This window comes from Felis catus, chromosome A1 (assembly GCF_018350175.1).
Source record: "Felis catus isolate Fca126 chromosome A1, F.catus_Fca126_mat1.0, whole genome shotgun sequence".
Lineage (NCBI taxonomy): Eukaryota > Metazoa > Chordata > Mammalia > Carnivora > Felidae > Felis > Felis catus.
This window is the reverse complement of record NC_058368.1, coordinates 234,169,751-234,294,473: the sequence shown is the minus strand read 5'-3', so window position 1 is coordinate 234,294,473 and position 124,723 is coordinate 234,169,751. Positions and strand designations below refer to the sequence as shown.

The following is a 124,723-nucleotide window of genomic DNA, read 5'->3' as shown; positions in this document are numbered from 1 at the left end:
CCACCCCACCTGGGCCCCATCTCACTTCCCCCAGCTCACCTGACCGCACTTCCCCTGGGCCCCACCTCAGGTCACCACATAGGCCACCCGCTCGGCGGCTGGCCTGAGTCCTGCCCCCAAGATGTTAGGTCAGTTTCCTGGGGCCACTGTAACAAAATATCACAGACCGGGCGGCCTGGACGACAGACCTTCATTGTCTCACGGTTCTGGAGGCCTGAAGTCCACGGTCAAGGGGTCAGTGGGCTATTTCCTTCTAAGACGCCGGGGGAGAATGCATTCCAGGCTACTCCCCTAGTCTCTGAGGGTTTCCTGGCCATCTCTGGCACCCCTTGGCTTGTGGACACATCACCCTGTCTGCCCGCACCTGCACATGGCCTTCTCCCTGTGTGTGCGAGTCTGTGTCCACATTTCTCCTTTTTATAAGGACACCTGTCAGATGAGGGGCCTCCCCTGCTCCAGGGTGACGTCCTATCAGCTAGTTACATCCAAACAGCTCTACTTCCAAATAAGGTCATGGTCCAAGGTACTGGTTAGAGCTTCAGTGGGAGATTTTGGGGGGATTTGGGGGGGCAGGTTCAGGCCCGTAGCAGCTGCCCGTGTCCTCATCCCCCAAGCCTGTGACGTTGCCGGGTGCAGCAAGGGAGATTTTGCAGATGTTGTCAATTAAGGAGCTTAAAATGGGGAGACTGCCTGGGATGACGTGGGTGAGCCCTGACTATAATCACAAGTATCCTACGGGGTGGGGGAGGTAGGGGGAGGTCTGACGACAGAGAAAGAGAAGCCAACGCAGTGATAGAAGCGGAGATCGGAGTGACGTGGCCACAGGCCAAGGAATGACAGCAGCCACGTGCAGCTGGAAGGGTCGAGGGGCAGGTGTGACCTCCGACCCCTCAGAAGGAGCCGGCCCTGCCTCAGCGCTAACCCGCGAACTGAGTTTGGACTTCCGGCCTGCGAAACCGTGTGGGGAAAGATCGGTGTCATTTTGAGCCACCACGTCTGTGACCATCTTTTACTGCAGCTGCGGGCTGACACGTCACCCCTCGGGCTTCCCGAGGCGGGAGGAAGGGCCCTGGGCCCGGCACTTGTGCCCTTAAGTCCTTTTGCTCGCGCTCTTGGTTCACAGGGAGACGCAGGGGCCTCCCCGAGGAGTGAGAGAAAGTGCTGACGTGCACTTCCTTAAATTAGGTGAAGGTGGCACCCTGTTGTGCAGGGCAGTGAGGCCAGAGCCCTGGGGACAAAAATCACTCACAGCTCCGAGCACCTAACTGGCCTGGCCTGCCATCACAAGGAGGTCAACCCCGCACGCGTCCTCCTTTGGGAGGGCCGGGCTTCAGGCGGCTCTGAGGTGACGGAAGGGACACGGCCCAGCTCCTGCCTCACTTCCAGGCCTCCGGGGGGTCGTCCTCACACACTCAGATGTCCCACGTGGCGACATCTGCGACCTCTCTCAGCACGCGCACGGGGACAGACACCAGAGGGGCTCGGAGGGGAGTGAGCCTCTGGCCGCCACTCACACCGTCTCAGGAGGCGGTCCTGGTGCCCCCCGCGGCCTGGACGCGGGAATCACCCACGTGTCCAGAATAGCTGTTCAAGCCGAGGTCTTGGAAATGCTTTTGCGTGGTGACAGGGCGCATGCTACTGGTCAGCATTCCTAACACGCGCTCCCCAAGAAACAGACCGTGGCGCACGTCCCCTCCAAGGGGGGACTCCGCTGTGGGGGGGGGTGCCATCTTGCTTTTCCTTCTGTTACTCTTGGTTGGTGCCCACGTGCGTGGGCAGGGGGCTCGGCATGGCAGGGTCAGGGTCAGGGTCCGGGGTTGCTTGCACCGGGGACAGCTGCCGGAGGCTGAGCCCCACGTGACTTTGGCCCGCCTCACTTTGGTCAGTGCGCAGCCTGACGCTGGGGGCTACAGGCTCATGGGTACTTTCTGCTCCGCTGCCGTGGGCCCCGGATACTTGATGTTCGTGTGGGGTTTGGTGGGGTTTGTGGTGGGGGGTTCACAAGCCCTGTCCTGGGAGGGCCCCAGCTATCTGGGGGGCGGCGTCTCCCTTTGCAGCGTTGGAGGTGAGCCGTGCCTGGTTCCCCGGCTGTTCCTGTGCCTCTGGTGCAGCTATGACATTAAGGCCTCCAGGGACAGCTGCCGGGGCTCTCAGAGCTTTTCCTCAGCCAGCCCGGGGAGGGATGGGCACAGTCCCTGGTGTTCCCAAGGGTGGTGACTGGAGGGAGCCCCAACTTGCTGAGAGGGCCAAGCATGGCGGTTTGCTGTGGCCGTGAGAGCTGGTGATGTGACTGGCCTGTGCCTACACTGGTCCGGGCAGGGCTGCGGGGATGCTGGCATCCACCCCACCCCCAGGCCCGTGGTCTCTCCGCGACAGCTGGGAGCTCTTGTCTTTGTCCACCTGGAAGCACTACTGAATCTCCAAGACCCATCCAATGTCACCTGCATGAAGCCCACCTGCCCCCAGCCTGACTCTTGCAGGCAGATTGATGACTTAGAAGAACTGCACAGGGGGTGCCTGGGGGGCTCAGTCGGTTGGGCGTCCGACTTCGGCTCAGGTCACGATCTCACGGTTCGTGGGTTCGAGCCCCGCGTCACGCTCTGTGCTGACAGTTTGGAGCCCGGAGCCTGCTTCACGTTCTGTGTCTCCCTCTCTCTCTGCCCTTCCCCTGCTCGCACTCTGTCTCTGTATCTCTCAAAAATAAATAAACGTTAGAAAATTTTTTTAAAAATTAAAACAAACAAAAAAAAGAATTGCATGCTTGTTTCCCAGACCAACACCCTCCCCGCCCCAGGACAACATCCTGCTTCAGAGACTGCATCTGGGAAAGGCTCGAATGATGTAATTTGATGGAATGGGTGTTAATGGTCAGTGACGTGTATGGACGTGTGCACTCACCTCTACGGGCGTGCATGCGTGTGTGTGCACACTTATACGTACATGTGTGTGCACACCTATGTGGGTGAGTGTGCGGGGGGCAGGAAAACACACAGTCAAACTCAACGCAGAGCCTGTCAAATAATCACCCGGCGGCTTGTGATCGGGCCCCGTTGGTTCTATCTTCTTCTAATTGCATTTTCTCCCTGAAACAATTTCAGCTAAATTTCTGTTTGACAGGATTTCAAGTGGAACCCACCTGACCTAGAAAATGACAGGAACGCTGATGATCTTTCCAACTTAACCTTTTCATCCTGACTTGACCTTTCCCTTCTTGACGTGAAGGAAGAGAGTAGGCCCCTGGCTGGTATTGATTGAAGGCGATTACACAGGCCCGGCTCTGGAGGACGAGCTCCTTGGTGGCTGAAAGGAGGCGGCCGTGTGCGGGCTCTCGGGCCCCTGCGAAGAGGCTGTCCAGCCAGAAGCACATACATACATACATACACACAACACGCTAGCGGTCCACACGGGGCTCACTGTGCCCCAGGCACCGCTCTGAGCATTTGGCTCCTCCTGATGTGTTTAAATGCCCGTCACGCCCCAGGACATAGCGATGGTAACATCAGCAGGTTGGTGGGGAGGGGGAGGAGGTAGGAGACGTGCGTGACCCCCCCCTTCGCCGAGACCCTCACCTGCAGCTCAGCGGCCTCTGCCCCCAGGCCTCCTGGCTTGCCTCTTCTGTCCCTTTAGCACAGCAGGTGCACAGGGCCGGGAGGGGTACTGTGGGCCCAGCCGGGGCTCCGTAAGCGCTGAAGCCCCAGGGCCTGAAAAGCCCAGACGCACGTGGCTGTCCTGCATAGAAACTCACCAGAGGCTGTCCTAGCGTCCCCAGGCCGCCCTAACAAAGTGCCACAAACCGGGAGGCCATGGTCTTTCAGAAGTTTCCGGGGGAGCGCCCTGCCTGGACTCTTCCAGCCCGTCACAGCGGCTGGCAGTCCCTGGCGGGCCCTGACTTGTGGCCACCTCGCTGCGATCACTGCCTTCGTCTCCCCATGGCCGCCTTCCCTCTGCGTCCGTGTCTGTGTCCATTTCCCTCCTCTTCTCAAGACACCGGTTTGGGGTTAGGGCCCACCCTAATCCAGTTAAGACCTCATTTTAATTTACCCAATGACATCCGCAAAGACCCTATTTGCAGTCAACGTCCTACTCTGAGGTTCCTGGTGGATGTGCATTTTTGGAGGACGCGGTTCAGCCCCACACCCCAACCCACTGCTTTCTCTCCCCAGTCCTCGTCAGCTTGGCCACTGTGACAGATGCCACGGGCTGGGCGGCTTCCGTGGCAGACATTTTCTGCTCGCGGTTCTGGAGGCTGGAGGTCCACGGTCGGGGTGCCAGCAGGTTTGGTTCCTGGCTGGTGCCTGGCTGCCTTCTCACTGTCCTCATGGGGCTTTTCCTTGGTGCATGCCTGCGAAGGGAGAGATCGGTCTCCCTCTTCTACAGAAAGGACACTAATCCTCCACCCTCCTCCAAACCTAACCACCTGCCACAGCCCCACCCCTAATGCCATCCCACTGGAGGTTAGGGCTTTGACACAGGAGCTTTGGGGGACACCAACGTACAGCCATAATGCTCCCTCCCTCCTTCAGATGAGGTAAGCAGTGGCTTGTTGGCAGACGTGGTCATGGTCCCAGCTTCTGTAGACGTTGCCTCCTCATGCCGGCAAAGAAGGGACCGCACGGCAGCGAGGGCTGACCATGGGGAAGACACAGGGCGCTGGGGGGCAGCGAGGGGGAAGGGGGTCACGTCTTCAGCAGCGCATCCCACTGGGCACCAGTGATGCTAAGGCTGTGATGTGTCATCGGCCTCGTGGGGAGCAGGACAATGGGCCTGCGTCTTCAGGGTAGGGCTCAAGCTCAGGGACCATTCCCCTGCCCCTGCGGGGGTCCAGTGCTCCTACTCTCTGAGAGGGAGTTCGCGGTGGATGTCAGATGCAGCCTGGTGACTGGCCTGGCGTTTGAGGGCAGACACTGAGGGCAAGGGTGAAGGGGCTCCTTTCCCATCTCCTCGGCAGCAGGTGGAGCCCTCACTCGGGCTCCTGCTCGGGAAGGGCTTGAGTTCTGGAGCCCGCCAGCCCGCTGGGGGTCCACCGTGTCTCCTAGGTGAGGTCTCAGCCTGGGACCTTTCTCGTCTGTAAAATGGAGATAAAATAATATCTGCCTTGTGGGTTGTGGTGAGGATGACGAGGCAATTCCTGTGCAGAGTAAGTGTTCACTGTGGCTCTTTCTGCTGTTCCTACTTACCCACTGGGTCCCCTCACTCTTCTCCTGCTGATGTCTTTTTTTCAAATTATTTTTTTAATGTTTATTTTTGAGAGAGAGAGAGAGAAAGAGAGAGAGAGAGAGAGAGAGAGAGAGAGAGAGAGAGAGAGAGAGACGGACTATGAGCGGGAGAGGGGCAGAGAGAGAGAGGGAGACACAGAATCCGAAGGACGCTCCAGACTGTCAGCACAGAGCCGGACATGGGGCTCGAACCCACGAACTGCGAGATCGTGACCTGAGCCGAAGTCAGACACTCAACCCGCTGAGCCCCCCAGGCGCCCTTTCACCTGCTAACGTCTTATTCCTATTCATGGAATCATGCATGCAGTGACGTCACCTTCTGTGTCTGCCCTATTTCACTGAGCAGGAGGGAGAAGTAATTCATTCCTTTTCCTGGTGGAGCGACACTGGACTGTGTGGATGTACGTTTCATTTATCTCTTCATTGGCTGATGGATATTTGGGTCACGCCCACTTTTTTTAGCCATTTCGAACAACGCTGCCATGAACATTCACGTGCAAGTTTCTGTCTGGACGTCGGCTTCCACTTCTCCTGTGTATACACCTGGGAGTGAAATGCTGCGTCATATGATGACTCGGTGTGTAACTCACCGAGGAACGGCCAAGCTGCTTGACGTTCCCACCAGCGATGTGGGAGGGGCTGGCTCTCCCCCATCCTCACCGGTACTTGTGATTACTCGAATTTTCAATTCTAGCCACCCTAGGGGGTATGAAGCCGTATCTTATTGTGGTTTTGGTTTGTGCTTCCCTTATATGCAAATCCGTAGACATAAAGCAGAGCAGTGGCTGCAGGTGGGGAGAGGGGGAGAATGTTTGGGAATTGGATGGTTGGGGTGTTTGCACAACAACACGGCCAGTATCAAAACCACTGAACTGTGCACTTTAAGATGGTGAATTTTATCTTGATGACAAAACGTCTTATTCCTCCTTTGAGACACAGCTCTCACGCCATCACCCCCAAGAACCTTGGAGGGTCTTCCTCCTCCTTACTTACATCATTCGTGCTGCGACCCTCCTCTCATCGTGTTGTGGTGTGGACAACGGGTCCTTCTCACGTGTAAATTTACTGCCAATGACTTAACTCTTCACTGCCGTCCACAGCACATAGCAGTTGGGAAGTTTCTTGAAGCACGATCCTTGGGTCACGAGTGTGGGAGCAGCTGGCTGGTTTGTGAGGTGGGTCCCCCTGCACCCAGTGGGTCCCCCTGCACCCAGTGGGTCCTTGCCACAACTCCTCCAAAAAGTATCGAGTACCTACCTAGAGGTAATGGAATTCGGGCTTCTTTGTAAGAAGAGTGCTGACGGAAACCAGTCACTTGCGACCATGTTGGATGCAAGATAGAGAGTGAGGGGGGCACCCGGGGGGGATCAGGTTAAGCATCTGACTGTTGATCTAGCTCAGGTCAGGATGCTATGGTCCGTGAGATCGAGCCCCATGTCGGGCTCTGTGCTGACACCTCGGAGCCTGGAGCCTGCTTGGGATTCTCGGTCTCCCTCTCTCTGTGCCCCTCCCCTGCTCGCTCTCTCGCTCTCTCTCAAAAATAAATAAACATTTGAAAGAGAGAGAGAGAGAACAATGCTTGTCGGCTATAGCATATAAGTTTCGGAAAATGAAGCTGACGTGTCCAGTCGACAGGCGGCTTCGGGCCAGGAATGTAGGCCTGCTTGGGACTCCTGTACAGCGTGTGTAAACGCAGCATCACTTGTGAAAGCCTCCCAGGAGTGTCCCTTTGTTTGTTTGAGAGGTAAAGCTTTTCACAAACTAAAAGGTTGGCAAATGTTGAGTGGAGCACAGACACAGGAAATACCCATCTGACGGAATGGGGGTCCAGGAAGAAGCCGGAGCAAACGCCTGCGTGAAGCGCTGGGGGCAGGGGACTGGTGGCCGGGGGCTGGGCTGCAGCTTTCAAGGGCCCTGCCTTCAGTGCAGAGGGCGGGAGGTCTTTCCCCGCAGATGCCGCCCCCCCCGGGTGGATCCGGGAGGGGAACAGAGCCACCTCCGCCGGGGCTGACTTGCCCCTCCCAAAGCCAGGAAGCAAGGGCGCCACCCAGTGGCCGGGGCGGTTCCGTGGCCGATCCTCCTGCGCTGAAAACTGGAAAACCCTGGAACCAACCTAAAGGCGCCTCCAGGGGGCAGTGGTGAGATAAGCCGAGGTGCAGCCAGCCCCGGAAATACTTCCCGGCCCTTAGAGACGAGGAAAAGTACCCAGGGTGCGTTTAGTGCGTGCGTGTGTGTGTGTGTGTGTGTGTGTGTGTGACCCCCAAAGCACAGAACAGAACGGGGCGGGCGCAGCCCACCATGGATGCCTCCCCCACCCCAGACAGTGGGCGTGGCTGGATGCTTTATTTTTTTAAGTCATGTGAACGTATTCTTGTATTATTCCTGCAACAAAACCACATAGTGTTAAGGACAGCCATGCGCTTACGTGCTTTCCCTCCGTGCCATAAGGTTTTATTTATCTCGCTACCAACAGTATGTTTGTGTATGAAGAGTGAGCAGCCCCACCGCCCGTTGCCCTCAGGGAGTCACCGAAGCCCCTTCTTCCCTTTCTAGAGCGCAGGCTGGGTCTGACTGCCCAGAGAGGTCTCCGCCTTCCCCCCAGAACGCACAGCAAAGGAGGGAGAGGGGTAGAGGAAGGGGACCGGGTGGGCGGGCAGCTCCGCACCTTCTGGAGTCCTCCCGCATGGGGGGACCTGCTCCCAGCTGCCGGGCAGGTGGCGCCCTCCATCTGCCCCTTGTCCCGAAGCTTCCACACCAGCCCCGCCAGCCCCATGGGCAGGAGCAGGGTGGCCGGGAGCGAAAACCACGAGGATGGATGGCGCCGCGACGCTGCTCTCATTTACCGGGGTCCAGGGTCTGCCCCCAGCCCCTGGCCCCAGCGGGCGGGGAGCAGACCCAGGCCGGGCACGCTCGCCTCGGGCCTGGTGACACGCTGGTGGCACCGGGGACCGACTTCCAGCGTGCTTCTCTTGGACCACATCTCCCCCGGTACCTGCGACCAGGCCCCTGGGGGTGAAGGCACTTCAGGCTTGTGCACCTGCGCCAAGATGGGCGGGGCCAAGTGGGGGCGGGGCGTGCACCTGTAACAGGAACCCATCCTGTCCCAGGGAGGGAGCGCACTGAAGTCCTCTTTAACCGACTTTTCAAGCCTTTGCTGAGCACGTAAAGTGTTCTGTGCTGAGCACGTGAAGCATGAAGTGTTTTGTGATCAGAAGGGCTGGGCGAAACCAAAGTCATGTCAAGTGTGAAGTCACCGTGATCGACCTTTGGAGAGTGCAGATGGGAAAGAACGCAGGCCGCAGACAAAGCTGCCCTGCTTTGTATCCTGTGTGACCTCAGCCAGGTTACTAAACCACTCTGTGCCACCTGCACTCCTTGTCTGTAAAGTGAGCACAGTATTTAGCCTCTGCGGATTTGGGTGAGGAGTTTCAGTCCATCCTTACAAAGCTCTGGGGTGCTTCCTGGCTCACAGGACAAGCCTGCTACCCCAGCAGAGGGAGATCTGGGGACAAGCCTGGAATGTGTCTCTTCTTGACGAAGGAGCTGACGGTGGCTGTTTCCCTGTCACTCAACGTGTAGACAGGGCGCCGTGGCAAACCCCTTCCGTGCGTGATGCCGGTGGCCTAGGTTCGCCAGACGATGAGCCGGAAGAAGGGACCCAGGGTGCTGCTGCCTGGTGCGTGTGCCCCGGAGACACTGTCCTCTGTGGCCGTGTCCAGTCCCCTGTCGTGGGTGCTGGCGATTCTCCTGAACGTGACTCCTGTCGCTCTGTTCCTGGAGTGTAACACGCGAGCCTGGCTCTCTGCCCTCCTGGGGATTTTGACTGCCACCTGGCCCCTTATCGCCCAGTCCGGCTAGACTGTGTGGGACGACACACAGGTGACAGTCCGCAGACATCGCGGGAACCTTGGAGCATCGGTAGGGGTGGGGCTGAAGCTCCTACTTCTTATCTTCCGGGGGGCGGGGGCCTGGCTTACGTGAGCCTGGCCACATCATTCCAGCCCGATGTCTGCCTTTTCGAATGTAAAGATCATTCTTTTGAGAATAAACGTAAAATGGATGTGCTTTCAGGTAGCTCGTGATGGAAAGGTCTGAGAAGTATTACACCACACCAAAAAAAAGAAAGCGCAAAGAGACAGCATCCCCGAAAGCATACAAGATAATAGAAGACAAAACCCACCGGTTACGACAGTGCATGTGAATTAATGAGCTAACATGGGAAGGGAAGGCGATATGACGAAGAAGCCACAACAGATTTGTAAAGGAACAGTCAGCACAGAAAAGCGGAAATCTCTCTAGAAATCAGATGAAACCCCGCCTTTCCTGAGACCCCATTCTCACCACCAATATGGCAAAGATACATAATCCCAACATCTCTGCACACACTTTCCTAACGGACCCTCACGTCTCCTACCCGTCAAAGTGCGAATCGGTGCCGTCTTCTTGGAAGGCATTTTTAAAATACATTTTGGGGCAAAGTTTTGTTTAACCTTCAGCACTAAAGTGCTTCTTGGAAGTAACCTTCAGAAACTTCCCGCCAGTTTTGTAGCCAAATTTCAAATATTTAGTTACAAATTTTATTCATATTAATGAGTAACTGGCTGTAATGTAACTTACCCTGAACAGATTGGTGTCAGAGTCCAGTGGGGAGACAAAAGCCACGTGCTTATTGGAATAGGGAAACTCTCAGGCAACGAATTCTAACAAGCAGAAAGTGATGAGCCACTACAAAGGACAAAAATTCGAAGGGCTGTAGGAGCATCAGAGACTGAGAGCAGGTACTGCCTCTGGGCCACGGGCTGTCTCGCTCCCACGGCACTGTTGCCCCCACAGATTTTGATGGCTTCCTGTCTTACATTGAGGTCTTTCGTCCATTTTGAGTTTCTTTTTGTGGATGGTGTAAGAACGTGGTCCAGGTTCATTCTTCTGCATGTCGCTGTCCAGTTTTCCCAGCACCACTTGCTGAAGAGACTGTCTTTATTCCATTGGAGATTCTTTCCTGCCTTGTCAAAGATGAGCTGGCCATACATTTGTGGGTCCACTTCTGAGTTCTCTATTCTGTTCCATTGATCTGAGTGTCTGTTTTTATGCCAGTACCATATTGTCTTGATGATTACAGCTTTGTAGTATAGCTTGAAGTCTGGGGTTGTGATGCTTCCTACTTTGGTTTTCTTTTTCAAGATCGCTGTGGCTATTCGGGGTCTTTTCTGGTTCCATACAAATTTTAGGATTATTTGTTCTAGCTCTGTGAACAATGCTGGTGTTACTTTGTTAGGGATTGCATTGAATATGTAGATTGCTTTGGGTAGTATCAACATTTTAACAATATTTGTTCTTCCTATCCAGGAGCATGGAATCTTTTCCCATTTTTTTGTGTCTTCAATTTCTTTCATAAGCTTTCTATAGTTTTCCGTGTATAGATTTTTCACCTCTTTGGTTAGATTTATTCCTAGGTATTTTATAGTTTTTGGTGCAATTTTAAATGGGATCGATTTCTTGATTTCTCTTTCTGTTGTTTCATTGTTGGTGTATAGGAATGCAACCAATTTCTGTGCATTGATTTTATATCCTGCAACTTTGCTGAATTCATGAATCAATTCTGGCAGTTTTTTGGTGGAATCTTTTGGGTTTTCCATATAGAGTATCATGTCATCTGCAAAGAGTGAAAGTTTGACCTCCTCCTGGCCTGTTTGGATGTCTTTTATTTCTTTGTGTTGTCTGATTGCAGAGGCTAAGACTTCCAATACTATGTTGAATAACAGTGGCAGGAGTAGACATCCCTGTTACTATCAATGAGTTTTTCCCTATTGAGGATGATATTAGCATTGGGTCTTTTGTATACGGCTTTCATGATCTCAAGGTATGCTCCTTCTATCCCTACTTTCTTGAGGGTTTTTATCCAAAAAGGGTGCTGTATTTTGTCAAATGCTTTCTCTGCATCTATTGAGAGGATCATATGGTTCTTGTCCTTTCTTTTATTGATATGATGAATCACATTGGTTGTTTTGCGGATATTGAACCAGCCCTGCATCCCAGGTATAAATCCCACTTGGTCGTGGTGAATAATTTTTTTTAAATGTATTGTTGGATCCGATTGGCTAATATCTTGTTGAGGATTTTTGCATCCATGTTCATCAGGGAAATTGGTCTATAGTTCTCCTTTTTAGTGGGGTCTCTGTCTGGTTTTGGAATCAAGGTAATGCTGGATTCATAGAAAGAGTTTGGAAGTTTTCCTTCCATTTCTATGTTTTGGAACAGTTTCAAGAGAATAGGTGTTTAACTCTTCCTTAAATGTTTGGTAGAATTCCCCTGGAAAGCCATCTGGCCCGGGCCTCTTGTTTTTTGGGAGATGTTTGATTACTAATTCTATTTCTTTACTGGTTATAGGTCTGTTCAAGTTTTCTATTTCTTCCTATTTCAGTTTTGGCAGTCAATTTGTTTCTAGGAATTTGTCCATTTCTTCCAGATTGCCCATTTTATTGGCATATACTTGCTCATAATATTCTCTTATTATTGTTTTTATTTCTGTTGTGTTGGTTGTGATCTCTCCTCTTTCATTCTTGATTTTATTATTTGGGTCCTTTCCTTTTTCTTTTTGATCAAACTGTCTAGTGGTTTATCAGTTTTGTTAATTCTTTCAGAGAACCAGCTTCTGGTTTCATTGACCCGTTCTACTGTTTGTTTGTTGTTGTTGTTTTTTTTTCATTTCAATAGCATTAATTTCTGCTCTAATCTCTATTATTTCATGTCTTCTGCTGGTTTTGTTCTTTTTCCACTCCTTAAGGTGTAAGGTTAGGTTGTGTATCTGAGATCTTTCTTCCTTCTTTAGGAAGGCCTGGATTGCTATATACTTTCCTCTTATGACTGCCTTTGCTGCGTCCCAGAGGTTTTGGGTTGTGGTGCTATCATTTTCATTGACTTCCATATACTTTTTAATTTCCTCTTTAACTGCTTGGTTAGTCCATTCATTCTTTAGTAGGATGTTCTTCAGTTTCCAAGTATTTCTTACCTTTCCAAATTTTTTCGTGTGGTTGATTTTGAGTTTCATAGCGTGGTGGTCTGAAAATATGCACGGTATGATCTTGATCTTTTTGTACTTATTTAGGGCTGATTTGTGTCCCAGTATATGGTCTATTCTGGAGAACGTTCCATGTATGCTGGAGAAGAACGTATATTCTGCTGCTTTAGGATGAAATGTCCTGAATATATCTGTTAAGTCCATCTGGTCCAGTGTGTCATTCAAAGCCATTGTTTCCTTGTTGATTTTTTGATTAGATGATCTGTCCATTGCTGTGAGTGGGGTGTTGAAGTGTCCTACTATTATGGTATTACTATCGATGAGTTTCTTTATGTTTGTGATGAACTGATTTATATATTTGGGTGCTGCCACATTTGGCGCATAAATGTTTACAATTGTTAGGTCTTCTTGTCTATAGGCCCCTTAATTATGATATAATGCCCTTCTGCATCTCTTAATACAGTCTTTCTTTTAAAGTCTAAATTGTCTGATATAAGTATGGCTACTCCGGCTTCCTTTTGTTGACCATTAGCATGATAGATGGTTCTCCATCCCCTTATTTTCAATCTGAAGGTGTCTTTAGGTCTAAAGTGGGTCTCTTGTAAACAGCATATAGATGGATCTTGTTTTCTTATCCATTCTGTTACCCTATGTCTTTTGGTTGGAACATTGAGTCCATTGACGTTTAGAGTGAGTACTGAAAGATATGAATTTATTGCCATTTTGATGCTTGTAGAGTTGGAGTTTCTGGTGGTGTTCTCTGGTCCTTTCTAGTCTTTCTTGCTTTTGGTATTTATTTATTTATTTATTTATTTATTTATTTATTTATTATTTATATTTTCATCTTTTTTCCCCTCAGAGAGTCCCCCTTAAAATTTCTTGCAGGGCTGGTTTAGTGGTCACAAACTCCTTTAATTTTTGTTTGTCTGGGAAACTTTTTATCTCTCCTTCTATTTTGAATGACAGCCTTTCTGGATAGAGAATTCTTGGCTGCATATTTTTCTGATTCAGCACATTGAATATGTCCTGCCACTCCTTTTTGGCCTACCAAGTTTCTGTGGATAGGTCTGCTGCAAACCTGAACTGTCTTACCTTGTAGGTTAAGGACTTTTTTTCCCTCGCTGCTTTCATGATTCTCTCCTTGCCTATTTTGTGAATTTGACTATGATATGCCTTGTTGATGGTTGGTTTTTGTTGAATCTAATGGGGGTCCTCTGTGTTCCTGGATTTTGATGTCTGTGTCTTTCCCCAGGTTAGGAAAGTTTTCTGCTATGATTTGCTCACATAACCCTTCTACCCCTATTTCTCTCTCTTCCTCTTCTGGGACCCCTATGATTCTGGTTGTTCCTTCTTAAGGAGTCACTGATTTCTCTAATTCTTAAATCGTGCTCTTTTGCCTTAATTTCCCTCTTTTTTTCTGCTTCATTATTCTTCATAAGTTTGTCCTCTGTATTGCTGATTCTTTGTTCTGCCTCATCCATCCTTGCCACTGTGGCCTCCATTGGAGATTGAAGCTCAGTTATAGCATTTTTTATTTTATCCTGACTAGCTTTTATGTCTTTTATCTCCCCAGAAAGGGACTCCAGTTAGTATTCTTATTATCATGATTCTAAATTCTGGTTCAGACATCTTGCTTGTATCTGTGTTGGTTAAGTCCCTGGCTGTCATTTCTTCCTGCTCTTTATTTTGGGATGAATTCCTTTGTTTTGTCATTTTCAAAGGAGAAAAGGAATTAATAAGGTAAAAAAAATTAAAATTAGAAACCATTAAAATTAAATAATTAAAAACAAACACACACACTCAAAATCAAATAAATGATGCTAGATCCTAGGTGTGTTTAAGTCTGGGTACTGAAAGGGGCTTGATAGATTAGAGAAAAAAGGGGGAAAAAAAGAAAAAGGAAATCATTTGAAAATTTGAAAAAATGAATACACTGAAGTCGACTAAAATGAAATGATGGAAGTAAAATAGAATTTGAAAAAATTTACACAAAAGTAAAAAATATAGTAGAAAAAAAATTTTAAATATTTTAATAAAAATTGAAAATAAAAATGAATTTTTTTCTGTATTCAAGAAAAAGAAAAGAAACAAAAAAGAGTATAAAGAAAAAAGAAATAAAAGAAAGAAAATTGAATAGCTGGATTGGCGAACAGACTGAAATACAACTGAAATTACTTCGTTTTTCCCTAGAAATCAAACTACGAAGTGCTTTATAGTCCGTAAACTAAGCGGGCGGTGAGACTTCTGCTCTTGAAGAGCGAGGTTGGCCTATTTGGGCGGGGCTCAGTGTAACGGCTCCGCTCTCCACCAGATGGCGCTGTTAGACTCCTGGGGTGGAGTGTTGCGGCGCTCGTAGGTGCGTATGCGCCTGCGCGGGAATGGTAAAAATGGCGTCACCCAGCCACCCGGTCTGTTCTCCCGGGTCAGCAATCGCGCACCCGTCCTCCGTCTTCAGCTCTCGTCCGCTCCCCTCTTTTTCACCATCTGTGACCAGGCCCCCGGCAGCACCTCTCTCCCGAGTTTTGTCTCAGACGCTGCTGTTTTCCCTGGCCCCTTACTCCTGAAGGACCGCGGCCTTGACCCGCTCCGCCCCTCTGCGGGAGGGTCTCCCTGAGCAATGGCCGAATGTCCGCTGCACCCAGGAACACCCGCGGGACCCTGCTGCTGCCGGTGCCCCGAGACTGTGGCCGGGTGCCAGCCACCCCCCGAAAAAGTTCGCGAGACAGCGTAGCAGCAGCTTTTCAGGGATGATGGAAAATCGCCACACACACCTGGCACCAGGCTTCACCCTCAACGACCTTGTTCCAGTACCAGCGAACACGGCCACCTTCCCGGGTCTGCCGGGACGGGGGGGGGGCTTCAACAGTTTCCACCAACTGTCCTTCCGGCAGTGGAACCGCTTCTCCCCGTGTGGCCCGAGAACCTCCCGGACCCCACTCGGCTCCCGGGGACTCGCCCTTCCCACCAGAGCACCGCCAGGTAGGGAGCTGCGGAGCTGCAGCCTTTGCGCTCCCCTTGTTCACAGTCTTGATGGAATTTAAACCCTCGCCTTTCTCCCTTCTCCTTTCTCCCGTTTTAGTTCAGTCCCTGCGGCTGTTTCCACTTTTCCACTTTCTCTCCAGCTGCTTTTGGGGGGAGTGCTTTTCCCGTATTCTCCCCCGCCCCCCCCCCCCAGTCTCTGTCCTCTCTCCGCTCACAGAAGCACCTCCCTTCCTGCACCTTCTCGCTCCCCGAGTTCAGCTCTCCGCGCCGCGTACCTGCTGAATTCTGTGGTTCAGTTTGTGCGGATTGTTGTGTTAATCCTCAGATCCGTTTTCTAGGTGTGCAGGATGGTTTAGTGTTGGTCTGGCCGTATTTCACGGATGCGAGTCACGCAAAAAACTTCCATGCCATTCGGCCATCTTGGCTCCTCCCATGATTATTTATTTTTTGAGAAAGAGGGAGAGAGAGAGAGAGACAGGGACAGAATGTGAGCAGGGGAGGGGCAGAGAGAGAGGGAGACACAGAATCCAGAGCAGTTTCCAGGCTCCGAGCTGTCAGCCCAAGGCCTGACGCGGGGCTCAAACTCAAGAACTGAGAGATCACGACCTGAGCCGAAGCCAGACGCTCAACCAGCTGAGCCACCCAGGCGCCCCTGCCTGTTTTTATAAATATGCTGGTACTGGAACGCAACCCTATTGCTTACATATTGTCTTGGGCTGTTTTCACGACACAGTGATGGAGCTGAGCGGTTGTGACAGCTACTGTGTGGTGTTGCACCCCCAAAGGCTGAGACACAGGCTTTCAGAGGAAAACAAGTGCTAAGTGGGAAAGAAAGCCTGTTTTAATTTGCCCAGAAACACCTCCTGGTCTTTTCCACCTCAGCCCCTGCATTAGCTGAGGGCCCACTTTCCTGGCACCCGCAGAACTCTTGCTCCCCCTTGCTTCCCCACTCCTGGGTCTGCCAGGGGACTAGCCCAAGCGCCGTGTCAGAACCAAGGCATCCAGTTGAGCGTGACTTAGGGTCACTGCAAGCTAGCACTGAAACTGATAGGCTCTGCAAATAACAATTCAAGCCCCTGTTCATAATTGAGGCTTCAAACGTCATGTACGGTCTCAGGGCAGCATGGCCACAGAGAGGTGGCAGGGAGCAGGGATGGGGACTGCGTGTGGCACTGACTCGGTGCCCCCAATCCGTGGCAGTCTAGTCTGGACAAGTGGATTTCGATGCCCCGGACTGGGGTAGCAATGGCATGGCGGCACAGTGCAGCGCAGGCTGCCCGGGGAAAGTGAGGCACGAGGAAGAGGCTGTGCGGGCAGAGGCTGGGAGGTCTGATGTGGCCCAGAGTGCCAACCTCGGCGCTCCTGATTCCACCCTCTGGGCTAGTTCAGGGCCCCACCCGTCTCTCTCCACTGTGCCTGGCTCACGGATCAGCAGGTACCCTGTGCGTGCTTCCTGCACGCCTAGGTTCCAGGTTGACATGACCATCCCGAGAGCTACCTGACAGTCAAATCCATGACACCCTGAAATCAGCCCCCAGAAAGGGGAGCAAAATCAGCTGGACTGGGGAGGCTTTCTCCTGGCAGACTCTTTTACAGGGGAGGAGAAGGTATTTCAGAGACTCTTCTGCCAGCAGACTCCCCTCACGTCTCCTTGGCCAGCATCGGTCACCTGCTTCCGGCTTGTCAGGGACGATCCCGCCTTCTCTGCCATGAAGGGACCTCTGCCTGGTGGCTGAAGCAAACTGGGGGTCAGTTGCTGGGGAGGCAGGTGGGAATGGTTTGGGGCAGGCAAGGAACGGTGTGAGGGGACATGGAATCCCGCCCTGTGTGTGAAGCACAGGTCTCATCCTCACTAACTGTCGATGGAACAGATTCCCTGTCTGACCACAAACTTAGCTGTGGGGTTGTTCGCACCTGGGGCATGCTTCCCTGTTGTCTGGTAGCCATAGAGACCCCAGTTTGGGTGGGGGGAGGCGGGGAGGACAGGCAAACAACAATAAATAAGCAAGCGAGAACTTCGGCTGAAGTGTCAGGAGGAGGGAGCCTGCGGGGGGCTGAGCTCGTGGGCAGGCCGGGAAAGCAGGTGGATTGCAGGCTTGCCCGATGCCAGGGAGACCTGCCACACTCAGCCCTGCGAGTGGAGGCGCCGAACACACCCGGCGTGTTGGACCCTGCTTGCGGTTTTGTGACTTTGACGAAGTGAGCACGCCTCCGTGGAGTGGGAATAATGGGTCCCGGCATTTACTGGACACGGAGGAAGCAGGGGTCGGAGGACTGAAGCGTTGCTGGAGACAGAAGCAAGGGGGCGGGCTGAGGGCAGCAGTCAGAGGAAGGATGCTTGCAAATGAGATGGACTGAGCAGGGAGGATAGAGAGGAGGTAGTGGCTTTCCCGGCAAGGCCCCGGCTGTGGGGGCTGGGACGGGGCCGGGGGAAAGCCTCACCCGGACCCTGACCACACAGTGCCTGTTGAGAGTGCCCGGCCTCCTTCCCTCTCTCCTGGAGGAGCTTCCATTGGTGAGCGCCCCTCGTGTCTCTGCTCCCTCCTGGCTCGGACTCATCCCCGGGAGGAGGGGAGGCCTTGGGCATGCCTCAGCCCCTGGCCTTGGCTTTCTGTCTCCTTGGGATCTGCAGAGAAGGTCTCTCCTCCACTGCTCCTCCGTGGGGTGGGGGGTGGGGGGTACGTCCTGCAAGGGCGGGCCTGCATATCTGGGCTAAGTTCTGCTCAGGAGAGGCTCAGAGAGTTCCCGACCTCCTCTCCTGACGCACCTGCTTCCTCCAGCCTTCCCAGTGCTCAGGTTGGTGTTTTCATCGTCAGCCTGACTCCTGGCCCTCTCTCCCAGTTCAGTAGTCTCTTTCCAAATTGAGGGGGTAAACGTAGGTGCTGTTATGTCCAGTGACCCCCAACACCTTAGTGCTTCGTGTGCAGTGGGTGCTCATTGAAAGCCGGTTGGAGAAGGAAGGAATGAATGAGTTAAATAAGACACTGTTAACTGAATCTTCAGTCTCTTAAAGTTCTAATGAAAGATGATGTAGAAAGCAGTGGAACATTCATGAAAATGCACCATCTTCGTAACCCAAAAGATCTGACTCCAAACCCACATGCTGCCACTAATCTCTGGGTAGTTTCTCAGTGGGGTCTAGACTTTGGTAACATTATCATCATCATTATTATTAGCCAATGGCTTTGCAAGAGTCTCAGTTCCAAACCTGATGGCTGTGTCCTCAGGTCTGCGAGAGAACGTGGCTCCCGGTCAGGGGTGGGGGGGCCCACACCCTATGAGGGTGCAAGCGTGTTGCTGGCGGCAGGTAGGGAACACCCCGAGACGGTGTCTGAGGACAGCGCCGGCCCCTCCCTTCCCGGGAAGGGGCCCAGACGTCGCCTAGCTGGGTTTCGGCGGAGGTGGTATATTTGGGTGGGAGCCGCCAGCTCGGGAATCTTGGGCATGGTGTGTGGAGCCCTGCCTCGAGCAAGAGAGACTTACGGATCTTCACCAAATTTGTGCTAAATTTCTTGGTGTCAGGTCCATTTAGACTTTGAACTTTAAGAAAGCAGCTCCGTGGGTTATGTAAGGCACCGTGCTGGCTATGACTCGCAAGGAAGTGCCAGGAACCCTCGTGCCCAGAGCAGAGCCACTTCGCTCCTGCTGCAGGGCAGCTGGTGTCGGGGGTGCAGGCGGGCTGCACTGTGGGTGGTGACTTCGCTGGGAGCCTGACGTGTGGATCCCCACACACTGGGCTCTGCCTCTTCCCCACCCCCCACAAGCCCGACCGAATTACTCCTCCAGGGCCCGTTGCTTCAGGGCTCTGCGGGGGGCCGGGTAGATGGATGGAGCATGAACTTCAGGTGTCGGTGCTCTGAGAATCTGGCGTGGCCGTTCTCCACCCCTGGCCGTTCCGACACGCGCCTGGGAGCTTGTAAAACTATTGCTATCGGGGCCTCGTTCCCAGAGATCAGGATTTAATTGGGTTGGGTTTGAGCCGGGATGTCCACGTTTTAAAGTTCTCTGCATTTTTGGTGTCTACCCAGGGATGGGCTCTGCGACTGAAGGGTTGCTTCCCCAGATAACATTTATGGATTCACAGAAGTTTCAGTGCGTTGGCTTCTGAAACCGTAGGAAGGGTTTGACTTATACGATCTCTTCGATCTGCTGGTCCCAGGGTTTTGTGATCCTGTGTTCAAATGCTGTGGGATCCCTACTGGTGCTTGAGGCCACAGAAGCTTCCCAAAATAGCATTGTAATTTTGGCTGTGTTATACCTGCAGCTGGGAAGGGAGCAGGGTGCCTACAGGGAATTTCAAAATTCGTGATGAGCTCATTTATTTTTTATTTTATTTTATTTTATCTTTTTAAACTTTTTTTTAAACATTTATTTATTTTTGAGACAGAGAGAGACAGAGCATGAACAGGGGAGGGGCAGAGAGAGAGGGAGACACAGAATCTGAAACAGGCTCCAGGCTCTGAGCTGTCAGCACAGAGCCCGTCGCGGGGCTCGAACTCACGGACTGTGAGATCGTGACCTGAGCTGAAGTCAGACGCTCAACCGACTGAATCACCCAGGCGCCCCCATTTTATTTTTATTTTTTAAATTTTATTATTATTATTTTTTATTTCCCCCACCATTGCATGTGCAGCCATGTGAATTTTCAGAGGCTGAACCCATCCATGCAACTAACCACCAGCCAGAGCAAGACACAGAGTTTGCCCGCCCCCTGGAATGCCTCCTCGTACTCCTTTTCAGGCACTACCCTCTGTCCCCCAAGAGTAACGCCTGTCTTGACCTCTGGCATCATTGATTGGCTTTGCCTGGTGTTGGACTTGGGGTCGGTGGCATCACACAGGATCTTCTCTTTTCCATTTGTCTTCTTCCACTCCACTGTGTCTTTGAAATTCATCCATAATGTTGTGGCTCAGGTTTTATTCATCCCTGTGTGCCGGGGACTGAATGTGTCCCCCCCACCCCTGCTCCAAATTCATATGTTGAAGCCTAAACCCCCAATATGATAGTATCAGGAGGTAGGGCTTTGAGGGGCGATTAGGTTATAAGAGTGGAGCCCTCACAAGTGGGAGCAGTGCCCTTATCAGCGGACAAAGGGACCAGAGCTCTCCCTCGGCTCTCCACCACGTGAGGACACAATGAGAAGTCAGCCATCTACAAACCTGGAAGCAGGGCATCACCACCCCATCTGCTGGCACCTTGATCTCAGACCTCCAGCCTCCGGAGCTGTGAGAAACGCGTGCTTGTCGTTGAAGCCATCCGGTCTCTGCTGTCCTGTTACTTGCCTGAATGGATAAAGACACCGTGTTACATTCCATCGTCCGAATACAGCAGAACACATTCTTCTTTCCTCTTGATGTACCCTTGGGCTGTTTCCAGTTTGGGGCTATTTTAAAGCTACCAGGAACATTCTTACATTCATCTCTGATTTTTAGCAAGTGGTATTAACTTGGATCTGTGTCATCAAAACTTTGAAATGCTGTTGAGGCCATTTAGGAGGAAGGGGACACAGGACACGTGCCTGCAAGAAATCTATTTGGTTTGGATGCAATGTGCAGAATGACACGATCCTGGCATTCAGATTTAACGGGGCTGTTGGATTTTAAAGATGTGCTTGGCCGCTGTTGTGCTACCTAGGAAATGGACAAACGCAATGTCTGTGCTGGGCAAGTTGTAAACGAGGCACTGCTGTGGCTTGTCCCCAACCCTCCTGGCTCAGGGGCGAGTGGGAGGAGCCGTAAGTGATATGTAAAGATGGAATGGAGGCAGGAGATACTCACGTGTGTGGAGCTCACCTGAAGTGTGGGTGTGCATCCTGAGGTACACCTGGGCCACCCCACAGAGTTCCTGCTCAAGCTGAACCTTGCCTTTTGGAAAAATAACACGAACGTTCATAGATGATTTCTGAAAACTACGTAAGTAGAGCAAATGACTGTGTTTTCCAAAGTTCCTCCAGGTTTGTGGCTGCACTGGGAAAAAATAAATATTATATTCCATTGACTTTATGGAGGTGAAGAGATGTTCTACCTCATCTGGAAAATACCACATTCATGTTGATGTCTTACTGGTTCTGGGGTACCTGTGTGGCTCCGTCATTGGGAGCGTCTGACTTCAGCTCAGGTCATGATCTCATGGTTTGTGGGTTTGAGCCCCAGGTCGGGCTCTGTGCTGACAGCTCAGAGCCTGGAGCCTGACTCAGATTCTGTGTCTCCCTCTCTCTGCCCCTCCCCTGCTCACGCTCTGTCTCTCAAAAATAAAAAAAATATTAAAGAAAGAAAACCAAGCGAATCTCTGATCCTTTAAGAAAATCTTATTGGTTCTTCAGTTCAGCCACTCACTTGAACGATGTAACACTTTTTTTTTTTTCACCTACTAAACTAGTTAATCATGTAGCTGAGCATTTTTGCAAAGCAAGACTTCATAAGGGTTGTTTCACTTAAATTTAAAGGTCATGTAGGGTGTAGGGATGAACTTCAGTTCTGAACACAGGAAGAGACGTGCAGCACAGTTTGGAAAAAGTAAGTTCCTAATGGGATTCATGATATTCAGGGTATCTTGCTAACTTCTTCCTTTTTAAAAATACATTTTTAGATTAGTGAGTTATTTGAAGATAAAAACCCTTGCAACAATCACCCACATTAAGAAATAGGATTTTGTCAGCCTCCCAGAAGAATCTCGTCTATCTTGGCCCTATTGCTAGTTTGAGTTATTAAAAATCATAATCAGCTTAAATTGTATCAAATGTTGCTGTTTACATCCCTTGAATTAAAAATACGATTTTTTCTCCTTAGTTTACTTTATGATAACATTATGAATTGGACTGATTGCTTTTTGAAAAAAAATTTTTAATGTTTTTATTTATTTTTGAAAGAGACAGAGTGCAAGCAAGGGACGGGCAGAGAGAGAGGGAGACACAGAATCTGAGTCAGGCTCCAGGCTCTGAGCTGTCAGCACAGAGCCCGATTTGGGGCTCGAACTCACAAACCGGGAGATCATGGCCTGAGCCAAAATCAAGACTGAGCCACAAAGGTGCCCCTATTTTTCTTCCTCATAAGTGAAATTTAATCCTTTCTCCCCACCCCCAACTCCCCGCCCCTCTGCCCAGTTCCTGCAATGGAAACTTAAATAATTGATTTTTCAGCCTTTATTCTTCCTTTAATACTTGCATATCATAAATGATATTATCATTTATTATATATTATATAATATTTATATTTATATTTATTAAATTTATATTTATTATTATATTTATATAATTATAATTATATAATATATAATTATATTATATAATTATATAATATAATTATAATATATAAATCATATAAATTTTATAATATATTATAAATATATTATTATAATATTTATTCTATAAATATATTATTTTATTTATTTATTTATTTAATTTATTTTATTTATTTTTATTTATTTTATATATTATATAAATATATAAATATATTTATATATTTATATAAATTATATAAAATATATAAATTATATAAATTATATAAACACATAATATACATTTATGTATATAAATTTATGTATATTATACATTTATGTATAATACATTTATGTATATAAATACATATAAATACATAATATAATTATATAATATATAATATATTATATAATATATAATTAATAATATAATTATTATATTATTATATAATATATATTATATAATTATATATATAATTATATAATTAATAATATATTTATATATTATTATAAATATAATAAAATTATATTTATTATATATTTATATTTATATAAATATAATATATATATAAATATTAATTATCATTTAATATCATAAATTTCCCATTATTTTCTGTGTCTACCATTTCTTTTGAGACATCAGATTTTTTTCTTAGTTTTGCTTATTTGAAGGCAAAGTATTATTTTTTGGCTGCTTTTAAGGTTTTCTTTTTTTCCTTGATTTTCAGCAGCCTGACATTGAGGAGACGCATCTGTGACATTCTGTTTATTTGTTTAGCTTGAAGTTTACTGCATTTCTCCAACGTGTGGGCTGATGTCTTTTGTCAGTTCAGATGGTTCTCGGTCATATCTCTCTGAATGTTCTTTCTCCTTCGTTCTCTCCCCTGTCTTTCTGGTAATCCCATTATATTAATTTAGCGCTTTTGAGTACATCACACATGTCTCTTAATTTTTAAAATATTTTTTCTTACATTTTAATCCCGATCTTTCAGTTTGGGTGCCTTCCAGGTCATGAATTCTGGAGATTTTCTGTGTCCCAACTGCCGTTAAAACTATTCATTGAATTCTTAATTTTGGATTTTGTGGCTTTAAATTCTGCAATACCTATTATTTTTAAAACTAAATTCCAATTCTCAATTGCAATTTGCCATCATTTCATTCATACTGTCTCTTATTTCCTGTTTTCTTTTTTTTTTTAAGTTTATTTTATTTTGAGACAGAGAGTGAGAATGCACGTGTGTGGGCAGGGGAGGGGCAGAGACAGAAGGAGAGAGAGAATCCCAAGCAGGCTCTGCACAGTCACTGCAGAGCCTGATGTAGGGCTCGAACTCACAAACTGTGAGATCATGACCTGAGCTGAAACCAAGAGCCTGACACTTAACTGACTGAGCCCCCCAGGCGTCCCCTCGTCTGTTTTCTTGGGCATATTGCTCATGGTTATTTATTTATTTATTTAAAAAAATTTTTTTTAACGTTTTATTTATTTTTGAGACAAGGAGAGACAGAGCATGAACGGGGGAGGGTCAGAGAGGGAGACACAGAATCTGAAACAGGCTCCAGGCTCTGAGCTGTCAGCACAGAGCCCGATGTGGGGCTCGAACTCACGGACCGCGAGATCATGACCTGAGCCAAAGTCGGCCGCGTAACCGACTGAGCCACCCAGGTGCCCCTGCTCACGGTTATTTTTAAGCAGTTGTCTACTATCTCCAGTATCTGGGTCATCTGAAAATTTAATTCTGTTGTTTCAAAATTTTTTAAACATTTTTTTAATGTTTCTTCATTTTTGAGAGACAGAGTGTGAGCAGAGGAGAGGTAGAGAAAGAGGGAGACACAGAATCCGAAGCAGGCTCCAGGCTCTGAACTGTTCGCACAGAGCCCGATGTGAGGCTCGAACCCATGAGCTGTGAGATCATGACCTGAGCTGAAGTTGGATGCTCAGCTGACTGAGCCACCGAGGTGCCTCTAATTCTGTTGTTGTTGTTGTTTTTTTAAATTATTTAGCATTTTGTATTCTCTTTTCACATGGCTAGTAGTTATTTTTTGTATGCTGAATATTATATAAAAAAGACTGTAAAGACTCCTATTGTGTTATCTTCCAATAAAGAAAGTTCTCTGTCTTCCTCTGAGAAAGGGATGATTGAGAGAGGAGGCTGATTACCCAAATCCAATCAAGGACTGGGCTTTGGAGCTTCTGGGGAGGGGGTCAGGGGTTTGGACAGCTGGACTGTATCACCCACAGACCCTCAGAACTGAGGAAGCAAAGGCTTCCCATGCTCTTAGTTGAGGCCCTGGGAGCAGAGGTAGGTTGACTCTAGTCAGAATTTGGCAAGTGTCCTGAGGGAGTGAATGACTGGTGTTCCCCAGCCTCTAACTTTGTCCCTCTTGAGCACCAAAATCTTTGCCAATTTTTCTGCTTCCTGGCGGCAGTGTTTGCCAATGGCCAAGCCTCATTCTCAGCCTCCAGCTGAGCCCGAATCTGTCCAGTGCCCGGAGAGTAGCTGTGGGTCCTGGTGTCCCTTCACCACAGGCTTACATCTTGACCCTGTTTTCTTTTCAAGCTCCTTCCCTCAGAGGGTCTTCGCTTCCTAATTGCCTAGAGATGGACGGAATTTGACTCTCGGTTCCAGGAACTTTTAGCCTCACCCTTTAGGCCCTGCCTCCCCTGGCCACCGAGCCAGAGAAGCCCGCCATCGTTGTGTGGAAGAAACTAGGACCCCTCACCTGAAGAATGGTTTGTCGCCGTAGCCCCCTCACCACCAGTGATGGGTGTTTCTGGATTCTCTTTCCCTGCCAGCACCCACTCCCTGGCCCAAGTCTGCTGACCGGGCTTGCATCTAGACCTGGAAGCTGTTTCCAGGGAGAAGTGGGCATTTGTCCTCCATTTTCCTCTCTCTGATTTCAGTTCATTTAGTCCGTGTTAATGCTGCAGCTTTCCAGTGCTTTAAAAATGATTTTTGTGATGTGTCCTTCCCTCCTTTTAGGATTCTGAGAGCCGGGGCAGGGTCTGTGGCCTATGCTTTCCTAAGTTAGGGGCACAAGTTTTGACTTTCCCATTGTTTGGTGACTCTCCACAGTGTATAGTATTCCTTGGACTCCATACTTTTACTTGTAAAACTCTCGTGTTAGACGCATTTTCAATGGTCATGGGCTGGGATTTGCTTTGGGAAGCTGGGTAGTCTTTAAAAGAATGGAACAAGTGAAACTAGCTTTATTGGAATTAGGACACGATTCTCCAGTTTTCAGACCCATATGGCTCAACTTCGGGCCACATTTCTTAAAGATTCTCGCCTTCATTGCAAAGTGATGGTGTGGCTGAAGTATCCCGTGAGGGTCAAGCCCTTTGATTCCTGCTGCTCTCAGATTTGTTCCCTTTTAAAATTTTCCCTTTGAAGGCACAAATGTGGAGGAGGGATTTTACTGGGATCTGGGGTTTGGGGTGTAATTGATCGAGGTTGGGGGAGTAAGTATCAGCCTAGGGAATATACAGAAAGAGCTAGATGCATATCTGCCCACACTTTTTGCTTTGACTCAGTCAGAGTTCATTTTCTTTCTCACATTTCCTTCCTCAGGCTGGCCGGTCCTGGAACCACCAACACGTGCCAGTCTCGCGTGTCAAGTTAATTAGATATTTTTTCAATGATGCTTCAAGAAGACTTGCTCTCACCATCTGAGTTACAGACGTTAAGCCACTGAATGCCTTATTTTGATTATTTCTGTAATCCAGGAGCACATGTAGACTCGTTTTGTCTTGTATTGTTTTCCCCTGTATGATTGATGGTGAAGAGAGCAGACACTCTGAGGAAGAGGTTTTTAGCGTGGTAGAGAAGGAGTGGGGCCTTATCTGATAGTGGAAGTGGCTTCCAGGCTGGGAACGAGGGGAAGTGGCTTCCCGGCTGGGAACGAGGGGAAGTGGCTTCCAGGCTGGGAACGAGGGGTGCACCAATTCTCCCGAGGGAGCAGGAAGGTGTCAAGGATGGGTTCTGGTGGGGTGCGGTGCTGCCTGAAGGCAGAACTGGCAATCTGGGGGTGTTCCCATGTGCTGAGATCACACAGGCCGTCCAATTTAGTGGAAATTATTTCTCTACTTCTGTCTCTCACGCTTGTCTTGGGGCCACTTACCATGCGTCCTGAAGTGTCCTGATTCCCTCCGCTGGAAGTGACTGCTTCCACTTTGTCGCTCCAAAAGCACAGGGCAGGATTTACGTATCGCAGTAGTTGTTATTGCGCTCTGAGTCAAAATCTTACCAATCTTCTTGGTGGTGTAGCTTGAGGTTGTCTTGAGAATGTGCCCTGGACTCAGATTTCCTGGGTGCACATCCCTGCATCCGCTCACGGGCCGTATGCCCAGCAAGTTGACTCTTTCCATCTGTGAGATGGGCCAGAACGTGGTAACAATTTCCATGAGTTTTGTGAGTTTTATGAAAGTCATTTAATTTAATTAACAGGTACACAGCACTTAGAACTCACCGAGTGCTCAATCGTGCTGCCTGCCACCTCGTTTCCTAGTTAACTGAATTAATACACACCAAGCATTTAGGATACACTACTCCTTGCAAGTGTTAGTTTTCTTAGTTGGCAAGTCTTTGGTGATAGATGTTGTGCCTCACCTGTCGTGAAAGGCACACTGCATTGGCTGCTCCCACCCTGGGGTTTTAGTGAGGTCACTAAGCATTTTTAGTGGAAAGGCCTCCTGGTCCCCAGGGAAAAATATCACAGGAGCCTGTGATGGTTAGTCTTCCAGATGCACATAGATCTCATCTTGAACTGTGAGGGTCAAGGTCTGAAAGTCTGAAAAGGGTATATGTGCTCACGTATAGGCTTGCCTGGTTAGACTCTGCCGGGAGATGTGCAAGAACTGTGACACCTAAGAAGGGGAGCCCAGAGGAAGGAAGGGAGAGGAGGGAGTTCACAGTCACGGTGGGAATTGGAAACTCAGTGCACCGCTGTGACACCCGTGCTCAAAGTGACCTCTGAAGCTGTTAGTGGAGGCATCACGGACTCCTGTCTCACCTCTTGGAGGACAGGAAGCTGGGTTGATCCTCAAAATTTATTTGCTGAATAAATGAGTTCCATGAGGATAAAACATGAGGTCTGTGTGAGGAGAAAACCACAAATTGTCATCTTAAGCCCGCAGGAGTCCGCCTTTCCCTGAATCCACCTACGTCTGGGAACAAGGCTCATATGATGCTTGCCCTCAGTTGAGGGTTTCCTGAGGCAGAAACTCAGACCCTTACAGCTCGGCCCCGAGGCCCTGACGGCCGCAGGACAGCTGTCCACAGGCCAAGGAGTTGAGTTATACAGTAGGGCGAACCCAGGCGTAGAGAACAGTGTGATTAGAGAAAAACATTCCTTATCTTGCAGTCCCAGATTGTGATATATTCATGGTTCGGGACATTTTAAACAAAGAAAGAATAATAAAAAAATATCTTTAGAAAAACAACTAAACTGGCAAACGCGTATGAAATATTTATAAGATGCGGGGTCTTTTTATATGCAAGAATTTATTAAGTAATATTTTATCCCAAGAAGGGCTATTTTTGGAACCAATGAAATTGTTCTGGAAAAATGCCTAGATCAGCGAGGAGTAAAAACAACGCAAGAAAGCCAAGACTTTAATTATTGTGATTTAATTATATTTTGGGGGGAGGGAAACTTAATGCAAAGCCTATCTGCACTTTTAATCTTTCTACATTTGAAAAAATGGTACTTTAATTTCTTCTGTAATGAGACTAGAACTCTCGAACTCTCTCATAGTCACTGGTCTCATCTTTCCTACAGACACGGCATCATATCGATAGTGTGTATTTCAGGGCTGGCTAACAGAACTTTCTGTGATGCTGGAAATGTTCTCTGTCGATGCTGCCTGATGGGGTAGCGTGCACTCAAATAGGGCTGCTGATCACAGGAATTGTGGTAGTATGATGGAGGAACGGACTTTAACATTTCATTTCGTTTTACTTAACTCAAATTTAAATTTAAATAGCTGCATATGGCCAGTGGCTTTTGTATTAAACAGCGAGGATCTGCATTATTGATTCTGTATAATTTGGGGCATATTTTACCTTTTTTATTGCTAATGATTACTTATTTATTTATTAAAGTTTATTTATTTTTTAAGAGAGAGAGATAGAGAGTGAGCAGGGGAGGGGCAGAGAGGGAGGGAGAGAGAGAGAATGCCAAGCAGGCTCCATACTGTCAGCCCAGAGCCCCATGTGGGGCTTGCTCCCACGACCCCGAGATCATGACCTGAGCAGAAATCAAGAGTCAGTGGCTCAACCACCTGAGCCACCCAGGCGCCCCTGTTGCTAATGATTTAATAAAGATAACAGCAAACTTTACCGCGGTATTTTATCAAGTTTATTTCTTACATCATCGTGTATCACTAGCAGCATCTCCTGGATTTGTCTCTTCTCTTATTTAAGTGCTTCACCTAAAAGTTTCATCAACTTGGGTCTCTGGTAGCCACATTTCCAAGATTTTATAAACCTCATGATATTCTTCTCTTATTCTTATTTTAGAAAGAGAGAAAGAAAGAGAGTAGGGGAGGGGCAGAGGGAGAGAGAATCTCAAGCGGGCTCCACGCTCAACACAGAGCCTGACTCAGGACTCGACCCCACGGCCCTAGGATCAGGGTCAAAATCAAGTGAGTCAAAATCAAGTCAAAATCAAGAGTGGGACGTTCAACTGACTGAGCCACCCAGGTGCCCCTAGGCCTCCTGATAGTCTTACCTGATTTAACAATCTAGGAGACTCAATATTTTGAAAACACTCCATGGTTTTTTCTTGCATCCATTGTTGCTATTGAAAAATCTGATGTTACAATTCTTTTTTTTTTAATATTTAAAAAATTTTATTAGAGAGAGAGAGCGTGCACAAGTGGGGGAGGGGCAGAGGGAGACAGAGAGAGAGAATCTCAAACAGGCTCCACACTCAACACAGAACCTGACATGGGCTCAATCCCACAACCCTGAGGTCATGACCTGAGCCAAAATCAAAGAGTCAGACGCTCAACCAACTGAGCCATCCGGGCGCCCCAGTTGTATATGATATATTCTTTATTTCAGGAGGCTTTGAAGTTTGTCTTTTTATCTGATATTTTGAAATTTCATTAACATATATTTAATTTATTTTCTTCTTTGGTACTCCATGAAAATTTTCAATATGAACCATTGCTTTATTTTTGTTTTCTAATTCTGGAGAATTTTTTTTTTTGAACATTGCTTCAAACATTTACTCATCTCATTTTAATTATCAGCGCCCCCCCCTCCCCCGCCACCCTCCCCCCCAAGCCTCCTTGTGTTTAGATTTCTGTGCATTTTTCCTTTTCTCCATATCACTTTCAATTTTTCTGCATTTTCTAATTCTGTCATTTCCCCTTCCTGGGATTGGTATTCTTGCAATACTCTATCATCTAGTTGCTGTTCTATTATTCCTCTGCTGCATCCATCCTGCTATTCTGCCTAGTCATTCCATTCTCTGTTTCAGCTATTACACTTTTCATACAAGATGTTTCTTCTGTTCTCTGATTTTTTTCTTTTTGTTTCGTATTGCTAACGTATTGCCTATTTATTTTCAAATGTCCATTGGTCTAGTTGTAAATGCTTCGTCTGATGTTTCTACTTCTGGCAGAGCCTGTCATCCAATAAGCTTTTCTTGGGAAGATGGCGTGCCTGTCAACAGTGTTGCCTCTTTTCTGCTTCATCCTGAAATTGCCTTTCCCCTGTGTTGCCCACCCCCCATCACCCGAGAGTATGAGAAAGGTCCAACTTCACTGCCCTGGCCCAGGCGGGAGGTGATTGGAATTCACCAGCCCCGGGGCAGATGGACAGCTACTGCCGGAAGTCGGTCTGTCTCCACTCACGTTGCCAACTCCTTGTAAGCACAGAGCACCTGGTCCCGAAGTTCCTCCTGTGGCCTCCGGACCGTGGCCTAGAGCTACCCCAGTTTTGGGGGTGGGTGCTGCTTCAACACAATGACTGACACATGCAAGCTGAACTCCCCTAAGTCCTTCCTCAACTCCCAGGCTGCCCCTGCCCCAGCCCCAATCCACTCTCCCCGGAGTTCAAAACAGCACTGTCCAACCTCCATCGCTTGGTGTTTTATTTTCAGGGCTCTCCAACTTAATCTTAGCCAAGTGAGCCTGGGGTCCTGCTAGTTCACATTTGGTTGAAAATTTCTAAGTTTTCTTCTACACAAAGAAAAAATGTAAAAAGTCCTTTAATTAGAGCCTCATTTGTTTGCATATAATTAAGTGCTACAAAGAGCATATTCCCAGAAAGGTGAACATCGCTGGCTTCAACCAGAATCCAGCTTGATTCAAAGTTTGCCATAGTTTGGACAGAGTTTGAGATGTTTTACCATGTATCTTTGAATGTTTATGATCAGTAAAAACAAAATGGCATTTTGGCTTGTGACCATTCTCAAGGTGGTTTAGGGGGACCATTATGAAGTATGTCTTCCTTTTGGATAAAGTTGGTGGAGAAATGTCTCTTCCTGGGATGCTGACAGTTAAGCTTATGGAATTAATTTTGGAAGTAGATAGCTTGGGTATGGTTTAACTCCTGGTTGCTATTAAGTAAATAATGCTTGCATCTAGGAGATAATTGGCCAAACCTGAACTTTGCAGGGCAAGAAACAAGATTGTATTTCTATTTGTAAATTTACGCCTTGAGGACATGATGAAGAGCACAGATGAGCCGACTTCAGTGAGATCACCATTAACAGAAATTTATTACTTACTGAAGGTCATAATTTTTAAATTCCAGAGGATTTAAAAACATGGGCGCCTGGGTGGCTCAGTTGATTAAGCGTCTGACTTCAGCTCAGGTTATGATCTCACGGTCCGTGGGTTCGAGCCCCGCGTCGGGCTCTGTGCTGACAGCTCGGAGCCTGGATCCTGTTTCGAATTCTGTGTCTCCCTCTCTCTCTGACCCTCCCCTGTTCATGCTCTGTCTCTCTCTGTCTCAAAAATAAATAAACGTTAAAAATAAAAATAAAAAAAAACATGGAGAAAAATACACAGGCATGGTCATCCATGATTTAACAGATGTTAACATTTGGGTACTTTTCCTTCATGTTGTTTTTGGTTTTTTTTGTTTTTAATTTTTTGAGGTATGATTGGCATACGCTATTATGTTAGTTTCAGGTGTGTAACATAGTAACTCGACACTTGTATACATTGTGAAATGGTCACCACAGTGTCAGTTACCATCTGTCACCTTGCAAAGTTAACACAATGTTATTGACTCTATTCCCCAGGCTGTACATTATACTTTCATGTCTTATTTATTTTGTATTACATCTTACACTTCTCTGTATTTAATGTGTTTCTAAAAAAATGGACACAGAAAATTGTGAAAGTGATCATGATCGTGCATTTGGTGAAATTCTTCAGTGCTGCTGAGATGGAGAAAATAATGGGAAGGCAGGGAGTCAAAGACCTAGTACAGCAGGATTCTCGCACAGAGTCGTGACCCCAAGGCTTTTTTTTTTTTTCCAGGAAGCAACTTCATTCCTGCCGACACCGCTCAGCTGGGTTCGTACCAGAAGAACTGAGCCCCGAATACCAAGTGGCATAGTTTTTTAAAATATATCTTCTACTTCTTTGTCTCCCGTATATGGTAACACACAAAATGCAATCTGGTTAAGTGGTCTCATGTTACAAGGTCATGAGCATATAGCCAGGTTGCTTTGAGGTTTGTTCCCCCCCCCCCCCGCCCTTTCCTTAGGGAGGGGACCCTACCACACTAGTGTTTTGTCCATTTGTGGATGGAAGTGTGTCTGTCCACTCATATGGAGACTGGACTGGTCTCAGTAATTACCTAAGAACATAACACATGCAACCTGGAAAAATTTTAACAGAGAATCAGATAATCCTTGTGTTCAAGGGGCTCTTAGATCACCTCGTCTGACACCAGAGTATACAGATGAGAAAACTGAGCCTCCGGTGAAATGAAGCTACTAACAGGGTCATATTGTTCTAGTAACACAAACCTGTTCCCTGAAAGCCGTCTTCTGAATAAACTGAGAATTTAAGCTATGGGTCAGGAAAAGATTCTGAGAAATGACGATTGCTTAAGAATGGGTTATAAATGGGAGCTTTGAAATGGTTTGTTTTCTAAATGGCAACCTGGAAATTTCTCTGCTGCAGCCTTGCAAATGCACAAGCCAGAGTCTAAAATCAATCTTGGCTGGTGCCTCTCAATTTTCTCCATGCAACTTTTGTGGACTTAGGGACATTGGTTATTAAAGGTGACAGCACTGCCTCCAGCAAAAAGTGAGTGACATGGGGTCATCACGTGTTGTACACTCTTGGTTGAGAAAGTTAATTTTTTTTTTTTTAACTGGGGGACTTTCAGAGGATTCTTTACTTTGCCGATGCACAGTGCTTCTCAAACTCATTTAATCAGGGTACCCTTGCTTGGAGCGTGGTACCAGGCAGTGCCCCACAGAATCTAGGCTGAGAAACAGTGGCCTAAAGGTAAGAGGATGTCAGTGAAAGGCTTTAAATAAAAATGATCAAATTGTGTGTAAAGTGCTTTATAGGCAAGGGAGCACTGAATCTTTGCAACAACCTTGCAAGGCAGAAACCAGATTACAGGAGAGGAACCGCACAGAGGTCCCATGGGACTTGTGAATGGTGCTTGCTACTAAGTGGCAGTTGAGCTCAGCTCCAGAGACCAACCTGCTAAGCCCTGGCCTCTGTGGGCTGTCATCGGCTCCCAGAACTGCCTCTCAACTTCTGGAATCAGAGCTCCTTTCCCTCCTGTCCTCACCCCTTTGTTACAAAGCTGTGGACCTTTGGCCTCTTTTTAATTACTGCGGCAAATTATGCAGCCTCCACCACAGGGCCTTGGAACATGCTCTTCTCCTCCTCCCTTTGTTCCCTGTTAACACTAACTCAGCCTTTAGATTTCAGCTCAATGTCACTTTCTTGGAATGCCTTTCACGGTCCATCTGACTAAACTAGGTTCTTCTGTTGCCTACCACCGTGTAGCTTATCCCAGGTCTCATAAATATGTATATGAGATGTAAATTGGGTCACTGATTGATGTCCTTCCCCTCCCTGTCAGCAGGAAGCCTGCCTGGTTTGCCATGCATGAGCTCCAATGGTGCTAAAGGCAGGGGCTCAGTTAATGTAGCAAAGACAAGTGCCTTCCTGCTGGTTAGTCCCTCAGCTCTCTGGTAGGACAGAGAGCTGGACAACTTCCTTGTTGGCTGATGCGCTTGCTCTGTAACTTGCGATAGTTAAAACATTTTTTGTGTTTATTATGGTTTGTGGCCTTAAAGTCTGTTTCTCCAGAATGGAGAACACGCATACACAACTTTCTATTTCTGTTTTTATTTTTTATTATGTTTTTAATGTTTATTTACTTTTGAGAGAGAAAGAGAGAGAGAACGAGCAGGGGAGGAGCAGAGAGAGAGAGAGGGAGACACAGAGTCCGAAGCAGGCTCCAGGCTCTGAGCTGTCAGCACAGAGCCTGATGTGGGGCTCAAACCCACCAACAATGAGATCATGACCTGAGCCAAAGTCCAAGGTGCCCTCTCTGTTTTTTTTTTTTAATTTTTTTTTCAACGTTTATTTATTTTTTTTTGGGACAGAGAGAGACAGAGCATGAACGGGGGAGGGGCAGAGAGAGAGGGAGACACAGAATCGGAAACAGGCTCCAGGCTCCGAGCCATCAGCCCAGAGCCTGACGCGGGGCTCGAACTCACGGACCGCGAGATCGTGACCTGGCTGAAGTCGGACGCTTAACCGACTGCGCCACCCAGGCGCCCCTACCCTCTCTGTTTTTAAATAACAAAAGCTATGTCCCCAAGTACTAATTAAAGCAGTAGCTCTTTTTGACCTTTGTTGGTGGTGGTATTTTTAGATATGAATTTTGATTGTCTGGCTCCTATATGATAAGAAGAAAAACGCTATCACTCTTCTATTGACGCAGTGGACAAAATTTACTTCTATTAACAACTTTCAAAAGTGGCAATCTGAATAGAATGAAATGGTTGTCACTTATTGTCAGCTTTATTTGGAATTACGGCATCCTAATCTAAGGATCACGTTGTCCTACTTCCCTCTCTGAGAAGATAGGAGGGACCATTGCTGACCTGCCCGCACAGCCTGTGAGTGGAGATAAGAAAAGCTGGTTGCAAAGCACTTTGCAGATGTCAGATGTTACATAAATACCGAATTGTTGAGTGCGACCATCCCTTCAACCCCCCAGTCCCCATTTTGAACCTTTTCTGGCAACGATCATTTTAAGACGGGAGTTTTTCTTCATATGGTTTAGAGAAAGCTCAAAATCAAAATCTAGCTTACAAATGTCTTTTATATTTGAAAGCATCTTTACAGGGTAATAATATGGCTAGTTTTTCTGCTCCCACAGCTAAGCCAGAACAGCAAAGTTATGAAGTGTCCTCATTCTCTGGAAGTTTTGAGGTTTTTTTTCTGTCATTTCTGCAGAGATAGTGTCTCTCATTGCTAGCCTTTGAGTCACCCTGAGAATCTAATGGAAAAGCGCATTGATGATGCCTGCCCGTCTGAGGTCTGGACCCACCCTCATTCATGTGCAGAGATCCGAGATTCCTAACTGGGGGTCCCCACGACAGCGGGAGCCATCACTGACCTGGGGGAGTGGGGACGGGTATTTTGTGAACCCCACGCCCTGTGTGAGCAGCCGTCTCACTTTGAAACTTGCTCATCTTTCCTGTCTTGGAGCTTGGAAGCCTTGCGGCACCAATAAGCAGGTGTGTAGTGTGTGAATCTCTGATCCTGGGCATCAGCAACAGTTACATTTAATCCCCACCTGTTTACCACCGCCCTTGGCTGCCGGCCAAGCCCTGGCCATGTGCCCCTGGCTCAGAGACAAAACATGATCTTCCTTAGCCATTGTCAGATGGTTGCTCCCGAGGACGTGGAACTCAGTACCGCCTTTGGAGAAATGAGAGTCCCTGGCTAGTGGATCCTTTGTAACTGGGTGAGGCTCTCCAACAACAGAGCTTCTGTCTGGTAGCAAGATCAACTCAAAAACCTTACAACTGCAAGAACCTCAGAACTGTGAGAACCTTTGGTTAGGTCTCAGGACGTTGAGCTCAACATTGGGCCCGCTCAGGGCATAGTCTGCAAAGAGCGATGTGGCTGAATTGTGCAACCCTAGCTGGCCTGGCTGTCTTAGTTAAGTCTCAGGTTTCTGGGGGCACCTGGTGGCTCAATGGGCTAAGATCTGACTTCAGCTCAGGTCATGATCTCGCAGTTTGTGACTCTCAGCCCTGTGTTGGGCTCTACGCTGACAGCTCAGAGCCTGGAGCCTGCTTCCGATTCTGCGTCTCTCCCTCTCTCTGCCCCTCCCCTGCTCACACTCTGCCTCTCTCTCTCTCTCTCTCTCTCTCTCAAAAGTAAAGGTTTTAAAATAATAAAAAAAAAATTAGAGTCTGTGTCCCTGTGTCCCTGGGCATAGGTGTGCTGGCACCATTCACAGCCACTGTGAACATCTCCTTCCAACTCCGTATTCAGTGGCATCACATCAGTAGCTTCGAATCGGCCGTGGTGGCGGTGTTGTGTCGCGACCATCAGCAAATGCTACAAATTAGGTCCTTTTTCTCCTTGGCAGTGTCTGTGATTAAACATGTGCCAGTACTCCTCTACGTCCATCTTCCAGTATTTGGAAGAGCCTGATTTCACTACGGTGGCTGTAACTTACATGTGACGGCTTGAAATCTCTGGGAGGAAGCGCTCAGTGATCATTAGTGTTATTAGAAGCACGTGCAGTAGGAGGCACTGTTCTGTGCAGGAAGCCTGGTCTGACGCTCAGAGGAGGCTGCTGTCACAGGCTGTTCTTTGTTCCCAGCTCCAATGCTATCAGGCCCATCCTGGTGACAGTTGGAGCAAATACTCTTTATCTTGCGTTTCGCAGCCCCTTTTCGGTGCCCAGACAACAATGTCCAAGCAAACGTGTTTTAGTCCCTGATGAAAAGAGCGTTTTGCTAATAAGACTCACCGATCACCTTAGATGCCGCCTTGCCCGTCACGGGAGCTGTGACACGTAATCTTCCCGTCTAGGTCTGTGGCTGAGCGGCTGGCTCGTGACCCAGCTGGCCCATAGATGCAACAGAACGGACGCCTCCTCTAGACACACGTTAGGATGCAGGCACGTCTTGCAAATGGATTTACTGATAGGGACAGACCATTCAGCTTTCCTGGACACCAGTTTAGTAATAACAATAATTTCCTTAAGAAGGAACCATCTAATGAGTCTTCAAAGCCTTTTATAACACACCCTTGACTGCACGAGCATTGTCTGCAGGTTTATTTTTTCAGCTTATTGAATCATAATTTACATAACACAATTCATCCACCATAAATGCACAGTTCAGTGGTGTTTTAGTAACACGCCCTTGTGCAGCCATCACCACACTCCAGTTTTGGGACACTTCCATCTCCCCCAAAAGTTCGGTGTATCCCACCCGCACTCCTGGCTGCGGCCAGCTGGGGCCCCTCGGTTTCCGTGTTTTTGTTTTCTCTAGCCACGTTCGCATAACCAGAATCATGCCATCTGAGCTCTGTGTGTCTGACTCCTTTCACTCAGCATAGTGCCGCGAGCTCCCTCCTTGTGTGAGGTGTCAGAGGTTTGTTTCCGTAGCTCTGAGCGGAACCCCAGTGTACGGATGCACCTCACTTGTTCATTTACTTCCTGGTGGACGTTAGGTGGTTTCCAGTTTCCGGCTGTTACGGATGCTGCCGCTGTGTGCATATGTCCGTGTCTTCTTTGAGTAGATAGGTACCTAGGGGTAGAGTGGCTGGGTTGTGTCGTGTGTATAACTTTCAAGGAAGCTACTGAACTGTTTTCCTTACATCCCACCTGGCAAGTGATGAGGGCTCCGTGTTTTCCACATCCTTGCTACACTTCTAGTTTTAATCGTTTTGATTACAGTCTTTCTAATGGGAATATGTAGTATCTAATGGGAATATGTAGTATCTCATAATGGGAATATGAAGTCAATATGTTGACTTCCCTAGTGGCTAACGGTGTCCATGGTCTTTGGTGAAATGTCTTTTCCAGTCTTTTGCCCATTTAAAAAAAATTGGACCTCTTGTCTTATTACTGGGTTGTGATCGTTCTTTATATAGTCTGAGAAAAGTCCTTTATCAGATACGTGATTTGCAAATACTTTCTCTCCGTTTGTGGCTTGTGTTTTTACTGTCTTACTTATATGTCCTGAAAAGTAAAAGTTTTAATTAATTTATTTATTTGAGAGAAAGAGAGAGAGAGAGAGAGAGAGAATCCCAGGCAGGCTTTGCACTGTCAACACAGAGCCCAATGGGGGGCTCAAACCCACGAAACCGTGAGATCACGACGTGAGCCAAAACCAAGAGTCGGACGCTTAACCGACTGAGCCACCCAGGCGCCCCGGGCATACAGTCTTATCATCAGCTGTCATGTCAGCTGTAGATTTTTGTATGTGATAAAACCTTGGATGGCCAGTGACTTGTTCTGTGAATGTTGCACAAGATGAGCAAACATTGCTAACAAATTTTAAGTTGACACACGAGCGATGTCTTCCAGTAGGAGTAGTACATGACGCCGAATGTCCCATGATCACACTGAGCCAATGGTTCTTGAAATTCACTTTGATATTCGAGTGCTGTGGAGTACACGCGTGTTTCCAGAACGCATTGTGCTCGCAAACCAAGGTTCCCCTGAATTTCCTTTGTCAGACTGGGGAACCTCTCTTATATTCCTCGTCTTTGGAGAGTTTATATCACGGATGATGGAGTTGGTCAAACGATTTCCCAAAATCTACTGAGATGATCGAGTGGGTTTTGTTCTGTATCCTCCTTATGTGGTTTGTTACAGTCATGATTTTCAGACGCGGCACTTCTCACCCTCTTGGAATAAACCCCACTTGGTCATGGTATGGAGCCCTTCTCATCTAGTGCCATCTATTTTCTTAAGGAGTTTTGCATCTGTGCTCATTTTCTTTCTGTTCAAGATACTTTCATTTCCCCGTGAGTGCTTCTTTGGTCTGTCGGAGACTTGGCGTGCTTTAATTTCCAACAATCTGGGGGCTTCCCACATCATTTTCTGCGTTGATTTCTAATTTCTAATTTCATTATATAGTTTCAATCTTTCAAAATTCCTGTTCATGACCTAGAATATGGTCTATCCTGGAAATTAATTCATGTGTGTTCATACATGTGTTCTGGCATTGGATATACCAGAACATTCTAAATATGTCAGTTACGTCAAGCTGGTTGATAGTGCTATTCAATTCTTCTATAATTCACTGAATTTTTGTGTAGATTTTTTTTTTTAATCATTTGTGGAGAGAAGTATTACGGTCTCCAATTTTATTTTGAATTGCTTATTTCTTTTAATCTGACAGTTTTTGCTTTGTGTATTTTTGGGCTTTGTTATTAAGTGCAAAGACACTTCTAGTCATTAGGTATTCCTGATGGAGTCATCCTTGTATCTTCATGAAATGTCCTTTTTTGGCTCTTTTAACATATCTTGTCTTGAAGTCCATTTTGTCTGATGTTCCCAAAATTCTCCAGCTCCCTTTGGTTACTGTTTTCATAATAATTATTTTGTTTTCATCTTTTTGCTTTTAATGTACTTGCATCTTTAAATCTAACGTGTATCTCTTGTGGGCAGGAGACGGTTGGATCTCGCTTATCACGCTGACAACCTCTGCCTTTTGGTTGGAGAGTTTAATCCATCGAAATGGTTGCAGTTATGGCCAACATTTTTTTCCTGTGTGTCTCACGGTGTTTCTGCCCCTCTGAGCCTTCTTCGCTGCCTTCCTTCATGTTAGACAAACGTGTGTAGCATGCCCTTTCCGTTTCTCTGTTGTATCTGTAGACGTTTCTGTTGCTGTTGAGTTGCAGATGCTCTAGTCGTTTCTGATAGGATCGCGAGCCTTTTCTGGGTGCTCCTTGCGTTACACCCAGTTGCTCCTCAGAGTCCCCTCTCCCAGCGCCGTCCCCCTTCACAGAAGGTTCTCTCCCCTCCCCTCTCTCTTTTGGAGCCACGAAGCTTGCAAACATTCACCACCACATGGCCAGAGTGAGGTGGTGTCAGCTCGAGGGTAGCCTGAGCGCCAGGCACGGTCCCGACGGGGACTGGCTGATCCTGACCCCACACGGTTCTGGCACTGGCCCGACACTGTCGTTCCTTGGCTCCAGCAGGAGTAGAGGCCAGTCCTGTTTGTTACAAATCGGGGCCATTCTCACAGCTCCCTGACTGGGGTGAACCCTTGGGTGTGGCCACTCTTCCAGCAGAAGCAGGTCCTGAGCCCTGGACTCTGACAACCGGGCTCCCACAACACTTCGATGCCTCTTGGGGCAGTTTTCCAGCTCTCTGATGTGCTGTCCCCATGGTATGGAGAGAAACTGGTTTCACGGCGTGCCATTCATTTGTATTTGCCGCCACATCTGCTTCTGCCCATCTTAGCTGCTCGCTGCCCTCTCCCCTGCCCAGCCTGGCTGGATGCATCTGTGGGGCCCACACTCTGGAGCTGCAGACAAGAAGCAGGAATCAGTTCTTTATTTCCAAATACACTCCCTTCCTCGTGGGCTGTGTGTGTGTGTGTGTGTGTGTGTGTGTGCACGCATGGGTGTGCACTGACAGAGTAATGGGCAGCTGGGCAGAAGCCGTCCTGGAAACAATGAACTCCCTGCTTCTTACTTTCTTCCCTCCCACTCCCTCCTTCCTCTCTCCCCTACCGTTTGTGCAGTCACCTTCCTGCACCTCATCTGGTTTATCGCGGTCCAGCTGGGATGGCTTCATCCCTGTCCGCACTGTCCAGCCGAGGCCACCAGGAGTGCACCTGTAGCTGACAGCGTGGATTTACTGCCCGTGAAGCAGAGGAGAACACTCGATGGGTGTCTCAGTTGCAGGGTGTTAGAACTGGACAGAAGATTTGGACTTTGGGTATGTGATTTGGGACAGGATCTAAAAAAGCAGGTGTTTGCTCCAGCCCGGAGGCCATCAGAGAGCAGGGAAAATTCCATGACGGGTGTCTCGCTACATCGTACGAATAGGGAGGGTAGACTGCGGCGGGGGGTAAAGCTGGAGTTGGTGAAGAAGTGGCAGCCATTCACTGTGACTGAGAGAGGGGTGTTAGTGCCCGGTGGGCGGCACGGGGACCTTGTTTTTGTCTGAGCTTAGACAAAAATTATGAAGGGACATGCCCTGTCTCACTTCATCTTGGTCTCAGAGGACCCCTGTCTGAGGTTGGGTCTCTGTCGCATCAGGTCTGATGGGAACGACGTGCCTGGTGGTGAATGCCAGCCTGCGTTCCAGACATCAGGAGATGCTTTTCTTTTCTCCTTTCTTACCCGGCTCCCTCCTCGCTGCACCCCGTGGTTAGTTAGAGATGTTTGTCCTTGACACTCATTTGTGTGTGTGTGTGCGCGTGTGCACCCGTGTGCACGTACGCGTGTCTGTGGGGATGACAAGCAGGGAGGAGCTAGGACTCGTTTCGTGTCTCAGGTAAACTACAGAAGATCATGCTTCACATCTCCCCATCACATTTGAACTTGGTCATGCCGGTCGGCTCTGCACACAAGCGATTTCCTTCTGAGCCGTCCATCCTCACAAATGCTTTCCTCCTTCGCTCATCACCCACCTTCCTTCTTCTGCCCTATTTTTCTGGCTCCCCTGTGGAATATCCCGGCCGTGTGGATTATTTTGTGGTTTCACTGCATCTCTTTTTAGCGTCCCTGGTCAGCTCCCAAAGTTACTTGAGAAATCATCCGTGGTGGACAGTTATGTAAGCTCATAGCTCACCAGTTCTTCTGGAAGCCATTTAAAGCGCCCAGAAACGCACTAGGATTTAACCATCGCAGTACAGCCGAGATCCGAACTCCTGTGCCCGGGCGGTCCTGCAGGATATACAAGGAAGCATCACTGGGAGGTGCTGTTTCTCCACTGAGCCTACAAGTGGCTGAGCGTCAGGCTCTCAGCCTCTTTTAATTCCTCTCCTCTGCGTTCATAACTGTGTAACGTTGCGTATGGTCCATGAAGAATTACCACCAATTCTTGCCTGCTGGCTTATTACGGCCTGTTACTTCTCTACTCAGTCACACCTTGTCTGCCCCAAATGTCTGAGCTGATCTGTTTGTCGTGGTACCTAGCTTAACGTTATTCCTCCAGGACTTTATTTTGAAGGAAGCTGCCTCCTCCCTTCTCTTTTGTATTTACTGAACTAACACAGCAGTACTCTACTGATGAAGGCTGCATTTTCTCCTGGATAGTGTACAAGTGGGGTGGAAATTCTGGGTTAGAGCTTCCCCCTCAAAAATAGTAACCTTAAAATATTTTTGCAATATGTCATGTAGTGGTGCTCAGTGACTATCGACAGGATACCCACATTTCCCAGCCTCCCTTAGGTAGGGCCATGTGGTAAGTTCTGGACAGTGGTCCCAAATCATAAGCATCACCTCTGGACTTTTAAAGCACTTAAGAGCAGGTGCATGATCTACGGTTCTCTGCCACTGATGCAGTGAGCTGGAAACCAAGGGACCCAGGTGCCGGCTGTAAGAATCAGTTCACCTGGATCTCTGAGTCACCGAAGTCAGAGTCCCCAGAAAGTGGCTGAAATCACAGAGGGCTTTGTGAGAGAGACAAATGAACCTTTATACACAAAGCCACGGAGATTTCCAGATCCGTTTGCAACAGCCACATGACCTACCTTCTTCTGACTGATCTGCGAATCAGTCACGTGCTAGAGAGTGACTACAACCGCAGGAACTGATAAGTGAACTAATGCACAAACACAGGAGGTAACCAACAATTTAATGGCCTCTTAAAAAGCTCCAACTTCCTGGTGCTTAGGAAATGGAATTTGGGAAATTTCTGGGAATGGGCTTTGCAGGGAGAATCAAAGGCTAGCAGTTAGTCATGCTGTTTGATTTAATTTCAAATGCCTCCATTTTTGTTACCTTGATACAGATCCCAAGCATAATTAGAGTCTTCCTTTGGGGAGCGTGGGTGGCTCAGTCGGTTCAGCGTCCGACTTCGGCTCAGGTCATGATCTCGCCGTTCGTGAGTTTGAGCCCCGCATTGGGCTCTGTGCTGACAGCTCAGAGCCTGGAGCCTGCTTCGGATTCTCTGTCTCCCTCTCTCTCTGCCCCTCTCCCACTCACACTTTGTCTCTCTGTCTCAAAAATAAATAAACATTAAAAAATTTAAGGGGCTCCTGGGTGGCTCAGTCGGTTAAGCATCCGACTTCAGCCAGGTCACGATCTCGCGGTCCGGGAGTTCGGGCCCCGCGTCGGGCTCTGGGCTGATGGCCCAGAGCCTGGAGCCTGCTTCCGATTCTGTGTCTCCCTCTCTTTCTGCCCCTCCCCCGTTCATGCTCTGTCTCTCTCTGTCTCAAAAATAAATAAACGTTAAAAAAAAATTAAAAAAAAATTAAAAAAATATTTTGTTCATAAGTACAAATAAAATTTATTCTCCTTAGATAAGAATAGTAAAACCAAAAAAAAAAAAAGGGGAAGCCTTTTTCATGAAAGTGTGAGAAAATTATTTCTTTAGGTGAAAATACCACGGGTGTGAGTAGCAGCAGAAGAGAAAGGAAAGTCTCTGTCTTTTCATGATTGTCCTCATAACTCAGGACTTCCAAGAGCCTGGCGATGTGGGACTTAAAATGTGACAGTTCTCTTACTGGCCTCCAGAGGACGCCACTATCCCAGGACAGCTTGGTTGCCGAGTCTGGTGACCCGGCAGGCAGGCTTCAAAGACTGGCTGTCTGAACAGAGGCAGCATAAAAAACTTGGGTTGTTGTTTTTACACTCTGGAAATTGTTTCTTCCGTGTAGCAGTTGTAAAAATTAAAGGTAGACAATGTAGGTTAAATTCTCCTCTAAATTTAGATATTTCATTCCTAAGAACACCCAAAGTGTTTTGAAAAAGTCCATATCAGACAAAACACACAGCAGAGAGTGGCTGTTATGACTTATGAAATAATTTGTATAGGAATTTATTTTAGTAAATGGTAAACTTCCCACTTTATTTAGCGGATTTGTAATAATTTCTTTATGCCAATATTTTGGAACATGGATTTATTTAGTAAAGTGAGGGATATAAGCGCAAGGCAAATCTGATTTAACTTGGTATTGACTTCCCTGGACTCTGATGACCATCTATTGCTATAACATGGAAGGAACCCTTCTCTGGTGACTTCCCAGAGGCACGTCTTGTTGACGCAAGTCTGGAAAACGTTCTTGCTCATCACGAAGCCATAGTACGTGTTCAACACTTTCTAGTTAATGGTTGCTGAATAATCATGTGCTGTACGATTTTTTGCTATTCAAAAATTTCTTCAAAAAATCTTGAGGTTACACAAACTATACACACGTAAGACGCGCGCGCGCGTGTGTGTGTGTGTGTGTGTGTGTGTGTGTGTGTGTATGTTCCAAAAGAAGCTTGATTCTTCCTGTCAGTGGGACACATTAAAAATGTGGCTTGGGGGAGAGGCACCTGGGGAGCTCAGTCGGTTGAGTGTCCAACTTCGGCTCAGGTCATGGTCTCGTGGTTCGTAGGTTCGAGCCCCGCGTCGGGCTCTGTGCTGACGGCTCAGAGCCTGGAGCCCGCTTCAGATTCTGTGTCTCGCTCTCTCTCTGCCCCTCCCCTGCTTGTTTCTCTCTGTCTCTGTCTCTCTCTCAAAAATAAAGAAACATAAAAAAATTTTAAAAAATTGCGGTTTGGGGGTAAAGCAATCCTTCAGAAAGTTTCTAAGAACCTATGAACTGAGGAGATGAACTGTCTACATCGCATCTTTTAGGTCCGGGAGTATTACTTGGAGCTTTTTGTTTTCATCTTTTTAGGACATCTCGTTAGGATTCTGACTGTTTCCTGCACAGAACTCAGGCGAACACAAAGCAGGATGTATTGGCAAGATTCAAATACTAGCAAGCATCAAGGGGTCTGAGGTGAAACACGGGTCTGGACTTCCCCGATGCCCAGCCAGCCCAACTTCAGCCTGGTCATCAGGAAGGGGAAACTGATCGCGTTCAGCAGAGGTAAGCTTGTTTCAGTACGCAAAACACAGACAGCCCTGCTTGATGTGAAGGTGCCCCACAGCACGCTTTCTGTGGCTCCGTGGCCAGGAGGCTTGGGGTCTGCTACAGGGCCGCACGGCCTGAGCTACATGGGAGGGTGCGTGCCGTTACGACCCTGTGTGTCAGGTGGGATCGGTGTTGCAGGCAGGCATGGCCTGTCCAAAGGTGAGGGTCTGGACAAAAGCCTGCACTTCCTGGAACATGGGCAAGCATGGCCTCTGACAGTGTGGCAGCCTGGGGCCCAGACCCTATGTGATACGAACATAACACGGCCGGCCGGCCAGCAGCACAGCCAAACGGCACCAGGGACACAGCGTGGTGATGGGAAACGCACCGTAACATCTGAAAGACGACAATGATTCAGAGATCAGAGCAGTGAAAGGCTGAAAATCATTGAGGTTGGACACTCCACCCTTATTACCCCAGTCTGGCAGCCAGGAAATAATAAGATGTTAGTGTTTACCCAGGGAGATGAAAACATTCTTTAGGAAATCCAGCCACGTTTTTATTAGTAATTGCCCAATAAGCTTACTCCAATTTTTAGACCTTTTAGACCCTGATTTGGGGGCTCCCATATGTGACACAGCTGTCCTTGGCTTGGGGCATCACTGTCTCTGGGTTTTAGGTGGGCGTAGCTCACTCCTTGGCTGAGTCCTTCCTAGCATCTCTGCAAGTTCGTGCCCGTGTTCTCAGGGCTTTCTGGGTCACCACTGAAGATGCGGCTGTGTGTCAGCTGCTTCTTCCCCTGACCTGCCCTCGCCCCCGCCACTCCTAGACTGGCGTGAAGGCACGCTGTCTTCCCTGGGAAATCCAACCAGACCAAGCCTACCTGGATCTCTGTGGGATTTCTCAAAAGTCCGCGAGGCCTGGGTGAAGGCTCGCCTCCAGGAGTGCAGCCTTCTCGTGCTCTGCTGTCTCTGTCTTGTGCTCTGTTGGGCAACTTCTTTCCTCCCCTCCCCTCTGCCGCATCGTCCAAGGCTCCCGGTCTGCCAGCCTCCTGGCTTGGGTAGACCAACGGCCCATAGAGGAGAGGCTGGAAGAAGAAGCCTGGGTGTTGCCCTGCTGCCTCTCTTCAGGCAGTGTTTCCAGCAGGAGCTGTGCCCTGCTGTGACTCTCACCTTCGTCAGAGAGGCCTGCTGTGTCTCCGGCTTTCCATCCCACGGGCTCACCCACGCACGGCTTCCGACTGGCTGTCTGGCCAGGGATGGCTGTTGCTGTCTGTTGCTGCTGTTTTCTGGGTTCTGTCCTGCATCACGTGTAACCAGTGCCCCTATTAATTCCCTGCCCCATGGTAATTTCCTGTCAACTCCCTCTGTAGTTGTCCCGCAGTGTGCCAGCTGTATCCCGGCCGGACCTGCAGGCACGCGGTGGCCCCCAGGAGCTCTTCCATTTTCTTCATCCTCACTGTGTGCCGTTAGTACTCTTCCGTCTTCCAGAAGTACACAGTCGCACCACAGAAGCCCCTGTCACTTTTCTCCTTCCAGGAAATCTAGTCCTGACAGTCCTGTCCCTGGGGGGGAGCAGGGCTGCCGCATTTCAGAGATGCACTCTCTCTATCTTGTTACAGATGATCTGGCAACATTTTGTTTCACATCATCAAAACATCCCAAGACAGTCCTTGGTGGCTAATTACGTTTAAAAAAATTAATAGATTTTTACGCTTGGGTTTACAATCTGGAGGTTGACTTCAGGTGCAGTATGTGGTCACTTTTAGAGGTCTCTCTAAGGACAGTGAATTTTACCAGTCAAGTTTAAGAGCATACTAGGGATGGACCTTGGTGTTGGTGTTGGTCAAGCACATTTCACCTGCTTTTATTCTGCGTTCTTTTTGCAGGAATGCCAAAGTTTCCATTTACTGGATATCCTGTGTTTATTTTCTGTGTCTACCTTTTTAATCAAATCTTTTATCATTTTATAGCACGTTTTCCTTGCATTCAGGGATTTTATGAAGCTTGACTTAGTAGTGATTCCATTTCCTCCCCAGTTAACTCTACACTTCAAAATCTTTGTGCATATTGTTTCTATTTTATGCGTATAATGTAGCGTTATGTTTGGCCTAGTCTGACTGTGCTGTAACTTCTTTCTGGCACGGACACATCTCTTCCTTCTTGCTCTGGGCCTCACTAGCTCAGGTTCCATCCTGTGTTTCCTGGGGTTCATCTGACCTTCTCCAGCCTCACCAGCTTTCCACGGTACTTCTACGCTCAGACACAACTCCAGGCAACGTCTGTGTTTTTGAAAACTTTAAAACACGCATTTATGCGCCATACTGTATGATTCCAGCCTTGTTGACACTGTGGAAAAGGCAGAACTGTGGAGACAGTCAAAAGATCAGTGGTCACAAGAGGAGAGAGGGAGGGATGAATCAGTGGAGCAGAGGATTTTAGGGCAGTGAAGATACTCTACGTGATGTCCTAGCAATGGATATGTGTCATTGACATTTGTCCAAACCCATAGAGTGCACAAAACCAAGAGTGAACCCTGACATAAACCGAGTAATTTGGGTGATGACGGTGTGTCCATGCAGGTTCATCAGCTGTTACAAATGTTCCACTCTGGTGGGGGGAGGTTGATAGTGGGGGAGGCTGTGCATGTATGGGGGAGGGGGAGTACTTGTCATTCATTTTGCTGCAAACCTGAAACTATTCTAAACGACAAAGTTTTGGGGCGCCTGGGTGGCTCTGTCGCTTAAGTGTCTGACTTTGGCTCAGGTCACGATCTCACGGTTTGTGGACTCAAGCCCCGTGTCGGGCTCTGGGGCTGCCAGCTCGGAGCCTGGAGCCCTCTGATTCTGTGTCTCCCTCTCTTTCCGCCCCTCTCTTGCTCACACTCTGTCTCTCAAAAATAAATAAACATGAAAAAAATTTATTAAAAATATATTTATATATATGTAACAGTCGTCCATGTCATTAAAAAAATAATATAGAGGCTTCAGAATAAAGCACAGACATTGTCTGTTTCTGGTAACATTCGAGAGTGTTCTTCCTAGAAGGAGTCACTACTACTAATCCTATCTGTGTCCTTCTAGATCCTTTCTGTGCCTTCACAGACCTAAGCACGTGCACCACACGTACATGCGCACGCACACACACACACACACACACATAGAATGCAAAGTTATACTGCACTCACCATTATTTTCTTTTTCATTTTTTTTAACGTTTGTTTATTTATTTTTTTTTTCTAAAATTTTTTTTAACGTTTATTTATTTTTGGGACAGAGAGAGACAGAGCATGAATGGGGGAGGGTCAGAGAGAGAGGGAGACACAGAATCGGAAACAGGCTCCAGGCTCTGAGCCATCAGCCCAGAGCCTGACGCGGGGCTCGAACTCCCGGACCGCGAGATCGTGACCTGGCTGAAGTCGGACGCTTAACCGACTGCGCCACCCAGGCGCCCCGAACGTTTATTTATTTTTTGAGAGAGAGACAGAGCATGAGCGGGGTAAGGGCAGAGAGAGAGGGAGACACGGAATCTGAAGGAGGCTCCAGGCTCCCAGCTGTCAGCACAGAGCCTGACGCAGGGCTTGAACCCATGAACCACGAGGTCATGACCTGAAATGAAGTCGGACGCTCAACCAAGTCAGCCCCCCAGGCGCCCCCCGCACTTAGCATTCTGCAGCCCTTGATGACTGTTTCAGCTATCACTGTACCTTCAGAATATTTCCATGTCAGAACACACGGCCTGAGCTTCTTTTTCACTGGTTCATAATTTTACCCCTTTTCCTCTGGGGTCATTTTTTTTTTTTTTATTTTTTATTTATTTATTTTTTTAAAAAATTTTTTTTTCAACGTTTATTTTATTTTTGGGACAGAGAGAGACAGAGCATGAACGGGGGAGGGGCAGAGAGAGAGGGAGACACAGAATCGGAAACAGGCTCCAGGCTCTGAGCCATCAGCCCAGAGCCCGACGCGGGGCTCGAACTCCCGGACCGCGAGATCGTGACCTGGCTGAAGTCGGACGCTTAACCGACTGCGCCACCCAGGCACCCCTGGGGTCATTTTTTATCTTCTTGAGTGGTGAGTGATTTCCAACGTGCATCCCAGATACTAATCTCTAGCCTGTCGCACATATTGCAAACATGGTCTCTTGTTTTTCCAATTTCCGTCTTGTTTGGTTTTTGGATCACGTGTGTGTTTTAAGTTTTCACGTAGTCAACCTGTCAGTGTTTCCTTTATAACTTCTGAGTTTCATGGCCAGCTCAGAAAACCCTTCCCCACCATCAGATTATAAAATTGTTCTGATATTTTCTTCTCATTACTTCGCTTAGAATTTCTGTTTTGGTCATGGTATCTGTATTTAATTTGATTTTTCTTCTAAAAAAAAATCATCCGGCCAATGATTTTAGTACCGTATCAAAGAGAGCATTTTTTTCTGCACTGATTTGAAATGTCACATGAGTGATATTTCCAGATGTTCTGTTCCGTTTTATTGATATATTTTTCATTCTTTCACAAACACATTATTTTAATTTCTATAATAAGGCAGAATGTTTGCTACCTGGCCTGACTAGTTTCCCTAATTATACATTTTAAGTTAGAACTTCATTAGCTTATTATAGTTATTAATTAGTTGTTGTGACACATTCATTTACTCTGATAAGTGAATACGAGAATCAGCATATCAGGTTCTAATAAAACGCAGCTGCAATTTTGATCAAGATTGCATTGAATTTGTAGACCAGTTTGGGGGAGAATTCACATTATTTCTGTGTCTATTCTGGTGTCATAGCTATCTATTCAGTTTTTAAAATATTCTGCAAAAATATTTTACTGCTCTTTTCTTTAAATATTCTGTGACTTTTACAGGTATTTATATAATGCTTGCATATTTCTTGTTAGATGCATCCCTAGGTTATTTCTTTTCTCTTTTTATTGTGACTGGGATCTTTTTCCCCATATACTTTCTAACCGCTTGTGACTAGTACTAGAAAATTGCCTGAGGGTGATGCATGCTAGCAGCTGTAACAAATAGTCCCCGTGTTTTAACACCAGGACATTTTATTTCTTGTTGCTGAGCAGTCTGATGGAAGCTGGGTCAGCCTCGCCTAAGCAGCGATGTGGTTCTTTTCATGCGATGCAAGGTTGGGGGCCCCTGGAGTCCGTTCAGATGTGTGAACTCATCCCCTTGTCAAAATTGCCTTCCCAAAGAAGCTACAGCCAGGACGCTCCCCTGACCTCTCTGTTCATCTTCTCCACAACTGTGAGACACATTGTCACGTGACCCTCCTTCCAAGCGATAAAAGGCAAGGGCTTACCACATACAGTGCCGCAAGATAATATCGATATATTCCTCCACTCTTAAATATCAATTTTCTTGCCATCCACCTGCTAAACAATGTTACATATTTTAGGTTTCATTATGATAAAGTACAGTGTCTCAAGTTACTATGTTTTTCTTAGTGTATTTAAGTGAGCTGATGTAAGAGCCTAAAAGTCTCAGTGTCTTCATCGGTGAAGCTGTGTTCCTTTTTCATGTCACAAGCCTAATGGGCGTGTTGTGTTTTAAAATGTATGTGGGGGGGCGCCTGGGTGGCTCGGTCGGTTAAGCGTCCGACTTCGGCTCAGGTCACGATCTCGCGGTCCGTGAGTTCGAGCCCTACGTCGGGCTCTGTGCTGACAGCTCAGAGCCTGGAGCCTGTTTCAGATTCTGTGTCTCCCTCTCTCTGACCCTCCCCTGTTCATGCTCTGTCTCTCCCTGTCTCAAAAATAAACAAAACGTTAAAAAAAAAATAAAATGTATGTGGGCTTTTTAAATCATTTCTAGGAATTTGGGGCAAGCGTGATGAGAGCTGAGTCTCATCTGTCTGACCCCTTGATACAATACTCTCCTGTGAATTGTTTTTTTATTGTGTTTAAAACGTGATGCCCAGGGGCGCCTGGGTGGCTCTGTCGGTTAAGCGGTTAAGCGTCTGACTCCAGCTCAGGGCATGATATGGAGGTTCGTGGGTTCGAGCCCTGTGTCGGGCTGGGTGCTGACAGCTCAGAGCCTGTCTGTCACTCCTCTGCTCACACTCTCTGTCTCTCTCTCTCTCGAAATAAATAAACAAATGTGAAAAAATAAAATAAATAAAATAAAATAAAATAAAATAAAATAAAATAAAATGGGATGCCCAGAGAGAGCCCCGTGCTCCTGGCCTCGCCAGCTTTCTGGTCCCTGGACATGATCTGCCAGGAGCAGGAAGCAGACCAACGGCTCCCACCTCACTTGCCAACTGTGATCCTGGAATAACTGCACCCGAATGCCTGTGCCCTCAGCATCCTGTGTCCCCGGCTTGAATGGGAATCCCAGGGAGACTTGAAATTATAAGCTTCCTCCTCCTCCTTCTGTTCTGATTCCTCACAAACAACACTGCTCCAGGTGGGAGTCTAGACTGTTCTGTCTGTTTCCCAACGCAGTTTTGTGGTGTGAGTTTTGTCCGGCTCGGACGTCGACCTCAGCCCACTTAGCTCTTCCAGCTTTTCTCGCTGGGGGCTTGGGCATCATGGCCGTGCCTTCCAGATGGAAGCAGTCCCCGACCCTGGGCACCTGTTGTCCCCTCCCCGGGGTGCCCTGTGCTCCTGCACTCCTCGCTGCCATGCCTGTACCCTGCCTCCAGGCTGTCCACCGTGCCTGCGCTGCCCCTGTCCCTTGGCAATGGGGCTCAGCATGGTTGTGTGAGTGCTTCCTTGTCTGTGGTTCCCTCTTTCTCATAGGAGGGCGTCTCTTCTAGACCATCTGGCTCTTCTGGGCTCAGCGGCCTCTTCTGCTCGTCCTCCTTCAGTCCACCCCCCACCCGCCCCACACACTGAGCTGTGGGGCTCTGTCCCCTCTGTCCTTGCTGGGCTGCTGACCATGATGGATGCCGAGGCCCTTGTTACGTGGGAAATGTTCCCAGAGAAGGAGGGGGGATGGGGAACTCATTCTCTTCCATTAACACTTCAGCTTAAATTAGTTCTCTCATGTGAATGACACAAAGTCATAAATTGGCACTCATCAACTCTGGGCACACAACGAGGCCTCCTTTATGCAGTGAGAGGGTTCGCTTAATTGAACTTTGTATCTAATCGAAGGCTACTCCTTCCAGTGGCACGCTCGAGAGGGATTTCAGGGTAGGGTTCTGTAAACAAGCAGAAACCATGGAGGCAGAGAGGAGGGGAGGGGAGGAGTTAGAGCGTCAGTGCCCCAACAGACCAGGTGGCCCAGGGAAAGAGAGGGATTCCAGAGTGAACCGAGGGGGTCTTGCTTGCTTCTGAGTTTCATCTCCAAGGACCATTAGGAGGAGGATGAATCGCTTTTGGATCACACATCGATCTTGCAGGTGTTTGTGAGAGAACTGTCCGCTGTTGGCCCTATATCATGTCAAAGCCTTAAAGCATAATCAAACACAATTGCATTTGATAGAATCTTTCCAGGGCTACCTAAGATTCTTGTCTACAAGAGGAGCTATCACCATATTACCACCAGGGAAGTGATTACTCTGACTTTGGTGGTGGTGACTGAACGCGTGAGGCTAGATTTGGTAATTACTCTTTCCCTTCTGTGTCTTGTAGGAGCGCCTACCTTCGGGTCCCGTGGGAATGGCCAGCCTCTTACAGCCTCAATTGCTAGATAATCCAAAATGCATACTGACTCTAGGAGGATGATGACAAGCACGTCCCCGTTCCCTTGGTCCAGACCCCTGAAAGTTTACGGCGATAACAACAGCACGCCGCGGAGAGCGCTGGGTAAAAACGCGTGCACGTTACATACTTGTGTATAAATGAGCAGAAGATAAACAGCTCGTTTTCATTGCACGTGTTTCCTCTAGGGGATGTTTTGAAAATGGAAAAGCCAAAGATTTGTTTTTAGATGAGCAATGTCTATAAATAAAATTGCAGAGGTAAATAAAAACAATCTGCTAAGCACTGGGCCTGAAAAAAATGTAACAGATCCAAGGAACATTTTTATGGTTCTTAAAGAAAGTTTACATCTGATCATATTTCTTCCTGAGGTTTCATGAGTCTATGCGGAAGATGGAAGAGTTTAAAAACCCGAAACACTGGCCACACGGATGAAGACATAGGAAAGAAGGTCCTTTGCTGCCATCTTTTGTTTCCTCAAAAAAATTTATAGTTTAACATTTCCCCTTCTGGTTTCCACCGGAAATCAGTCTTCCTTAGAAATCAGATGAGTGAGGACCGTAAGTTTGCCGGAATGTCTTTGTTTTTTGAAACTAGTGCCCTGTGGTGTTCTTACTCTCAAACTCTTCTCTGGAGGGTACCCTTCGGTTCTTTAGCCTGTGAAATTTTATCAGTTGGCAAAAATGGATAGAGGGACGTTAAGAACCAAGGTAAAAAACAATGAAATCGGAGGCAGCAGACTTTTCTGTACAGGGCTTGGCATTAGATGGTCTCTATCAGGGCTCAGCCTCAGCCTTGCTGTCGTAGCGTGTGTGTTAATTCACTCTGCGGGGGAACCCTTCACGATGGGCGTGGATATCAAATTATCACGTTGTGTACTTTAAATATCTTGCAATTTTGTCAATTATGCCTCAGTAGAGCTGAGCAAAACGTTTAAAGAAAAGCAGCCATATGGGCACCTGGGTGGCTCTGTCGGTTAAGCATCTATCTGACTCTTGATTTCAGCTTAGGTCATGATCTCACGGTTCGTGGGATCGAGCTCTGCATCGGGCTCTGCACTGACAGTGTGGAGCCTGCTTGGGATTCTCTCTCCCTCTGTCTCTGCCCCTCCCCTGATTGCACGCCCACACGCATGCCTGCACACTCTCTCTCCCTCTATCTCAAATTAAATAAATAAACAAACTTAAAAAAAGAAAGAAAGACAATTAAATAAATAGTGTGGCTGTGTTCCAATAAAGCTTTATTTATGGGTACTGAAATTTCAATTTCATGTAATTTTACTTGTCACAAAATATGAAACAACACGGGACTTAAAAAAATTTTTTTTAATGTTTATTTTTGAGAGAGACAGACACAGAATGCAAGTGGGTTAGGGACAGAGAGAGAGGGAGACACAGGATCGGAAGCAGGCTCCAGGCTCTGAGCTGTCAGCACAGAGCCCAACGCGGGGCTCAAACTCACAAGCTGTGAGATCATGACCTGAGCTGAAGTCGGACGCTCAACCGACTGAGCCACCCAGGCACCCCAACATTTGACTTTTTAAAACCATTTAAAAATGTAAGCTATTCTCAGCTCTCTGGTCATATTAAAACAGACGATGGGCTGGATTGGGCCCACGGGAGTTGTTTGCTGACTTTTGTATTGAATCGTATCCTTGGCTTAATTTACCTTTAAGTTTGTTCTAACAAGTGCCTTTGGATTCTCAAAAATGGGAAGTAAATTCATCTATTTTATTGAATATTTTTATCTCTTATCACTGACTTCTGTGTCAGATGAAGATGAACTTGAGTGTGGCTCCTGGGCTCCTGACTGGGGCTGCCCGTCCCAGGCAGGCAAGGACCACGGACCAGCAGGCCAGAGGGTGGCAACCCTCAAAGGAGCTAAAAGTGAACTAGAACTCCCTGTGTTTCTGGGACTATTTGGCATGTTTTCCCCCATCAGTCCAGATGACTGAACCATAAGGAACGCAGAGAAAGGTCCTGACCTTGTCGCAGTGGAGATGGGGAGGCTCGCGGAGCCAGTTCAGGCCACACGCTCTGAGTGGCGGCACCTGCTTGTGTTCAGGGGACGGGTCCAGGCACTGTGCTGGTCCTGGGCTTTCCAGAGAGGGGACACGTACCTGCAACAGATCATCCTGGGGGAAGGACAGCAAGGTGACAGGGATCAGAGCAGACCCTTGTATGTAGCTGCTTCACCGAAGAGTGAGCCCTGACTGATTCTGAGTAGAACTCTGCATTTTATAAAATTATTGGTCAGCACTGCGAATGGGACCGTAAAATGCTTTGCTTCTCATCTAAGCAGACGACAAACAAAACTTTAAGGAATTTGCTTAAGATTCCCATGATGCTTAAGAAATTCTACTCGCTGCTAAATAACCGGGTCCTGTTTTCTCACAGTTCTGCTTATTTGTTCCTTTGACATAAATGTCGTAGACTAGCGGACTGTTGTTTCTGTTTCTTTCTTCTTCTTCTCCTCTCCCCTCCTTCTCTTCCTCTCCTCCTTGTCTTTTTCTTCCCTTTCTTCTTCTCCTTGTTCTCTTCCTCCTTTGACCAGCATTTCTTCTGCACTATAAAATACAGATGCCAATATGGGGCTTTAGAGTTCCTCTGGTCAAAATCATCATTTTGAGCTAAGGTGCTGGTGGCCGACAGCCATCCCGATGTGACAGTGGGGTCCCTCCATCAGGAGAGAACTGTGGTGAGTCCTCGTCATCCAGAGGGTGGCCCAGTGCAGGAGGACAGGAGGAACACGCCTGGCTGCTCTTGAGTTCTTCTTGGACTTCTTGTTTTATGTTACACGGACGAAAGAATGGCTCTGTTACCTGCTTCTTGCGAGATAGAGACAAGACATGTAAAATCACCACCCGGAAACCGATAAGGCGAATCACAACACTCGCGAGTTCTTTCCTTTATTCTGCACCGACAGGAACACACACATGTGCGCCTACACAGTTTATGGATCCTTCTCTCAGACAGGACATAATTGAGGAGAACAGATTCATAATGTCTGTGTGCAATCCAGTCCAGTGGGCTTGCAATACCCACCATTGTTTTAATTTATATACTTAATGATCGCCACAGCTAAGGACCTACACAGGGCTGACTGTGTGCCAGGAGCTATTCTAGGCTCCTTACCTGAGTTAACTCGCTCCGTCCTCACAACCACCCAATGAGTTGGTGCAATTTCCATTCCCATTTTCTAGATGACGACCTTGAGGCAGAGAGGGGTTGAAGAACATTCTCGAGCTCACAGAGCTGGGAACTAGCAGAGCAATGACTTTCTGCTGCCCGATGAGTGTTACCTGGTCTCTCAGGGTAGCAGACAGGAAACGGGGGACACTGAGCCTGCACGTCCCCCGGGGCAGTCAGTTTGGCTTGGCAAAGCTCTGGGCATACCTTCCCAACAGGTGACAGAACTGTTTGGGGCCGGGACAAGGGAGGCTAGTTTTCGCAGCAAGAAGCAGAATGGATGTCCTCGGGCCTGACAGGGACATTGTGGGAGCCCTGTCCTCACTGGGCCAGCACAAGCAGGAGTGAGCCCTCTTCCTCGGAGGCAGCGCAGAGCAGGAGGCCCAGGCTTTCAGGGGCTGATCTGGCTCAGCCCTTCTCAGACCAGCCTGACTGCAAACGGACGAGCTACAGAATCCATCCAGAGGCCACCAGGGATGTTCCCTCCTCCAGCTCATGGAGTAGGCGATCTGGGGATCATATTTACTGTAACGATGAGTGAATTAAGCCCTCATTTGACTTCTAGAAATATGCACGTGCTGTAGGCAGCTTTAGAATCACTGATGTGGAATGAGAACCCACAAACATATGTCAGGTACAGTGACATCCCCACCCTGGGATTCCTTTGGCTGGAGCCAGGCTTCCCTATGGAAGGGTGGGCCCTGTGTTAATCCGTGGCTTTGGGGCGGCAGGCCCTGGGAGGCAGCCTCCTAATCCCAGCCAAATGGAGTGTGGTTTTCGTTAAAATACAGTAATTACAAATAACAGGAAAGTCTTTCTATTTATAGATGGTTTTATAGGCCCTCTTAAAAAAAATACAAAAAACCCTGAGTTTGGTTCTAATTATTTGGCAATGGTTCTTCTAGGTCCCACGTGAGTTTTATTTTTAGTGGTGCAGAACGACATCTAAAGGCGTTCAGCTGTAATAATAGAAGGGGGCCACAGACAGCCTTTGTGAAACACCAGGCTCCTTATTTTGAAGAGAGCGGCTGCAAGCAGAAAGAAGCTTAATTTTAGTCGTGCTGCTAATTCTCTTGGAGATCACTTTTGTCCGTCAGTCTGATATGTGATTGAAGATCCTTTTTGTATATGGAGTGTTTTGTCGGTGCTTGTGCTGGTCCTCGCAAGAAATGGGAGGGAAGTTTTGTCTTCACGTTTTTGTCTCATGGATGGGGAAACTGAGTCATGGCAGGCTAGGATGGAAATCGACGCTGCGTTGAGGGTTGTTGGTATCAGTGTCTGCCCACTGTGGGCGGCTGCAGGGTCAGTCACAACTGACGGAGACAGGAAACACTGGGCCTTGTTGGCATTTCCTGCTGTGTTTTCCTTATAGCCTAGAACCTCCTGGACGTTAGAAGATTCTTGGCTATTTCATTCATCAGAGGGGACGCAGGTTAGCTTGGGTTTGGTTTTGGTGGTGACTCTGCGGGAGAGCAGAGTAGGGATCTTTCCTTTCTTAGTGTTGTGTCTGTGCATATGCTAAATAAACGGATGTCCCCTCTTTAGGGACCTCACTCGGGGTCAGCAACCCTTTTCCCTGGCAATACAAATAGAGGAATAGGGTGTAAGGAGAGGGCAAAAAGGAGAGGCATTTTTTATCAAGTTTTTTTTTTTTTTTCCTGGTAAAACACTGGATAAGACAATGGTTTCAGGGGCACCTGGGTGGCTCAGCCGGTTAAGCATCCGACTTCAGCTCAGGTCATGATCTCACAGTTCATGGGTTTGAGCCCCAACTTGGACTCTGTGAGGACAGCTTAGAGCCCGGAGCCTGCTTCGGATCCTGGGTCTCCCTCTCTCTCTCTGCCCCTCCCTGCTTGTGCTCTGTCTCTCTCTCTCTCTCAAAAATGAATAGATATTAAAAAGAAAAAAAGACAATGGTCAACGTGGTTTAGTGTGGTAGCCCGCGGTGACCTGCTGGATTCGCTCGTGTGGTCCACGGGCTCATTCACCTCGTGACGGTGACATAGCTATAAGAGAGGAGAAGAAAGCTGTTTGTTGTCAGTGTCTTAAATATGAGAGGTGCTAACCAGAGCTCCAGAGAGAGTTTGGGGGAAACATCCTCTTATTTCCTCTCCTCTTCTGAGAAAGGATTTAGCAAATGTGCTTCCCAAAGGTGCCTCTTTGTCCCTCTTCTCAACATCCCCCTTGTATCAGTCAGCGTCCTCCCGAGACACAGAACCAACAGGGTGTGTGGGTGTGGGTGTGTGTGTGGAGAGAGAAAGAGATTTATTTATTCATATATTTTAATGAATTGGATCACACAAGTTTGGATTCCCTAGAACTTAGGGAAAAGTTGCAGCTCAGCATGTCAAGTCCATGGGCTGTTTGCAGGCAGAATCCCTTTCTTGCTGGGAGAGGTAAGCCTTGTTCCATTTATGCCTTCAACTGACTGGGGGAGGCCCACCCACATTATGGAGGGCAATCTGCCTTACCCCAAGCCCACCGATTTAAATGCTAATCTCATCCAAAAAACACCCTTATAGAAACGTCCAGGATAATGGTTGGCTAAATGTCTGGGCATCTTGGCCCAGCCCACGTTAACACATACATTTAATCATCACATCCTTGGTTGGAAGCACAGAACAAGTTCAAGGACACTGAGGCAGAGACATTGCTCACCCACGTGTCCTGTAGGCGTGGCAATCACACCCCCCCTCCCCCACCCCAGGTATTGTGTTGAGTACATACAGGCCGAGAAATAAAATTATAGTAGCCACATCATTCACTCTGAGAGACATTTTACTAAAATCAGGCTGATCGAAGGACGTCTCTGGGCTTTTTGCTGGAACTGGATGGGAAGTGGTGGCTGTGAATCTAGCAGCTGGAATGTCAGAAGCGTCCTTACCCATAGTTGGACGTTGTTGTATTGTAGTGAGAGTCATCGAGACCAAAACACAGAGCTGAGTGGAGACAGCAGATCTTCGAGGGAGAGAGAGCGTCCTGACAATGTTGTTTATCCTCTGGATTCAGCTACGCTGAAAATTTATCCTAGACTCCTCACGTAGGTAGGATGATGTGTCCCTTTGCGGCTCGGACTAGTTGATGTCGGGTTCTGTCACTTCCCAGGAGCCCCGATATTTATGGGCATTCTGGGGACATTGTTGATGCTGGGTTCTGTCACTTGCCAGGAGCCCCGATATTTATGGGCATTCCAGGGACGTTGGCACATAGCTCTTTCTAGTGTCAGCTGCAGCCACCGTGGGGGTACCAAGAGTCGGGAGAAGATGAAATCAATTCCAAGCAAAAACAGCTTCAAACATGGAGAAGAGGAGAATCGATCTTTTACATTTCCTCCCATTTGGTTGTTTCTCCTCTTCGATGAGTCAAGTTTGTCCATCAATGTCACTCAATTTCCTTTATTATACTGGGGAGGGGGATTTAATCAGCACATCTTGGCTTTTGCACGGATGGCACCTGTCAGGCACTGGTACAGCTGATGTATGCTTGCAAAGACCTGTTATAAGTCCCTTAAAACATCTTATTTCTATTTGGACCTGATTCCCCAAATTTGTACGAAACATTGCCTTCTGAGACAGTCTTTGCTTTGACCACACTATGTCCAAGACCCCTCGAGACAGACAGAGGTGCGTCAACGTTATCATGTGATGGGGATGCGTCAGGATGTGGCCTTGAGTGTGTTTAGTGAGTTCCTGGAACTCTCTGAACTCCTCACCTGCTGCTTTTCCAATAACTCGTCCCTCGGCTGTTCTAGCGCTAGAAAATTTTCTTTAAAAGGATGTTGTAAAATCCTGTTCACAGATTACCAAACAAGCCCCGGACGCATTGCTTTCTCTGAGCATTAGCACCTGTAGCTAACATTTTACTTGTGACAGGATACGAGGTTTCAAATTCGATTTCCTGGTGCTCAGACGTAAGAGCCTGATGACGCAGGGACCATCAGGTGAGACCTAAGAAGCTTTTGGCCATGGGCCGTTCTCTATATGACGGGTTGAAAAGAATGGCCTGAACGAGATGTCACATAGAGAAAGCGAATGCACGTGGGGCAGGATGGGGGCTCTTGCCGTCGTCTGGTTGGTGTGGCCTGAGGAGGAAGCGTGGGGCTGGCTGAGGTCAGGGTGGGTTGGGGATTGCTCGTTTGAGTGAGTCCGGGCCTCTGCCCCAGCCCTGGAGCTGCTCATGGGGGGTGGGGTGCGGTACAGACACAAGCTGGAGCCCAACATCTGAGTAGAAAATAAATCTGTCCAATTTCATGGCTGTGGGCAGAGATGTGGCTCAGCTGCCCGTGTGGGGCCATTCGAGAACTGTGGATGCATTCCGATAAAAATAAAGACATCCTGTCTCTACCCTCTGTTCCTTCCCCCGTACCACCCAGTAGTAGTGGGCACACCTAGGTTCGTATAATATTTTCTTTGGGGAGAACTTGCCCCGGCGGTGCGTGTGTGCTGAAATCCTGCAGGTTTGGGAAGGGTCGGCTTCGTTAGATTTCCCCCTCATTATTCCGCATCCGAGCCACAGAGTACGAACACGGCGTGGGATACGGGGATGTGCTGGAAGCCAGCGGGGCCACCTTGAGGTGCGGAACCTTGGAGAACTTGTTTGACCTTTCTCAACGTTTTTTATTTATTTTTGGGACAAGAGACAGAGCATGAACGGAGGAGGGGCAGAGAGAGAGGGAGACACAGAATCGGAAACAGGCTCCAGGCTCTGAGCCATCAGCCCAGAGCCCGACGCGGGGCTCGAACTCACGGACCGCAAGATCGTGACCTGGCTGAAGTCGGACGCTCAACCGACTGCGCCACCCAGGCGCCCCAAAGCTGGATGACTCTTGAGAATATTGTGCTAGAACTAAGCCAGTCACAAAAAGGCAAATGCTGTATGAATCCACTTATATGAGGTACCCAGGGGAGTCAAATTCATAGAGACAGAAAGTAGACCAGTGGCTTCCAGGGTCTGTGGGGAGGGGCGCAGGGAGTTAGACTTTCACAGGGACAGAGTCTCAGCTGGGGGAGGTGAAAGCGTTTTGGACATTGGTTGCACCACAATGTACATATATGTAAATATACTTAAAACTACTTTATTAGTTAAAAATGATTAAGATGGTAAATCCCATGTTACATAAGTTTTACCACAATTAAAAATATCACCTGGGTGACCCGGTTGAGCATCTGACTTCGGCTCAGGTCATGATCTCATAGTTTGTGAGTTCGAGCCCCATGTTGGATCATGGCTGTCAGCACAGAGCCTTCTTTGGATCCTCTGTCCCCATTCCCCCACCTCTCTCCCTGCTCACATGCTCTCTCAAAAAAATAAAATAAACATTAAAAAATACATATATATATATATATATATATATATATATATACATGTACATATATATATATATCTGTATATATATACACCTTAAAAAAAGTTGTAGGGGTACCTGGGTGGCTCAGTGGGTTAAGCATCTGACTTAGCTCATGTCATGATCTTGTGGTTTATGGGTTTGAGCCCCGCGTCAGGCTCTGTGCTAACAGCTCGGAGCCTGGATCCTGCTTCAGATTTTGTGTCTCCCTCTCTCTCTCTCTGCCTCTCCCCCTCTTGTGCTCTGTCTCTGTCTCTCAATCTCTCTCTCTCTCTTTCCCTCTCTCTCTGTCTCCCTCTCCTTCTCAAAATAAACAAACATTAAAAATATATATGTATATACTAAGACCAGAGGGATGCTAGGGATCAGAGAAGAAGCAAAGGGCCTGCCAACCTTGCGTGAGGACCAGAGAGGGTTGGCGTGGACTGCTGTCTCCTGCCCATGATGTAAATGAAGCCCAGTAAGTCTGGTCTCTGTGAACTTGAAATGGTAATGGTCTCAAGTGGATGGAGGTGGGCAATCCATTCTTCCAAGCAAATACTTAATGAGAACAATTGTGTGCCAAACCCTGGAGCGTCCGGCAGGGTCCGGTAAGGGGACAGACAACAGTTTGAACTGGAAACTTTTAATGCAAAAATATTAACCAAGGGCGCCAGGGTGGTTCAACCGACCGAGCGTCCGACTTCAGCTCAGGTCACAATCTCACGGTTCGTGGGAGGGAGTCCCGCGTCAGACTCCACGCTGACAGCACAGAGCCTGCTGGCGATTCTGCCCCTCCCCTGCCCTCTCTCTCTCTCTCAAAATAAATAAATAAACTTAAAAATATATATGAACCAGCAACAGGGGATTGACTGTTTGCAGGTGAGATAACCTGGCAGACACAGGGCAGGGCGTCCAAGGCTGAGGCAGAGCGCCCGAGGAAGGAACACGTTTGGAAGAAGGTCCCTCTGCCCAAGATGCTGACCTTGTTGTGGGGGTGTGACTGAGGCTCGCTGGTGGGGAAACGTTTTCGGGGGGCGGGGGAGCTGCAGTGTGGACAGCAAGCTGGAGGTCACGTGCCGGGTGCAGAAGAGGTTCGCGAGGAAGCCGCTGTGGGATGCTCAGTGTGTGGGCGGGTTGGCGTCATGAAGGGTCCCTCGTGCCACGGTCAGGACAAGAGGGGCTCGCCAGAACCGGGAAGGCCGCCCGCGGAAGCCCACCAGAATCCAGAGAGCCCCTTCTGGCTCCTGCAGTGGCCCTCCGGCGCCCTCTGCTGACAAAGCTGGTCAACAAGGGGTGTTCGCAGGGTCCCAAGCGGGCAGGGAGGTGTGGATTTGGGGTGACGAGGAAATAAGTTAACCTGTGCCGCCGCAGCGGGTCTAGGGCTGGGGTAGGCGCGGTCGTGAATCATTCTCGCGTTCAGACCAGAAGCCCGGCCCACAAGGGGCTTGCATTCTCACTGGGGAGGGGTGTGGGGTACATGTTGTGCAACACGCGCGTGTGGGTGTTGCTAAGAGCGGAAGAGAAAGAGGAGTGGAGGAGGGGCAAGGAGTCGGGGTGGGCAGAGTTCCCACGCGGATCTTGTCGGGGCCAGAGAAGGACTCACTGAAACCAACTCCTGACAGAAGTGGGGGAGAAGCTCGTGCAAAGGCCGTCAGGGGACACACTCCTGTGTTCTGAAGGAAGACAGGAAGCTAGTGTGACTATTGTGTAGCAAACACAAGAGAGACGAGGTCATGGGCAGGAGAGTGTGTGACCATGTGTGTGTGAGTGTGTGCGTGTGTATATGTGTGTGTTAACGCATGTGTGTGTGGTTGTGCCCGTGTGAATGAGTGCATAAGTGCGAGCATGTATACGTGAGTGCGTGCCTGGGAGCGCCCATGTATGTGAACATGTGTGTGCACGCGTGTGTGTGGTTGTGCCCGTGTGAATGAGCACACGCATGTGGCCGCTCTCTCCTGAACTTGGCTGTGGGACCTAGAGGGCTCCGGCTGGACATCGACATTTGATTCTGGTGCCCGTCATTTCAAAGCAAACCCTCCCACTGCTGGGCTGAGCTGTTCCCTGAGCATCTCTGCCTCCGAACTGGAGGAATAAACTCAGGCCAACCAACACCTCTGCGCTCTCAGAAAACAGTTCCCATCCTTGCACCAAATCCACCAGGAAGGTGTCAAAGGCCAGAGAATGACGTCTGCAGAAGCATTTGTCCTCTCCTGGTATGAGGTCCTGTCCTGGGCAGACGCCTGGAGGTAGGGTCTCTATATGCTGCGTTTTGACGGAGCGAGTACTCTGAGCAGATGCCTTGGCAAAGACAAAGGGGGCAGATGAGAGGGTTCCTTGGGGGATGGGGCTTTGAGGGCCCACTCAAACGCACGGCGTAGGTGCGTATACCCCTTCCGTGCAAACCGACCGTGTGCTCACCCCCATTCCGCTGTGTCCACGCTTCCTCCAGGCTCAGCCCTGAGTCGGCGTGTGAGTGGTCAGGACCATCGTGTCCCTGCGGTTCAAGTTGTCGGACGCCGTCCAGCTAAAGAGGTGACTATGGGCCATGCGGGCTGTCTTCCTCACCCAGGACCCTCACCATTTGCCAGAAGCGTGGCATCGTCTCCGAGCGTGGGGCTAGCTCTCATTCAAATGTAACTGTAAATTGCTTTCCCAGGCCCGATACAAATAACCTGTTAGCACCTGCTATTTTGTGTTATGTGTGCGTCTTTCCTCAGCATTAGCACTTGAAAATTAGCACTTAGATTAATGTTTTTTAAAATTTTTTAAAAGTTTAAAAGGAGAGAGAGAGAGAGAGAGAGAGAGAGAGAGAGAGAGAGAGAGAATATGAATCCCAAGCAGGGTCTGAACTGTCAGCACGGAGCTCGATGCAGAGCTTGAATCCTCAAACTATGAGATCATGACCCGAACCGAAATCAAGAATCATGTGCTTAACCGATTGAGTCACCAAGGCTCCCCTTAAATTTATATTAAAAACAAAATGACTCAGAAAGCTTGTTAATGTCTTAAGACATAGTGAAGTGACACTTATTCCTGCCTAGAGGAGGGTTCCAAACTCCGGACGTGGGATCTCAAGTACCTGCCTCCCCTGGCCTCCCAGAGCACCCAAGTGACTTCCCACATCTTCTTCTGGGTGGTTCTCGTAGCAGACCAGGTCCTTTCTGTGATAACGAGTTTTCCTTGTGTGAGGGCCTCTGGGACTCGTTTGAATGAGCAACAGATGAGCTCAGCTCCAGGCGTTCACGTGGTCACCAGCACAGGTGCCCACGGGGTGGAATATGGTCCCATGTTGCAGGGGCCTCTCCGGAGTGGTGCCGGGTCTCTCTGACTTCAGCTCCGTGCAGGCTGCCTCGGAGGGTGGACTGAGAGACGAGCATCGTGACTTTCCTGCCTCATGAAGTTTTGTTGTGTGTTAAGATTCTCAGTCATTGAGGCCAAGCACTATTATTAATTAGAGCTGATAAAAGCATTAAGGAAATATTTCACCCCTTTGTTCTGGAAGCTGGAGATTTTCATAGCTTGACATTTGTGCAACGAACCAGTCTTTGTTGGTTTAGCCTGGCTGCCATTGGTAATTATTTTTCAATTTTTTAAAAAGTGTATTTATAATTGAGAGACAGAGCATGAGCAGGGGAGGGGCAGAGACAGGAGGAGACACAGAATCCGAAACAGGCTCCAGGCTCCGAGCTGTCAGCACAGAGCCCCACGCGGGGCTCGAACCCACCAACCATGAGATCATGACCTGAGCCGAAGTCAGACGCTTAACCGACTGAGCCACCCAGGCACCCCTGCCATTGGTGATTATTAAAGGCACTGCTTGCTGGCCCCCAGTGATCCAGGCTTCCACCCTGAAAGTTCTTCACAGATTTGTTTTAGGACCATCTCTGGCTGCTTTTCAGTGGCTTAAAATGAACACAAACACTCCTGCAAAATTACTGTTCAGAAAGACTTTACTGAAAATGTGTCCCCAACTGTTCATTTCTCTTAGGAATAAGGGGTCAGAATTAGTAGTAAACGTAGAAAGTTCTTAGATAACTTTTCCTATTAAATCTGTCCTGTAGAGGCACCTGGGTGGCTCAGTCGATTAAATGTCTGACTTTGGCTCAGGTCATGATCTCATGGTTCGAGCCCTGCATCGGGCTCTGTGCTGACAGCTCAGAGCCTGGAGCCTGCTTCGGATTCTGTGTCTCCCTCTCTCTCTCTGCCCCTCCACTGCTTGTGTTCTCTCTCTCAAAAATAAATAAACATTTTAGAAAATTTATCCTCTATTGGCAGATTTTTATTTTCCTCCCTTAAAACAATTGCCTTTTACAGTATTACACCAAACGATCAGCTTTTGAAAGTTAGTTTTCATTATCAAATAATTTTCTTGATGGTTTTGGGAACCAGATTTTTTTTCATAAAGAAGTTTTGATGAACATGCTCATGAGTCCCCGCTGTGGTTGTTTGGTGAATTTGTAGCTAGATCTGTATCCTTACCCCTCAAGAAAGCATTTGTGTGGCTTGCATTTGGTGTGTGTGCTTTAAGCCGGGGAAAGTCGGTGGAGATGGTGGCTGACAGAGGAATTCAGAGCATGTTCACATCCATGGGCATCTGGGTGAGGCAGGAAGTGGAGGTGGCAATGAATTTTAATAAAGGTTCCTGGAAGTACGTTCTTCCTTGACATTGGCTGTGACTTTGGGCTCTTGCTCATGGATGCAGGGGCACTTTGGGCTGAACAGCTCCAAGATGCAGCCTTCAGGCGTGACTGGACTAAGATTTTGGGTCTCTCCCCCCTACCCCTGTCCATCGCACTAGCCCTCCTCCACCCCACCCAGGACTTCAGAAAGAGAAACCCTTCCCCCCTCATTGCTTCATAGCCTTGGCCACCGAGATATAAAACCCTCCTTTTGTCTCTGCTTGATGTTTTTGTCACTGGAGCTGAAGTGCTGTAATGTCTCCTGGAATCATTGTAAATGGTGATTCTTATGGGATATTTCATGCTCTTCACCAGACGGGTTGGCCAGAATGGAAGAGACCCACCAGCCCGCTGCCCCACATGCCTCTCCACAGATGCTGACCTTCCTTTAACCTTTCCTTTTTTGGGGTTCCCAATTCAGTCATAGTAAAACACAGGTCCAGCCATTTCCAACAACTGAGACATCCATTAGGATGGGATCACGTTTTAGTAAGCTGCATGAGATACCAAAATTGTGTCATTAATTCCAGGTGAATATGTTTCCTCGGTGCACCGAACGGAGGGGGTAGCTAGGGAAGACCATGGTTCTTCTTAGTATCCCAGGGTTTTCTTGTTTCTTTGTTTTAAGCCTGTCTTCCCCCCCTGAATTTGTTACATACATTTTATTTTTATTCTTTTCAGATTTATTGGGTGAATTTGTAGCCAAACCTGTATCTTTAACCCATAAGTCAGCATTCGTGTGTCAGATGCAACGTTACTGCTCATCAAAGGCTAACCCTCACTCTCCTTCTCCACTTCATCTCTGCTAATCAAACCTCAGTCTGTAACGTATGAAGGTCATTGATCTCGAGGAAGGTGGATCCCAGGAGACAGATCATTACTGGACTAAGCCAGGTATTGTGATCCCATTCTTCTTTGCCAAGTGCCTGTGGGCCTGTGACCTAGTTGTGGCCACAGGACTTGTGCTGGGTCTTGTATTGGTTATCTATCGTGTGTAACAAACTACCCCAAACCACGGTGGCTCAATGCATGGTGAATAGTTATTTTCTTAGAGTTTCTGTGAGTGAGGAACTTAAGAGTGGTTTCCTTGGGTCGTTCTGGCTTGGGATCTCTTACGAGGTTTCAGTCAAAATGTGGCCAGGGCTTTGGTCATCTGGAGACTTGACTGGGGCCAGAGGGTCCACTTCCAAGGTGACCCGTTCTCTTGGTCGGCAAGCTGGTGCGGACTGTCGGCTGGGGGCTGCCCTCAGTTCTTTCCTATGTGGGCTTCTCCAACACGGCCACTTTATCAGCCAGCCAGGGAGAGCCAGTAAGAGAGCTGTCTAAAGATGGAAGTTAAAACTCCAATGCACTTTCTGTGACACAGCCACCGAAGTGATCTGCCATGTTGTGTTGGTTAGAAACAAGTCGAAGGTCCTGGCCGCACTGGGGACAGGGGTCATACTCAGCCATGAATACTAAGAGGCAGGGTCATTGGGGCGGCCACACTGCCATGCCGTGCTCTGTTCATTTAAAGTGAGCGCTAAGTCTGGCCCACAGTCAAGGGGAGTGGGATAAGGCTCCACACTTTGAAAGGAGAAGTGTTGGCTTGTGGGCATATTTTCTTTTTATTTTTTTAAGTTTATTTATTTATTTTTGAGAGAGAGAGAGAATGCATGAGCAGAGGAGGGGCAGAGAGAGAGGGAAAGAGACAATCCCAAGCAGGATCCACACCATTAACACAGAGCCCGACACCAGGCTTGAACCCACGAACTGTGAGATCGTGACCTGAGCCAAAACCAAGAGTTAGACGCTTAACAGACTGAGCCACCCAGGAGCCCCGTGGGCTTATTTTCAAAACTTTGCTTTCCCGATAGAAGCAGCATATGTGGTTCTTCCCCTTTGCCCTCTCCTTGGCTGCCACACTGGCAAGAAGACAGGAGCCACAGCCCCCAGCCAGCATCCGTGAGGCCCTGGGAGGATGGCCAAGGCCAGTGAGCCAAGGGTGGAGACATACAGAGGTGAAAGGGGCCTGGGTCACTGACAGCACTGAGGGCACCTGAACCCACAGGGGCAACTAGCCGGCTCTGGATTTCTAATCGCAGGTACTAACAAACCTGTGGGTCTTTTTAAAAATACTGTTCATTTGAAATTGTTTAAGAGTCTCAAGAAGTTGCAAAGATAGGGCAGCAAGTTCCCATGTATTTTGTGTACGATTTCACGTAACCACCGTCCCCTGTCAAAGCCAGGTGTTGGCATAGGCGCGCGGGCTCTTCCACAGTCTGATCAAGCCTCACCAGAAACCTCTGTCTTTATTTTTAATTATTTTTAATGTTTGTTTATTTTTGAGAGAGAGAGAGAGAGACGGAGCATGAGCAGGGGAGGGGCTGAGAGAGAGGGAGACACAGAATCGGAAGCAGGCTCCAGGCTCTGGGCCATCAGCCCAGAGCCCGACGTGGGGCTCGAACTCACGGACCGTGAGATCGTGACCTGAGCTGAAGTGGGGCGCTTAACCGACTGAGCCACCCAGGTGCCCCAATGTTTGTTTATTTTTGAGAGAGAGAGAGAGAGAGAGAGAGAGAGAGAGACACGGAGCATGAGCAGGGGAGGGGCTGAGAGAGAGGGAGACACAGAATCCGAAGCAGGCTCCAGGCTCTGAGCTGTCAGCACAGAGCCCGACATGGGGCTCGAACCCACAGACTGCGAGATCATGACCTGAGCGGAAATCGGACGCTCCACCGACTGAGCCCCCCAGGCGCCCCGAAACCTCTGTCTTTAAACAGCACAGTGGGTGGCATTTGTCTCTTACTTGCAGCCTAAAGCTTTCACAGCTGGAATATCATAAAACTGCGAATGTATAATCACACAGACTCACCGTTTGTGATTTTCTGATCGGATTGCCAGCCGGTCGATGTGTGGGAATGTTTACGTTTTAAGGTATGCAATAGGCGTTTTCTGTCTGAGGAGCAGAGCACAGAAATGGGTTTGTTTCGGGAAACGGTGTGGTGTGACGGTCGTCACGGAACAGGACTCACTCTGAGCCGTAACGTCTAGAAATCTCTCCCACGAACTCACCAGGATCCACCTTCACCGCCATCCCTTTTTGTTCAACGGAAGCGATTATCTCCGAATATTCAGGTTTGCGCTTCGGCCCTGGGGGACACTGGAGCTCACTAGATTCCGTACCCAGGTTCAGGGTGTGAATCCTGCTAAACTCACCTGTCCGCTCCCTGGGTGTGGCAGGGCCTGCCTCCCGTAGGTGCTCAGTAAGAATGTGTTGAGTGAGCGAGCGAGCGAGCGAATGACCAGATTCAGACGGCACACGGCGTTGCGTTCGGCAACGGTGAACCGGGATGAGCCAGTGGGTGATAAACGGGTACCGCATGATGTCACCGCACTCATGTCACCCGAATAAACCCACTCTCAGATTCCAGGGTTTTCCTTTGGGTCACGAATCCACTATTTCGCTCCCCATGGGGGAGATTGTGGGGACCGAGCTGGCCAGTCATGCCCTTGTGTGCCCGGCTGGTGTCAGACATGGGCCGCCCGTTCTGTTACCTGCGGGGTCGCTCCGAGAGTCGCAAGTAGGACTGATGCTTCACATCCCCCCATCGAGGCTCAGGCTGGGTACCAAACACTTACGAAAGCTGTTTCTAGATTAGTTCATTTGTAAGTCCTTTCAAAGCAGCAGTAGGAGCCTGAAAGTTGCTCTTCTCAAAATTGACCCTGAAAGAAATCTGGGGGAGGCGGGGGACGCGGCTGTCCCTGTGTGCAGGGAGATGGTGTGGGTGCAGGCGGCCTCTGAAGGCATCACCTGCCTCTCAGCCTGGCCGGGGCAAGCCGGAATGGCACCTGCCATTTGCTCCACGTTTTGGGGCTTTCCTGGTCGGCACCCCACTTCTGGCCCTGACTTCTGCATCGGGTAGGATGATTCTGCTGCTGATAACAGAAAACCCCAAATGACAGGCGCTTGGACAAGAGTTATTTCTATTTCACAAGTAAGTGCAGGCCAGGTATGACTCTTTGTGGTATCAGACACCTGGACTCCTGCCCCTCCACGCTGCCGACACGCCCTCGGGCTCACGGGCCGGGATGTAGCACCAGCCATCACATCCGTGTTCCAGGCAGAAGGGTGGAGAAAGAGGTCGTATATGCCAGCCCTCCTAGCAGCTGCCCCTCAGTGCTTTGGCTCACGCTCCCCTGGCCGGGACGCAGTCAGGAGAGCCCACGTATCTGCACGGGGAGCTGGGAACACGTAGTGTTTGCACTGGATAGCCACGTGCCCGGTCCCATTTCTACAGAAAGAAGAGAAGGCGGATTTTAAGGAGGGCACCGGGAGCATCTTTGATCTCACAGCATCACTTACACACCCGAGAGCACGTTTCCCCAAACTGCCAGCCACAGTTGTCCACATTCAGCGGCGAGAACTTTGGGCGGTCCAAGGTTTTGTCCTGCCCGCCAGCTGTCATCTGGCCGCGATGTCGTGGATGCTGGGGCATCACGTGGAAGTCCTGGATTAGTGAAAAAGCAGTTTGTTTCTCAGGCTGAGAGCAGTCGTCAGAGCACCAGTGCCTTTGCGTCGCCCCCACCCCAATTCCCCGGGGCAGGCAGAGGGCCCGCGACAGGGGCCACACAGCAGGTTGTGTTACAGGGGGCGGTGCTGAGCTTGGGGCCCCGCATCTTTAAAAGGCGGGCCATAAGTGTGCCTGGCCTTTGCTTGGGAGGAGGCCTGCCTCGATCAGCAGGAGGCTGCTCACCCCCCCCAGGAGCAGACAGCCCGGAAGGAAGGCACGTACAGAGATGCCAGAGCCGCACGGAGAGCTGTCCTGGCACATTCCCTGAATATGTCGCTCAGACACCATTCCCCTAGCATCTCCCTGTCTGTTTCCTTCCAGATTCGCTAGCAGATGGAGCTAACGATATTCAGGTGGTCTAAAATATTCCGAGAGAGACCTAGTAAGAGGGTCAGGCTGGAAAATGTTTTCCTGTTCCCCCTAGATCTTGGTTCCTTCTGTTTCTTGCTCTCGTCTCTGTTGCTGCAGTGAATTTGACTAGAAGGTTCCTCCTCCCCTGAGAAGAAAGCCTTGGCTCAGCCAGAAGGAGGAAGCCAGGCATCTCTCTGCGGCAGAAAAATGCATATTAATGGCGCTCCTTGGACAACCGCTGATGTGGGGGTTTGTCTCTGGGGGATAAGAGTTTTCATTATTTTCAGCACTAGTGATGCGGTCTATTTATATTTTTAAAGTAATGTCAGATCATTCTTTTAAAGCATTTTGAGGGCCGATTTTCTCCCCATGTTGTGCTTGTTGCTAATTTCTTCCAGGAAGTTTGGTCTCCTGGCCTTCCCCCCCCCCCCACCCCCCGCAGTGTCCCTTGTGTTGACGCCCTGAGTGTCTGCACGTGGGTGTTCCTCCAACGTGCACACTTCCCTTTCCTGATCATCTGGGACAGAGGTGGTGGTGGTGGGGGGCATCTTTCAATAGCACTGCCCTGTGGACTAAGGAGACAAGTGACCCCGGCCCGTGCCTCAAGACCGGCCATCTGTCGGAGAACGTGTGGGGGCCAAGCTGGACTCAACTTCCCTTTTGTGTTCCTTCCCATCCAGAGAGCCAGCTCCCAGCACCACGGAGCAGGACTCCAAAATTAGATGCTGCTGTTCTCATTTGTTAGTTAAAAATAGCTGTTCTGCATCCTTCATGCAATCACCCAGCGGCTGTTTTCAGCAAATGTTTATGAGAGAGAAAGACATTTGCTAATTCACTGCTTATTCAAGGAGAATAGCCTTTATTTGAAGCTCATGTGCAAATAGACAACCCAGGCTGCTCCCACCAATTCACTTGCATTTTCTTCGGCTTGGTTGGGGGGAGGGGGTTGTGTTATAGGAGGATGGCAGGGGAGGAGCGAGGGGGAGCCCCCACACATTTAACGTGATTCTACAAAAGAGGCGATCACACTGGGCACTACCGGGAGGTGGTTTGAGCTACTGCGGTGGTTCTGATGCCCGGGAAGCGACCCCAACTTTCATTTCGATGGTGGAAGCTTTGCAGTCCCCGCCTGAGTCCCTGTCTCCTGCCTCTGATGAAGGGGATGAGGCAGAGGTCTCGGAGCTCCCCTCCCTTCAGGTTCTGAGTCAGCACCGCCTGCATTTTCCAGCAAGAAGCCGCTGGAAACCACTCCCTCTCTTTGATGGCTCCTGTCCCATCCCTTCTCTTGTGCTGTTCTCTCCCTGCTCTCCTCCTGTGCCCACAAGCCTGAGTGACACCTGGAGAGGCCAGCAGCCACCATGGCCAGGGGCGGGGCTGCTGGGGACCTGTGGGAGGGACCTGACCTGGGGGTTTGGGTTCTTTCTATCTCCGGCAATAGCCCCCGTGAAATTCTTTTAGGGGAATACTAGTCTCAGGAATTTTAAAGTTCACTTTGCCAGGAACGGAGAGTCTGAAGACATTTATCTTCAAGGCAGTGTTAACCCTGAACTTTAAAAGGCTCCATGCAGAGAAAAGCCTCTAAAATATGGCTTTTGGATCTCGGGGTGGGCTGGGAAGGGAGCCAGCCAGGGACCAAGATTCCACCTGTCCTAAAACTGGGCATGAAAAACAGCGACAAACGGCCACAGCTCCGTGTGAAGATTTGGGCAAAACGCCTCGAATCATTGACAATTCACTGTGGGCCTACTTGTCAGTTCCTGTTAAGCAAATGGTTTTGCTTTTTTGAAATACGACAGGTGGGTATTGGAAAGCTAACGTATGTTCAAAAGCATGATGCGGGGCGCCTGGTTGGTTCAGTCGTTGACCATCCGATTCTTCATTTCCGCCCCGGTCATGATCTCAGGGTTATGAGATCGAGCCCTGCATCTGGTTCCGTGTTGAGCACAGAGTCTGCTTAAGATTCTGTCTCTCCCTCTCCTTCTTCCCCCTCCTGCTCTCTCTCTCTCTCTCTCTCAAAAACAAAAACAAAAACAAACAACCCTTCCCTAAAACAAAACAAACAAAAACAAACAAAAAAACACAACCAAACAAAAAAGCATGATGAGCCATAGACACAACACTGCGAACACTTTTGTCATCCCTGAGAACGTGTCATGGGGAAACTGTGTTCTCTGAGGAGTGGGTATGCTGATCCTGGGCCGGGGGGTACCTGGCTGGAAGGAAGGGTACAGAAGGGAGTCGTGCCTGTTTCCTGTCTCACCAAGACTGACTCAGCGGCAGGAGCGTGAGCGAAGGGTCAGAATCAGGCGGAACAGGACACAACCGATGGGTCCCCCGGTCGCCAGACGGGCTTGTGTGCTCCCTGGGGGGCTTCCCTGGGAGCGTGGTCTTGGCGTAAAATAAATCGTGTGTTTGCATGGCTGTCGCTCTTTATTTTCAGTAAAAGCTGATTAGGAAATGGTTTTCTGCAAACAATGCCAGCATCGTGGTTCTCCCTTTGGAAAGATCTGGCTCCTGAAAGAACAAGCATGAGAGGGAGGAGAGAGGGCCAAATGTCTCCTTCATTACGTGTAATTCAGCAGCCTCCCAGTTTTCAGGCCTTCCTGCAAAAGATTTTGGATTGCATTTCCTTGTATTCTCCAGAGGGAGGCTTACAGCGCTTTGATTTATGCGAAGGTCGAGAGAAGGGTTGCAAGCCGCTGCAGATCAGAGCCCCTGACGTCATCGTGGGGCCAGAGGAGGAACGCGCAGAATAGATTAATATGCCTTTAAGTGCTAATTCATTTCTCCAATGTGCAGCTTGAAGTCATTAGGCCCCGGGGCGAGGCTTTTCCGTATTCATCGCCGGGCTGCAGCAGCAAATCCACTGCGGGACAGGACGCGGAGCCTCGGGGAGGGGTAACTCACCCCTGGTGAGAATTACGCATCAGACAGGAGTCGGAGGAAATGATGCGACTATGAAGGATGCCTGTGCATGGCCGCGAAGTGTTAGCGGCCTGGCGCGCCTTGGTGCGTTCTGTGCTACGAAGGGTGTGTGGGTCTCCAGGGTCTGCATTCCTGCTGGGAGAGGAGGCTCAGACATCAGTCAGGGGGCGGTCAATCCACGACGGACAGCCTGCCCGAGGGAGACACTGGGTGTGAGAATGTTCTAGAACATGGGTCTCAAGCCAGACCCAGGGGAGGGAAGTTGGTACAGGTGTTTGGCAGGATGGGGGTGATTGGGGGGAAGGAACATCAGGAACAAAGGGAGGCTGATGGCACCAATAGTCTTTGGGGTAGAGTGAGCTCCACAGGGAGGCGGTGGGCACCAGGGCAGCGGCGGGAATAAACTTGGGTGGGCTCAGGGTCTCTCCGTCCCTGCACTGCCCCAGAGTGACCTCGCTTGGATCCACACACAGTTCTGCGCTCTGCCTTCTGGCTGGCACCGCTCCTGCCAGGGCCGGGGTCCCGAGACCGGCATGCACCGATGTCACACCCTCCCCTGCTGGAGTCATGGTGGGCACAGCACGGAGCCCCCAGGAACACAGAGGCAACACGGCAACGTTGTTATTAACAGCTCTTACCTTGGCTTTTCTGGGTCCGTTGAACCGAGCAATCAAGATTCAGAGGCATGAAACCCACTTAGACTCATGCACTTGGGTTTAGTTGGAAAGAGAACCACATGGGACGGTTCAGGCTCAAAGAGCCTCAGAGGAAGGAAGGGAAGGACATGGAGTCACTGGTGGGGGCTAATGGAACAGTCAAGGCCACCAGGCTCTCAGAGCACGTGTGCACCTGGCTCTGTTCATTCATTTATTCAGCAAAGAATGAGGCAACCGTGGGCTCTGCTGGGTGCTGGGTGAATGGCAGTGAGGGATTCTGGTAAGAAGCCAATTCCAGGAGACCTAAGTGTTACTGGGGAGGTAGACCACAAACATGTAAAGAATTACTGCGGTTTTCAGATGCTAATGAAGAAAATAGCCCCATGTAGTGGAATGAAGGGTAGTGAGAGGCGGGGAGAGCCAGACCGGGTTGTCCAAGAAGCTCTGTCAGGGGCATAGGTTTTGAGAGGAGACCTGCATGGTAAGAAAGGGTGGGGCTGCCACAAGATTTCTCCAGAGGTGACGGGTGCACGAGTAGGAATGCATAGGGCGTGTTGGGGAGACCAGAGCCGTTTGCGGTGGGAACTAGTGCCCTCTAAGAGTTTCACGTGCATTGATAACCCCTCTGAGAGGGAGCAGGGGTGTATTACAGATCAGGAAACTGAGGCTCAGAGAGGTACGACCACCACTCCCAGATCACAGCCGGAAGTTAGTGGGGCTGGAGCCTGAACGTCCGTCCCCTGTCTCCAGGGCTGATCTGCTGTCTGCTTTGTCATCATGATTCTCCAGACAGCCTCATTCATGAGCCAGCTGGGACTGAGAAAGTGAGCTCTGTGGCCCAGCTGAGCCCCAAGCACAGATAATAAAGAGAAGGGCCAAGAACGGGAGCCAGGGTGTCACGGGAACAAAGCCTGTTCTCTCTACAGTATGCAGTCTTCCTGGAGCAGCTGCCAAGGTCACCAGATGGAACCTTAGGTGCCAGGGCTAAGGGCGTTGACTTACTCTTAACATCTTAAGAACCACCAAAGTTTCCGATGGGAGACCACATGTACACATTGGAGTCACGCAGGAGCAGGGTTGCGGTGTGAGGACAGGAGGCGATCACACAGAGTGGGCCACTCAAAGTCATGGTGGGATGGGTTCAGTTGTGTCCCCTTATATTCATATGTTGAAGTCCTAGCCCCCATGACCTCAAGATGTGATCTTATATGGAAATAGGGCCTTGACAGATGATGGCGTTACAAGGTCATTAGGATGGGCCCTAATCCAATGTGGCTGGCACCTGTATAGGAAGAAAAAATTTGGACATGGACACAGATACAGAGGGAGCATGACTTGTGAACATGAAGAGAGAGATCACAGTGTGTTCACGGAAGGCAGGAAGGCCCAAGACCACCCACTGATAGGGGCTAAGCTGTGTCTCCCCCAAATTCACGTATTGAAGCCATAACCGCTAACGTGACTGTTGGAGACGGGGCCTAGAGGGAGGTAATACAGATTCAATGACTTTAAAAGGTTAGCATTGGTGTCCTCACAGGAAGAGGAAGAGACACCAGAGTTCTCTCTCTGCCACGTGAGTGTGCAGTGAGGAGGCCACGCTCCGCGATCTGGGAAGGGGGCTCTTGCCAGAAAGCACATTTGCAGGCACCTAGTCATGAACTTCAGCCTCCAGAGCTCTGAGAAATTGTGTCTGTGAGAAACACCAGCCTGTGGTATTTTGTGGCGGCAGCAGGCAGGCTAAGTCACCCACAAACTACTAGAAAGTCGGGTGGAGCGGCTGGAGCAGACAGAGCCCGCCCCGCCCACACCCATCTGGGACTCCAGCCTCCAGGTCCATGGAGTCAAGTTCTGCTGTGACATCCCATGTGTGGCTTTTGGTGGCAGCAGCCCCAGTGAGCGCACACACAGTAAATCCAGGAAACGAGACTCTTTCGAGGTGGGAAAATGCCATTTCGGGACTAACACACTGAAGGCTCATCGTGTTTTTCCTTTGAACTTACCGAAAATGCCAGTTTTGGAAACTAACATGATAAATAAGGATGATTTGAATGTTTTTTTAAAGAAATGTTTATTTATTTATTTTTGACAGAGAGAGAGAGAGAGAGAGAGAGAGAGAGAGAGAGAGAGAGAATGGGGAAGGGGCAGAGAGAGAGAGAGGGAGACACAGAATCCGAAGCAGGCTCCAGGCTCTGAGCCATCAGCACAGAGCCTGATGCGGGGCTCCAACCCGCGAACCGCGAGATCGTGACCTGAGCTGAAGTCACTGCTTAACTGACTGAGCCACCCAGGTGCCCCAAGAAGATTTGAATGTTTACTGATGATGACCGAGTGAGGCGAGATTATCTTTCAGTCATCACCCCACGAATTTGGGATTTCCTGGCAAAGAACACAAATACAAGGAAGTTTTAGTTTTTACAATTGCACACATTTTAGAAATTAAATTCCAAAAGTTATGAAACAGATCTCCGAATATTTGTTAAAACATTTCACAGCTTGTTTAAAATAGGCCATGAAACCTATATTCACACATCTCGGAATAAATTAGTTCGCTTAAGAAAGATACTATGCTTCCTTTCCATCCAGTGTCACAATGTCCATTTTGGGTCTAAAACTAGTTCTTTTCTGTAGGCCGTGCTGATCTTCTGTGAATTTTTTTGGTGTCACCCTGCGAAGTTTCACCTGGGAGCTCCTGGACCCCGACCCTTTCCTTCTCTCCTTGTCCTTGCCTCTGGTGACGATGATGTGGAAACAGGTTCTCTGTGCTGGGGTCTGTGGTCTCAGGCCTCACGTCCAGAAGGGATGGTGTGTTTTACCCAAAGGAACTGCCATGGGGCGTTTAGAATTCCAGCACCCTCTTTCCTAGCAGTCGGGGATTAGTTTGGAAATATAATATGCAGTAAACCCTTGGTTTGCAAGCATAATTCTTCTGGAAACAGGCTTGTAATCCAAAGCGCTCGTGTATCAAAGTGAAATTCAAGACTCGTTGGCTCAGTTGTGACCATGTGACGTTTGGCACAATGTACCACTCGTATTGCAAGACATCGCTCGTTTATCAAGTAGAAATTCATTAGAAATGTTTGCTCATCTTGCGGAACACTTGCAAAACAGGTTACTCGCCATCCAAGGTTTCTGTATTTAAAAGTCGCGGTAGTGACAGGACTACTTCTCCTTTGTGTCCATCCAAACACACACACTAGACTCGCGCGGTAGGGGTGGCGATGCGCTTGCCCGCTGCCGGGTCACCTTGCGTAAAAAGCCGGCCCCAGACAAGCAGGCGATTTCCTTCTGTAGAGCCGCTGAGGTCCCCGTGTCCTCTCGGGCAGAGTCCCCAGCGTCCCATCCCCCGCACAAGCGAACCCTTGCTCAGGGTGTGTGTTGTAGGCACAGAGGCACGGAGGGTGAAGTGGAGGTTAGAGGGGGAAGCCCCGGGGGCTTTGTTCCTTGGCCAACCTTGCTCCCCGACAGCGGGTTCCCATGGACTCGTTCATTCCTTCAGCAGGTCATTATTTCCAGGAAGCAGGTGCCCTGAGATCTTCAGCCAGCTCCCTGGGTGATTCTTCCGTATCCCACGGTTTGTGAATGGCCGGCTTACGAGTTTCAGAAACCCTCCCTGGTTGCTGTTTGTCACGATCTTGCTGTCACCCTGGCTCCGCCTTGCTCCCGCCGGCCACTTTAAGCCGGGGGCTGACACAGCCACGGGAGGGTCCTGGGGCACGTGCCTCCCCTGCGCTCCAGCGCCTTCCGGGGTGCTGAGGCTGGGAAGGCAGTCAGGTCCCCCTCACCCTCTCGCATCTAGAACCTGCCTGTAACCTGGGTTCTGCCTCCTCATCCTTTGAGCTTGGGCTTGGTCATGCTAGAGAGAGGCGGGAAGGGCCTCTACTTTGCTGGCGTGGCTCCAGGCAGCTCCCGTGGAAACTTCCGGAGTCAGCAGGTGACTCCCTGACCGTGCAGCTTCCTTGTCATCACAGGGTGGGGCTCCCCTGGTGACCTGGGTCCCTGTGGCTCTGGGAGTTTTTCCTGCAATTTGCATCCAGATGTCTGATTCTTCACTCTTCCCGGTGATTCCGTGAGCATTTAATAATTTATAAAAATTCCCTTTTTGCTTAACAAGTGTAGTGGGTTGAATGTCCCTCTCCCCGAAAGTCCCCCACCCTCACCTGTGGATGTGACTACTTGGTAAGAGGTCTTTGCAGATGTGAGAAAGGATTTTGAGATGGGGGGGGGGGTCATCCTGAATTATCGGGTGGGCCCTACACTCATGGAGCGTCCTTATAAGAGGACACAGACACAGAGGATGAGGCACGTGAGGGCCAAGGCAGAGACGGCAGCCCTGTGGCCACGAGTCAAGGAACTCCAGGGGGCCCTGCAAGCAGGAAGGGGCGAGGAAGGACACCGTGGAGACTTTGGAGGGAGCGTGGCCCTGCTGAACGCTTGATCTCGGACTTGTGCCTCTGGAACTGTGGTGGTTCGTGGGGCAGTTTCAGGAAGCTAACGCAAGGTCTCTGCCGTGGAGACCTGCCCCACACAGACCGCCTCCCGGGTCTCACAGAGGCAGCCAACCCAGGCCGTAGCAACAAGGGCCTCAGCCAACGGCCCGAGGAGAGAGCAGCATCACGGGATTCGGTCCTGGCTTTCCAGTGCCGCTGCTCCTGGGGGCCATGGGTCAAAGCCCACCTCTGACTCACCACGAATGACCTGTGTGGGTGCCACATCAGCTGCTGGAGCGTTGCAGCAACCAGCACACTGCAGACGGGGCGGCCGTGACAAGGTGTCTCCCCAAACGTTGTCCCCTCTGCCTTGCACAGCCCAAGGAGGCGGAGAGAACTAAAATCTCTCCATCAAACAACGTCCTCAGAAACGTTCTGCGCCCCTGTCCGTGCATACTGACTCACTGCCTTCCAGAGTTGGACCTGGGACTGGCCGTCACTGTCTGAGCTCGACTGCTCCCACAGAGCCCCACAGACCAGGTCCCAGAGGCCGGAAGCGTCGGCAGACCCAGGGGCTGGCGAGGGCCCCCTCCTGTCCTCCCCGTGCCCGGGTGTGGGGGAGTGTCCTCATGTCTCCCAGCCTCTTCTTGTAGGGACACCAATGCCTTCATAAACACTCCCCCTCCTAGTGACGAGCCACCCTCAAGGCCCACCCCCCTGGATATTAGACGTCAACACGTGGATTTGGGGATGAATGTGGGGAGGGACTCAGACATGCAGCCGGTAGCAATCACGGAAGCAAAAAGACCCCTGTCCCACCCAAACCACTGGCCCAGCGTCTGCCCCGAAGATGAGGTCCATTGCTTCCTTAAAGCCATAGGCAATATTCAGGCAACTTTAAAAAAATAGTACTTTCCCACCTCAGGTGCATCCTTGTTCTCCGAGGTTTCACAGGGACAAGACTCCAGGGGATACTGGCCCTGCTTCCTGCGCCCCCAGCCCCACCCTCGCCCGGGTGCCCCTCCCACCCCCACCCCTTGCTCTAGCCAGGCGGACCCTCCCCGGCTCCTTCCCCCGATTCCTTGTCTTCCCACCCAAGCCTTTTGCCTGAAGTCCTTTGACACAGCAAGCAGACGAGTGCCCCGGGTTTGATAATGTTTGAAAAAGAGAAACTTCCAGAAGATCCTCACGTGTCTTCAAACGTGTGATGTTTTGCTTAGATCCGTGGGGGCCACCAAGCCCTTCAACTTTTCCTGGAGAATTCCATCGTTAACAGATACTTAATCTTGTGAGGTTCCTCTCTTTTCTGTGTTGAGCCTGATCATACTCCGTCAGCGCAAATCACTGGGGGCCATGCCAGCCCTTTCCACCGATGAGACCTGTTTTATTGGCCATGCCGTCTGGTAGGAGTGGCCGCTGACGAGGGCGGCGGGCGTCCTCAGGCAGGCCAGCAGCCGTTGGTGGACGTGCCTGGCGAGGCCTGGCTCCCGCATTCTGTGCCTTTGGGCTTGTGTTTTGTTTGCATCACGAAACTGAGAGGACCCCCACCCGATCAAGGCTCAGCAGGGCTCAGGAGGCGTAGTCATCTGTGGAGACAGAGACACCGAGGAGAGACGGGCAGGTCACGTTCCCCGCGCTGGGGTGCGAGAGAGCAACAGGGGCCAGCGGGCGTCCCGGGCACAGAGGTGGTAGGGGGCGGATCTGACAAGCACCCTCCTCTGTTTGGACTTTGTCCCCTGCCTGTCCTCGAACCCACGTGGGCCATCATGACAGAAGTTCTGGAAGACAGAACTGGGGTGAGTCGTGGCTATCAGACCCCACAGAGTGCACCAGCATGTGGGGGGTGATGCGCAGTGAGCGGGGGGCAGGATCACAAAGAGCCTCGGGCGTCAGGTCTCGGGAGGGAGCACACAGTAGGTCCTCAGAGCCTGCCCGGAGCTGCCTACCTGGAGAGAGATCCCACAATAATCGTGTTATCCATTCACCAAATGTTTGCATACGGGCCAACCACGCCCTGAATACTCTCCTGAGCTTATCCCTGGTCACCCACCTGGTGCTCTGCAGTCCCGAGGGGCATGTGGGCTTTACCCCCCCATTTTGCAGATGGGGCAACGGAGGCCCAGAAGGGGGGGTACTTGTCCGCTGTGCAAGCTCGTGGGCTGCAGAGCTTGTACTGACCCAGGCAGCCTGACCCCAGAGTCCTCGTCCCCACCTTGACGCTTGGTGTGGCCGCGGCCGGTTCCAGGGCTCGGGGTGGCCTCGCAGTGTTCCAGGGCTCCTCTGTGATGCTTGTCCACGTTCAGTCCGAGGGCTGTTTGGGAAGCTGGATTCACAAGTGCTGCGAGAAAGCCCACTACCTGCTTAATTAACCTTGACCTGCAAGCTCTCAGGCTTAAAAAGCTCTTGCTTTTGGCGGAGCATCTGGTGACGAAGGAGGGAAGTTTGCACAGACAGCCTTTGTCTGGGCTGGGACGTGGGGGTTCACCGCATTGGCAGAGAGGGCCGATAGGTAAGAAACAGCACCCCTCAAGTTCACAAAGCTCACGAGAAGCAGAGAGGCAGCACAGGGAGGGAGGCATTGGGCTTTGCCGCGGGGACGGCTCTGTGTGCCTCAGTCTTCTCCTCTGTGAAATGGGAATAGCAGTGGTTTCTACACTGTAAGGTTCTCGCGAGTGCCATTAGGCTCTCCTATGAGCGTCAGGCCCATATTAGTGCTATATAATATTTGATAAATAAGTAACAGTCATGGCACAGGCCTGTTGGGACACTTGACAACGGCTTGGCTTTCTTCTCCAATGATTAGATTTGTCCGTGTTAGGAATCTGTTGGTCAGGGGCACCTGGGTGGCTCAGTCCGGTCATGATCTCAGGTCGTGATCTCATGGTCATAGGATCAAGGCCCATGGAGGGCTCTGTGCTGACAGTGCAGAGCCTGCTTGGGATTCTCTCCCTCTCCCTCTCTCTCTGACCCTTCCCTGCTCCTGCTCTCTCTCTCTCTCTCTCAAAATAAATTTAAAAAACATTAAAAAAACAGAAATCTGTTAGTGAAACAAAGTCATAATCAAGCTGCCCACGGACGTGCAAAGGGTTTGAAACAGGCAGGTGACGCCTGCCAGCACCACATCCTCGTGTGTCTGTCACTGCTTTGCGCCTCCCCAGATTGGCTTGTCCTCCCTGTGTCCTGGGCTCAGATCCTTGTTCTCGGAGCACCCTCATGACTCCCAGGCGATGGTCACCCCCCGCCCCCCCCAGCTGCTACCACGGACTGTCGCTTTTCTGCTGGCCCTGCCCTTGCTTGGTGCCCTCTGGGGTAAGCATGGCTCCATCCATCACATCCTGACCTCAAGGAGGCCCCGCACCCTGGTAAAGGCTCTGGTGTCTGCACAGCGGCCTGTGGGGAGCTGGTGGCACAGCCTGGAAGGTACAGAACCACGTCCCTGGGATGCACTGGCCGGGAGAGGCCAGAGAGCATCGGGAGCCTGCAGACAACCTCCTCTCCCTCGGGCCCTGGGCACGGCCCTGAGGCCTGCTGCTCTGTCCAGCCCGTGCAGCGAGGTCCCCGGTGGCTGTGCCTCCGCAGGGTGGCAGGGCCGGCACCGTCCTGTGCCATCTCAGGGAGCTTGCCCTCTTTCCTGGCCTCTCCTCCCTTTTCTACACTCCAGCCACCCTGGGTTTTGACTCCCCAGAGCCAGTGGTGCTTTGGGTTGGCCTCGGTTCTGTTTCCCAGGAAACATGGTCCCTCTAACTGGAATTGTCTCCTTTTCTCGGTTTGCCAAACCTGGCCCTTGTTTCCAGACCCTGTGATCCCCTGTGGATGCATCCTCCCCACGCCCTCCGCCCCCTGGCCGGGTCCGGAGCACCAGTTTTATTTCTAGGGGTTGCCTTTGCCCTAGCTTGAGGCTCCTCTCCAGGGTCCCGGGCACTCACCCTGAGCGCCTACCTTTCCCGCTTTCCCACCGTTGCCATGGATTCTCCACCCGCCAGGTGAAGGGTCATGCTCCTCCCACATCCATTCCCTCCTCTCCAAGGCTTGCAGAACAAACCCGGACAATGTCACTAGGATCCCTCGCAGTCTGCCTGGGCCGACCTCTGCATCAGGTGCTGTAGCTGCCCTAACAAATGACCATGTACTTCGTGGCTTAAAACGATATAACTTTGTTCCCTCTCACTTCTGGAGGCCAGAAGTCCACAATCAAGGTGTGGGCAGCATTGGCTCCTTCTGGAGGCCGCGAGGGAGAACACTCTCCAGTGTCTCTCCCAGCTCCGGGTGGCTTCCAGCCACCTCAGGTGTTCCTTGGCTGGCAGCTGGATCCCTGGGCCTCTGCTTCTGTCTCCACAGGGCCTCCTCCTGCGTCTCTGTGTGTGCACTGTCGCTCTTCTTCCTCCTGTCCGGACACAGGTCAATGGAGTTAGGACACACACTAAACCCAGGAGAAGCCTCTCCCGAGATTATCTTCATTTCATTACATTTGCAAAGACCCTATTTCCTCATCAGATCACATTCGCAGCTATCAGAGTTTAGGACTTGGACTTAGCTTTTTGGGGGGGGGGGGACACAATTCAACCCTCTGCAGGCAGAGTATGACTTTTGATTCTCATGCAGGTTCCTGGTGGGGAGGGGTGTGGGCTGTGCTGTCTCCCTTTCTGCTCCCCCACTGACAGGGCACTGTCGTCCCCTGCGTCCTTCAAGGCACAGGTCACGTAGTGTCACGTCTACAAAGGCCTGCCTCCCATGTCGTCCCCTCCTCACCCTGCAGACATCGCGGATGCACCAGGGATGCCTGTCTGAGACGTCAATCCTGTGACTTGTTCCGAGACGAGGGTGTCTGTGACACTCCATAAATACTGAATGGAAGAGGTCTCTGTGCTTGGGGATGAATCTCTTTGAAGTTCTTCCCTGTAGATTTTTTTCCCCCAAAAAATGAAGTTTAGATGTTGGTTAAAAATAGTTGCGTGAATGATACTCAGTGTCTTAACCCTGAAGCGTTTGGAGAAAGATAAAGATATATGATAGCTTGTTCCTAAGTCACATGTTATGTTTCCATTTTAAAGCCAATATATCTTTGCTCTTAAATATAGTGATCCAACTTCATCCAGGAGAAAAGTCTTGGATGTAATACATCTTAAATATTTCTTCTTTATTCAGCTTGATAATGTTGATGAAGAAACCCCCCCGAGGGAATACAAATGAAAGTATATTCTGGTTCATGCTTCTCCTTGCCCGGTTTCTATTTATTTAAAGTAACCATCTGCAGGTGTAATGACCCACATGTTATCATGAAGTGCAAACATAAGCAGCAGTTAGTCCCATAATTTTTTACATTGAGAAAGTTTCCTGCAGTCTTGTAAGCTACATCTGTTGCTACCACTTTCACTGAAGCATTTATTGCTTATTTCATGGGTTACTAAGTCCTTGGCTTGGTTAGGATGGCCGTGAGCATTTATGGGGAGTTCCCCGTGTGCTGCTGTCTGCAGAAGCAGCCAGAGGTCTCCCTCCCATCTGTCCACAAGTGTTGGCTTCGTGCTCAGTGTGTGTCTCCTGTCCAGCCCCGAGACCAGCAGAAGGCTAGCATGAGCTTATGTGACTGCTCTTCCTTGATGCGCTGGAAGGGAACATATTTCCATCTTCTTGTCTCTGGTTTCCAGAATAGATGCATATTGTCTTTCAATGGTTACTGAGTACACGTAGTACAGCGTATCTGTTTCTGGATTCTCTTCTGTCCTTCTGGACATAGTCTGTCTCACGACTAAATTGGTGTCATACAACGTAGTATTTAGACTTTGCTGTGTTCTCTGACAACACATGTTGGGGCTGTTCTAAGTTCTATGCCAGGCTAGAACTGCCACATTGTCTTTGACACCTGCCCGGATCTCTCAGCAGGAATATCCCTCCATTTATTGGACACATAACCAAGAACATTTGGATATGAATCTTTTATTTATACTAATGAGTGCTGCTGTGGGTCCACTTGTAGATGGACACCCCATCCCCCACATACATGAACGTTTCTGTAGGAGAGAGTCTAAGAAACAGATTTGCGGGGTCAGAGTTGATGGGCACCTCAAATTTCAGATCGCATTGCCGGTCATTCCCCAAAGAATTTGCAGTGGTTGGTACTTGTGCTGACAAACGATGGTGCCTGTTCAACCAGGTGCTCACCGGCACAGTGCTTTACCCAACGGTTGACAGAGAAAAAGTCATATGTCACTGAAATTAGAATTTATTTTAACATTTTTATTTATTTTTGAGAGAGAGAGACAGAGCATAAGTGGGGGAGGGGCAGAGAGAGAGGGAGACACAGAATCCCAAGCAGGCTCCAGGCTCCGAGCTGTCAGCACAGAGCCCGACGTGGGGCTCGAACCCACGAACTGTGAGATCGTGACCTGAGCCAAAGTCAGACGCTCAACCGACTAAGCCACCCAGGCGCCCCATAATGTTTATTTATTTTTGAGAGACAGAGAGAGAGAGAGAGAGAGAGAGAGAGAGAGAGAGAATGAGTGGGGGAGGGGCAGAGAGAGAGGGAGACACAGAATGCAAAGCAGGTTCCAGGCTCCGAGCTGTCAGCACAGAGCCCGACGCAGGGCCCGAACCCACGAACAGTGAGATCATGACCTGAGCTGAAGTCAGACCCTCAACTGACTGAGCCACCCAGGCACCCCTTCACTGAAATTTTAACTTGCAGGCTCTCTTTGGGTGAGGTGTGTTCATTTATTAATTTGCTTATCCATTTGTGAATATAAGTTGAGCACTGACTGTGTGGGCTCCGTTCTAGGTGCTGGTGACCCAGGCCCTGAACAGAGTAAGCCCCACACGCCGGGTCCTCATGGAGCAGGTGTTTTAGGGGAGACAGGCAAAGGAAAAGTAAGCTTACAAGTAAGCAACAAGCCTCCAACATGGCGCAAGTTCTGTGAAGACCCAGAAAGCAGGGAAGGGAGCGAAACAGCGAGGGGCTGGAAGGCTGTAGTTTTAAAGGGGGGGAGAGCAAGGCCCCTGAGCAGCGGACAGGTGTGCAGCGACCCGCTGGGGGCGAGGCAGAGAGGCACACAGGTGGCTGGGAAGGATGTCCAGGATGGTGAGCACGCGTACAGCCTGGAGACGTGCCGCATCTGTGTGGCTGTGTGATCAAGCCCAGAGGAAGGGGAGGGAAGTGGCCATATGATGGTGGATTCTGGGAGTCAGGAATTCAGACAGGCACGGTGGGGACGCTCCTTTGCTCCTTGGTGTCTGGGGCCTTAACTGGGAAGGTTTGAGTAGCTGGGCTTCCTTGAGGTCGGATGTGAAGATCATCCACAGGCTTCTCTGCTCACATGCGGGCACCTGGGCTGGGACGACCTGACCCCTGGGGCTCAGCTGGGACGCCCCAACACAGAGGCTGCCCGTGGCCCTCACATGACACTCGGGATGCTTCCAGCTGAGTGGGCAGTTCCTGAAGGAGAGCATTTCGAGAGCAGATGTTCCTAGAGCACCAGGTGGGGGCTGCAGGCTTTTCATGACCTAATCTCAGAAATCATACTCTGTTGATGAAAGTAGAGACGTGCCCAGGGGAGGGGCATGAATACTATCTCTTCATGGGAGAGGTGAGAAGGTCACACTGTTGGGTGATGCATTAGGGTTCTCCAGAGAAACAGAACCAAAAGGATTGGTAGGTAGATAGGTATGTATGTATGTATCTATCTGTCTCCTCTATCTATCTATCTATCTATCTATCTATCTATCTATCTATCATCTATCTATCTCCTCTATCTCTCTACCTATCATCTATATCTATCTATCTATCTATCTATCTATCTATCTATCTATCTATCTATCTATCTCCTCTATCTATCTATCTCTCTACCTATCATCTATATCTATCTATCTATCTATCTATCATGAGAGAGAGAGGGAGAGACAAATTTGTTTTAAGGAATTGGCTCACACAATTTTGAGATTGGGAAGTCTGAAATCTACAGGACAGGTTGGCAGGCTAGAGACCCCGGAAAGAGCTAATGTTTGAGCTCAAGTCTAAAGGCAGTCTGAAAGCAGAATTCCTTCTTCCTTAGGAGAACCTCAGTCTTTTTCCTGTGAAGGTCCTCAACTAATTAGACAAGGCCCACCCACTAATAGAGGATAATCTCCTTTCCTCAAAGTCCACTGATTTAAATGTTAATCTCACCTAAAAAACACGTTCACGGCAACATGTAGACAGCTGTTTCAACAAAATATCTGGGTACTGTTGCCCTGTCAGGCTGACGCATAAAAATAACCACCCCGGACGATATTGTTGCTGTCATCTTTGGGAAATACGATCTTCCAATCCTACTTGAGAGAGAACGAAGAGGCCAGAATTGCTAGAGTTGGGAGCAAGGAGAGAATGTGATAGGAAAGGAAGCTGAAGAGGCCACGGGGACCAGATGCGTGGGCCTTGGAAGCCAATGGGGTCTGGTTTTGACTCTGAGATGGGAAGCCAATGTAGGGTTACCTTTGGAAAGGGCCACTCCGGGAGCCCTGTGGGGAGCAGTGGAGAAGAAAGCACAGAAGGAGGGAGCTCCGGTAGGCATGGCAATAGTCCAAGCAAGAGGTGACAGTCGTGAGCAGTGGGTGGGGTTCTGGACCTTTCAGAAGACAGAGCTCCCAGGACGCACTGACTTGTTAGAGGCACGAGGACAGAGAAGAACTGGGGAGATTCCAGGTTTCAGGAGAGAAGTGGATGGACCAATTCAAGCATCTTTTCCGACATTTTGGAGCCATTTTTACTTCTCGTTCTGCAAAATCCCTTATTACACACTGTTACCATTTTTCTCTATTGCACTGTTGGCCTGTTTCTTAAAGATTTATTGGAGCTCATTATGTGTTAAGAAAATAAACTCTTGTCGGTGAAATGAGTTGCAAACATTTTTTCTAGTTCTCCATTTGTTTTATAACTTTGGACTTTTATTTTTTTTTAATTCTTAGAGTTAATTCTTTTGCTCTCTGCAGTCTGATTTATTCATCTTTCTTTTATGTTTTCTGGGTTGAAGTTCTCTCATTTTTTATGGGAACGAACATATGAACGAGATAGGAGGTCAATTTCTTTGCATAAGAGTATTTTCTTTTTCCGGTAGGCTTGGAAAGCAAGCCCAGGATTTAGGAGTAATAATGATTTTTGATTCACAAGTTTCTAAGCACAATTTAAACCATATCTTCACCATGTCTTCTGAAACCCCATAAACAGAAACAGCTCTGTGTTACAGTGGCCGTAAGTGAATTTTGACTCCTAGGTTTCCTTTTGACTATCGCTCCTGATCGTGATTTTGGCCAGTAAGTGAAGCAGGCCACAGAGAAGTGGCGTGCCTGAGAAGGCGGTCTCTGAGTGTTTGGTTGGCTCTTGAACAATTAGGTCGAAATAACTTTTATGTCTCCATATTGTCATTCTCCATATTTGAATCTTCCGCTTCCGTAATATTTTGAACTGTAGTCAATTATACTTGACATAACCACCCCCCCCCACCCCGTGTTGCATATTTATGACTTAAGCTTTATGAGACGCATAAAGGATTCATTGGGGAGTGTACCCTTTCCAAGAACGAATACTGCACAGGATTTTACCTTTGCAGACGAAGATGTTATTTACATGCTGATCGCTTATTTTTCTCTGGCTTGGAATTGTATAAGAGCAGACGTGCATTTTTTTTTTTTCTATCCGTTTGGGAAGAATTAAGTTCAACCTGTATTCATAATCCTGTTAAATTCAGGATTCCCGGGGCGCCTGGGTGGCTCAGTCGGCTAAGCGGCCGACTTCGGCTCAGGTCATGATCTTGCGGTCCGTGAGTTTGAGCCCCGCGTCGGGCTCTGTGCTGACAGCTCAGAGCCCAGAGCCTGTTTCAGATTCTGTGTCTCCCTCTCTCTGACCCTCCCCCATTCATGCTCTGTCTCTCTCTGTCTGAAAAATAAATAAACGTTAAAAAAAAAATTTAAGGGGCGCCTGGGTGGCGCAGTCGGTTAAGTGTCCGACTTCAGCCAGGTCACGATCTCGCGGTCCGGGAGTTCGAGCCCCGCGTCGGGCTCTGGGCTGATGGCTCGGAGCCTGGAGCCTGTTTCCGATTCTGTGTCTCCCTCTCTCTCTGCCCCTCCCCCGTTCATGCTCTGTCTCTCTCTGTCCCAAAAATAAATAAACGTTAAAAAAAATTAAAAAAAAAAAATTAAAAAAAAAATTCAGGATTCCCATTCACAACAGGTAAGGCCCACGATCAGGTTGTGGGAGCTGAAATGCCTCTTGCCTTGATTTCACAGGACTTCAGTTCAACAGCACAGTTTCCGGTCTGCTGGGTGGTAACTACACGCTTATGTGCACCGTGTAGGTCCTGACGCGAGATTCACGGTCCGTCTCCGTCATTCCCCAGGGCGAGCGGACTCTTCCTGCTCTTTCAACACTAGGGCCTGCAGTACAGCCGCTCACAACAATTCCTAGTTCCTCCTGGACTGACCTCTCTCGGGAAAGACTGGATTCCCAAGAGACCATGACTTCCATCTCGTCCTCCCTGGCTCTTCTGGCTCTTGGCGCCTGCTGTGACGGAGCCAGCTGTCGAGCCCTGAGCTGCCCGCTGCAAAGGCCCTGCCCCCAGGCCTGACGGCAGCCTCTGATCAATGGCCCACAAGGGAATGAATGATGCCAACTGTCTTGAAAGGGACGGACCCCTTCACCCTTGACCCCTTGGCTGCAGCCTGTTGAGACCCTGCCCAACGGGACTCAGCCAGGCTGCACCTGGACTCCGGACCCATAAAAACTGGGAGACAGTAAACGCCTGTGGCTTTAATTGCCAAGAGTTGGGCAATTGGTTATATGTAGCAATAGATAAGTAACACACCTTCGCCAGCCAGCGTCCGACTCATGCGTCCTTCTCTGGATGCCTCTCTCTGTGCTCCCTCAGGCACGGGCTAGTCATCACCTCCTCGGGGAGCTTCGTGTCCGAGACTTGGTTACGTGTGTATCTCCATGCTCCCGGCCCCCTGGCTGAGTGCTTCGGGATGGGAGTCACGGTGCAGGTGGCTGAGTACTTGTCTGTCCCCAGGGCGAAGGGCTTCATGAATGGGGTCTCTTTTCCACTGTTGGTCATCCTGCTCCTTTCCCTTCATGGACCCACGCAGTAAAAAGTAGACGCCCACTTAAGTAAGAAAATGCAACCGCTTTGTTTTGGGTTCATAGCTGCATTCTAAGATGTGACAGCATTGAAACGTTGTTAAGGCCGCCATTCTGCGACCCTAGGGTAGTAATGGGAAATACTCTGCAGAAATACCAGTGGTTACTTTCAAGATGGTGTCTAAGGCTGGCCCTTTCCAACTTCCTGTGTGTTCTTTCCCAACCCCCACTGGTGCAGGCTCTGTGTCCACGGCACAATGTCCACCCTCGATCTGTGATATATGAGCCTGGCCCGCAGCCACGGCTGATTTCTTCGATCCAGACAGCAGTGCTGATGAGATTCTCTCCAAAGGGAACTTGTGATTTCGGAGGTAGAGGCTCAGGGAATTGGAGGCCCTGGGGCTGAGTCACTGTGTGATATTGACACAGGGCACATCTTCCATGTTTGGCTCCAATATGAAGCTGAGTCTACTAACTTCTTCTACAAGAAGCAATTTCTCGGGCTGTGGGAATGAGAATTTGCTAGAGACGTTTGTCATGGACAAATGCGGCCAAGAACGTGCCCAGGACCTAAGCTTTGCGTTGAACTCTGCTCCTGAGCACAGCGATGCTGGAATGGAATTAATCCCTTGCAGTGTTGACACCTTGATGAAGCCCAGAGCGTGATTTCTGCTACTGGAAATCTTCGGAACCCCTTACACCTTGTCTGTCTGTTTCTCCAGGACTTTCTTGGCTATTGTAAGCTTCTCCATATTCTCCGCCCCACTACACTTTTATCATCCCTCCAGGAGATATTATTTACCTGGTAGCAGGTGGATTTCACTGGACCCTTTCCATCTGGATGGGACAATTCTCTCTCCTAATTGGATGGATGCTTATTCTAGATTTGAAATTCGTTCTCTGCTCAGTCTGGCCCAGTTAGTGTGGCCACAGGGGGAGTCAGTAAAAGCCTTCTGGGTAACCACGTAAGCCTACAAAGTATCTATCAGGGGTTGCTTTGGCTGCGCATGAGGCAGACAGCTGAGTACGACAGCTTAACCGGAGGTTTATTTTTCCTTCATGTAAACAAGAGGCCTGGAAAGGAGCAGTCCAGGCTGGTGCCAGGCACCGTGGTACCGATGTCCCCAGCTCTTTCCGTGTCTCTATCCCTCCATCCTCAGCATGGAAGCTTCTTTTTTGTCTGATCTCAGATGGCATTACAGTCATATTCCAGGCAGGAGAAAGGCGAAAGGCAAAAGGCATTTGCCAGACAAGTCTGTCCCTCTTGTTAGGAAAACGGATGGGTTTTACACAGCTGTTCCCAGTTTACACGATTATTCAGTGATGTTGGTGTCCCCTGCAGGAAGATACGCGACGTGGGAGAAGGGACACCGTGTGCTCAGTGCCTACCGGAGGGACTGGGGCACGGAAGGCACTCGATACGTGCATTAAAGGGATGAGAGGTCAGCGGGTCCTTGCCCTCAGGCTTGTGGTCTACGCCAGAGCCCTGGGCTGGGAGTCTGGAAACAGGGGCTGTCCTCCTGATTCCACAGATTCATTCTCATGCAGCCAGTTGCTGAAAACTTCCTGGTTCCAGTCGTGTGTATGTGTGTGTGTGTGTGTGTGTGTGTGTGTGCTCTGCTTGGAGAGTGCTGGTCAGTTCATCACCCTTCCAGCGCTCACGTAGCTCCCGCGGGATCTGGCACAGGGAAGCTTTATGTGGTCGGGAGGAGAAAGGAAAAACTGGCCCCAGATTGCAGAGTGCTGCCTGCGTTGGTGACACGGGCAGAGCATCCTGGCTCTGGAGGCTGCGTGCCGAGCCGTCCCTCTCCCTGACCCCGCGCCCTGCCTAGACAGCGCTGGCCCCGTGCCCAGCCCTGCTGACCTTGACTGCCGGCAGAGGTGGCCGCCGGGGGCCTGCCCCCCTTGGACATACTGCTATTTGCTGGGCCGCAAGGCTGGCTCAGAACTTTTGCCTGAGCTGAGCTGACCGACTTCTGTTTTTGTTTTGTTTTTTTTTTATGTTTATTTATTTATTTATTGAGAGAGAGAGGGAGAGAGAGAGAGAAATGCCAAGCAGGCTCTGCAGAGCCCGACATGGGGCTTGAACCCACAAACTGCGGTCATGACCTGAGTTGAAACTAAGAGTCGGACACTTAACCGACTCAGCCACCCGGCCGCCCCTGAGCTGACTCACTTCTGGCCATGGTCTCCCGGGCAGGCCTGCTGGGCCCTCCCCTGCCTACACTGCTTCCCCTTTTTCTTGTCTGGAAACACAAGGGCGGCCGCCATGAACCTGCTGGGTATTCCTACTGATTCCTGTGATCACAGCAGAACAGGTCTGAGTCAGACTCCACAGTGTGTGTGTGTGTGTGTGTGTGTGTGTGTGTGTGTGTGTGTGTGTGTTGCTGTTGTTTTAGTGTAGGATCCTTGCTGTGACCTACTTGTAGCCCTTCGGGGCCGGGTGGAGGGTGGCTGTCTGTCCTTCCACAGCGTCATGACCGCCAGTCCCCAGTCCTAGTGGTGGTGCCACAGCTCAAGGCAGTGGGGAGGGGAGTCCCCAGTGGGGAGGCTAAGGAGTGGCCCCCGAGTGACCAGGGGCACACCCAGTGTGTCCCAGGGAAGCTGCCAAGAGCACCGCATGTGGCCCACAGGGCACCCACACGTCAGCTGTGGCAGGAGGTGGGGCACAGAGCATTGGTGGCCCTGCAGCAGGTCACCGGGGTCTCCCCAGCTGCTGGGCGGGACCCAGGTGAAGCGTCATTCATTTGCCCAGGGCTGGGAGACCCCTGGCCTGTCGCTGTCTTAGTTCCCGCCAACGAGCTTATTTTGTCTTATTCTGAAACAAAAATTTGACGACCAGTTTTGAGCAAAAAGTGCAGGATGCTAGAAGCCTCCTTTTGTGCCTCTCCAAGTCACCCGTCGGTCACGGCAAGCGTTCTGGACGCGTGTGCCGACGGGGAGCGGAGCGGAGAGGGTTTGCTCCCTTTCCCGTATCGGATTCATGCTCCATACAGAGTATTTGGAGTATTTTCCTTGGACAGGGCCACAGAATGTCGTTCAAAAGAACGCATAAAAATAGTGTCTCCCCCAAGTGGGAGATTAAGCAGGACTGTGTGGAACACTCTGGAACAATGCTGGATTCGAGCAAACAGACTGACCTCCTTCTCTGCGCTCCTGTGACCGCAGCCGACCCAGGTCACAGGACCCGAAATTCCTGGGTCACAGCCCGACCTCGAGCGGCTCTGGTCCCTCAGATGCCCCTCTTGCTGGCGAGGGGGGTCCCCCAAGTAGCAGGAGACCCCGAGAGGTGAGCGAAGCCAACCGGTGACTCTGGTGACCAAGTCTGGGTTCCAACGCAGACACTGGTGCCACGAGGAACTGGAGACACGAGTGTCACAACCGACTTCGAGGCTTCACCTGCCTCAGACGACTGCGGCCAAGGGCACCCCGTTACTTGACCCCAAGACGCTTTCTGTGTTCACGGTTGAGGGGTCTCTTCTTTCCCCACACCCAGCTGGCAGTAAGTGTTTCTCTTCCCAGCTCCCCGGGGACGGTCCCCGTGCGGTCACCCTGTTCTCAGCCAAGCCCTGGACCTCCAGAGACCTCTTCCTCCTCCGAAGGCTCAGGGAGCTCAGATTCTGCTAGATTCTCCGTCACCTTCAGCTTCTCTGTGCGGCCGCGGCTGCACTTCTGTCGAAACCCATTACATTCTCAGCGTGACGCTAGAACTTTCCACACCGTTTGGAACCCCTGTGGGTTCAGTATTTTATTGAAACTAAGTGGGCAGGGGAGCGGGCGGTGGGAGGCAGAGCTGGGTGTGGGGCTGAGCGGACCCCAGCAGCCGGGACTGTGCCCCTCCCCTCAGTGGACCACCTGCCTGCTCTTCCTTTTAAGTTTGTTCGTTTGTTTGTTATTCGTTTATAGAGAGCACAAGCCGGGGAGGGGCAGAGAGAAGGAGAGGCAGAATCCCCAGAGGCTCCTCCATCAACGCAGACCCCTGTGCAGGGCTCGAACTCGTGAACTGTGAGGTCATGACCTGAGCTGAGACCAAGAGTTGGTCCCTTAACCGACTCCGCCCCCCAGGGGCCCCCTGCCCGCTCTTCCTGATGGTGTGTGTCAGTGGTTTGTATGTGCAAGACACAGGATGCAACCTTCGTCTGCTTTAATCTGTCCTAACGATCTTGGTTTCTATCTCTGGGGGGAGAAATGATCACATTTTAAAATTTTAGGGGTGCCTGAGTGGCGCAGTCGGTTAAGCGTCCAACTTCAGCCAGGTCACGATCTCGCGGTCCGGGAGTTCGAGCCCCGCGTCGGGCTCTGGGCTGATGGCTCGGAGCCTGGAGCCTGTTTCCGATTCTGTGTCTCCCTCTCTCTCTGCTCCTCCCCTGTTCATGCTCTGTCTCTCTCTGTCCCAAAAATAAAATAAAACGTTGAAAAAAACTTTGGAAGAAGGTGGCTCCTTTTGCAATAAAGTTAGATTTTGGTAAAATATTTACATCATAAAGTGCTTCAGATGTGAGGGGCGCCTGGGTGGCTCAGTCGGTTACGCATCCAACCTTGGCTCAGGTCGTGATCTCGTGGTCCGTGAGTTCGAGCCCCGCGACGGGCTCTGTGCTGACAGCTCGGAGCCTGGAGCCTGTTTCAGATTCTGTGTCTCCCTTTCTCTCTGCCCCTCCCTTCCTAATGCTCTGTCTCTCTCTCTCTCTCTGTCTCAAAAATAAATAAATATTAAAAAAAAGTGCTACAGATGTGAGTTAGGTATAAAAATAAATGCAACTTCTTCACAGAAACTTTGGCCACCTGTGTGGATATTCGGACACAACCTATTCAGTGTTTTATATGTGTGCCTTTCCTCTGCTTTTTAAAAAAAAAATTTAATGTTTATTTTTGAGAGAGAGACAGAGAAAGAGAGAGAGAGAGAGAGCATTGAGTGGGAGACGGGCAGAGAGAGAGGGAGACACAGAATCCGAAGCAGGCTCCAGGCCCTGAGCTGTCAGCACAGAGCCCGACGCGGGGCTCAAACTCACGGACCGCGAGATCATGACCTGAGCTGAAGTCGGATGCTCAACGGACTGAGCCACCCAGGCGCCCCCCTTCTGCTTTTCAAAATAGTTCAAAACACTTTTCTTGTAGAGGTTCATATCTTCACTGTTTTGCTGTAAAGTGGGTAGGTAGGTTGGTGGTAATTACATTTCCTAATTATGCAGTAGTTTACCATTATGAAGTATTTTCACACACATTTTCATGTTGGTGATGTGAGATAAAGAGGGATCAAGCAGCTAAGTGAGTCATTCAGGGAATGTGCATCTCAGGTGTCTTTTTGACCTTTACAACATTATTCATTTGTTGTGCATTTAAATTAGCTCTCATTTTTGCCTTATAGATGACTGACGCCTAAAACAAAAGGGGTCATTTCCGTCTGTGCTGATCAATTTGCACACACTGAATATGTGTAATGCTCAGCACATCAGATATACCTGAAAGCTGTCAAAAATACAAGAAATAATTCCCAAAGTTAGTGATGGCAAATTATCCTTCGATCCTAAGTCATGTTTGTGTTCTAGATTCCTTTTTCTTTTTCTAAGTGTGTTCATGGTCCAGTAACTGTTTCCCGATTGTTTGAATTTGGAATTGAAGGAGCACTTCTAAAGTCGATATGAAGTAGACCGCTTTCTCTCACTTTGTTTTAGGGAAGTCTTGACTGCTGGTTTTGGGGGCAAGTCAGATTTCAGAAAAAGAAATTGATTCCTTAAAGTCATTAGCTGAGGCAACTGTCAGCAGGGAGACTGCTGCTAATGGAGTATTGGGCACGTCAGAAAAAGGGCTAAAAAGCTACTCCCCAGACTGCCTCCTCTTTCCTGGTGTTAAATAATCCATCAGACGTACAGGCCATGTTTTCCCAGGGTATTGATTTCACACTGTTGGAATGTCTGAGACTTAGACCTCGCTTGGGATGGAAGAAATCTTGAAAAGCTTTGTTTCTTTTTTGTCTCCAGGCACGTGCCCTCGCATGATCTCAGGGGTTTCAGTGAGCCCTGGGTGGTCGTGGAGGGTTAACAGCCAAATCCAAATGGCTGCTTGCTCCCCCACCCTTCACGATATTTCTGCAACATAAGACGTTTCACAATTCCCTCTTGTCGATTCCCTCTTGGTGGGGCTGCTCCTGTAAGACCCTCCCCTGTTCCCTTTCTAAGTTCTGCTGTTGACTGGTTTCTTCTGTCTCTCTCTGCCCCTTGGCCATCTTCATAGCGTCTATGACTCGTTTCTTTTTAGACAGATATTTTGTGTTTCCTGTTGATTTTCTTCTATTATATTTTCTAACAGGTTATTGGCAATACAGAGTAAAACTGTGGCATTTGGTATTTATGTTGACTGTGAAAAATTTACTGTGCCCCTTGATTAATTCTGATGTATTTTTTCAAAATAGGCCTTTTCATTTTTTTCCCTAGAAGTACAATGACGTCTTTAAAAAATATGATGTCTTTAGGGGTGCCTGGGTGGCTCAGTCGGTTGAGCATCCGACTTCAGCTCGGTTCATGATCTCATGGTTCATGGGATTGAACCCTGCATAGGGCTCTGTGCTTATAGCTCGGAGCCTGGAGCCTGCGTCAGATTCTGTGTCTCCCTCTCTCTGTGCCCCTCCCCCACTCATGCTCTGTCTCTCTTGCTCCCTCAAAAACAAATAAACATTAAAAAAAAGTATGATGTTATTGCCTCTTTTCCGTTGGGTTTCCTCTTCTTTCTAATGCTTACTTTATAATATCTTATGCTCAACTTCCACAAACACAATAAACAGTGTACTTACCAGGCATAATGGTTTCATTTCTGACTCCTCTGGAAAAGCCACTTGAATTTTAGACATGATTTTGCCCACTAATTTAAGATAGCCATTTTTTTTTATCATGTTCACCAACTATTATTTTTAAAATTTGTTTTATTAAAAATGCTAACCTGCTATAAATATTGAACTATGTCAAAAGCCATTTAAAGTGTCTGCTGAAATATTTGTGTATTTGATCTTTTGAAGTGATAGCTTGATATTGTAGTAATGTAGTTCAATATTAGTTCTGTATTTCATTGGAATGTTCTTTTGACACGTTTAATTCAATTTGCCAACATTTTAGGATTTCGTATCTATCTACATGCATGCGACCTTGTCAACTTTGGTATCAGATTATTTTAGCTACTTAAAGCGAGCAAGGCTTCGTATAAAAAAAAGTTTATGACTTTTTTGAGCAAATGCATAGTTCACACAGATTTTATTCTTCCTCTTTTAACAGTGAGAGCATTTAAAGAAATACATTCGCTTTTATTTATTTATTTTTTTTAATTTTTTTTTCAATGTTTTTTATTTTTATTTTTGGGACAGAGAGAGAGCATGAACGGGGGAGTGGCAGAGAGAGAGGGAGACACAGAATCGGAAACAGGCTCCAGGCTCCGAGCCATCAGCCCAGAACCTGACGCGGAGCTCGAACTCACAGACCGCGAGATCGTGACCTGGCTGAAGTCGGACGCTTAACCGACTGCGCCACCCAGGCGCCCCTACATTCGCTTTTAAATACAGCTTTGACTACACGCCCTAAAGGTTGGGGGTGCTACGGCCCTAATGAAAATGACACACGGTTTTAGAATGTGTACTTCTGTTTACTCTTCAATCAAAAGTTATTTGTGAGGATGTCTTAACATCTCTGGAAGGAAGTCTTGTATTTAAACTGTCATTAATATGTAACTTCTTCCTGTCTTTAGATGAGGTCATGTTTTGCTACTAATTCTGTGGATGCGTATAAGCCGATTATCTTCTCCCTGTGAGCCCACAGAATAGAGCGTATTAACAAATCCACAGTGATACCATTTACGTTTCCTGTGTACTTGGTCTGTTTTACCCTGCGGTTCGTGTCCTAATCCATTTTCGGTGTTTTTAGTCAAGTGTGCCTTTTTATTTCCATCTCCTTTATTTTTCAATCTCCTTGAGGATATGCTATGTGTCTCTTGAGGGTTTCACGACTTTTTTCCTCTTATAATGAATTATCCCTTGAATTGATGAGTGCTCCTCCCTGTCACATGGATTCCATTTCGTCTTGAATTCTCCTTGCTCTGGTGTTAACTGAGCTGTCATTTCTTTTTTGTACGTGGTCGCCTGACTGGCCTACATTCATCTTTTTATTTGTAATTGTCTGCTTTATTTTACTTTTGGTGTGTCTTTTGTAAGCAGCACGTAGGCTGATCGTGTTTATTAACCCAATCTGTGAGGTTTTTGTCCTTCATTTAGGTGGGGGGGTTGCCTGATTAAACACATCGTCACTAAGAATATGAAGAATCTCTTCTCCTCCTTTTTCTTCTCCTTCTCCCTTGAGAGAGGAAGTCCTGCCCCAAAAGAAAGGTGATAGTCATGTGCCGTGTCTTCTGTTCCCACTCCCCAGGGTAGAAGCCAAGAAAGCGCATTCCCAGATGCCTTTGGGCCAGGATGCAGACATGTGACCTGGGCCTGCTGATCGGCTGTGCCTGGATGACTTTGCGTCCGAGGAAGTGGGGAGCCTTAGGAAGGTGCTTTCTGGAAGGGGAGCAGCCATGCTTGCTCCTTTGGGCCGCGATCGTGGTGGAGGGCGGAGTCTAACACCTGTGCCCACCAGCACGGGGTCTGTGTCCCGGGGGCAGCATGAGGGTCTTCACAGGGCCTGACCCTCAGTGTGTCGCTCCTGGCCATCAAGTCCACGCTGGGCTGTCCAGCTGGGCCCCTGGTGGCCTTTCTCAGATTCCTTGCTGGCTTCAACTGGCTAGTTGGGTGGGGCGGGGGTGGGGGTGAGGGGTCTCCTACAAGCAAGACCCGATGACAGCAGGAACAAGGAGTTAAAGCTCTAAAGCCTGTAACACGCGCCTGTCAACGGGGCAGGGAAGGGAAAGGGTCTCCCTGCAGGTGGCCCCGCCAGTCGTATCTCCAGAGGTCCAGGGCATCCCCACACGGCAGGTGTGGGGGTGAGGGTGCCTTGGCTTCGGTGCCTGGAGCCACGTCACGGGGCCTTGTTTTCCTGGCTTATGTAGGTGTATCCATGAGTCTCGTGAGGCCGACCACTGGCCATCCACCATCCCCCCGAAATCAAATACAAAACGCCAATGACACATTGACATTTTACTGTTTAATTTTTTTTAAATTTATTTGAGAGGGAGAGAGAGAGAGAAAGAAAGAGACTGAGCACGGGGAGAGAGGCAGAGGGAGAGGAAGAGAGAGAATCTTAAGCAGGCTCCACGCTCCCACTGCCCTGGGGACGCGACCTGAGCCGAAATCAAGAGTCAAGACACCCAACCCATGGAGCCAGTCAGGTGCCCTGAACATCTACATTTTAAATGTGACATTCAAGTTGACTTGCATCAGCCTGCTGCTCACTTCAGACCTCCAGGCTCTGGCCAAGTTACTGCTGAGGGTCGGTGTCCCTACAAAGTGTCAGGATGGGCATGAGAACCTCCCAGCCGCAGTCACCTCGGTGCCCCAGAGCTGGGGTGACTCCCCATTTCTGGTTGGTGAAGGGCCTGCGTTCTGGAACAAGGCAGGCCTCACTCTGGAACTCTGCCTTGTTCTGTCCAGAGGGTCGAACATGTGGTGTGTGCTCTAAGAACATCCAGTACAATCTGTTCCCATATTTGTCGCAAGTAGAGGACGTTTTACCAGACGTCAACCTATGGTCAGTGGTGCTGTGGCCAGTTTTGGTCTCTGTTTTCCTGGATCCACAACAGCACAAGGTTCTAAGGGGCCTTATTGTCCTTCGAGTCAGTCCCTGAGGCTGTCCTAGCAAATGACCATAGATGTAGTGTCTCAGAACAACACATTTTTATCCTACAGCTGTGCAGTTCATAAGTCTGATGGTCTCACTGCCCTAAAACCTGGATGTTGGCTGGCCTGTGTTCCTTTCTTTTCTTTCTTTCTTTCTTTTTTTTAATTTGAGAGAGAGAGAGAAAGAGAGAGAGCAAGTGGGAGAGGGGCAGAAGGAGAGAGAGCATCTTAGCAGGCTCAGCACAGAGCTTGACACAGGGCTTGATCCCACGACCCTGGGATCATGACCTGAGCCAAAATCAAGCATCAAGACACCCAACCCACTGAGCCACCCAGGTGCCCCGGGACTGGGTTCCTTTCTGAAAGATCCTTGCCTAACAAGGCAAGCTTCCAGAAGCTGCCCACGTTCCTTCGTCTTCAAAGCTGGGAACCTCGGACTGAGTCCTTCTTACCCGGCCATCCGTCCGCTTCTCTCTTTCTCTCTTCCAATTTTCTTTTCCATTTTTGACTCTTGTGGTTACATTGGCTCCGCCTGGATAACGCGCGATAATCTCAGCTCAGGGTCAGCTGATTAGCAACCTCGATTTCATCCGGAACTCAGATTCCCCCTTTTCCTCGTAACCTGACATATTCAGAGGTTCTGGGCGTCAGGACGTAAACCTCTTTGGTCGGGGGCATTATTCTCCCTACCACACACTTGGTAATTTGCGCAGGCATGAATCATGGCCGTCCTGCCGATGTCGGGAGGAGCTATCGTGATTGTGGCGGGCGTGTTACTAAATGAATGCAGGGTTTCCCACTTTGATTTGGAAGTGGAAAGCTTGTAACTGCGGTGCTCCAGGCAGCTCCTAGCTGCGGTGTTTTTCGCTTGAGAGTGGACTTCGTGTCGAAGGCTCCATGATGAGATGGTTTAAGAATAGTAGGGCCAGAGGTATCCGCAATTCTCTGGGACAAATAGTCGACTTCACACCCGTCCCTTGTTTAGTTTTTGAGTTTGAAATAATTTTAAACTTTCAGAAAAGTTGCGAAGATAGTACAAGTTCCTGTGTAACTTTCGCCCAGCATCCCATCTTGCATAACTGGAGCACAGTTATGAAAAGTAAGAAACTAACGCTGATCCGTTACTCTTAGCTAGGTTATAGACTCTGTCAGATTTCATCAGCTTTTCTGCTAATGTTTTATTCTGTCCCAGGATCGAACCCGGGGTTCCATGCTGCGTGTAGCTCTCGTATCTCCTTGGTCCAATCAGTCTGTGACAGATCCTCAGGCTTTCCGTGTCTTTATGCTCCCGGCACATGCCAAGCGTCATGGTCAGGAATTTGGTAGAATGCCCTTCAAACTGGGGTTGTCTGATATTTCCCAAACTTTTTTTCTTTTTACATTTATTTATTTTTGAGAGACAGAGTGAGACAGTGTGCAAGCAGGGGAGGGGCAGCGAGAGAGGGAGACACAGAATCCGAAGCAGGCTCCAGGCTCCGAGCTGTCAGCGCAGAGCCTGACCTGGGGTTTGAACTCACGGACCATGAGATCATGACCTGAGCCGAGGTTGGACGATTAACCGACTGAACCACCCAGGCGCCCCTAAACTTTTTTTTCTAATGTTTATTTATTTTTGAGAGAGAGAGAGAGAGAGAGAGAAAGAGAGCGAGTGCAGAGGAGGAGCAGAGAGGGAGGGAGACACAGAATCCGAAGCAGGCTCCAGGCTCCGAGCCGTCGGCACAGAGCCCGACGCGGGGCTCGAACCCACGAACTGGGAGATCGTGACCTGAGCTGAAGTCGGACGCTCAACCGACTGGCGCCCTGATGTTTTCTTGCCATTAGATGGGAGGTATGCACTTTGAAGGAGAATGCCGTACCCTTTGATCCGAATGTCGTGAATATTCGGATATTTGCTAAGCCTTTGTCACAATGTCGCACAAAATACATGGATTATTCCCAACCTTTGGCCTCTGGCAGGACCTGTTTATAATCTTCCAACTCAGATGGCCCTTCCCTGCAGCGCATCTCGCTCACACACACACACACACACACACACACACACACACACACACGGTGTGGCCGCAGCTCAAAACCTCACAGCTGTGACCACAGCTTCTGGAGGTACCTTTTCCCCAATAAAAACCTCTCGCCCTGCTACTTCTGTGCTTTGACTCATTCCAGTCTTGGTGTCCCCCCCCCCCCCCCCGCCCAAACCCCTCACCACCCGCATTCTGGGCCTCTGGTTTCATGCCTTCCCATTTTCTGAGTCTAGACCCCAGGATGGGAGTTATCATCGATGTCACCAGCCTCTCTCTGGCTTTGCTAGGTTCCTTTCAGCTGATTCGCCAGTCGCCTGTCATGCGTGGTCTCCCGGCTGCCATCCTCGCTTTCCCTGGGGGAATTCAGTCATCCTTTTGCTCTTTGTTCTTCTGACGCCTAAATAAATAAGTACGTGTGCAAATAAATAAATAACCTTGCTCGCTGGCCCTGCCGAAGTCAGAAACAAACCGTCTTCCTCCCTGAGATACGATGCTTGTAACTCTCTTCTGTTCGTCTTCAGGCAGCTTTTAATTCCAAATGCCCTGCCCTTGCTCAGCTCTCCAAGTGGATCCCTGCTGCACAACCCACCCGAGGGTCTGAAGGCATCTTCAGCTCTCTCTCAAAGTCCTTCCTCTCCTGCTCGCAGTGCACCCAGGGGCCCGATGGGCCCTCCCTTCCTCCTCACTGTCCTGAAGAGTAGGTCCGTCCTTCTCTGCGCCACCACCCCCTCCGGCCAGGCGCCCTGTCCCTCTCGGCCGCCTTCCTCGGGGGGGCCCAGCCTGAATCAGTGGTCTCCTCCTCTGTCCCTTGTAAGTCCTTTCTCTGCCTTCCTGCAGACTCTCTCGCAACAACACCCACCCCCCTTCCGAATCGTGAGGTCAGGTCGGCCTCCAGGACCCCACTTCTCTTTATCCCCGGTATTAAAATCTGACGTCGTTCCCTCCATAGCTCTTCAACCCAGTTGCTACATGGGATGGATCTTTTCAGTTTTGCTTGGAATGGCCATGACACCTGCTACCTACTCTGGTCCTGTTTCCACGGCTGGCCCAACCACTCTGCAAATGCCAGGTAGAGAGATTTCTGAACGTCACCTGCCAGGTCCCTCCTCTGACTCACGTCTTTCAGCTTGGGCTTCCCCGCTCCTTCGGGGTGAAATCTGAGTTTCTTAACGTGGAGCGTGCTACTTAGCCATTGTCACAATGAAGCTTCATGACAAAGTGTCACAGAGCATAGAGGCTTGCACCTGTGTCCTGGGCGACTGCTCTGTTCCCTCTGTGCTCTGCACGTACCCTTTCTTCTTCTGTGTGACAGGCTTCTGGAAGTGGTCTGTCCACCTCCCTACACCAGCACTGAGGTCTCTGCCTCCGAAAGCACCCCTACCTTCCAGGCTGGGTTAGGCACTCATAACCCACGTTTCCATCGTGCCCCCCCGCCCCACTCTCTGAACACTTTCTTTTTGGTGAGTATCTATTTATTCTTATTCTGTCTCCTCCAGCAGGTAGTAAGCTCCTTGAATTCAAGATGTTTACTCTCAACTCCTGATAGAGAACTAAGTCTGTCCTAGACGCTCAGTACGTATTTGTTGAATAAATGAACAGATGTGTGGATGGATGACAGTTTCTGAGCAGCCAGTTCGTTATCCAGTTCATGCTATGAAGTTCTAGAACAATGACGTGGGCATATTTTAACACCTGTTTAAAAATGACACACACATTCAAAGCCGTTTACATGCAGAACGATGATTTTCCTCTAGCTACCTTGTATGACCATCCTTGCTTTCTTTAATAGCTATGTTAGTTTAGAATACTAACAAAAAAATACTGTATTTCCCCTCACATTCTTTTTTATAAATTTTTTTTTCAACGTTTATTTATTTTTGGGACAGAGAGAGACAGAGCATGAACGGGGGAGGGGCAGAGAGAGAGGGAGACACAGAATCGGAAACAGGCTCCAGGCTCTGAGCCATCAGCCCAGAGCCCGATGCGGGGCTCGAACTCACAGACCGCGAGATCACGACCTGGCTGAAGTTGGACGCTTAACCGACTGTGCCACCCAGGCGCCCCTCCCCTCACATTCTGGATCAACTTGATTAATTTTCTTTCAACAGCATCTAAAGTGGGTGACAATTACATGGAAGCCTCGTTATTTTTGGATTTTCGCCTCAGGCACAGAGCAACTACATTTCACCTATAAAAGATGAGCACAAAATAAATTCCTTATTGCAATCCCCAAAATTAATTCAGATGCCACCCCGTTTTGACTTAGTGCACTTCAGAACCTGTCTGACTTATTTTGTTGTCCTGAAGAACGAAGTGTAGACTAGTCTTTAAGCTGATCCCAGCTGGTGCTAACCAAATCACATGCATTTTGATGTATCAAACCCCGAAGTTTGCTTATGCCCGGATCAAGGACTTGGGCAATGGGAAATTAACAAAACATATGCTTGAACAAATACGTGGGCTTCGCTTGTGACCAGAAGTCCGAGTGGCATTAGCAATTTATTCATTCATGTTAAACTGGAAATTTAAATTTGTATTCGTCAAATACGAAAGAACTACATTACATTTCAGGGTGTCTTCTTCTTACACAGTGTCCTTTCCACCCACAGTTTTGTAGTATAAAGCCAGACCCTGTGAGCCCTTTCTCAGGTGCTTGTACTGAGGTGCCCTACTGTTCTCCATACTGTGGGTTCTGTCTCACTGCAGTGAGTAATAAACACAACTTGTTCAGGTACAGGTGTGTTCCCAGGGGCCCTTGGCAGAATGGCAGCACTTAACAGAAGACCCCAAATAATACCGACTTAAGCCATAAGGGTTTATTTTGTCTGGAGAAGCTGGGGGGGGGGGGGAGGTTGTCAGTCCCAGGCTGCTGTGACAGTATCTGCATGTCCTCAAGGACCAGCCTCCTTCTATTTGATTACTGTCAGCATGTGGCTCCTACCACCATGTACAACTCATGGCTCAAGAGGCTGCTGGAGCTCCAGCCATCACGTCTGTGTCCTATGCAGCAAGAATGGAAATAGGGAGGAGGGAGAAAAGGGTTCCCCTTCTACTTGTAGAAGACTCTTTTAAGAAGACCTCCCAGAAATCTTGCACATATGTTCGCTTATATTTTTTGGCCACAATGTTATTGCCACACGTTATTGCCAGGCAGATGGGACGTGTCGTCTTTTAGCCGGACACATCGTCACCCCAAATAGTGTTAGGATTCTGTTCCTAAGGGAAAAGGGAGGAGGAGACATTAGGAGCACAACAGCCATCTGTGTTTCTGCTTCTTTATGGTCGAAGTACCTTCTTTGACTAAAACTGGACGTGGCTTCTACTTGCTCCTGAGGGTTAAGTGTCCACAGTTCTTAAATGGCTCTTCAAGGACCCTGTGTTGCCAGGCTTCGGTCAGAATGCTCCTTCCAGGCTGGCGTCCTTGCCTCAGGACGTGGCCACCTGCCACCTGGGGGACAAGCCCCCGCACGTCTCCATGTCTGTATGTCCCACTTACTGTCCTGGGCCCCACCGAGTCCAGGGCCACACCATCTGCCCGTTCCTTGAGCAAAAGAAGCTCCAGTGGGGCAGGGAGTGCTCTAAGTGCTGAGGTTGGAGCCCGGGGAAAGCCCAGTCCTTGCTCTGTGTCATGTCTGTTCCACAAACACATGAAAAAACCTCCTCTTCATGTGTGGGGGCTGGGGGAGAGGGGGATGGGTCCAGAGGAAAAGGGAGGTGGGAGTTACAAGGAATCTATAGGGCCAGGATGGACCTTCCGCACGAGCACACGGACCCTGTGATTGGTACGGAATTGTAATACGGTCAGATCCCGGCCCCTCTGGACCTCTGGACCCGATGTCCCCTCTTCTCCAGGCTTTTCTTGCTTGTTCTGAACAAGGAAGAAGGGACGGAGGATAACGAGATGGGAGGGCAGTTTTAGATAAAGCGTCTGTGGAAAGCCTAGGGAGAAAGTGACATTGGAGTGTGAGCCTGAAGAAAGGGAAGGAAAGAGCCTGTGCGTGGTGGGAAGAGTATTCCTGGCTTAGTGAGCAGCTGTGCAAAGGCCCTGAGGTCTGCACTTGATTGACATATCCAGGGAATAGGAAGGAGGCCGGTGTGGCAGGGAGTTCAAGAGAGTGAGTAGTAGGAGACGAGTTCTGGAGGTGATGCGGTCAGGTCAGGTCACATAGGGCCTTGGGGCTCTATGTATAAGGACTTTAGATGAAATGGGAGAACTTGGGAGGTGTGTGTGTCTGTGTGTGTGTGTGTGATGATCCGTTGGTATCTTTTGCTGTGTCTTTCTTTAGCAGAGCCCCTGCCAGATGGAAATGTTTGTTAAGCCCCAAATGAAATTTTGGGATTGGTTTGTATTTTCTCGCTTGTTGATGAAGAGTTGATTTTGGTTACCCCAGAGCAGAATACGTTGGTTTTTTGTAGAAGATTTATTTTTTCTTTGCTCAGACTTTGAGAGCGTGAGATTATCCTTGCCACTGGAGCACGATGCTTGGAAGATCGGTTCCAAGTGACAAGTCACGTGTAAAGACCACAGGCCACCATGTGTGGACACGAAGGACGGGACTGATCTCGCGGTGATGCTGAGGTCAGTGGACCCATTATGGATGCACGCTTTTCCTGGTCCCTGTCCTTTGTGTCTTTTGCTCTGATCACTCTCACCTCCTCCCCCTCCCCCCAAAAGAGATGCAAAAGAAAGCAGGGCAAATAGAAAATGGAGTAGAAGAGGGAAGGTCGCCCCTCTCCACAAGTCACGCGATCGGATCAGAGCTTGCCTCTGCTCCAGCAGCTCGGAGACGGATTTGGCATTGTTCCGCAGCACAGCCAGCCCGTTCGGGCTGTCATAAGTGGGGGCATGTCCTTGAAGGGCGGATGGTCTGGGGCTCCAGGGATTCTGTAGCAAAGGGGCCGGAGGGGACCCCGGAATACCTGGCCTGGCTGCAGGGAGGGGCAGCCCAGGTTGCGGACAGAAGCAGGACTCAGGTCTGGCAGCAGTCAGATCCCCCAGGCAGCCACGCACTGGTTGTCAACAGGGTCTCTAATGGCAGCTGGTGTGGAAGAGGCAAATGAGAAGACAGCAGCCGCACTGATCAGGCAGCAAATGGAAAGGCCCGGAAGGAAAGCATCTTCTCTGAGTGTCTCCCAGCATTCGGTTTGATCGTTAGCCCTCCCCGCGCCAGGGGTGCTGAGATTTCACTGGCAAACACCAGGGGCCACGCGTGGAGGGGCAGAGGGCTCCCGAGTGGACGGGGCCAGGGGCTGGGATGTGGGCTCCCAAGCTAGGGCTGAACGGTGGCTGAGACCCCACCCTGGAGCCGGTTTCTGGGACCTCCCTTCCCCAGGGGGCTGGACTCGCGGGTCTTTCTGAACAGAGCACCTGCAGACAAGGAAGAGGTCTGGGGACGTAACTGGGGTGAAGGGGGCCGGGGCCACACCCAACCTACTTTACCCCAGCGCATCCCAGCGCCGGGCCCAGTACCATGGACACGACGGGTATGTGATATACATTTAGTTAAGTCTTAGAATTTGCTTTAAAGACTCATATCCATGGCATAGCCTGATTAAGATTGGAAACAAGCATTTGTCAAAATGGGTGCCGTTTTCAAGAGGTTTCCAAGAAGGTGCTTTGTGACATGGGGCTGCTTCACCAAAGGAGGCTGAGAGTGCACGCCGCATGGCAAATGTCCCCGCACGTGTCTCCCGGGATCGCTGCTGACGAGTGACGATGGCCAGGTGGCCGTGGCTCTCGGCGTGTGAGCCTCCGTGGTGAGAGGTCACCGAAGGCCAGAGCGGGGACGGACATTTGCAGCGGGCACAGTCATCTCCGTGTGAAGAAGGTGAGCAATTCGCATGTCCGCAAAGAACCTGGGTCACGCGTCCTGGCCTGGCTTCCCTGCGGCTTTCATACGCCCCGTGGAGACGTTCCAGTGGAGCAGGGCTGACCTCTGCTCAGGGCTCTGGGGACTGTTTTCTATAGTTTCGGTTTCTGTTAAAAGCCAGGATTAACATGCTGCTTGTGTCCTGAAAATGTAAGCAAGATGATAAGATTTATCTGGGTTTGAGGAATTCTACCAAATTTATTTATTTATTATTTCTTAAAAATATTTATTTTAGAGAGAGGGAGACAGACAGTGAGTGGGGGAAGGGGCGGAGAGAGGGGGAGACACAGAATCCGAAGCAGGCTCCAGGCTCCGAGCTGTCAGCACAGAGCCCGACGACGTGGGGCTCTAACTCATGAACTACGAGATCATGACCTGAGCCAAAATCAGACGCTTAACCGACTGAGCCACCCAGCTGCCCCAAATTTATTTTTTTAATGTTTATTTATTTTTGAGAGGGAGCGAGAGATGTGGGGCTTGAACTCAGGAACCGCGAGATCAAGACCTGAGCCAAAGTTGGAGGCTTAACCGACTGAACCACCCAGGCAGCCCCCTCGCCCCGGAAATATAGCAAATTTAAATTGCATATGCATTTAAAGCAAACTACAAACAATATATGAATATGCGTATGTAGAGTCTTTATACATATTGCGTTACCACAAACTTTGGGCCTTAAAACAATACCACAGGGGCACCTGGCTGGCTCAGACAGAGGAGCATGTGACACTTGATCTCGGGGTTGTGAGTTTGAGCCCCATGCTGAGTGTAGAGATGATGATAAATTAATTAAATTAAATTAAAAAAAAAAAAACAACATCCCATTATTACCTCACAGTTTTGTAGTTCAGAAATCAAGGCAGGCTGGGCCGCGTTCTCTGCTCAGTGACCAGCAGGCTGAAATCAAGGAGCTGGCCCAACAAGACGGTGATCTGTGTCCTGGCGGAGAAGAAGACCTTTCCAGGCTCCGCTGGGTGTTTTCCAAGTTCAGCACCTTGTGGTTGTAGGACTGAAGTCCCTGTTCCCTTGCTGGGTGTTGGCCAGGAGTTGCCAGCTGCTCCTGGGGTCCTCTCAGCTGCATTCTGGCTGGCGTACATAGGCCCTGTTTTAACACACAGTGTATTAGTAGAAAATTGGAAGGTCAGTTAGGCCATCAAATCAGGAGATAGATTTCTATCGGAAAGATGGTTTGTATCTCATCGCCCCCTAGAGGCACTGGTGGGTCACAGGGGCCAGCGCCGGGTTCTCCAGGAGGCAGAGGGAGGGAGGGAAAGTTCTGACAAGAGCCTTTATCCTGGCTTCCAAGGGAAGGAACGAGAGAGGTGGGGTAAGCGTGCTCAGGATTGGCCGGTTTGGATCATTTCAGGACTCTGGGGCACAGGGGCCACCAGTGGTTGCTGGTACCCGGACCTGGGTTGATTAGGGCAGGTGGAAAGTGGCCCAGAGTGTGCGAACCTGATAGAAGAAGTTGGGGTGTGGGCTCTGCATGGGTTGGATTGCATCTAGAAGCCACTCCTCAGATGAGGTGTTCACCGTCTTCAGGAATTATCTAATTCTGGAATGGTGGTCCCCCCGGGGGCATCAACACACTGAAAATAAGACATAGTTAATACAGCCCTCCCATCACCCTAGCCAGTAGCCGGTATGGTACTCTTTCACGTTTGATTCTCTCTGACCTTCCCTTCTGCCACCAGCCAGAGAAAATTCTCTGCCTTTCAGGGCTCACCTGTTGGAATAGATCTGCTGGAATAACCTCCCAGTCAACTCAAAGTCAACTGATTAAGAACCTTAATTACTTCTGCAAAATCCCTTCTGCCATGTAGCCACCACAATTGTGGACACCATACCTCATAGTCCTGGGGATGAGGGTGGGAAATTTGAGGGGGATGCACCTTAGAATTCTCACACATATAGAAATCATGAGGGTAGTATCTCCTCTTTGAAGAAGCTTTGGAAAACCAGAAAACTACGCAAAGGAACCTAAACATCACTCATGATTTTATTACTATTAATGTATTTCCTTTGAGTTTTTTTACTGCCCATATTTTCACAGTTAAAAATGTAATATGCTCGCAGTTGTATGTCCTTCAGAATTTCATAAAAAGTCTCCATATTATAAATTCTTTGCAATAATAATTGCCAACAACTGCAAAGTCGACATGTACTAACTAACCCTTTAATATTGGATATTTAGGTGATCTCAAAGCTTAATATTTATGACTATTTCCTTAGGAGAAATCCCTAGAAATAGTATTACTGGAATATCTATATCTATATCTATATCTATAACTATATCTATATCTATATCTATGTATCTGTATCTATATCTATATCTATATCTATATCTATATCTATATCTATGTATCTATATCTATATCTATATCTATATCTGTATCTATCATCTAATATCTATATCTATCTATCTATCTATCTATCAAACTCTTTCTTTCCTTCCTGTCTCCCTCATTTTCTTCCCCTCTATCTTTCAGAATTTATGTTTTCAATAGATTATATAAAAATAGAAAATATATTCTAGTTTCACTTCTCTTACCTAAGAATAGACACAAGGTCATCCTTCATCATTTGCACAAAACCACGTGGTTCTGAAGTTCCCTGGAAACTTGTTGGAATACTTCTCAACTGACTTAGTATGGAATCATCAGAGATGGAACCCATTTTAATGACTGGGTTTATAGCGGTCCAAGGAAGGGTTAGGGCACTAGTTTTGCTTCTCATATCCTTTTGTCTGGTCCCCAAGGTCCCTCTGCAAGTCCCTGTACATCCAGCAAGGTTCACTGTGAGATCTCACACAAGTCAACTCTGAGAGCAATATCCCTACTTTTGTTTCACTAACCCCCAGCTCAGTATTATTCATTCCTTCACTAGTCAGCTTGTAATTTTCCAAGGTAACCAACAGGTGAATTAAGAAATCCGTATTCAAATAGGCATGTGGATAAGAATTATTTTCTCCCCCTAATTCTGGCAGCATGTAACTGTAGTAGGAGTGTTGTCATGAAGCCAGACGTTTACTCCACATGAAGGATTTAATGTTTGCCATTACAACTCTATTTGGACAGGATTTTAGTGGGAGAGCTCTTTAAATCAGTGATCCACAGACTCCCAGGATCAGAGAAGACAGTAAAGGAGGTCTTTGAACTATTTAACAGATATTTCCAATGACAAACACATTTGCTTGGACAGGGGTATGGAAATAACTAAAATGAGAAGTTTCTTTTTTTTTTTTTTAAGTCTATTTATTTGAGAGAGAAAGTGTGTGTGGGAGAGAGAGAGAGAGAGAGAGAGAGAGAGAGAGAGAGAGAGAGAGAGAACCCCAAGCAGGGTCTGCATTGTCAGTGCTGAGCCTGCTGCGGGGCTCGATCTCACAAACTGTGAGATCATGACCTGAACCGAAATCAAGAGTGGGATGCTTAACTGAGTAAGCCACCCAGGTGCCCTGTTAAATGTGCAGTTTCAGTGCTGGCTAGAATTAGAGCAATTTGATGTACCTAAACTGGTTTTTCTAAATAGACTGAAACCCATTTATCTATGATATTTATAGGATATTTGTCTATGATAAATATAAGTGGTAAACAATTTTTCATTCTAAAGGTTTGTTAGAAGTCTGGTGTACGTGTGGTTTCCTAGAAGGTGAGAAGGTTGGCTCTAACGTGGGAAGTCCCCTCTGCACAGAACCAGAAAAACCTCCTTAGAAAACATTCTCACTGTATGGAGTTTCTATCCTTCTAAAGACTTCATTATGTGGAAGCTGCAAGGTATAGCTAGAGGTGAAAACCTTGGTGAAAGCCTAGAAAATTCACAGTAACAACTAGCAATTCATTAATTACGGTTCTTCCCACTTCAATTGCCAACTATTTTCATGTGCCTTTTTCGGAAACTTCCATGGCTCATGACTGTTATTAGTCCTCTCGGCAAGAGGCCGTGTTTTGAATTCACCACGTATGTCTGAATAGTGGATATTTTTTTTTATTCTCTAGCAGGAGTTCAATCCCATGAACCATTGAGAACCATTGACGTTTCTCTTCAAGGTGTCAATTGTTATTTATGCTAAAATTGATCAGTGTTCCAACATGGAAGGACAAATGGCCACACATTAAATTGATTTAAGGTTTCCATAGCTTAGTTTGTTTCACATCCTACCCTGGACACCTCCTTTGCCTAAGGGTCTTTGAGACATATACTCCATGCTGGTCCAAGGTGGGCGGGGCATGAATGAATATAGGACATCACTTGCTTACCCCTTCATGGGTCTTGGACTTAAACCCACTAATTTCCTCCCTGCCAGACATAATTTTTATATTGTTCTAGATTGTGTCACAGTAAATTATTTTAGGTTGAAGCCGTGGAAGATCAGCAATTAATATCTGTGTCTTTCCTCCCTGAATTAGGAACAAGCTGGGAAACAATATAGATGTCCAACCATTGGGGACCAGACTTTATTCCCAATAACCTTTTTTGAATTTTTTATGAATTACACTTTTTTGGAGATGGACTGTTTTAAAGGATTTTGCTAATGGCATCATCATACCTGGTGTAAATGTACAATGTGTCCCTTTTTTCAAAATGGACTAAATCAAGTTTCAATGAGGTGGAATAATGCAAAGCTGTTTTCTGAATCTTTGACGTGGTTCTGTTTTGTTTTGTTTTCCTGGTGTTGTTGAGTATTGCACTATATTGATTGTTTTCTTTTTACTTTTTGGTAGCTTATAGTCTTTTTAAAATTTTTTATTCAATTATTTTTTCTTTATAGAATGTAATTAGGGCTGCGAGTGAGTGGACTTGCTCTCACACTCCTCGATCCTACTTACCCACTCACCGGGTCACTAAGTTTTCCTCCCTGGGGGGGACCCCTTGCAGCATGTTAGAGAACGGACCAGATCACACACTTGTGCGCAGGTGGGTAGAAAGTAGACAAAAGAGAAAAAGGGCCTGCGTAGGCCATCCAGTCTCTTCTCTCAAGTGCACCAGGAGAGAAACCATTTCACCTCCCCTGGAGCATGATGAGGGCAGGGTGGCCCTGGGGCAGGACTGGTACTCCCACTCAGCTCCCTTTATATGTAAGCACAAGGACAGGAGAAAAAAAGGTCTTCCTCACAGTGGGAAGGGGATTTATGGATCAGCCAGTTATTATTGGTGTGTTTGGGGGAGAGCAACTTTGGAAGTTTTTGTCTATAAACACAGCTTTCACGAAAAGCTGACTTAGTCCGTGAATTTTCTAAGATCTTAGCATTTCCTTTTTCTCTTTTTCCTGTAAGCCTTGTGGATCTGTTTTACTCTTGGTTGGTCACACCAGCACATGGGAGAGTGGATTCATCAGGCTTTGCTGTGATAATTCGTGTAGCAGAGGAACCCCAGTGTCAACGGCTTCCTGGAGCGAATACTGTTTCTTGCTTAAGGAAGCGAGGGTTGCCTAATGTTCGCAGGGCTTGACTGCATGTGGCCCCAGTCAATGTTGGCTTCCATTCTGCCCCAGGTACTTTCTCCTTCTGGACCAGTGGCCCCCTGGGACGTATTTTTCTCATGGTGGAAGACAGGGTCACAAGAGCTGAGCAAAGCCATGAGGTACCATATCAAGTTTGCACTTGCATGGTGCTTGCTCACCTTCCATGAACCAAAACAACCCGTGTGTCCATGCCCAAGGTGGAGCAGGGACAGGAGAATGAACATTTGCTGAACAGCAAGATGATCTGCTGCACCAAAAATAGAGCTTCGGCAGGTCACAAAGGAAGTAGGCAGGGAGCGTGTTTGGGGACCACTTCCATTGGTTGGCCGTCTCCTCTCTTGCTCTGGAGTCAGATAGAACCGTGTGTAAATCCTGGCTGCAGACCTGTGAGGGGGACAAGGGGGACTCTTGAGCTGTGACCAAGAAAAGGCAAATAAAGTCACAAGGGAAGGGAATGCCATATGCACACAAGGTTATGCGTTTGGTACAGCACAGGTGCACCAGCTCAAGAAAGGAGAGTAGCTGAGGAACAGGGAAAGGGTTGTGCATGCATGGACACATGGATCTATTTCTGTTAGAAGAAACAACTTGTTTATTAACTTATGCAAAAGATCCCAGAAGAGGGAGAAGTTCAGGCGCTGAAGACAGCAAGATCTGCACACAGATTTGCTGCCGCACCCAAGATGCCGTTAATGAGTGCAGTGGGTCTGTCCTCACACCCCTGTGGTTCCCCCCCCCTCACCCCGCCCCAAAGGAGACCATGACTGGTGGAGGGACAAGGACAGAAATGGAAAGTGGTTTCCGAATGAAGGGGGAGGGAGGGGAAAGCGTCCAGGTGCAGGGCTGGGGTCTGCTCGTGGAATGTGAAGTGAAGAATGGGGAAGGAAGTGGGGTCACAGCAGGTAACAGAGAGGGAGCAGCTCAGGACATGCTGTTTGAGATGCAGATGGTGACTTTCCTGTGACCCTGGTGCCCATACCCGTGCATTTTCCCCCCTGCACCGGCCTGGGGTGTAGGAGCTGGGAGGGTGGGCTGCAGGCTCAGCGGGCCCCAGGAGCACAGGGGGAGTGTGTGGTCTGGACAGTCCTGAGCCAGCTGTGGAGCCCGGGGGAAAGGGCTTCGGCAGCTTCCTGGACTCTGCACAGAACTCCTCCATCCACGCAGAAGACCAGCCACGGTGTCTCACTCTGTCTCTCGGCTTCTCCTCTTCAGGGTCCGCTGCGTAGTTTGTGGGGCTCAGTGCAAAATTGGGAGGCAGGACCACTTGTTCAAAGATGAAGACTGTCAAGATGATGGCAGAAGGTGACACCAGGGACAGGGGCCTTCTATGCCCCAGGCCTGGTGGCTGCAGAGGTCACATGCCTGAGAAGCCATCTGTGTCCCCCCCTCTGTGTCCCCACACTCCGACGATCTCAGCCCACTCACTTGCCATGCCTTAGGGTCCCTTTGCCTTCTGTGTATGCCTCCTCCTATCTCCTGTGTTGTTCCTTGCGAGTTTCCATTCTAGAATCAAAATCCATTTCTAAGCCAATTCTTTCTGCTTTTCCGGGACCCTCTTCCAATTTCTGGGAGTACCCTTATCTTTTCATGTTTATACTCTACCTTATGTAAGGTTGTTAAGTGAATAAATGAACAAATAAGTGAACAATGAGCTTCAAAGAGTCAAATCCTATGAAATCACCCCCAGAAGCCCTGTCCACAGGACCCCCGTGTGGGGAACTCAGCTCTTTTCTAGAATCAGGGGAACGTCCACATCTCCTCTCCCATTGGCGAGAGCGGTAGAGCTTGGATGTGGATGTGCGGCTGGCGGCTGGTTCATTCATTAATATTCATTTGTGCCAGACACATGGGGCAAAATTATGATTTACTTTTCAATCTTGAAAAAGCAAGTGACTTGATATTTACTTAAAACCTTTCCCTTTGGTTTCTTTTCCAAAAGACTTGAGTCTGCTTCTAAGAAAAGATGAATGGAGCTGAGTCATTCAGATGAGATGAACATAAAAGTTCAAGATCACATGGCAGGAGGGGTAAGGCGAGGATACTACAAGTTCAGGATCATAGCGTTTCTTTTGAACATTAGATTTGGCTCAGAATTTCTTGGTAGCAAAAGCAAAGCCAGGGATGTCACAGTTTTATGGATTTCTAGTTGTCAGGTCATGTTCAGATTGGTGCAGATGGGTGCCCCATACAGGTGCCATGGATGGACCCAGCGTTCCTAATCTTATCTGGACCATCCATGCCTCTCCACGAGGATTCCACGGGAAGCATGAACACCTGCACAGGGCTTGGCAAAGAGACCCTTTTCTTCCTTGGTGCTTCAGCCCCCACTACTAACTGTAATTCCTGAGAGCCAGTCTGGCCCACAGGAGCGCATCCTTCACTGAGAACATGTGGGCACCGCAGCTCAGGACCACGGACAGCGTCTGCCCTTCAAGAGCCCACACCTGAATCTTAGGCTACTGGCTTCCCCTTGGGAAGACAAGGCCAGCCGGGGGAAAGGCAGAGCAGGAGAGAATTTGCCTGTAGGGCAGGTCTACATCATCCATGAGGTCCTTTTTCTGGTTGACGCCCTGGTAGCTCATTCTGGCCAATCTCACCTTGCTAGCTTTAGGTAGATGGACAAAGGGAGAGGGAGTCTGGCCCATGAGAGGCACGGTCTGATTTTTAATTAATAAAAGCTGAGAGTATATTACTAAACTGTAGTCTGCAGTCTGCGAGGCTTGTCTCTGGGGAGATGAGCTCATGTTGTCCGGCTGGGCTGCTTCCCGGCCTTCTAGGTCAGTGCAGAGCCACAGCCTCCAGAGCCTCGTGGGACGAATGGGCAGCATGTCCCCGTACACCCCTCTGTCTTTCTCACATTGGCAGGTGACAGACACAGTGAGGCTCTGTCAGGAGTTGGGCAGTGGCTAATTTAGAAGCTCTGAGGGGAGGTGTTCTGAGTTGTCAATTGAAGGGCATCCAAGGGCTCGGATCTCAGAAGTGTAAGTATCGGTGTTTTATTGTTATATAAATTAAACAGGCACATCCACCCTCCCCATGCAGGATCAGTCCACTAGATATACTTGCTGGTATGAGGAAAGGGGGTGAGCAAAGCACGTAAGACCCCCAAAGGAAGAAAATGAGACTGTTTTCATGTTATGTATACCCAGGACAGTTAAGGGCTTTCCCTTCAAACACAGAGAATGATCTAGAATAAAATAAAGATCTAAGCAAAGTCATACATCTACACTTTGAAAGAAGTATGGGGTTAATAACCCAATTGTTTATGACTGAAGCAAAACAGAATAAACAGGTGAAAAATCTCACAAGATCCTTTTGAAAAAGTATACATAAGGGACCCTCCTTGATCAAGTTGAAGCAACTGAAAATAAAAATAATATATTCATATATAATATAAAATAAATAGCAACATGATACATAATATTATATATGATGTTATATTATGATATCATTATAACATTATATTATAACACATAATGCAATATTTAAAAAATACCTTTAGGAGGTAAAGCCCCAGTGGACTTGAAAAACCCAAAGTAAATCATAGAAGGTTCAAGGACTTGCAGGCAGGGGTAATCTGCCAGGTAACAACCCTCACAACCAGGCAACACAGACCAGTGATGGACAGCACTTCCACGTTAGCATTGCTATGTGCCCCCCACTTACAAGCCTGGACCTTGAGCAGATGACTTCGCTGTGCCCCATCACTATTATGGGTGAAATAAGGATGATGAATGTCACCTACCTAATGGGACTGGTGGGAAAATCCAGAGAGAACCGTACCTGGTATGTAGTCAGCTCCCCAGAATGTAAGCTGCCGAAGCTATATTTAAACCAGTTCCAGAACTCGTCTACACGCTTAGAGACAAGGTTGTCTGAGGAATCCACTTACTTAAAATGCATCTCTGCTTTGTAACCTTCTGGCCGGGAGTACACTATTGCATTTCAATTTTGAGCTATACCTTGAAATAGGCATTGTCTGCCTTCATATGACTGAATGGAGTCTGCTATTGGATAACACATTGTGGAGAATTATTATATATACACATTTAGGAAGAAATGTCCTGGGCCCGCTTTGGTGTAATCAGGTAAATAAAAAAATAAGGAAATAAGATATCGAGCATTTCCCTGACTGCTTTTGAAGTCCAGGACTCAGCACTGAATGCAGTAAATCTCAGCTGAAGCGAACCACGTAGAAATGACGTTTCTTTCCAATGCTGAGGGTTGTATGATTATTTTGAGGCTAGAGAATAAATGGTCAATCGAACTGGAAATAAAATTCAGTGCAATTTAATAGGCTCACATCTTACTGCTGTTGATTTTCTTCTTTTTGTTTGTTTTTCTATAAAAAAAAAAAAAGTACTCCATGCAGCTGGGTTTATAGCCATCTGTTTGGTGTCGTTTGCAGTTTGCCGTGCTAATGAAGGGGGAAAATTTTGTCATCTTAAGGAATACTGACAACTCTTGTGATTCTCAGTGGAACAAAACCTGATTAGAAAATGGTCTTTTTGTTTATTGCTGTTTTTTTGATGTCTAATTTATTCTTTTTTGATGTGCAAGCAAGGTACTGACATATTCTTGCAAAGGGTGCATACCTTTCTCAGAAGGGAGCAACTCGTTTCTAAGAGTTTTTATTTTTCACTTCTTGTAAATTTCTCATTTTTCTCAGTAGCCTGACCTATTGCTGTGGCCTAGTTTTTAAATGTTTATTTGTTTTGGAGAGAGAGAGAGAGAGACAGAGAGGAAGAAGGGGAGGGGCAGAGAGAGAGAGAGAGGGAGACACAGAATCCGAAGCAGGCTGCAGGCTGCAGGCTCCGAGCTGTCGGCACAGAGCCCAATTCGGGCTCGAACTCACAAACCGCTAGATCATGACCTGAGCCGAAGTCAGACGCTCAACCGACTAAGGCACCCAGGTGCCCCCTGTGGCCTCGTTTTTAAGAACATTTTATATATTATATGTATGATTTGCCATCATAACCAATGCTAAGTGTACAATTCAGTGGATTCCATCCCCACTGTGCTACGAACATGACCACTATCTATTTCACAAACTTTTTTTTATCACCCCAGCCTTGGCCTGTTTTGGAGGCAAAATTCACCATGATTCAGTGCACTGGGCCTCCTGCGAGTGTTTTCCGTGTAACCAATGGGAAGTGGGAGAGGTGGCCCTCATCCTGAAAGAGCTGGACAGCGACACAGACAGGTGGGCAACAGGGGGCTGGCCGGAGCGTGGCCGAGGGCAGAGGGTCCCTCAGCGGTCAGCCCTTGGGCACCGACCACCCTGAGCCTGTCTGTAAGGCAAGGGTCTTGTGGGAAGTGGTGGGTTTCCTCCCTTAATTTTTCAGAAAATCAAGTCAGCTTTCTGACCTACGATAACCTTTTCTCAAGTCATGTGCCCTCTTTCCCCACAACAGCTGAACAGGCAAAAGCAGACACTTTCCCTGGCTGGTCTGGCAGCCGGCCACAAGGGCCAACCAGTGCTGTGAACCTCTTCCCTAGCTGTGTCCTCCCGGGCACCACCAAGGGTGCTCCCGCCTGGGCATCGCGTCTTTTTCACGGGGATGGGGAGGAGGCTGAATAAAGAGGCCTTGCTCCTTGAGGCCGATTATTTGCTTTTCATCCCAATGTGGTTAAATTATAACCTACCCTTTCCTCAGGGAGCTCCATGAAGTTTCTAACAGAAACCGTAGGGGACCATCTGCCTTTTATTTCATCAGTAAACAAACCTATTAAAAGTGCATTTCCCCCCTCAGGCCTACAGAATTGGAAAGGAACACTGAATCAGTTAAAATCTAAATTATTTAAAAAGCAATTTAACCTTCTTTGGGCTATTTGAACTCATTTAGTTCATTTAAAAATAAAAACAAGGCTTCAATAAGTATTAGGATATAATTGATGTTCAAATACAGTATGGTCATTCGATACTAGTGAGAACAGAGCCTATATTTATCTCTTGCTAGGAGTCTTTTCTCCCCAGAAATTGTCTACATTTAGAAATTTTATATTACATGATATATTGTATATAATTAATACACAACTATATATCATATTAAATTTTATATTACTACTATTACTGTAATATTACTAATAAATTATTAATATGTTAGTGCTATTTGTTTAACCCAATCTTATTAAGTTTTGTAAAAAAGGAAAACTAAGAGAGACATTTTCTGTTCACAGAGAACTGATTTTCTGGGCTCCACACATCAGCTTGGGTAAGTATCTGCAGCATAACTCCAGGGAGAAACTTATCAAGCATGTACATGAGTCTGCAGAGCTGATACTCATGAGCTATTATTACGAGGGTGCTAGATTTGAAATAACTGGTAAACTTTAGATAAACCTCAGATCTATAAACTCTAAAGAGAAGAAGATAGACATGAGATGATGATTGTGCTGTATTGTTTGGACTTTTGTGTTATTTTTGTGTCTTCTTTCCTATATCACTAGGATGGCAGAGGGGTTGGGGGTGTTGAGAAGTGTGTCTTGGGCTCAGACATCTAGAGAAGATACTGATAGCATCAGGAGCAAATAGGCACAAGGGCATGGGGACCTGGTAGACCAGGGAAGGGAAGGGAGAAGGTTGGCACACAGGAGGAGTCGTCATCCATAGAGGGGCCCTTGGGTCATGTCAGTCGTATTAACAATCCCCAGACGCGACCACACCACCTCTTGTAAACAAAGACCATCATGTTGGGCTCTTCGGCTCCTTCTCTGGCTGATTCATCGTCATGAGCTCTCCTGTCTATCACCCAGCTCAGGTGACGAGGAAAAAGAAAGGACTCAGGTGAATATATGCCCAGGGCAATAGTAGGGCAGAGACACGAAAACTTGAAACAGAACTTTTCATCAAAGAATACTATATTTGGCTTAAAAAATAAATGAGATTTTTATTATTGAAGGAATTAATCAGTGTTGGTCTTCTTTAGCTCATGGTGTAGTACTATTTTTATCATCACATGTGTTAGGCAAAATAAAAATAACACTAAATCAAGAGTTAAAGAAAACCACATTGGTCACCACCCTGATGTTAGTGCCTCAGGGGTCTGCAGGCTGTAACCTGGCACTAGAAGGAACAATCTGTGCCAGACTGATCTTCACATTTTCTAAAGTGCAGGGTGTTTGATGCAATGTTATGAGGGTTCCATCTGCCAATATGGCCAAACAGCTGGCCCTGAGAGATTCTCTTTGCTTGTCTATCTTCAGCAGTGATGGGGGATGTTTGTAGTACCACTCTATTATATGGCCACTCCCACCATGGATGCCATCCCAAGAGTTTATGGTGCCTCCTGTCAATGGCCGTGGGAGCCTGCCAGAGGGGCTCGTCATGCTGTCACAAGGCACACAGTGATGGTGTGAAAACTAACACAGCATCAGGGCTCAGTGCAGGGAGATGGCTGAGGGCCATGGGGTCTGCATGGATGCCATTGCTTGGGGTCTTTGCAAGCGAACCTTGTGCCAACCCTGGCAGCTGAAGGTGCCAGAGAGCAGAGGTTGTGCGGTGTTGGTGGGACTGGAAGGGCTGCCGACAAGAGACAAGGAGTCTCCCAGATTCCTCTAGAAGAAGTTCCACTAAGGTGTGGTTGTTCTGTGATGGTCTCCATTGTCCACTGGCCACATCCCCGCTAGCATGGCCTGGGTGCATCAGGGGGTAGCAAACGTTTATCCCAAGGCTGAGATTCTCTAAGGCTTGTCCAGCTTTACAATATTGGGTGTTTCATATGAAGTCATTCAGAGATACGTCCTTAATTTTTCAAAACACCCAAATAAGAAACTCTCAGCATCTTTATTCATCCCATTAGAGTTTCCAGATTCTCTTAGGTATGGTGCACATTATACCAAAATGGAATTTGTTAGTCAGGCTGTAATAACACAACATCTTTGTTAACAAAGACTTTCAGAATTGACCAGAGACCTCTTTCAGTTGCTACAGAAGAAACATTTCACTACGGAAGTCAAATTGGAATGAGTAGGCTTGACAGCTCTGAACATTTGGGCACAGTTTCATGTGTGGGGTGTGTGTGCATGATGGGCAGTGCATGGTCTGGGGGGTGGGTGTACTTGGGTTTATAATTGACAGTAATTTACAAAGTTATTCCCACAAACCCCAACACTTACTATTTTGGGGTCCAGTGAATAAGCTGACTCTTGCCCAAAACCTTAAAGGAAGAAAGTGGGATAAAAATGAACAGGCAACAATAGTTACCTTTCCCAGAAGCCTTCCCAGCTGTCAAAGGAAATAGTCCAACAAAAAGACATTAAAGAAATATAAAGCTAACATTTCATAACTGAAAGTTACAGACTGAATTGCTTCAGTTTCTTCCAACACAGAATTCAGTGGGAATTTAATAGTTGTTGGATTTAAACCATGCAATGGTTTCTAGGTGTCACAGACTCCTCTGTTTACCCCATTCTGTACCACTGTCTCCAGTTGGATGTGGCCAAGTTGGGTCACAGACTCATGGGAACTGATCACCAGAGGGTTCTTGGGGGTTCACTTTGCTACCCGTGTTGTCTTGGCTTTCATTTAACTTCTGTGCCTGGACCTCACCTTCTGACTACAATGGTGTCTTATGGGGCACCCTGGATAGCCTGTGGGTGACATGACCCACAACACCTTGAGTGGCCCACTGAGGGAGAAAGGAGTGGTCTGTCCCATCACCTGGTACCAGGGTGGCTCAGTGCTGACTCCCAGGCAGGCCATGTGTCCTGGCCTTCAGAACTCATGGACCACATTAGGTCCTTTCTGGAATGAAGGCAAGTCATAGATGCTCAGAGTGCTGGCTGTAGACACTGCAACGCACCATTTTCGTCCATACTGGATTTTGCAGAGAGGGTACCTCCATGTCAGGAAGGGCCATCCTTTGTGTGATGTAGGGAGCAGCCATCCTGATGAGCACAGCAAGGGTGCTTCTGGAATGTGTCCAGCCATCTGTGTAGGATGGCTCAGGGACTGACCCAAAGCAGCATCATGGGAGCCTGTCCCACGGGCACTTTTGCTGCTGCCTTTCATAGTAAGACGAATCCATACTCCATGAAAGATCCATGGCCATGGTAACAGGGAGGAGCAGATCCTGTTGTTCAAGGAAACATTACTGTCTGGGGCCACAGAACTCTGCATTCTCTTCTCTCACTTCTGGGTGACAGGCAGACCCCACACTGGGCACGTGACTTGGATACGCTGTGACTCAATGGGACCAGTCTCCTCTTGAACCACATGTTTCCATGTCAGAGCATGTCCCCGGTTGTTTTAGGATCTCCCACTGTCTAGTTTGTCAGTTATTTGGGGGGACACGTTGTCAAAGCTGCACAGGTACCCTAGACTAGCTGGCTCATGAAGGTAAAAGAACATAAGGAAATCACCCATTACCCTCCTCTTGATTCAACAATGGCAATAACCACTGAGTAATAATAGCCAACGTCTGCTGAAGCACTTCCCAAGGATGACCTCAATGCATCCTCATGGCACCCCCCCAGGAGGGTCCCTCTTAACGTCCTTGCTTCGAGATGAGGATATGGGGGCTTGACAGGTGGTAGCTTCCCTGAGTTCACAGCTCATGAAGAACAGGATGAGGGTCCACCTGAAGTCAGTTCTCTGCTTGTCCAGCTGCTCACATTTTTCTCTGTGACCAAAACACCTCAAATGCTGGGGAATCTACAGTAGACACATGAAGGGATTTTGTCAGACTTTCCAGACTTTTGTCAGACTTTTCATATTTTTGTCATAGTTTTGTTTATTCAGGGAATCTCTATTTCTCCAGACCATTTCCAGATTATCTGTATCTCCCCATCCCCCACAAGTTTCCCTTTATGAAAAGACTTAGAATACTGCCTTTAAAGGACATGTTTCTTCAAGATTCCATATTTCCTCCTCAGAAACAAAACTTGTCCTTCTGCCCCAAGTTACATTTCTGCTTCCATGCCCATTTTCCTTCTTGTAGGAACTTACAACATTTTCACCCTGTGTTACAAATATTCATTTCAGTGTGTGTGTCTGCTCACACAGAGAGGGTGGTATCATGTGTGACTTTATCTCCTATGGTAACATAAGCCCTGATGCATGCAGCATGCCTTTAAAAAAGTGTTGAACTGAACCAAGTCACCGGCTTGCACATCGGAGTGTTTCCTACTGTATCTGAAGCCTACGTGTTCCATCATGTGGAGAAGTCCTGAACAATCTCTTGTCATGATCTGGATTTTCATACAGTTGAGGTTGTACTATATTTGCATCTCTTTGGCTCTGAAAAGTACCAAAACTAAGGAAATTTTGAATACGTGTGAATCAAATTGAGTATCTGTGAATCAAAAGGCATGTGGCTCTTCTCCTGGTTCAGGCAGTATGGACATCCAAACTGCCATCTCACTCTCGACCATCTTTGGAAGACGCCAGGACACCATTAGCTCGGTCAGGTAGGAGAAGGTGGAGGCAACGGTGTCATGGCGAGTTAACTTTGATTTCGAGGGATTTGTCTTGAGGAGACTTCACACTCATCAGTTCAGAGCAGGTCATGCGGTAGGGCTTGGGAAAGGCTATGAAGACAGAGAGGTGATGAGCATGAAGGCTGCTGGCTTTCCCCACATAACTGCATCTCGAGAGGGTCCACCTTGCATGCACGCATGAAGGTACAGGGTGGGTAGGAGGTGACCCCTCACAAATCTTCTACTGGATTCTTCTGGACAGTTTCCCTGGACAAGCAATTTGGGGCTTTTAGGGCTCAGTTAAGCAAGTGTCTGATTCTGGTAAGTCCAGGGACATTTCTTCAGAACTTCTCCAACTTGCCAAACAAAACTTGGGAAGGCAGCAGCAATGGGGACCCCATGGATGCTTCTGCTCTGTGACTCAGTCTCCACTTCCTCTCGTAGAGCGGAGAGATGCTTGCTGCTCCAAGAGGCTCCACGGTGCCTGGGAGCCCTGTCCTTGTCACGTGGTTGTGTCTTAGCGCCTCTGCCTTGGTCTGTGGGAGAAACTTAACCATGCACAATCTTGCTCCGCCTTCCGAATGAATTGTAAGTTTTGTTAGTTTCCTCTTTTCCCTTTATTTTTTCCCTCTTTTTAAAATGACAAGCAGGAGGCAGCAATTTAGAAGGCCCATGAAAAATGTTTTCCAATCAAAGTTATTCAAGAGCAGAAACGTGTTCGAAATACATGGTTTTATAAAAACGTTTATATAAAAAAGAAAAAAATACACCGCATCTGGAACCAGGCACGGGCATTGATTAGAACTTGGCTGAAAACTTAGAATCTGGGTCAAGGAGGGACATGCAGAAAATACATAGCCACCGCTCTGGCTGTGCTAATTCACCTGCAGCATTTCCTAACTGAATGAAATGCGGAGAAGTGCCGGGCAGTATGGTGGGCTGGCATCACGAAGTCTGGATTAGCGTCCTCTTGTTCCCATGCGGCCACATGGAAGGGTCCTTCCTTGGCTTCGGCCTCCCTGACCTGCAGACCTTGTCCCACACTCATCTTCCAGAGCCTGACCTCAGTCTAAGAAGGATCCTGCTCACTGTCTTTGCTAGTGTGCCTAATCCTAGTTTGGTATCTTAAAAACCTCTCTTGATCAACATTGCCTTCAGAGCAATAATTCTTAGGGTGTTTTTGGAGCATGACACATCTGAAAATCTCGTGAAGCCTGGGCGTCTTGTCCCCAGAGAAAGGACACAAACTTACAAATGGTTGACATCTTGTTTGAGATGAAGGACCCTCATCTGCAGTGGTCCACAGTCTGGGATATGCGACAATGTGAAGGTGCTCCTGAAAGTCAGTGTGAGGCTGAATTCAGGAGTCATCCCCCTGGAGCATGTAGGCTTAGGTCTTGGGTCTGGGACCCAGGCTGAGCTCACTTTTGCTCAGGGCAGTTTCATTTCAGGGCTTCCTGCTTTTCCTCCTGCTGACCCATGTTTGGAACTTGTCTCTGGTTCACTCTTCTTGTTAAGTCAAATTTGGGGAAGCAGATATATCCATTGTCCTCCTTGCCTACAAGCTCTAGAGTTTTTATGCAAGTAACTCAGAAATTCCTGGATCAATAACACTGCCTAACACAGAGTGAGGTGCTAAGTAACCAATGAAAATGTTGGATTATCCATAACCATTCCTTAGGAGGATGAATTCTTCCTCACTAGACATTTGTACAATTAAGGTTACTTAAAGAATCAAAAGAGGGAACATGATAAAAATCTACTTCCCTTCTGCAACAAAAATGTCCTTGCTTCCCCAGAAGTGATGGGTGGGCATTTGTATTGTCAGATTACCACAATTAGGCACTCTGGGTTTGCTTGAGAATTATTAAAATACCACAGTGAACCTGCCACTGTGTCGTATGATTTAGCAGACTC

General features: G+C 48.7%; 1 long non-coding RNA gene and 1 other non-coding gene across 3 annotated transcripts; one reads left to right on the top strand and one right to left on the bottom strand.

The window, feature by feature from the left end:
* The first annotated feature begins 14,528 nt into the window (after nucleotides 1-14,528).
* LOC123380528 lies at nucleotides 14,529-119,288 on the top strand. 2 transcript variants are annotated; one of them, XR_006586427.1, is made up of 4 exons: nucleotides 14,529-15,213; nucleotides 44,257-44,451; nucleotides 117,458-117,590; nucleotides 118,568-119,288. It is a non-coding gene; the product is annotated as an uncharacterized LOC123380528 (long non-coding RNA). The 2 variants fall into 2 exon arrangements; XR_006586426.1 differs by lacking the exons at nucleotides 117,458-117,590; nucleotides 118,568-119,288 and adding an exon at nucleotides 52,022-53,148.
* TRNAQ-UUG lies at nucleotides 84,536-84,620 on the bottom strand. The gene has a single exon. It is a non-coding gene; the product is annotated as a tRNA-Gln (tRNA).
* Nucleotides 119,289-124,723: the final 5,435 nt, after the last annotated feature.